Source organism: Drosophila biarmipes, chromosome 3R (genome assembly GCF_025231255.1).
Source record: "Drosophila biarmipes strain raj3 chromosome 3R, RU_DBia_V1.1, whole genome shotgun sequence".
NCBI classification, from domain to species: Eukaryota; Metazoa; Arthropoda; class Insecta; order Diptera; family Drosophilidae; genus Drosophila; species Drosophila biarmipes.
Window position 1 is genome coordinate 3,835,973 of NC_066616.1, and position 142,927 is coordinate 3,978,899.

The 142,927-nt window shown below is 43.2% G+C and overlaps 7 protein-coding genes and 2 non-coding genes across 13 annotated transcripts; 3 read left to right on the forward strand and 6 right to left on the reverse strand.

Moving 5' to 3' along the window:
- Positions 1 to 321: 321 nt before the first annotated feature.
- Positions 322 to 29,898, forward strand: LOC108032901 (FERM, ARHGEF and pleckstrin domain-containing protein 1). Of its 2 annotated transcripts, XM_017106944.3 has the most exons (12): positions 322 to 1,064; positions 8,132 to 8,364; positions 8,473 to 8,694; positions 8,772 to 9,015; positions 9,074 to 9,234; positions 9,298 to 9,372; positions 11,067 to 11,173; positions 11,395 to 11,510; positions 11,574 to 11,829; positions 25,868 to 27,136; positions 27,839 to 28,325; positions 29,347 to 29,898. In XM_017106944.3, the coding sequence occupies exons 1-12, from the start codon at positions 813 to 815 to the stop codon at positions 29,423 to 29,425; spliced, it is 3,501 nt and encodes a 1,166-aa protein (XP_016962433.1). In that variant the 5' UTR covers positions 322 to 812; the 3' UTR covers positions 29,426 to 29,898. The 2 variants fall into 2 exon arrangements, with proteins under 2 accessions (XP_016962433.1, XP_016962432.1); XM_017106943.3 differs by lacking the exons at positions 25,868 to 27,136; positions 27,839 to 28,325; positions 29,347 to 29,898 and adding exons at positions 12,273 to 18,064; positions 18,229 to 25,866.
- A 2,050-nt stretch (positions 29,899 to 31,948) lies between these two features.
- On the reverse strand, positions 31,949 to 32,113 carry LOC122817835 (U1 spliceosomal RNA). Its single transcript, XR_006367406.1, has one exon. It is a non-coding gene; the product is annotated as a U1 spliceosomal RNA (small nuclear RNA).
- A 2,061-nt stretch (positions 32,114 to 34,174) lies between these two features.
- On the reverse strand, positions 34,175 to 37,211 carry LOC108032913 (ubiquitin-conjugating enzyme E2-17 kDa). Of its 2 annotated transcripts, XM_044091064.1 has the most exons (4): positions 35,354 to 35,370; positions 35,240 to 35,296; positions 34,896 to 35,181; positions 34,175 to 34,833 (listed from the first exon to the last, which is right to left on the reverse strand). In XM_044091064.1, coding segments are annotated over exons 1-4 (471 nt in total). In that variant the 5' UTR covers positions 35,356 to 35,370; the 3' UTR covers positions 34,175 to 34,707. The 2 variants fall into 2 exon arrangements, with proteins under 2 accessions (XP_043946999.1, XP_016962466.1); XM_017106977.3 differs by lacking the exons at positions 35,240 to 35,296; positions 35,354 to 35,370 and adding an exon at positions 37,009 to 37,211.
- Positions 37,212 to 37,747: 536 nt separating this feature from the next.
- On the forward strand, positions 37,748 to 37,912 carry LOC122817823 (U1 spliceosomal RNA). Its single transcript, XR_006367394.1, has one exon. It is a non-coding gene; the product is annotated as a U1 spliceosomal RNA (small nuclear RNA).
- Positions 37,913 to 39,453: 1,541 nt separating this feature from the next.
- Positions 39,454 to 41,685, reverse strand: LOC108032912 (protein takeout). The gene is made up of 3 exons (XM_017106976.2): positions 41,532 to 41,685; positions 40,287 to 40,378; positions 39,454 to 40,228 (listed from the first exon to the last, which is right to left on the reverse strand). The coding sequence occupies exons 2-3, from the start codon at positions 40,351 to 40,353 to the stop codon at positions 39,558 to 39,560; spliced, it is 738 nt and encodes a 245-aa protein (XP_016962465.1). The 5' UTR covers positions 40,354 to 40,378; positions 41,532 to 41,685; the 3' UTR covers positions 39,454 to 39,557.
- A 1,754-nt stretch (positions 41,686 to 43,439) lies between these two features.
- Positions 43,440 to 53,194, reverse strand: LOC108032863 (protein takeout). Of its 2 annotated transcripts, XM_017106863.3 has the most exons (7): positions 47,933 to 48,005; positions 47,494 to 47,572; positions 46,315 to 46,433; positions 46,019 to 46,140; positions 43,945 to 44,078; positions 43,734 to 43,886; positions 43,440 to 43,665 (listed from the first exon to the last, which is right to left on the reverse strand). In XM_017106863.3, the coding sequence occupies exons 2-7, from the start codon at positions 47,558 to 47,560 to the stop codon at positions 43,511 to 43,513; spliced, it is 750 nt and encodes a 249-aa protein (XP_016962352.1). In that variant the 5' UTR covers positions 47,561 to 47,572; positions 47,933 to 48,005; the 3' UTR covers positions 43,440 to 43,510. The 2 variants fall into 2 exon arrangements, with proteins under 2 accessions (XP_016962352.1, XP_050745455.1); XM_050889498.1 differs by lacking the exons at positions 43,440 to 43,665; positions 43,734 to 43,886; positions 43,945 to 44,078; positions 47,933 to 48,005 and adding exons at positions 44,442 to 44,820; positions 52,920 to 53,194.
- On the forward strand, positions 50,728 to 55,522 carry LOC108032857 (uncharacterized). Of its 2 annotated transcripts, none has more exons than XM_044091063.2 (4): positions 50,728 to 50,798; positions 53,870 to 53,979; positions 54,566 to 54,980; positions 55,041 to 55,522. In XM_044091063.2, the coding sequence occupies exons 1-4, from the start codon at positions 50,780 to 50,782 to the stop codon at positions 55,190 to 55,192; spliced, it is 696 nt and encodes a 231-aa protein (XP_043946998.1). In that variant the 5' UTR covers positions 50,728 to 50,779; the 3' UTR covers positions 55,193 to 55,522. The 2 variants fall into 2 exon arrangements, with proteins under 2 accessions (XP_043946998.1, XP_016962347.1); XM_017106858.3 differs by lacking the exon at positions 50,728 to 50,798 and adding an exon at positions 52,213 to 52,426.
- A 15,252-nt stretch (positions 55,523 to 70,774) lies between these two features.
- LOC108032873 (uncharacterized) lies at positions 70,775 to 73,200 on the reverse strand. The gene is made up of 2 exons (XM_044092068.2): positions 71,371 to 73,200; positions 70,775 to 71,135 (listed from the first exon to the last, which is right to left on the reverse strand). The coding sequence occupies exons 1-2, from the start codon at positions 72,885 to 72,887 to the stop codon at positions 70,919 to 70,921; spliced, it is 1,734 nt and encodes a 577-aa protein (XP_043948003.1). The 5' UTR covers positions 72,888 to 73,200; the 3' UTR covers positions 70,775 to 70,918.
- A 1,870-nt stretch (positions 73,201 to 75,070) lies between these two features.
- Positions 75,071 to 93,191, reverse strand: LOC108032936 (mpv17-like protein). Its single transcript, XM_017107008.3, has 4 exons — positions 93,052 to 93,191; positions 77,428 to 77,653; positions 77,150 to 77,357; positions 75,071 to 75,467 (listed from the first exon to the last, which is right to left on the reverse strand). The coding sequence occupies exons 2-4, from the start codon at positions 77,577 to 77,579 to the stop codon at positions 75,246 to 75,248; spliced, it is 582 nt and encodes a 193-aa protein (XP_016962497.1). The 5' UTR covers positions 77,580 to 77,653; positions 93,052 to 93,191; the 3' UTR covers positions 75,071 to 75,245.
- Positions 93,192 to 142,927: the final 49,736 nt, after the last annotated feature.

Here is a 142,927-nt window from a genome sequence, read left to right on the forward strand (position 1 = left end):
GTCGAGGAGAAAGATTGTCGCCCACTCTCATTGTGTCATTTATTGTTTTGATATGCGGAATATAGGTTCAAAGAACTGACCGATGACTATCTATTTGAAATGGTTGTACAATGGGACGATTACCACTATTTCCATATGAATGTTATAAATGTGTCTCTCCTGGTTTTATATGGAATAAAATAAATATATTCTTCATCTGCGTCTATCCTTCCGATCAGCAATTATTTTATTCAAAGCCTCTTTAAGATCTCTTCGTTTCGTCCCGCACATATTTAATTAATACTATGTCTAACATGATGCTCTTCTTTCTTTCTTGTAGGGAAACGATGCCAAAACCAGAGAAGCTACGATGAAACCCAGTGCCACACATGCTTGTTGTAAATGTTAACGCGCCTAAAAAATAAATTAAGCCTAACCAAAAGAAAATTATGCCTGAGGCGGTTGAGTTCGGACTGAAGATTTCAAGAGGAACTATTGGAACCGCAAATGAAGCAAATGTGAAACATATGTGCTTAAGTGCGTGTGTGGAGTTGCAGCTTCAAATTTTTCGTTATTGTTCTTTTCTGGCAACGAATTGAAATTGAATTAAGCACTTGCACAGACAATAAGGGAAATAAACAGAGCCAGCTGAGCAATTCAATTAACGAGACAACCGAAACGAAAGCAGCAGCATTCCAAGGAAAGGCATTTAGTACAAAGCTCATCGAAGACAACAGACCCACAAAAGGGGATCTAGGAACACATCAGCTTCACTCTATGCCACGTCCTCGGCCAGTTCCAACCCAGTGGTAAGCAAGATTCTCGTCTACAAAATGTCCCTGGCCGACATGGGCACAGCCTCTCGATCCGCAGGCGGCGGAGGAGGCGGGAGACACTATGATCTCTCCACGGGCGGAGGTGGAGGTCATTCGGCGGGTGGTCTGCCCACTGGTCGCATGACGCACTCCCTCAGCACTCCTTCGGGAGTGGATGGTACTCCTTCAACTCCACGGCACCGAGGCGGGAAGAAGTTGACTGTTCGTATCCAGATGCTGGACGACTCGATTACCATGTTCCAAGTACAGGTGAGCTTTGGCTTAACAATATTTAATCTTTTATTTAGCCATTGAACCAACTCAAGAACACATATGCCCCATAGAAACGCTTCCTTCTACATGTTACATTCCTTCCAACGAACCTAGTATACCATTTTACTCTACGAATAATGGGTATAAAAATAAAATAAGATTAAATGGGAAACAAATTTCCCCTGACTTTGCTTCACTTTTGAAGAATCTTACGCAGGAAGCACATGTCGAAACGGTTGCAATCCCTTAATTGAAAATTGCATAAATGCATCTTCACTCTACCCAACTTTTCACGATTGTGGAGCACTGCCGCGTAACAAACAGTTTTACGGGAAATACGTAAAATATAAGAGAAGCTACTTTTAATTAAATGTGAACTGGAAAACCACCCGCGAAAAAAGGAAAAACGTCAGGAAATGGGGAAGGCTGGGATTTATGCGACAAAAGTCCTAAGGTGTCTGGTGGGCGTGGCACCCCGGTGTGTTTGGCACGAGGCCAGAAAGCGAAAAAATTCTTCCGCTGTTTTCTCGTGGCAAACATGTTGAAATCAACAGGAAGAGCGGGCAAGGTACTTCCAGTTCCACAGTACTTCCGTTCTGTAGTCCAGGCATCGACCTTCTCTTCCCGTTCCTGCGGATACTTCAACAGCTCCACAAAGAACTGATTTCGCTTTGTTCAAATTGAGAAAATTGTTGTGCAATTTAATAATTGTGAAGCTTGTGAAGCAGCAATGTTTTTATTTATTTATTTTCCGAAAACGACGTTTTTAACTTTTTTGCACTTCCTCTTATTTTTTGTTTCTTAACCAACTATATCGCTGATGAGTTGTGTACGGGTTACCTTGTGTTCCAGGCTATCAAATCCTTTTTGTTTTATTATTTGTTTTATTACTATTTTTATAGCAAAGTGATTCATTTGGGGTCTTTGAACTGTTGACAGATTGGGCTGCTCTTGCCTGGCTGTGGATCAAGAACAGCCCTAATGCAACTGGACTTCCCCGAAATAGTTTTGGCTTACTCCTTTTACACTCCTTGTTGGGCAGCCTCTTACTCGTATTCTCTGCCCTGTTGTCAGGCACTTTGTGTTGGTTAATGGATTCAGTCATAGTTTGCGCAGTTTGTCCATGTTGCTGTTGTTCTGTGCGCCACTTCCTGCCTTTCATTAGCCCAGCCTAGTGAAAGGCTTACCATTTTTGCTTCGCAGTTCAAGAGGCCACGCCCAAACGTGTACACTCAAAAAAAAGGCGTTTTAAAAATAAAAAGATAATTTCAGACTATGAAGTTGAAATAAAGTCAGGAGCTGATAAAGCCTTGATTATTTATAAGGTTATCCTGCAATCTGGCTGGTACCCTAAATTGATGAAGCATTTCTCCCTTCTTAAAGCATTCTAAAAAAGATTGGTGTGCGAGTGTAACCTCGATTTCACCCTGAAACGGTAGACACATTCCAAAGGCTTCAACAGGCGAACAAGAGCGCCAGCGAGATGTGGAAATGTTTCAAGCAACATCAAAATGGTTGCCATTGTTTGGGTGGTTTTCGGTTGGGCCAAGTGGAGTGGGTGGGCGTTGTGGTTTTGGACTGCTGGTCTCGGGAAGGGGGTGGCTACAGCTGCCGTCTATTCTGGTACTCTTCCTCGGGCTTCTGGGCTAACCTTTTCGTGAAACAGTTCTACTTCAGGCTATGCCCCAGCTCGGTAAATGATGTAAAGTTCTCCACACAAAGTATTTGTGTGCGAGTCCAGGCACTCGCTATCTGCATTCTTTTCTTGACATTCCCTTTGCATTTGCCCGCGGCAAGCTCAACATTTTATACGTAACAAGAAGTAGTGCCAAGTGCCGTTTTGTCTGCTTTTTCCACTGGATATCTTAAATGATAGATTAAAGGCCTGAAATATTTTGCAAAAATACATATGGCACACAATATATTAATATATTTAAATTCAAATACAAGTGTTTCGATCAATGGCGCTTCTGTAGTAAATCAAATGTCCACATCAGCTGAAATCCTCTTTTTTGTCGCATTAAAAATTCAATCATGTCGAAATATTTCTGTGGTCAAAAAGCACTAAGTACATGCAACATACATACACTATATACAAGTTGCATTTTTTAAAAATGTAAGCCTTGAGAGCCAACCCTTCTAGATTCATTTCACCAACTTGAGGACTGTTTTTGTCTGTGTGTTGGCTTCTATATATAAACGAATATTGTTGCATGGTCGGTCAACTGCATTATTAATCAGGGTTGCTAATGGGTTTTGTGGCTTGTAAACGATAATATGGTCTTGAATGTGAATGAGGTAGGTGAATAGCACGAGGACGATAAGGTTGTGGGTAAAGCTTGAGGGCAGAACTTCACCAGCTACATATTCAAATCAAAAGGAAACATTATTATGATAATAATTATTTTCGAAAGTTGTTTAACAACTAAACGGCAAGGATTAGTAGTGTTTAATTGTTGTGCCATCTTCTCCTGATTTTCAGTTAAACATATTTTCAAACATAGGAACAACAGAAACATGAAAAGTGAGAAGGTCAAAAGGACGCCTTTCCATTCAGCAAAACCTAAATTATTTGATTACCTATTTCTAAATTTTAAATTTAGAATAAATTTGTAATGGTTGTGCATGTAAGTTCAACTGAATAAGAGTCTGGCTTCTTCGACTCTAATAGCTTTTTATTTTTATGCAATTTCATATATTTATATATTCAATAAAGGGCTCTTTGTGTTGCCAAATTCTGTTTGTAAATCTCTTTCTTGTGGGTGCAAACAGTACTAAAGAACTTATCTTGCTGTGTTAAGAGAGTTTTGCTGATAATTCAGAATAATAAGAGCCAGTCTGGTTATTAATGGATTCTAAAGGTTGTAAAGTTACAAAAATACATGTTAAAAAAAAATATAAGGTTGAAAAGCTTTAGTCGATAGCATCGACTATTTATTAGATAAGCGCTACTCATCTTAACGGAGAGCGAGAGGGATGAAGATATGCATCCAGAAAATCAGCTTTTTTCACTACCACGCAGTAGCGCCACCATGCCTATAGCACCAACTTTCTGCGTAACTTGCGGCTTAATAGTATCAATTCCCATTGATAGCAAGAAGACGCTTTCATTGATAATTTTAGAAAATATTACAAAATGTGGGCGCTAGACGGTTTCGTTCGGTCTGTCGTTTCTGGGCATTATAGTGGGCGTGGCACCCTGCTCAAATAAACTTGCGTTGCGCAAGATGCCGAATGATGCGTTCATACGAATAATGATCGTGATCAAGAATATGTATACATTGTGGGATCGAAAAAGGCTTCCTTCCTCTAACGGGTATCAAAATATTCAATAAACTAAAAATTAACGAACTTACGTGCCAAATGTGTTTGTCGCCCTTATGTATTCTAAACAAAGTTCTGTACTGAATTCTTCTTCATTTAACTAACTTATTTTATTACTACTTGCGACTTTTGTTTTTGAACTCTCTCTTACATTCTGGGCAAAGTATAGAATTAGGTGTTCGAGGTCTCCGATGTGTATAACCCAATTTTAATATCAATGGTTGGTTGAGGTCATTCAATACGCAAGGACAGTACAAGTGGAACGAGATGAGGGGTAACGACCTCCTTTATATCGTCTCGACTCTCTTTTCATTTTACAGCAGTTTCGAATGCACTGCAAAAAAAAGTATTGTTCTTTTTGAAATTATTAAAAATGTATTTACAATTTGTTCTGAATTACATATTATAGGTTAGTTGCTTTATCAAGAAAGAAACTTAAATCAACAACTTGTACCAACATCTTATTTGTCAACCCCCAAAATCTGTTTTTTCCTGTGTAAAAGGGCACCTGCTCGCAGGGGCTTCCATGCTTTTGTATATGCTCCTTGTCCCGCTTCTGTCTCTCGATGGCGACAAATTGAACAACCGACAATTGTGGGCCAACTTTTCGCCTGTGCCTGACTATACGTAGGCGTATAAAGTTTGGTGGAAAGGGTGGCTTGCATTGAAAAGCTTCCCGTCGTTTTGCCATTTCCGTTCTCGCTGCCTGCAGAAGTCGCCAAAGTTAATTGGATTGTTTTGCAGTTGGAGAAGATCCTAAAATTGGCCTACAAAGATAAATGGCTCTGAGAATGAATGGCCAGCACATATATGCGTGTGAGCCTGTTTGTCTTGGCCAGGAAAATTCAGAGCTTGGGCGTGGCAGTAGCCTGATTCTGGGTCCTGGCTGCGGAAACGGAACAATGACTAAGGGCGCGGGCAAGGAGGGACAATGCAGGCGACTCCCAGAAGAACTTTGGCACACATTCAAAGCGACTCTCCCATCCCTCTGCTGGTTGCTAACTTAATTATATATCCTGAAATGAGACTGGTTTTAAGAAGTAGCAAATAACATTTTAGTTGACAATTAAAGGGAAATATTTTTCAGATCTAGTATTGTAGCATCGTTTTTGTGGGGCACCGAATGGCGTTTGTAACACAAAGCAAGTGATATTGATGGATTAAACGAGAAGAAATGAAGCTATCACTACACCCAAAAAAATCGTATCAATATGCCATTATTTAGGTGTCAGTGTGATACTATTGAGTGTCAAAAAGTCTCTGATACGAGGAACATCTAATTGATACTATTTTGCTGTCATTTTAATATTTTCGAATTTATCAATTTGACATTTTTTCGTGTCAAAAAGAAACTACGCATTGGCATTTTGTAGCAAGCACATGTGGTCACATTGACACTATTTTGGAGTAATTTGAATCTAATTCTGGCTATAAGAAGGTAAAATTTTATATCAATATGACAGTAAAGCATTTTTGAAGTTACACCCAAAAATAAAAACAAATATTCTTTTGCAATTTTTATTGGGTAAAACAAATTTTTTTAAATTAAGAAAGACATAAGAAAGAGTATATACTTACTCAAATCCGTATTTTTGTCCAAATATATAGCACTTGAGCAGTTGCTCAGTCGACACAAGTTAAGACAAGGATAATTATGTGAAAACTACTTACCTGATTTAAAGAACACTTATACTGAAATATTTGATATTTACATTCATCTTTTCAAAATGTCTATCTCACAATAGTATATCGATAACTACGCTTGCACAACGGGCGCAATTCGAATTCGCAAATATAAACGCATTAATTTGTATCGAAGAGACCCTAGATGTGGTCAAAATTACACTTATTAGGATCAAATACGATTTTTCATACGATTCAACCACACTTGTCAAATTGACACTCAACGATTTTGTTTGGGTGTAGGCGCCCGACGGCCTTCGGTCTGTATGACATAAATTTCGTGTTCTGTTCTGAAAAATACCAATATTTACTCGTAACAAGCTACAATCAAATTAACAAGAATTCATCTTCGTAAATGTTTTAAGTTATTCAGTGCTTATTATTTAACCCAATAAAAAAAACTACAAAAATGGTCTGCAATTTTGAACAATTACGAAAAGACAGAGTACATATACTCGTAAACTGATAAAGGAGGTGGCGCTATACAATATAGATTTGCTGCTTATTCTTCTCCGTTTTTCTTTTCTCCCTTAAGCTGAGTAAGAGGTATCTGATTGTCGAGATACTCGACTATAGCGTTCTTCCCTGTTTAATATTTGTTTTTCCGATTATTTTGCATACTTTTGACTAAATCGTAATACCCCCTGCAAGGTTCTAAAATTACCATTGAAAATGTGGGCCCAACTAATTTTTGTGGATCTGGGTAAATAAATGTAATAGGCTGAGCAATTATTTCCGTAAGGAAACAAGCAGTTGGGATTTGATGAATTCGTAGGTAAAATTTTAAATACATGAATAAAATAAAAACGTTGCTTACTCGTATCGTTCGCTAAGATAGCTTTGTGTTTGTTGATCCTATAGGTATTGGATTATCAACGGAAACTGAGAAATTGTCGCATACGCCCTATTTTTATCGGCTCTGAAGTTTATGTTTATTTAATATGCGAACCGGCCCCACCCAATTCCGTTTGGTTTATGCGCTAAAAAGCCGCAACAGCAATTTGGACGTCAGCCAACAAATTCGTTACGTTGTAGATCAGGGCTTATATACAATTTGAGGTATAAAATATTAAATAACACACACGAGGGGCCGAGAGGGCTTAATATAATGCTGGCACGCCTTGCCAAACATTTCACACTCTGATAGATTGTTGCCCGCTTTTATGGGCCAAGTCGAACTGACAAAGCACTTTGCCTGATTGGTTAGCGGCGCTAGTCGAGTCGTTTATCTTCCGAATGCAAAAACATTTGCAAGGGATTGTTCCTTTATTTCAAATTAATAGGATCTAGCAGGCACGTCCAAGATCTGCCGGGACTAGCAAATTAATATTGGAATCCTAATAAGTGCTTTGCTGTGGATATGTGTGCGAAAATTAATAGGTAATTCAGTTGCAGCCCACTTATATTTGGGCAGCTAATTTCTTAATTGCTAAGACCAATTAAGGCATTCTCATCGAAAGATTAAACGGCTATTTATAATGATTTCATCAAAAGCCAGTGCACATATACTTGTATGTGGTTGCTTGTATACAAATGTAGTTTAGATGAGATGATACCGAAAGGCCTTCCCAAATGCCTCGACCTATTTCTTAAAAATACTTAATTGCAGCCGTCAACCCAATTGAAATTTATTCAAATGCAATCCGGCGCAACGCCCACAAATCGTTTGGAGTGTGGCATCATATTAAATAAGCCACAAGCTGCAAGTTAAATTGGAATTTAACGAGCTGACCGAATTCGGGCATCTTAACCACATCCGCTTTCCTATGGAACTAAGTTGCTCCGCATAAGTGCGGCGTGCCACTTATTAGCCCTCTCGGAAAAGTAATTTACTTACTGAATCGGCTTAGCACTTCCCATTTTCACCAATAGGACAATGGTGCGCGCACCATTTACAATCATTAACAAATGGAACTTAATTTTCATCATATATTACGATTTGGGTGTGAAACATGAAATCGCAATATATATTTTTGGGGCAATCTAACCTTTTGTACATCCAATTGAATGAACAGACCTTAAAAACATGAAACTAATTTCTTAAAAACCTTTTTTAGGCCAAAGCTCTGGGACGTGTGCTGTTTGAACAAGTTTGCCGGCAGCTAAATTTACTGGAGGCTGACTACTTTGGTTTGGAATACCAGGAAGTATCCACACATACCAAATATTGGCTGGATCTGGAGAAGCCGATGAATCGCCAAGTGGGACTCTCACTCATCGATCCAGTGCTGCGCTTTTGCATCAAGTTCTATACACCCGACCCAGCGCAACTAGAAGAGGAGTATACCAGGTGAGATAGGACGAGCTATGAGCCTTTTATAAATATTTACACACATAGCACTTTGTAATTGGTAGGTCCAATCTTTAATAATATCTAATGGGGACTTGTTATTCCTAGGTATTTGTTCTGTCTGCAAGTCAAACGGGACTTGGCAACCGGTAGCTTGCAGTGCAATGACAATACGGCGGCCCTGATGGCAAGTTACATCGTACAGGCGTCATGCGGCGACTTTGTACCCGAAGACTATCCCGACCATACGTATCTGTCGTCATACCGCTTTGTGCCCCACCAGGATGCCACAATGCAGCGCAAGATTATGGAAAACCACAAAAAACATGTGTAAGTCTCAACCTATTGGTATACATTTATTTGGCAAGGAAAAGCACCCATAATTATTTTCTGTTTTTTGTCATCAGCGGTCAATCTCCGGCAGAGGCGGATCTTAACTTGTTGGAGACGGCTCGGAGGTGTGAGCTTTACGGCATGAAAATGCACCAGGCGAAGGATGTGGAGGGTGTTCCACTTAATCTAGCTGTTGCCCACATGGGCATCACAGTCTTCCAGAACATCACGCGCATCAACACCTTCTCTTGGGCTAAGATACGTAAGATTTCCTTCAAGCGCAAGCGCTTTCTTGTTAAGCTGCACCCCGAAGGTTATGTAAGTTGGCCTCTTCAAGGTTTCACAGGTCAAATTCTAAATTATTCTATTGTTTTAGGGATATTACAAGGACACCGTGGAGTTCTTTTTCGAAGGCCGAAACGAGTGCAAAAATTTTTGGAAGAAATGCGTGGAAAATCATGGATTCTTCCGGTGTACAGCCGTACAAAACACGCCTAGGCGCAAAACTCGCGTGTTGTCACGGGGCAGTTCATTCCGGTACGCACATTTAATCTATTGTTACAAAATATGAATAAAATATGTATTCTCTTTCCGTTGCAGCTATAGCGGTAAAACGCAGAAGCAGATAATCGAGTTTGTACGCGAGAATTATGTAAAGCGTCAAAACTTCCAAAGGTAGGCAGCGTTCTACGCTGAAATTACATTAAATTGTAATCCAAGATTTAAAAGTCTAAGCTTTTACCAATTCTCGTTTTATTTAATTAAAATCAATTTAAAATTATTGTGGCAAAAGTGGCTTGAGTTCTTCATTGACATGCTTCTTTTTGCTTACATTTATTGTTAAGAAAGGATTTTATCAAGCTTTGGCTTTGCAGCTTATATTTCCTTAAGCCACTCAACTTCATCTCAATTTGATTTTCGATTCGTTACGATCTTTATAAATAATCTATATCCAAATATAATTATATTTTTAAGCAAATACATAAATATTCATCAGCCTACATTCATGACTTCGTTCTCATCTAACTCGACTCGTTCGTTCGTTATTTCTTTACACTTTTTTTGACACTCGTTTATTGTGGGTTTTGTTTTTTAATTAAAACGAATTTCCTTATATTTACTACCCATCCAACTGATACAAAAATCCCAAAAACACAACATGCAAAAAAAGAAACAAAACAAGGTCAAAATGCGCCTTAGAAAAGAGAAGAGGATTTAAATAACCAATTGGTACAAAAACTGAAACTGCAACATTTAAAAGTAGCACAAAAACTTATAAATAGTTCAACAAAAAATAATGAAACCCCAAAACAAAAACCCCAATCTAGTCAAATGTACAGCAAAGAACGACAAGCATTTCAATTACCACCACCATTGATTTAAAATTTATTTTTTATACTTACACCTAAATTATCATTCCTCATTTAGTTCACTACCCAAAGTGGGGGTGTGTATCTATTCGCGAAAGTATGTGCGTGCTCTAGTTATTTTAAAATTTAAAGTACAAATTAAAAATAAATGTAGATAGTCTTTGACTTACTGAAACGAATCCATAATCGAATTGGCATCTCCCTATATGTACGCCTCCCCAAATCATTCTGATTTCTTTACCATCCATCCAAACCACTTCCCTCCACGCTATAAGACTCACAAATATTCCAATCATTGTCATCTATCGATTAGGGGAATAAATCATCCCTAGTTTGGCTTGCACTTAAAAGTTATATTTTAAAATAATCATCTAGTGGTAACTTCCCCAGAGCTCCTATTGTCGTACGTTTTTGTGTGTGTTGTTGTTTAGACTGTACCACAAGTATAACGTAGATGGTAAGCAAGCTTAACTCGTTAATAAACCCGTTCCCTTCGCTTCCTCTAACTGTGTAGTAAATTAGACAGTTGCTCCTAAAATAAACATCCCATAGTATTTAGCAATGTTATTAAAAATAGATTTTATTCGCGAAATCTGTTGGTTTACTCTAACTATCTAACGAATTTTTCCCGTTCAAACTGGTTCAACAGACCAGAGTCCCCGTAGTGTGAATATATATGGTTGTGTTCCGTTTTGTATTTTATAGTAGCTTACTGGCTAACTGTAAAAACCCTTCGTTGATATTCTTGTTTATTTTATTTTGAACTGAAATGACTTCGCTAAGTTAAGCAATGCGCTCAACTCTAAAACCAAACCACAAACTTTCAACCAAACTGTGCTAATCTAACGAAACTCTCAAATTAAAATATACCCTAAAAAACGAAAAACTAAATCCTAAAAAAACATCCTGAAACTAAAGAAAATAACTAAAAAGAAAACCAAAAACTGAGCATGTGAAAATATAAAACGTGGTATCCTCTTGTCTTTTCTTTTGCTGCAGGTCTCAGTCATTCCGGCAAGGGCCACTGAATGCTAGTAGCCGAAGTCAATCGCATACGTATGTGAATTCCAGCATTTCAGCCAATCCCCTACTCCCAATTGACACTGGTTTGTATTTATTTCGTTACCCGTTTTGAAGAATATAAGTATTCGATTCGATCTCATTTTGTTCGTCTTCATTTGAATTTTGAGTTCGGGCTTATTTTGCTAGCTGATGACGAATGAACAATGTCTTGTCGAGTCGAGTTATTGTGTTTCAATAGTGTATGCTCTTTGATTTGAAATGATTTCGTTTTAACTTGAAATCGCCTTCTGATTGCACGCTGCAGCGGCATGGGACTATCGCAATCAATGCAGCGACTCGACGACCCCTTCTCTGACGAAGAAGGCAGCGGATACCTTGGATCGCCGACGAGACAATCCTATCGACCACATGCGTTCTCAAGTGAGTTCTTCTAGCGTCGCATTCCCCAACCAGGCTAATAATCGCCCTAAAATACGTCTGAAGGTCACAGCAGCCCAGGTGGAGATCTATCAGACGAAGAACTATGCAGCGGACTCGCCAACCTCCCCGGAGGAAGCGGAATGCTCGGCGGCGGCGGCGGAACGGCAACACCACTCGGCAGTGGCTATGGACCAAATGAATTCGAACCGCTCGCTTTCGCCGCAGGGTCCGCAGTCGTGGACTTCGCCCAGCCACAGCAGCCACCTCCAACAGCGCGGTCCCGATCCGGCTCGTGTGCATCCAGGCGATCACAATTTAGGTAAGTCCCCGTCTGGGTCTGGCATCTAGAGATGCTAATGAATTCAACATCTTTTACTTATATTTCATTTATACAATTCAATTAATAACATACTGGAGCGTTGTGTTCCCGGACTCGCATTTAAGTTATGTAGTGAATTACCATTTTACTTTGAATAAGAATTTAGAGTTTATAAAGTTCCTATGATTTACTCCCTCTTAGTTAAGTAACTTATAATTTAAACGGTTAAGTTAAACTTACTTTCTAGCAATAGTGTATAATTTTCCACCCATTCGATGGGGGGTTTCGTTATCTAATGATTTCTTTTCCAGAGTAAAGGGTTTGTTTTGGGGTCTGCTCAGTTCAGTTCGGTATGATTTCGATATCGTTTTGCTCCCTTAACTGTGTAGCTGATTCCCGTTGATCGCTAAATTCGGAATTGTTGTTTCATCCGGCGCGTTAAGGTCTGAGCCACTTGTCCCACTTGTACAACAGCAGCACCCCTCGTCGAGTCTCAGTGGGATCCCAAGCGTTTGTCCCTGCGTCGCCGCAGCTCATCAGCATCAACACGCACAGCAGCAGCACCAACCACAACACTATCCACAACATCAGCACAGTGGGTCGTTCGGTGGATCTCAACAGCTCAATGGAGTTGGAGGAGGAGGCGGACCCGGGAACTGTGGACACGGAGGAGGAGGGGGAGCCTATGGGGGAGGAGGAGGAGGAATTAGTCGAGGAGGAAGCGGATTCGGACTTGACGGCATCTACCATCAATCGGGAGACTATGGGGGCAGCCTCAGCGGCGGCAGCATCGGCCTCGGCTTTGGGCTCGGGCTTGGCCAGTGCCCATCGTCCGCAGCTTCGGTCACAGGAGTCCCAGTCGCAAACTGCCACGCCAGTCCATTATAGCAGTACCAGTTATTCGATGTCTAAACAGTGCATGCTCAACAACGCTAATGCCAACTCGACCGAAACGGAGACGGACAACATAATCTACACCGACATCAACGACATGGGCCACTACAAGTATCCAGACTTTCACAGCTCCGCTCACCAGGAGCACAAGATCTCGAACAGCGAGCACCTGAATCTCAACGAACGGAATGACATATACGCAACTGTTAATCGCAAAGCCAAGTCCAAGATCCGTGAGAAGCATTTCAGCGATGAGTTCATAGATCAGTCAATTCTTCAGTACACAAGAGCCAAGCAAATGGGTATAAGTCAAGTTCCTGTTCTCCTGCAACAACCCAGCACCTCAGCTTATGCGGCTGCTGTCCAGGAAAGGAATTACAACAATGGCAACTACCAATATCACAATGATCTTAATCACCCCTCGGAGTCCTCTTCCTCCTCTTACTTCGGCACTGGTTTTAGCACCAAGCGGTATGGTCAAGGAGAGCGGACAAAGCTTGCACAATCCGAAAATTACCTGACACCCTCGATGGATTCGCAAAGCTCCCGACATACTCACTCACTTCCCCGAAACTCTGAGCTATCTGGAGTTGATTCAGTGGATTCTTACGACAGCCACTATATCACTCATCACTCGGTTGGTATTCTTCCGGCTTCTCGACTGTCATCGTCCTCGGAGAAACTTGAGTATCACATGCCTTCTGGGAACCTGTATTCTTCTACTCAGTTTGTAAAACCCGAGGAAGCAGCCGCCCACTACATGGACGACGAAGAGGAAGAGGATGAAGAAGAGGGCGAGAATATCTATGACCAAGTGGAGCGCGAATCCTGGCTAAAGAGTAGCTCCTGCAAAGATCTTTTCGAGCGCTACAGTACCACCTATTACGATCGGGAGCTTCCCAAACCGATGACCGCCTTCGACAAGGAGTTTCTTTCCTCTAACCGTATCGACTCGCCAGTGACGCGCTACGACGATTCCCGTCATTCTTTGTATGTGACCAAGAACCACTCCATTGATGCGCACCAAGACTTCTCTCCGTTGCCCCAGAGCAAGGTGTACTCCTCCAGTTATCCGGGTAGCACATACAACACCCAGGAGCACCGCCGTCAGCTTGGCCAGCACCTGGACTACTCGGGTTCTCAAGACGACATTTCGCAGGACAGCTACGAACTTCTGGAGAAGTACGATATTGACTTCTTTGGAGGTCGTGGCCGCGCCGAGGACCATATGCGCTCGTGCTCCCTTGATTCGGGAAACTACATACCAAGTGACGACGAGTCAGTATCTGAGGGGCATCAGCAGCACAAGTACCGATCTGCAATCGATGTCAAATCAAAGTCAGCAGCGGATATTATGAATGAGATTTGGGACGCCGAGGATCCCCGCTACCTGCCGCGCGAGAAGCTTTCGGTAAAGTCAGACGGCAACTTCTACAAGAAGATCCAGGAGGCGCTGACGCGCACATCTAGCCAAGAGAATCAGAGTGAGATGTTCGAAACAAAGATCTCGCGCAGCTCAGACTCTAGCAAAAAGTCCCGAGACAGCCTCTACCACACGGACAGCAAAAAGTCACGGGAGACGACGAAGAGCAAAACTTCAGTGGCTTCTAGCCAGGACTCCAAAGAATCACTAGTGGGCGATTGCTTCGGCCGCAACTATGAAATGCCCACAACCACCGGCAAAAAAGTTAAGCAGTTCTCTAAGAAGGAGCTCTACGAGAAATTTGCCGCCTCTAGCCAAGAATCGAAAAGTGATTACTACGATGCCGTCGAAGCCGGACTAGAAGCAACGCCCGAGGGTCTATACTCAAGGCCAAAGGTTAAGAGTCACGATTGCCTGCTTTCCGACACACATAGCTCCACTGCAAACAGTTCGTTCTATGACAGTCGTGACACTTACTCCACGTTCCCCAGCAACAAGACGCACAAGACGTCAAAGGTACACTCGATTAGTCTTCAAAATGTAGAGATTGAACGCAATGCCAAATCTTTTGGCAGTAAGTCTCCGGAATCCGTATCTACTCCGGCTTCGGGAAAACGCTGTCGAGAAAAGGACATTCAAACAGGAGATTCCCTTGATCAGATGGCTCCCATAAAAAGGGGCAACTCACAATCCTGCAAGATATCAGCATTCCGTCGACGATCGGACAGTGAGAATATCTTCAGTTTCGACCAAGATCGAATCGAGTGCATTCAAAAGTACACCAAGCAGTGGGAAGGCCAGCAGCCTAAAGACGACAAGAGCAAGCTGAGCCCGGAGTATCCATTGACCCCCGAGCTTGTATCAGAGTTTGAGAAGCAGCAGGCTCGGCTGATGGCACACCAAAAGATAACGCGAAAGGAGGAACTAATAGCTAAGACGCACTTTGAGGAATACAATCCGATTATGGTGCCCCTAAATTATTCATCTCACGCTACAGTGGAGCGCACCAAGAGCGACCCTAACTCGCTGGCTAACCGCGCCCGTTTAGGAAGTAATTCACGTCGCCACGTGCTGATGCACCAGAAGTCTATTGATCTAACTCCTGCGGACTCAAACTCCAGTGATGAGGACTACATCTACAAGCAGATCCCCAGTGCTCCACCTCTTTGCAAGGCACACGGTAATTTTGAAATTCCCAAATGCTACGATGGAGCTGCCGCTTCGCAAGGCGTACAGGAGCTTCCAAAGACAGGCTTCGAGCTTCCGAAGAGCTTCTTCAGGGATTACGAAAGGCGTTTTACAAAAGTTCTAAAGGAGGATATTCCATATGTGCTCCACAAGCGGCACATCATGAACGGAACTGCTCCTTCACCCAGTGAAAAGAAACACACAAAGCCCAAGTCTCCTAAGTCTCCGAAGTCACCGAAGTCTCCTAAATCTCCGAAATCGCCCAAGTCACCGAAGAGTTGCGTAGCTTCCGGGCCTGGCACTTCTGACTTCCTGCCTGATATCCTCGACAGTCTGTTGCCGCCAGACACCAAGGAATTTCTTTTCACCCAAAACATTGACCTATCAAAAGTGGACCCAGTCACGTTGGAGATTGACAAGACCATTCCAATAATTCATCTGTCGTCACCGAAGAGGGATATCACCAAGCAAATGGACGCCTCAACGTTGGAGAAACTGAACAAGAAACTCAGCCAGATTGAAAGCGATTCAGCTACCAGTTCGCGAACAGAGAGCATGCAGCAGCAGAAGCTTGAGCAAAAACAAATGGAACTCATTCAGAGCCTTCGCAAGGAGCTACAGGCGAACGCCCGGAAAGCCAATAAACCAAGGGTTATTCCCAAGACCAAGTCGGCTGGAAAGTCAAAGAAAGGCAAAACGCGTATAACCTCCTTCTCTTCCGACGACGAAAGCTTGGACTCAGATGATGTGTTTGGCTCAGCGGAGGCTATACCCGATCGCTTGGAGTTCTCGCCTCCGCAATCGCGTAAGGAGATCGAGTCTATTCTCCGCATTGAGCAGAGCAGGCTTATATCGGCGGCTTGGGGACGCGGGCAGACAATGAGCTCCACTGAGATTGAGGGGTCGCCTCCTCAGTGCAGGAGACTGGCTGATCTGGAGAGTCGGTACCAAACACAAAAACTGGACCCTCAGTATGCAAATGCCTCTGAACTAAGACGAATATCGGAGCGTTCCATTTCGATTCCTTCTTCAGAAGACGAACCACACATGCCGATGAGGGGTCGCATTGACGAGTGCACAAATGATTATCAGAGGAACGAGAACATCCCCTCACCTATTCTGGAACACGCCGAGTTTTTCCGTAGCAACGACGACATTTACGAAACATGCCACGAGGAACGAATCACCGGCTCAGACATTGATTATACTCTGAAGAAGCAAACAGCCAGCGGATCTAAGTCCAAAGCGAAGTTAATCGAGGAGATCATAGACTCTTCGATTGTGATGCGCTCTAAGGGTCATGCTCCCATTTTGTTCGCCCATGCACGTCTGAATCTCTCGGAAGGATCAGTGTCACTGCAGCGCCAAAAGGCCACTCAGCAACAATCACCGACAACAGAAAGACGAACCAAGAGCCTCGACACTCCTGTTATCTCGCTTCACCGGCTGCCGCCGATGAATGCATTTTCTTCAAAGGACGATACCGTAGGCTTTGAGGAAGAGGCAGAGATTCTCGAGGAGAAGTCGTTGGAGCGGGAGGGCCAAGCAGCGGCTCAGGACGAAGACACCGCTGACAGCGTTCACTCATGCGCAGGCTCCATACCCACGCAGAGCAGCTACCAAACAAATGGAAGAGATTTGCTGCTCAGTGCAGTCACCATCGACAGCGAGGAGGCGCAGCTGCTCAACCAACTGCGATATATAGAGAAAATTGCCTTGCAGGGCGTAAAAATTAAGGACAAAAAGAAGTCAAAAATGAAGCTTAGGAGCGGTGATCACCTCATCCTGAACATACCAAAATACCGATTCACTGACTGGTCGCCCTACAGCTCAGCCAACAGTTCCCGAAAAACTTCGCCGGGGGTCTCCAGAGCAAGCAGTGTTGAAAGCACTGGTAAAGGGAAACTTAAAACTTCGGAACCCTATAAAGGAAAACAAGTGTCTAGAAGTCGTCCGGAGTCAAGGCGGACCAGTGCGGACGATATAAAAGCAAGAGATGGAAGGGGAAGTAAGAAATCCAGCCCGAAGGAGCGGCCTCGATCCATTGAGATGCGCCGCCTGAGCAAGGACAAGAGCAAATCCCAAGAAGAGACAGAGGCAGATATAGCCAAGCGCAAGGAACGCCAGCAGAAACTATACGAATCAGCCATGAAGCAAACCATCACTATGCTAAGTCCAGTAAAAGACACATTGCCGGCTTTTCCCGCTCCCGAAGATAAAATCCTGGTAAAAACTGACGGCGATAAAATAATCATTGAAACAGAGTTTAAATCGAAGGCTGAAGATCACGTTCTAATCGCCAAGAGTCCCAGAAAACTGGATAATTCACTTGTGAAATTCAGCCGCAGCTTTGACGAAGGTCGCAGCCCTGACAAACTGGACAAAGCAAATCGCAGCTTTGAGGATCGCAATAAATCCTTTGAAGACTCTGAGAAGTCAGACGCTCCCGAAGATATGCTCATTAAATCGCCGAAGAAAATAGCCAAAGCTCAGGAAATTAAGCAGAAGATCGAGGGTAATGTTGTCCATAAGAAGATAGACGGAAAGTCGAGTAGTCTGGAGAGACCAGCCGAGCATCATTATCTCGGGCCCGACGTCAAAGCCCGTAGTCTGGATGACAAAAAACAAGCAACCGAGGCGTCAAAGAAGAATGAGGAGAAGCCAGCGCCAGTGGCTAGGAGTGCTATTGGGGATCGTCGAATGTTTGCCCATCAATATCAAGTCCAAGAGGTAAGCACTTACATGATTTTATTTGATTTCTTGATCAGCGATGGTTTTAATTAATAGAAAGTCACAAAAGTAAGAACTCAGACATCGCAGGCTACTTATGAACTCAAATAAAATTAATCGTTCAGCATTGAAAAGGGTTTACTAAGTATATATTATTTTTCCAGCCCCATCAGGAGGATATAGATATGCAAGCTGTGATCTCAGAGCGCAGGTCTCTGGAGATCCTCAAACGGTCGCTGCCTTCCGAAGATGCACGCGATAGCGATGGAACTTTCAGTCGAAAGCCATCCACAGCCGAAAGTCTGGACTCTTTTGTCTCCGCTGATGAAAGCCACTCACCAGCGAGCAAGTCGCCAATTCCGGGGGCAGTAGCTGGAACAGAGGGATATCCACACCGAGTGCCTACCATAGAATGTGAAGAGCCATCTATAGAGGAAGACGAAAATTCTTCCGAGCGGCGCCACCTAAAAGTTGGTAGGCAAGATACAAATAGGCTGAGTCTTGATCGCAGTCGCAGTGATGAAACAGGGTCCTGGATCACTGTGGAATGTGACGAATTCATAGGATCTGATACTTCTGACAATGAGCCACGTACCTTAGAACCGGATCGAAATGTTTTTGAAACGCAGGCTACTTTGGAAGATGCGAACCCGCTTGATTACTCAAACTGCGCAACTCCCACTTCAGATTTAAATATCCTTTTAACTCCACCCAATGCAAGTCCCCAAATCGAGAAGTCCGTGCTGGAGACCTTCGAGAAGTATACAGGCTCTTCGGACAGCAACAAGAAAAAACAGATCCTGGAGAAGCAAAGCGACCGTTCGAAGAGCTCAGATTCCTGGACGAGTGGAGAAAAGGACACAAGTCTGCAAAGACAACCAGATTGGAGCCTGTCGGTGGGAAAGGAGAAGAGTTCAGTAGAAGATGAGTCTAGCGTTAGCTGTTCCATTGCCCGACCTCTAGGAATATCGCATGATTTTGGCAAGGAGGAGGCGCTCAAGTGCGAGGAACTCAAGCAGCGCATGCTCCAGCTGGACAAGGATGAGATCACACCCACGGGATCTAACGAGCAAACGCCCACCAACGAGGCCAAAGTCTTGGTTGGCAAGAAACCGAGCACCCCGACGCTAGAAAAGCAGAGTCCGATCGATTTGGGAACCAGCACGGAGTGCTACCTCGATCCCATAGAGGAACGCATTGCCAAAATATTGGATAGGGGCGGGGCACGCACCGAAGACAGTGAATCTAGTTCTGGTGGATCGCGCAAACCACCGCGAATTGAGAAGCCGGCAAGGGCTAATGCGGGAAAGAAACTCTCGGTAACTCGGGCGGAGCCAGGAAAATCGGGAAGTGATCGCAGTTCGCAGGAATCGAAATCCAGTTTCGATTCTAAAGGTTCTTTGAGTGTGGAGTCGCGCGGTTCATTTGAGACGGAAAGCAGTTCTGGTTCTCTTGGGGCGGCGCAAAGGCGTGGCGATCTAGCACAAAAGGAGCAACAAAGCACCTGGCGCCCGTTTCCCATCGAGAGCTCAAACAGTTCTAGCACAGATGATCCTTGGCATCATGTGGAAACGGATGGAGGATATGAGCGGTACGATGCACTAAATCCCTTGCAAGACTCCTCTGACAGCGACGTAAAGGAGGTTTCTCCAGATGAGCAGAAGGACGCCAGCGATCTCAGCTACCAGGACGAACTAAATGACTTTCCGGCCACATTTGGTTACCCAGCTATGACAAGTAGTTTGGGAGGGATTGGAGTGAACCCCACGGACATTATTGGATACAGTACTGGCTTCACCTTGGGCAGGACTCTCTCAAGAATTTCGGAACGTAGCACTGCATCCGAAAAGTCTAGCATGGAGGATGACGTGAGCAAGGCCTCTACGCATTCCGTCAGCATGCGGGATGAGTCTGTGGGCTCCACAGATCACCAGCCCAGTCTAAGCTCTGATTCGAGGAGCAATACTAATCTTGCTTACATTTCAGATGCAGATCGACGCACTTCGGCAGAGATGCCGGAGATTCCCTGCGACTCTGCAACTGGTGATCGTCTTTCTAGTTTGGGAAGTCTTAATGAACCGAAATCACCAACCTTAGTCACAGGACGCTTTTCTGTGACTCACGTTGATGAACTGCAGGGCGACGATGTGGAACGACACACACTCATGTGCCTTTCTAATGCAGGTAGTCAAGATTCGGAGGACTGGCCTCTGCCGGAGATTCCCTTCGATCATGTGCCGGTGAAGCCGGCCGACTCAATGTATGCCATGCCGGATTTGGACAAACCGGTGCCCAAGTCGTTCTGCTGGAAAGCGAGCTTGTCGTTCCAGCAGTCACAGGATTCCCTAGACTGGCCTTCGCCTCCCTCAAGTGCTATTGGAGCTCCCATAATTGTAGAGAGTATTGAAACATACTACGCCAGCGAAGCCCAAAGTGCCGATAAGGTGGTTCTGGATGAGGAGATGGCAGTAGGTCCTCCTGATGTGGCCAAAGTTCTTCCCTACGAGGACACCGCCTATCTTATGTCGGCAGCATTTGATGACAATGATTTTGGCAATGAGCAATTGCAACCGGATACTGTTAGCTGTCTTAGCTCCACTCTAAGTGCGGCCTCCTGTCTTTCGTCATCGCTAAATGTGAGCTGTAGCACCTCCTCCACTCAGGCCACCGCAAGGGTACAGCGAAAGAATTCTAGTCCCGAAGTGATTGTAGCTCAGCCCACTAGATCACCAGCTCCAAGAAGCCCTCTCTCGGAAGAAGAGTTGTTTTCTAGTGATGATGTTTTCATGCCGGGGACTATTAAAGTGCAGTTATCACCAGATACTCAACTTAGAAAGCTTTCGAGGGGCTCAAACAATTCGGATACATCCATTGACGACATTCTGTCTGGAAGCACCACCTATCTGGAGGACCAGACTACTGTGCGGAGAAACTACGAAGCTCGTTTGAGCAGCGGTGGAGGTGGAGCGAGTTGCAAAAAGTGCAGCCACTCCAGTCACTCAGAGGAGGAAACGAGCTCCCTAGGCACAGACCTCGATGGCACTGTGAGGATGGGAGGAATGCAGCAGAAGAAGTGCACCCATAGCTCCCACTCGGAGGACACCTCAATTGGTCTCAGCATCTCTGAATGGTCCACGGGGACCAACACAGTGCGCCAGTATGCTAATCTTTCCGGATCAGATAGCCTCTCTGCCGTCTCAACACACTCATGTGCCAAGAGCGAGAAATCAAATCAAACCAAGTCGAGTATTAGTTCGATCAATAAATCTGCTGAAAGCCTAAACGAGCAGAGTGGGGGCAGTAGCTTCTCGCACAAGTTCAGCGGGGATAATGGTTCATCAGATGGTCTGCGATATGACATGCTGTCCAATTCCGAGACGGACAAGCTGAGTGAGCCTACCTCAGCAACTCGTAGTGATGACACTACATTGACTCTTACCGAAATGGCTCATACCATCAGCGAATGGTCTACTTCTAGTAGTCGCACCCTGGTCGGCGTGACCCCTGGAGAGTATCATCCACTCAAGCAGGCACTGTCGGGAAACAAAACCAGTCTAAGCTCTCCCAGCGAGGAAAAGCGTTGTGCATTGCCACCGGTACATAGAAGGAGCGGGAGCAATGGCAATCAGGCAAGAGCTGCTCAAGAGCTCGTCGACACTCAAACTGGTTCGGAGACAAGTGCTGCCGCCCGAAAACGCCGTTCTCTGGAGATGATGTCCAAGCTATACCAGAGTCAGGAAATATGCTCCGAGTCCGAATCGCCGTTTGTGGAGCGTTTGTATGCGCACACCGAGAAGCTAACGGAGCGCTATCAGAGCCAGGAGTTTGTGCCGCTCCATGGTGTAGTTTCAGGACCTCAACACCCTTCTCCGACCACTACTCAGATACAAACTCAGCAGGCCCAGCAGGTGCGCCAAAAGCCTAGGGCCCCCCAACCGCCCACGAAACCAAAACCAGCAGTTACTCGACCGATTATGCAGGCCTTGCTTAACAAAATGAAGCAACCTGGACTGGCGGAGCAGGCAGCCGAAGCCGCAGAGGCCGAAGAGAAAAAGGCTCAGAGTGCAGTTGTTCCTACTGCGGGAAAGCCGAAGCCTCCACCACCACCAGTTCCCACAGTGCCTCCGATTGTGACCCCCAGTGATTTGCCAGGTGAAGTTGTTGCTCCTCCACCAAAGCCGCTGGCCAAGCACCACAGCTATGATGATAGGACCCTTTCCAAAACCCAAATCCGCGAGTTCAAGACCACAAGCAAGCAGTTGCGGCAGTCGAGCTCCTTCCACGAGCACATGCTTAGCAAGTCGCAGCAGTCGTCACAGGAGCTGCCCATGAGAATCGACGAGGAGAGGGATCCACACTCCACGTCATCGGCCACCAACACAACCACCACCACCAACACGCTGAACAGCGAAAGTACGGAACCCAATTCTCCTCAAATGCCTCAGCGGGCGGATAAGTTGGTCCGCTGTTCACCTTATTACTCCAGCAGCTTAAGCTCGGAGTCGCCACCAAATCAGTTGCTACAAAAACCCCCAAGGAAAGGGGCAAGCCAGCTGAGTGCTGGAGCTATGGCTACTTCCCTAAAGAGTCCCCCCAGTGGAAATGATACAGACAGCTCGTTGGATGTGCGGGGTCAGGAGGCGAAAATGAGGAGCCGGGGCTACCGAAAGAAGCGTCAGCTACCCGCCAAAAGAATGAGGGCCAATATGACCGCTGCAGCTCTGTTGGAGCAAGCGGAGAGTTCGGAGTGCTCAGAGGGCTATTTGCCGGAGGTCGATTCGGGCAGCTCGGAATACTCGTCTTGCCAGCGGGATGACCAGTATCTTGAATTCGACGAGGAACTGGAACGGGATCAGGAGCACACAGACGAGTATGACGATTATCCGCAGTACAGTGGAAAATTTGAGAGTCTGGACATGAGCGACAATGTGGACGAGATGGGTTTTCCCCGTTACGATCGCCTGAGCCACATAACCAAGCCAATGTATCACCAGTCCTTGGTAATGGAGCGCCCTAATCCGGTGCAGGTTCCAGCAGCTACTAATCATCCAATGCCTCCGGTCTCGGGGCAGCCCGTAAAGCCAGCTCGGACTAAGAAAAGACAGCTGAAGCGGGAGGACTCCACGGCCGCAAGTACATCCGGGTTTTCGGGAGCAGTACCCCAAGTTCGACCTTATCATGGGCGAAGTTATTGCAATCCGGAGGAGAGTGAGTACGAGACCCGTGGAGGTGGATTGTCCGACGAGCTGGCCAATTCTAGTGAGGACAGCTGTAGTGGGTTCGGGGGTGAAGTGGGAGCATCAGGATCGGGCACCATAAAAAGGGGTGCACCCAAAGGAGTGGTACAGGACCAGCACCAAGGGATGGGTCCCCAAGCTCGACAAGGGCTTCCCTATCCCGATTTTCTGTCGGACTACGAGTCGGAACCCATTGAGTATGAGCGATACGCCTGCGGGCTGGATATACGTGTGGATCCGCCGCCCAAGTTCCATGACTCGGATGAGCTCAGTGACCAATAGGGAGGGAGCACCACGGAATTCCCAAGGAACCCCAATAAACCCAATTGCGTGTGCTTAACGAATGCAGCCTTTTAATTTGTTCCGTTGCCTTGGAAATTTTTAGAACGACTCTTCGACTTTTACACACGATCCAAGTACTTATAACCAACTTATTTGTAACTGAGACTGATTTACGACAAGCAAACAAAACAAAAATGAAAACCCAAGAATCTTACAAGCTGCATAGAAAACTTAAAACAATTATAGCTCCCCTTGAAGCGTTAGAAAATCAAATTCAAGTAAAAGACATTTTAATCAAACATTACAAAACAAAACAAATCAAATAAAATACCTTAAATAATCGAGATGATAACAGGAGCCCGTAGGTCGGTGTAGTTTGAGTTGCCTTTGGCGGTATTGATATATGATAATGTTATAGATCAATTCAACATTTAAATATATATGGGGTATAGAGCGGAAACGTTAAACGAGTTGAACAAATTTTAATGCACTGTTTAATCATCGAATAATGGAATACAAGAATACAACTATTTAATTGTTATTTAGCTAATACAACACAACTCGAGACACAACACATAAGATTAAAGTTATTAAATAAATATATATGAATTATTCAAGTTGCCACGAAATCTGCGACATTACGTTTAGTATTTCGTCAGTATTGGTAGCGCAGGTCGTTCGATCCTATCCAACTAAGTTCCAATCCAAGTGTCAAAAGCGGGCAATATCCAGAGTCAAACCTCTAAACCAGTTTTGTGCATCTATGATCTAAGTTTAGCCATCTCAGATGATGAAGCGACAAATCAGCCAAATGCTTTAAAACAATTATCCTAGAAAAAATAAAAAGGTTTTGAATAGTTCTCACAATGCATTAGTTTAAAGAGTCTTGAAGGGGTCACCCTAATCCCGATCTAAAGTATTCTCCTACCAGAAGACGGCATTGTCGCAGTGTAATGAAAGCATTTACTCTATGCTTTTACGCGATTTTCTAGCCATATATATTTTATATAGGTCTTGTGCTATATAAGTTTTTAATTTTACAGCAAACGTTTTTAGATGCAAATTACCAATTAAACTATTACTTACGATTCTCAAGTGAACAATTGTTGTCCTAGCCATTAGTTCAGCTAAGTACTTCAATGTGCCAAACCGGAGATCCCATGATGGAAATCCATATACCAATAGTATATTAAAAATGTAATTGTAATGGGAGCAGAGCACGGAGTTAATTGAGACCCTGTTAAGTTTTAAATCCGATTTAAAACCTATATACTTGTATTTAAAGGAATAGGTTTATGTATGTTTGGTCTTTAAGTTTACGAAAAGTATAAAAATATATTTACGTGTTATTAGAGAAAATGCGTGGAGTAAGATTGGTATTAGGTAATTACATTCGTACAATAATTTTAAAAGTTTAATCCAATCAAAAGTATTCGAATCAAAATATTTATTTGCGTTTATATTAAATGTAAAATTAATTAAGATCGATTGTTCTGATAAGATTGGTTGTTCTGATAAAGCTTGTATTAAGTTAATTAAATAATCATTAAATATCCTACAATATCTAATAAAATGATCTTTAGTTAGGAAAATGGTATACATTTAACACCTCAACGAGTTTTTAATACCAAATTTTACTTTTTTCAGTTGGGCTTGTGTTTTTTGATTGAAAAATTATTTTTCAAAACATATACTTGCCCAAAGAATCCCACAGCAGTATTAGCTGAATTTTAAGAAATTAGAAAAAACAAAAGTTTGCAACACTAAAGTTTAATTTAGATTATAAAAATTAATTGGAAAAAATCTTTTCCTCACACAAAGTCAAAACAAAAATCACTCAACCGAAGAGAAACAATGATGAAAGTCTTATAATATAGAAGCCAATAAAATGTACACGAGCAATCGATTAACAAGCATTAAATTATAAATATATAGAAACGAAACTAAATAAACAAAACTTCATTAATCAAATAAAAACATCGAATAGTTTAATTTCAGAAAAAGAACTACGTATTTATTTTAAAATTTGTTTGAATGTAATTATTTTAAGTAAGTTATTTATAATTTGGTTCAATTTAGAAATTTAGTCTTCAGAAGTAGTTTTAATTTTAAATATAATTTGTTATCTTGCTTTCAGGCAAGAACTGGTACTGTTTTAACCTTACGTTTTCTATGTGTAAATGTATATGTATTCTATATTTGATTGTTTTTCAAAAATATGTTCCCATTCTAGTCATTTTTTATCATTTCATTATTTTTTATTTTCGTTTTGTTTAATTTTTAGATGTCTACCATGGTATAAATGGCAATATGTCGTTAGACAGGCGAGGTGAGATTACCACTCCTCCCACTCGTTACGACCTCACCCTAGGATCGGACAAGTCCTCCTCGCTCTCCCGATCCGAGGCTGGCACCTATGATGTAATCCAGGCTGAGATCCAGCACGCCAAGCGCCAGGAGCTGGCCACAGGCGTTGCCACCGCCCCACACCAGAACGGACACAATGGGAACGGAAGTGTGCACCCACTTAGCACGCAGCACGACATTGAGGCGGAGGTTAAGAAGCGAAAGTGGCCGACCGAGCCCAGCTACTTTTTGGCCAAGGAGCTGCTGATGACGGAGCGCACATACAAGAAGGACCTGGACGTGCTCAACACGACCTTTCGGCAGGTCTTGAGTCTTGGCGATGTGGAGCAACTGCAGCCGCTATTCGAACTGCTCGACTCCTTGGCCCAGCACCACAATCTCTTTCTGCGCGACATCGAGCACCGATTGGTGCAGTGGGAGGGGCGTGGTGGACACGATGCTCATCGCATCGGAGACGTAATGATGAAGCACATGGCAGCTCTGCCCATCTACGACGAGTATGTGCAGACGCACCTGGATATCCTGCACTGCTTGAACAACATGTACGAGGCGGATGAGCGCTTCCGCCAGGTGTACAAGGAGTTTGAGCAGCAGAAGGTGTGCTACCTGCCCATCGGTGAGCTTCTGCTAAAGCCCCTTAACCGCCTGTTGCACTACCAGCTCATCTTGGAGCGGCTTTGCGATTACTATGCGGAGGAGCACACCGATTACGCCGACTGCCAGGCTGTGCACCACTTACTCGTTCGTAGCACTAAGGAGATCCGGGCCCATCTTCCCGATGCTGCCAACTTTGTGGAGCTGTGCGAGCTGCAACGCGACATCAGCTTTGAGCAGTTGGTCCAGCCGCACCGCCGTCTCATCCGCCAGGGTTGCCTGTTGAAGCACTCAAAACGCGGTCTGCAGCAGAGAATGTTCTTCCTGTTCTCTGACCTGCTGCTCTACGGTTCTAAGTCGCCAGTGGACCAGAGCTTCCGTATCCTAGGCCATGTTCCTGTGAGATCCCTGCTCACCGAGAACGCCGAGCACAACACCTTTTCCATCTTCGGTGGACAGTGTGCCATTACAGTGAGTGCAGGTACCACTGCCGAGAAGACTCTTTGGCTCGCCGAGCTCTCCAAGGCAGCAGCGGACATAAAAAACCGGCCGCCAAACATGCAACTGCAACTGACGACGCTGAAAAACTGCAGTGAGTATAAAATTAAGAGATTATTCGATGAAAAAAAGAAATAAATGATCTTACAGTAGAAAGGAAAAATAATTGTACCTCTTACTCAACTAAATGTGTTGAGAGTGTCATGCAGCGCAAGTTTGTCTCAGCAGGATGCCACACCCACAAGCCGCGAAAAGCTGTAATCCCGCTGTTTTTATGCTAGTTTGCCACGCCCACTCTAACTTTTATCAACTTTTTACTTAAATGCTGAGTTACGGCTTTCTAATAGTCGAGACAATCGAAGGTAGCATTCTCTCTTGTTGTAACAGGAAGAAGGAAGCATTTCCGACCCTAGTTAGTATACTTATTCTAGATCACGATCAGTAGCCGAGTCGATCTAGCCATGTTCGTATGCCTGTCAATCCGAATAAACGCTTAGGCCTCGGAAACTATAAAAGCTTTAAGTTTGGGGATGTAGATTATTGAGCTTCAGATGTTGCCGTCTTAAGGTTATGATTTTATTCGCATGACATGGTTTATCTGCCAAGGTGAATGAACTTCGGCTCGCCGCTGCTGGTATTCTTTATTATTTCTCTTGTTAAACTTTTCGATTTATTCTCTACATTCTTGGCTGGCAAGAAAAGCACACTGCAAGACCTCGTAAGCAAGAAATTCACCCAGTTCCCGATGTCCTCTCTTTAGAAAGCCCCCACTAAAGTTTTTGCACCCAATCTGCAGGTTCTTCGGAGGAGGGGCTGGACCTTTTCGGTCTTACCAACGGAAACAACAGCAGCTTGAACAGCAGCGTGAACGGGGGCGGACCGCTGACCCCGCAGCAGCAGCAGTTGCAGCTACAGCAACAACAGCAAAACCGCACGCAGCCATCCCGCAGCAATACCGCTCTGCACGTCTGCTGGCATCGTGGCGCCACCGTAGGATTGGGCGATCATCTAATAGCCGCCGAGCACCAGTTGTCAGGCTACCTACTGCGAAAGTTTAAGAATAGCTCGGGCTGGCAGAAACTGTGGGTGGTGTTCACTTCCTTCTGCCTGTACTTCTACAAGAGCTACCAGGATGAGTTCGCCCTGGCCAGCTTGCCGCTGCTGGGCTACACAGTGGGCCCCCCTGGGCACCAAGACGCCGTTCAGAAGGAGTTTGTCTTTAAGCTCTCCTTCAAGAACCATGTGTACTTCTTTCGGGCGGAGAGCTCCCACACCTACAACAGGTAAGGTTTATACTAAACTATTGTACGCACTCAAATAACATCATATTTCATGACATCATTATATTTCATAACATTATAGCCATGTCTGGTTTTTGTTTCTTAATGGAGGTCTTTATACCAGTTACTCATAGATTGAAAGGGTATACTTAATTCGCCGGAACGTATGTAACTGGTAGAAGGATTTCCAATCCCGTGTTCTAGCCATGTCCGTCTGTCCGTATGAACGCTGAGATCTCGGAAACTATAAAAGCTAGAACAGTCAGACTTTGCATGCAAATTCCTGGGCTTCCTGCGCGGATGCCACGCCCACTCTACAGTTTGCCTCATCAATACCTATCGATTGACCAAAAAATATGGCACGCCCAATCTAACTCCCACAATCCGCAAAAAAAAGGACGCGTCAAAAATGTGTATGCTAAAAAAATGTTTACATTTTTCTCCTACGCTTCGAAACAAGACTTTAGTTATAAATTTCTAATAGATCCCTAAGGAAGAATCGGAAACTTGGTGTTTTTTTACATATTATTTTATACTATTGGGAGTATTATTTTTTGAGTTTATAAATATTTCGATTTAAATTTAATAAAAATCGGACGACTCTAACGTCAAAAAGGGTCAGAGAAGTAATGAAATATTAATTTAAAAAAATGCATTTTTAATGTCAGTAAAGGTAGAAGCCGTCCTTAAAAATTAAAGACGGATTTTTTTTATAACTTCAAGGGTATACAAACTTTCTTTTCTACATTCGGTACGATGCAAATCAATTTGGCTGCGCTTAGCTGTTTGATTTTAATAAAGGGTTTTTTTAATTAAATGTGACATATTTTGTTGCAAATTATTTATATTTATTCGTAATTGGCGCAATACATATTGAGTCAAAGCGCTTTAGCGCACTTTTGGGTGTTACCGTTCTTTTAATAGTAAACAAAATTTGTTGAGTAAAATATAGCTTATTATACCTACCCAATTACAAAATGCAAGCAAATACAAATAATAATTAAATTTCTTCTTCTTTTTCCAGATGGTTGGAGGTGCTGCGCAGTACGACTCAAACCCAGGACTTTAAAAATATTCACAGCCACGCTGTGCTAGGCAACTAGGAATACATATTGTTGCAGGAGAGACAAACTGGTCCTTCACATTATAGTCGTGCAATTCCATTAAGGAGGCACTCAAATATTCAGATACGCATAGAGACGCCTTTAAGTATTCTATTTTTATACAACGTATACACCACACAAAATATTTCCATTTTATATATTCTACTTTGTTTTCAATATTACTCACTCAATGTATTCTATTGGTATCTTTGTAAATAATGTCTTTGTCGTTTGATTTGTACTACGCCTGCATTGGCAATTATTTTGTGTTTATAGCTGGTTTTATGTGTTTTAGTTTTCTGAGTTATGTGTCCACTCAAATCAATTATTTAATAGATATACTTTTCGGAAAAAAGTATAGAAGAGCAAACTGATTCTAGAATCAAAAAAAATTCTGCAATTTGTAATCATAAGTTTAAGTCATTAACTTTATTAAATTAAACAACTTTAAATAAAAGAGTAATACAAATTTATGATGCGTTTTTTAAAGAACTCCTAAATATTGAATACTAAACACAATTCAACAGTTTTGGGTACATTATATGTTTTAAAACATTTTCACAGTAAGATTCGAAAGATTCAAAACATCAACACTGTTGGTTCAGGCAAGGATCTAATATGTATAGCGAAATTCGATTTTAAATTCTTTAAATCATATGTTTAACGTTTTCCTTTAAGGATTGTAGGGATAAGGCAATCCTCTCCGCAAAACGGAAATAAAAAGTAGAGAAAACGTTACAGTCAATAGCTTCTGCCATCAGATATCAGTTACTCAGCAAAAGGGAGTTCGAGAGAGAATGAGATATGCAGCAAATCGGTTATATACTAGCCTATGTATATACCAGCAGCAAAGCAAGATTATAATACACTACCTTTTTAGGTCGATTGGTAAGATTTGACGAGACCAAAACAATTTACTTGAAGTTTAAGCATTTAAAGTGGGCATGCTATTGATGAAACCACTTATATCAGTTAAAATACGGGTACTTTGCATATTAATTTTGATCCCTTATATAACCATATCATATTCATATTTTCGAACATGACGAATTGATATTTTCAAACTTATTAACATGGTATTTTTCGTGACAGATTGATATGTGCCCATATCAAATTTGTGAACAATTTATGGGATTTTTACCAGTGTGGTACTTTTTAATATATACCTGATATGTTTCCTTATCAAACTGATATGCTTTCTTAACCAACGAATGAACTTTCATCTTAAAATGGTACTTATTTATTAAATACCCTGTAAGTTTCATTTTAAATAGTTGAAAGGACTTGCAGCTTTGCATCAGCGTAAGGAATTCGTTCTCTGCACAGTGGCCAGCCATTTGACTGCTTAGCGCAGTGTGTGTAGTCCAACCACCCAAAAAGCACGTTTAAGTGTGCAAAAAATAAATAAATGAGAATCTGGAAAAAATCAAGTGAATACAATTGAATATGAGACAGACGGACAGACGGCTAAATCGACTCGGCTACTGATCCTGAGCAAGAATATATATACTTTATGGGGTCGGAAACGCTTCCTTTAACCTGTTACATACTTTCTGACGAATCTAGTATACCCTTTTACTTTACGAATAACGAGTATACAAATTCTACAATGACAACTGTGGCCACTACAGTTTTGGGTAGTTTGTGGGTGTAAGAGTGGGCAAGGCAAATTTTTTTTGTTTGGTAGGTATTGAGACAAATACATTTCAGTTAACATTTTTGTTCTATCATAAAAGCTGTAGACGCTACAGATTTCCGCAGATTGTGGGCTTTAAAGTGGGCGTGGCACCGTGCTCAAAACAAAAGGAAAAGGAATCTGCATGCCACGTTTGACTGTTTTAGCTCTTATTGTTACCGATATCTCAGTGTTCATACGGACAGACGGACATACATATGTAGCTAGATCGACTTAAATGGTGAACCTGATCATGAATATATAAACTTTATGGGGTACCACGCCCACAATCTGCAGCGCCTACAGTATTAATGATAGAAACAAAATTTTTTTGTCTCACCAATACCCATCGACTGACCTAAAAAAATGTACCACGCCCACTCTTACGCCCACAATCGGCTTAAACTTAAATCTGTCTGCCGCCCACATAACATCTACTGAAAAAGCCTGTAGGTGGCGCCGTAAAATATTGCTTTGCTGCTTATATATCTCCATTTCCATGTTGCTTTATTAAGCTGATAGTCGAGGCACTCGACTCGACATTCAAAATAAAGGAATGTGACTGCTTTAAAAAATGAACCTGACTGTAAGACAAACTCGCCTCGATTTGTTCCCGAATTAGCTGATTTAAGTTATCGCGATGATTGCATTCTGCGACCGGAATTACAGGCGAGCGAATTTTAGTTTGTTAGTTCAAAACCTTTACTCATCTCACTCTTAAACACACCCAAAATTCGTGATTGATTTTTTAGTGGTGTTGTAACGATATTTATAGTAACAGCACACATCTAACTAATAACACACATCAACTGTTGTTTGAATTTCAATGATCACATTAATTTGCATATGTCGGGACGGCGCGAACGCCATTCCCGGCTACCAAAAATTTCACGCACGAGTTATTCACATTAGGAATAATCGCAGAGGTCAACTCAGCCGAGGTGCAATGGCCGAGCCTCACTCCGGAGGAACCGCCTTCGTGATCACGGTTAACCTCTACGCCAGGTAAGTATGCCTTGCCCAGCTCGGCACCGATGGGCCCATGAACGAGAAGCTAGAATTAGTTGGGAATTATTAGGTCCTGTTATGGGGAAAACTCACCCCTGACCAACATATACTTGCATGCGCAGAAGGGGGTCGAAAAAATGCTATGAAACCAAATTCCTTAGTCAATTGTGAATTGTTGTTGTCAGATAAGTTTGTTACGGTGTTCTTCAAAGGAGGACTTAACCAGAGACTGAGCTTCATTCAACATTTTCCTCTTTTGAGTCGAAACTGAAAGGCCATTTTAAAATACTTATGGGAACGGATCGGAATGTGACTACACGTAAAATATGAAATACTAATTAGCGAATTGTAGGCAAATCTTAAAAAAACATAAGTTGGCCCCTGCTGTTCCTATCGAAGCTGCTAGCTATGAGAAATGGATAATTCTTAGACTCGTTAATCATAGAGTTAAAGGATATTTTGCGTTTTTAACTTAGGTATAATATAAAATATAATGTATAAAGTATATACTCCTGATCAGGATCATAAGCCGATTCGATCTAGTTAACTCCGTCATTCTTTATGTCCGTATGAACGTTGCGATCTTGAGTATTATGACAGCTAAAAAATTGGCATATCAGAAATATGAAAAATTAATTTATTCAAAAATCCTGAATTTTTTTAATTGATTTTTTTTGAGTTAATCTTTTTTTATACTTTGAAAAAATACAATTTTTGTTCAAAATTCCTCTTTCTTAATTTCCAATTTGGATCCATTCTTTGCCAAAATTATCAAATAAACTAACTATATTTTTTTACATTTTTCTTTTACGAGAAACCGTTTACCAGAAAATCGTTTGATGCGGTACAGGTGCGACAGTTAGTTTGCCAATTTTATTCAAAAACAACAACAGACGGACTTTAGATTCGCAAAGAAATTCAATGAAATATTTACGTCTACCTCAGACGATGATTTGAAAATACGTATCTAATCGGTCAAAATAAGGTGGCTTCCCCTTCGAAAGATATTATAAAAGTGATGTGGATTTAAGGGTTTTACAAAATAAATAAATGCGATTTTATGTTATTTTCATTTATTGATATTTGAAATCTTAAACTTTATTAATAATAATAATGTTAATTACAGTAAGGTAATTTTAAATTCCACATCGTTCGAATGGGTCGCACTAATCCTCGTCCTTTGCTTTTTTCTGTAGATTGATCTGGGATTACTTGACTTCTCTACTTTAGTTAGTTCGTAGTTAATAAATCAATAGGCTGCTATATGGTAGGTTTTTCATATATAAGATTAACATGATGCTCAGAGCATCATCATCGCATCGTCGTTTCTGCGATTCATCCAACACAAAGTGCCAAAAGTGGAGGGTTCGTAGCAAAAGGAACAGCAATTCGCATTCAACAGAAAACAAGATTAAGACTCGATTGTAAACGCTTAAAAACTAACTAAATCGATTGCCGCAGCCAAGACACAGTGGAACCTAGAGAGTACATAGCGTGGCAAAATGGCAGTTTATGAGGTGTTTCCAACCAACTATACACTAAAGAAAGATCCCGTACTTCCTTGAGCGCCATTAAAACAGACCAAATCAGGATACCATCTTGAATTAGACCAGGGATCAGATCCTACATTTAGGGTAAAAATAGCGTGTGGTTCCGGTAATGAAAAAATCGAGCAAAATCCTTAGCGCACTGGTCACTGGATGCTACAGAGGTATACATACATATTTAAGTGCCTGTTCAATCCCAACTTGGAGATTTGTTTTCACGTACCATGTGGATTAGTTTATATTGCTAACAACTAACATTTAATTCTCAATTTCTAGTAATTTCACAATTTATAGCCAATAAACTTATGAATCGATCTAGGTAGCACGTGTATGTTTCAGTAGGACTTAAGTAGGTATTATTGATGACATTGGGCACTCCACCGCCAAACTGTGGGGTTTGCTACGACACGAACTACTACAAATATTATTTTGTTTAGATTTTTGAATTTTTTTTAGTTGCAGTTTTAGATCAGTTTTACAGGACTTGCCTTGCGCACATCTAAAATGAAACTAATTGGATTTCGCAATTGTTTGACATGGATTTTATAATTTTTTTTATTATTATAATTAATAATTTTTTTTTGCCGCTGCTATTTGAATGATAACATTTGAATTGTTAGCTTATGAGAGTCTTATTGCTGGCTGCCGGCTTAACTAGCGGCTGCAACTACAGGAAACTTCCGGGTGTTTTTGAGTGAACTGATTTCGGGATCGGATTAGGGACAAGGTGAAACTAGCGGCCAAACAAATATAACTGAGAACTGCTCAGTAGTTATGGGTTGCGGGTGGTGTGCGCAGGTGTGTGAGCGGTTGGGGTGAATATATGCTGCTGTGCCGTGCCGTTGGCGCTGTTACAATTTCATAGCATTACATTTATCATAAATATTTCTGTTATTATTTAATTTAAACTTGTTTATGGTATTGCATATTTTTGTTGCTGTAGTTTGCTGATCTATTAAGCTGCGATCGCACTCGAATCTGCTGCCGCTCCTGTTGTGGCTCCTGCTGCTGATGCTTCTGGTGCTGCTGCTGTTCCTAGAGTGGGCGCATGGCTAATCGATGAAACTCTGCTCCACGCAGGCTTTCACACGCTTCTCGTACTCGCGGCGATTTTCTTTGTACAGCTGGGCGGCGGTGGAGTTAGCCGGTGAATTGGGATTAGGATCGCTCAGCAGTGACTAGGGGCACAAATCAGCAGAGGTTAGAAAAGCTTGAAGAGCTCCTAACAGGTACTACTCACCTGTATAGATGTTAGTATGGCTGACACGTCGTATGTGGGACTCCAACGGTTCTGCAATATGTCCAAGCATATTCCACCGTCTGCGTACACATTGGGATGAAATACTTTCGATACGAATCGAACTGTTGGCGGTTTGTTTGGATACTCTTCCGTAAATTCTATGGTTAACTTAAAGGTTCCGTCCTCGAATGGTGTATCGTGTGGACCAAAAATCACAGCGTTCCATATCATAATATTATTATCTGTTGGCGCACCCGAAACACCCGTTGGTGGATCCTCCTGAAGTCTGCAATAAGTGAGAACGAAATATATTAAAACAATATTATAATACAGCTAATACTAACATAAAATATACATGTGATGTACAATATGCAGGCCAAAAAAGCACAGCAAGATAAACCCTGTGAAAGAAGATTTACAAAGAATGTCCATTTGGCAGCGGATGTTAATATACATACATATGTATCTATGTAAGCTGTTCAGTTATTGACCCAAGTAGGTCGACTTGCAACGATCATTGCGCTGAATCGTACCAAAAGAGTGCTTTAAAAGAGTTTCTTTTTGGGAAAAGATTAATGAAAGCTTTTATTTAAAAGCCAAATAAAATTTTAGGACATACAAAAATTAAATTTTTGGCAGCAAGGGCTCGATTTCCATCATATCTCAACGTCGTAAATAGGTTTGTTTACCTTTTTTGCACACAAAGTATGCGCAAAGAACTATTTTCAGGAAAGAAAAGCTGAAAACACTATCTGGAAGGGAATGGCTGGGAAATTGGGTCAACAAAGAGCAACAAGCAGGCGGCGCAACCCGTTTAACCGCGCCCTTCAATCGGCTTAAATCGATACTGGGGCCAAGTGAAATCATCGATTAAACAAGCAAAGAAACGCAGGTGTACAGAGAGAAAAACAAAATACGAAATTTAGGAAAAAGTTACAGATTGCTTTGAATGTTTTGCAAAGCCAAAATTACCAAAATTGTAATATTGTACATATTGATAAATATCTATTACCAACAATTTTTATAACTAATTTAAAATACACTTTTCATAATATTTTCTTGCTTTACAGAGTGTCCCAAATAAAATTCTTGTTTCTAAAGCTCACAGAATCGATAAGTTAACAGCTGGTTGTAATGAATTTTACCAAAGATTTCCTGATTCCCCTGCATTTTAAGTCAATGTGCCGAAAGATCAACGTGTTCTATTCTGAACTCTCTTGAGGAAGCCCCGGCTCCAATGTGGCTGTTCCAAGCATTTGAAACAGTATATTCATGTGGTGAAATATTATTGATATCCACACATTGTTCGTGTTATTGTTTTGATAATTGTGGAATGCAAGATAATCGCCCTTTTTGCCTGGCCTTCGGGCGGTACTTTGCCTTGGGGTGGCAGCCCGCCCACGCAAACAGCCTTGACATTTGCTTCGTATTCCCCAGTGCAGTTTGCGGTCCAGTGCCGCGCCAACATTCAAATGTTCGAAGACTCGAGGATGATGAAAGCACAGAATTGAAATCGAATGAAATTCCAATTGGAGTGCGCCCTCTTTTGAGTGAGTCAACAAGGTTAAGCGCGAGCGTGAGAGGGAGGGGCGAGGGGCAGGATGCAGCTGCTGAGTCAGGCGAATCCGAAAACACAATGCTGTTAATGTTTTCTGCGACGCAATTTCGGCAAAGACGGAAGGAGAACTTTGTTTGGTTTTCCCAATTTTCCCCTTTGTTTCCGCGCCTTTCCCCGCACCTCTCACACATCAAAGTCAAGTGTCAAAGACAAACGAATTGTTTTTGTTGTTGTTTTTCGCAAGAGCAAAAGCAGCGAAAATAATCAACCACTCACACACACTCGTAGGTATTTTGGCTGCGCAAACTTTTCCACTACATACAGACGTGGGGCACACACACGCGTATGTGCGGTCGTGTGTTCGCTTATATGTATGTATTGGGCAGCGCAGCCCCAGGTTTCTTTTCTCCAACATTTTTTCGCACCACGAAACACGAATCCGCGAATCCGACGATAGTGTGTACTTCGCGACTCGCCTCTCGCTTTCCTGCTTTCCTTTCGACTCGACTCGATTTGTTTCCCGTCCTTTGCTTGCCCTGGGTTTTCTTTTCTCACCTTTTGAAATCTCTCATAAGACGTCTGCGTGCGGGTGTTGACATGTTTCACAACGATACTACCACTTGTGTTGGATGGGAATTCGAACGCCTGGGCGATGCGCTGTGTTTTACAAACGGAAACGGTGAAATTTTGTAATTTTATTTTTAATTGAGGGCAAACTCGGGCAGCAGTGGTATAGAGCTGGAACAGAAATCGATGTTTCCTCGATACTATCGCCCAGAGACGGGGCTCAAGTCGATGCCACTGCGATACTATCGCTTTGAGCTGCAGACTTGCCACCTCGAAAGAATCAAGCGTTGCCGGACCGGCGCAAAAAACAAATCTTGCATTACTAGATGATTGTCCAATATTTAGTGGGTGTGTGTAATCCTTGCAGAGAAATCACTAAAATCAAAGTACTGAAATCGAATAAATTAATTAGGACTTCTTTTCATGAGAAGATTTCGATTTGCAACCAGAAAAATGAATAAAGTCATAGAAATAAGAGTACATGGAAAAGAACAGTATTTATGCAAATAATATTAATTACACTACCTTAATCTTAATGTAAATTATAACTTAAAGTGCGGGCCAACCCCTAATCAGGAAATTAAGGGATTTATTGTGAGCAAGGCAAATTGTTTTATGACAACCTCTGCGCATGGCATCCGTTGTTCCCCCTGTAACAACCACTAATAATTCCCAACTAATTCTAGCTTCTCGTTCATGGGCCCATCGGTGCCGAGCTGGGCAAAGCATACTTACCTGGCGTAGAGGTTAACCGTGATCACGAAGGCGGTTCCTCCGGAGTGAGGCTCGGCCATTGCACGTCGGCTGAGTTGACCTCTGCGATTATTCCTAATGTGAATAACTCGTGCGTGTAATTTTTGGTAGCCGGGAATGGCGTTCGCGCCGTCCCGACATAAGCAAATGAATGTTATTTAGTTAAGTAAACTTTTTTAATACCCTCATACCCCTGGGAATATTTGGGATTTCAGCATTTTCTTATACTTTTGTTGTTTTGAGCCTTCAGCAAAAGAATACATACTTGTTTGTTTACTGGAAATATTAATGGCGCCGCAGTTAAAATCGTAAGTAACTATTTAGTTTTTTTTCCATACCTTTTCCTATTTTTTTATTATTTGGATAATAACACCCTAATTTAAATCGTAGTGCGGTTGCCCACTACCCACTTTCGGCAACCTGTCAAATAGGAAAATCCGAGTTAGAGCCAAACATAGCACGTTGCAGATACAACCCTTACACGACGGCTTACCTCAAGGATCCCCACTCTTTGTTTTAATTTTCCTTATCCAGCTCAACAGCCTCTCCGATATCTAAGACAATCACAAAAACCTTACCCACACAGCATAGGCCGATGACTAAAAATATTTATTAAAATAAAACAAGACATAAGGGTCTCGATAAACTTGAATGGTCTATTTAACAAAATTAACGCTTGGTGCCAGCAAACAGGGGCAATGTTCCCGGCTTCAAAATGCAAGCATATCTATACGAGTATACTCAGAAAGAGAGTCTGCTCATGCCAGGTCTCTACGCAAGATGCGACCATTAAAAAGGTCAAGGAACTGTCGGTATTAGGACTACATTTTGACAGCAAATACAATTTTAAGCCCCACTCTAAGAAACTGCACAAATCAATAGACAAATCTCTAAGCATAATAAAATGCTTATCCAATCCAGCGGAAAATACACTCACATACCCCAATCGCAATCGTAAAAAGCCTATGCATCTCCAAAATCCCCACTGCGAACATCATTAGGAGCCTTCTGCTCTACGCCAACAAATAACCTCTACCTTCAATCAAATTAATAGAAAATAGAACCGAATACCTAATAAACAAAATCAATACACACTTTCCTTCAGGCCAATGAAACCCCGCTCAACCAAATCATATCATATAGCTCCCCTACGAACAATCGGAAATCTAGTGGCAAAATAATATGAAAAAATTATATCTTTGGTGGTTTTTACCATATAACCTCCTAAGTTTGGAAATAACCTTTTTTAATTATTGCTGAATTTCGAATTCAATTTTATCAAAATCGGACGACTATATCATCTAGGCTTGAAAATAACTTTTTTTAATTAGTTCTGAATTTTGATTTTAATTTTAAAAAAATCGGAAATTTCACATGGTGTTATTTCTTATAACTGCAAGGGTATACAAACTTCGGCTTGCCGAGGCTAACTTCCTTTCTTGTTATATATCCTTTTTGTTCTCTTAAGTTGAGTAACGGGTATCTGATAGTCGAGGCACTCGACTATAGCGTTCTTCCTTGTCTTTAATTGCATTTGCAAATTTACGAATTTACGAATTTTTGGAAAGTTGGTTTAAAACATAGAAAATAACACTCGCATTACACGCCTAGGTCATTTTTATGTAGTTTGCAGTAAATGTAGTTAAAATAGTTTTGTTTTTAAAGAATGTTTGGTAAAGCTTTTATGTCTGCTCAAATTTGTTTGGTTTATTGAATAATTTAGGACTAATTAAAACAATTCGAGTGTATCACAAACTTAATTCTAGCCTAGTTTCAGTTGCCTATTAGACGGGGAAGAGCTCGCTATAGGTAAAGTTCTCCAGGATTTTGGTCGTAATGACCTTGAATTTGGCCTCCAGAGCGCGGGCAATCGGTGCAATTAGATCGTTGGTAAAGACCTCGAAATTTTGGTTGATAGTGTCATTAATGACGTCACCCAAAACTTTGTCTCCATTGAAGAGGTTCTCGAGCTTCAGATATCCCTTGCCAGTGCGAATCTTCAAAGCGAATTCCTTAACGTGAAGATATTCCAGATCGTTAACAGGCTTGATATCATACTGGACGCGCACATAAGCCACAAAGTTGGTGAAATTTCCTGTGAATGGTCCATTACCCTTGATGGGCAATGCCAGGATGTTGCCATTGATCTCGTACATGCCATCGCCGTGGAGATGGGGTAAAATCAACTCGAAATCGAATCGGCGATTTTGGGTGGACGCCCTCAGCTTAGTGATTTCGAAGTTAGAGGCGCCCAGGATGTTCAGTTTTCTGGCCTTAACCGTGAGTCCGGCGGACCCGTCCAAAATGGCAAGATCTCCAATATACAGGGGCTCTAGTGGTGGCACATTCAATTCCGTAATACCTTTGGCCAAATAGGGTCGCAAATTGTGAACACTGCTCTTCAGGCACTTTGACAGTTCGGGATCATTGCGGTGGCACACCTGGATATAGTCAGCTAAGGGGTGCATTTGGTAAGTGTACTGAATATGTTTAGAGGGAGAGCTATGACTTACGCATGTTGCCAGCTGAGCAACCCAGGATGCAGATCAAGAGAGAGGCCACGAGAAGTAGGGAGTGCATTTTGCTTCTCAGAGTCAATTGTTTTCTGTGGAACGATAGGTAGACAACACATTGTTTTTTAATAGTTTTGGTTGACGTTGAAGTTGTTGATAGGGGTTTATTAACCCCCACTGATTCAAGCAACGGAAGCCGCCCTTAAATGATCCACCTCCCATTTCTATTAACATTTGAAGTGGATAATTATATACATTTTGTCGCTGCGACTCAGTCTAACAACTGGGAGGAACCTAGACTGCTAAATTACTGTCATTTGCTACCAGTTTTGTTGCCAGTTGCTATTAAATTTTGATCGAGACCTAATGGTTTTTATGCCCTTGCAGAGGGTATATTGATTTCAGGCAGATGTTTGCAACGCAGTACAAAGTAGTCTCCCAGTTCTAAAGCTATTTCAAAAAGCTTCCTTCTTTTGCAGGTAGTATTTAAGTCGGAACCAACCGGATCGGACAACTATATCTTTTAGCTCCCATAGGAATATTTAGAAAATCTTTGTTTAATTGTATCTTTTCTGTTGTTTAATATATCACCTCATACGTTTGGACATACAGTTTTTTGGTTATGAATTTTTTGTTTTGACGTACCTAAAACTATTGGGGATAACACTTTTTGTATTTTTAAGAATTTCGAATTAAAAGTAATAAAAATCGGACAACTGTAACGTATATTTGTCAAATTAACGGTCAGAGAAATAATTATAAATAGGAACAATCCTTAAAAATGTAACGTAGTGTTACTAACATTAATTATTTCTTATACATGCAAGGGTGTACAAACTTACTCTCTTGTTAGGAATGATTGCAAAGGTTAAATATAATTCCAAGGGAGTATTTTGAGTGTTAAGTATGTAAGTAATTTATATTTGTTATTTTTTTTGTAACTTGGGGATCATTTGTAAACTTTTTTATTAAAGGATATAGCTTTCCTCGTTTCCTAAACTAAATTGCAGATTAAAATTTCATATAAAATTTCATACCTAAGGACACTATATTTCTTAAAAAAATGATTTAAAAAAATGTTGCTATTAATTACGTTTGACCTATATTTCAAAGTTCTTTTTTTTTATTCATTAAAACTCTGTATTTTTAATACTTCATACTGTAAGGGACTATCTGTGTAGAGAATTGAAACTTTTGGGGTGAGTACGCGAAATCTTAAGGGTAAGCACCAGCGTCAAAACTTACACAATTTAGCAGATATTTTAATTTATTTTGCAACTATTTGTTTTGGCACTGAATTGTTATCTTTCTAAGCTGTCGAAGGCTGCTCAACGTTCTCGAGCTGTCTGAGCCGGGTGTTGTTTTAGTAACCGTCAACGTATCGTACTGAATGCTAAGTTGTTGAGACCGGCGTATTTTATAGCAAAAATTACGCTACGATTTACATGAGAGCTTGGGCAAGCTGTGGACTGAAAACACACGACGTAGAACTTGCCCGCCCCTGCCCCGCCCCTTGACGCCCCCTCCCCCAGAAATCGGCAGGTAAGCTTGAACAACTAGAAAGAGATGACCAACTACTGTGTCGGGAGAAGGAGGGAGAGGGAAAGAGAAGGCGAGCAAGACGCTAAGCAGCTACTGTTTAATAATTATAATAGAGATTGGCTCCATCCACACTAATGTTTCTCGGCGACAAACCCGCACACGCAGTCAGGCGAGCGGGAAAATTGGCAGTTGGCCGGGGAAATGCAGACTGCAGGTCAAGCCGGAAGCTGACACTATAGCGCCGACGTTGCTACCCAAAAAGTTTCTCCCAGAATTTGCACTCGGAAAAAAGAAGCGTAATGGGATGCTACTTACAGTATTGTAGAGAGTGTACAGTGGCCAGCATCCTTTTGCAGGCAAGCTTGGTCTGCGAACGAAACTCCGGAATTTCCATGGCCAGATCTCACTTTCTAGCTTTCTAGCTTCCGAATTCTCAGCGAGTCTCAGAGGCGCATGCCTGGTTCGACTCCCGATCGAGTATATAAGTACGTTGAGGGGTCCTCGATCTTGCTCAAGAATAATAAAACAATAAATCAAAATAATTCAAATCGGAAGTTCTTATAGTTCCTCAAAATCCGTGCCCAATCAGAAGAAAAGCTAATATGTATACACACTGAAGTGCACCCTTCAGGCTATATTCCGAAGTCAAAATGCTTCTTACAGTACAAGCAAAGAAATAAAAATTTCTTAAATTAAGGAGGGATTTGCGCTGAGTGTGGTGATCGCAGTGAGCAAGGGGTCAGTCGCTTGGTAGCTGATCTCCGGTCCGAAGTCAAGGGGCCGGGGCCAGGAAGATCGTTCTAGTCGCTATCGTGCCTGCCGTAATTACGCCACGCGAACATCTTTGATGGCGAGTCGTGTGTTGACATCTGTTAACTTTGGCAATTGTGCTGCGCGGATTGCACAATAAGTGGCGATCCCCTGGCGAAAAGCTTTCCCCGACTGGAGGTCTGGGAGAACAGCTAGGGCTGCCTGCCTTTGACATGGTCCGATGCGGAGGCTGATTGAGGAGGAAAACTGCCGAGATGCACGCAAGTCGGGGCCAGCCAAAGATAATGACCCAGGCCTCATCCCAGTGATAGCTGCATTAGATAAGTTGAGGTGAGCTGCGGTGTTTGTTGCTCATTCACAGCTTATTATTATATTTATCGGGTGTGATGCCCGTTGGCCATAGGGCCAGGTCTTTGCTAGGTCCAGAGAGGTCTTTGAGACCTAAGCGAGCAAGGGTCGCCTTTTTGCTTGATTTTTAGGGAGAGATCAAAACTTTCCTCGAAAAGCAACCAGTCTAAGATACATAATAAGACCAAGACAATGACTGACTAGGAAACGCAAAATAATTAGAAAGTAACTACTAATCGCAGCCCTCATTCATTCTTGGTTCACATTACGAAAATTACAATAGCCATTCCAGGTTTCTTTCACCTCCCACCAAATTTCCCATTCATTCAGATGAACAAGACCTTGAATTAGCGTGACAAACCTGAACAAGCCGGAGCAGCTAACGTGCATTTAATAATAACTTCGACCCCAGTTGCCTAATACTTAATGACTCTGATGATAGTAACCAGGATCGGGTTACGCAGCATCCGCTTGAGTAAGAACCATCCTCGATCGACTTTACTTTCTTTATTTAGCTTGAACTGGGTACAATAAATTAGGACTTAGACTAGGGACACTACATTCTAGTTCAGATTGATCCACTCGTCCAGCGGGATCTTGGAAAAGATGCGATCCATGAAGTTGCGTATGACCAGAGTGAGTTTGGTTCTGAGCGCGGGCTTCATTTCCTTGAGCAGCTCCTGGGAGTTCGAGTTGATAAACAGGTTGAGGGCAGCCTCTGTGGGGTTAACGTTTTCCATACATAAATATATACTAATGACCACGTTGCTAGACGCTACGACTTACGTATGACCGAATTTCCGTTGGCAATGTTGTCCACCCCCATTTGGATCTCCTTCACATTGAAGTCCATCTTGACGGAGTCCGTCGTCAGGTAGGTCCTCCCGTCGGGTCCCTCGTTTGCCAGCGCCTTGAAGTAGATCTTGGCCTTCACTCCCTCTGCGTGATCGAGAGTCATTAGAAGTGCGTCATCCCAGCCCAGAAGCCCGGTACCCACCATACTCCCCCCAGTAATCGCCGGCTCCGGAGGCCTTCACCAAGATCAGAACACCTGTGGATCTGTACTGAGCCTTGACGCGAATGCGGGGTATCTCGCACGTCAGCTGGAACTGCAGCGAGTCCAAGTCAGAGCTGCAAAACAGACACAGAGATGTGGATATTAATGGGCGCCCCTAATGGCAATGACAGTGACAATCTGCGGAGTAATGAGCTTAGCGAAAAACTGCATTTCATTCGGCTCATTCCAAGATGAGCCGACTACTTTTGTGGTATCTTTTCAGCCTTGAAGCTCTCTTAAGTATGATTTTCAACACCAAAGAGAACCGTCGGATACTGTTGGAACTAGTAGACCTTCATGGGACATTTGGACAAAGGAATTCCGTACAAGAAACAAAGGTAATACATTTTGAATACCCTTGCTATAAAATGGCCTTTTCGGCCAACCAAAAGATGACATCTTAAAAATTACCCATACATTCAGTCAGAACATTAAACTTAATTTTGAAAATAAATCCCTACATTTTATATAATTTATGTCCAATTGCAGACACCGTTTTTAGTCCCCTTTGCCAGCGTACGTAGCCTTAGAAATCGAAACCGATATTGGAACTGGCCAAAGATTGCTTTCCACTTAGAGAATCTAGCGTTGGCACACTTTTCTGGCTCGTTTCTTGGTCAACGATCTGTGGTCGTCGATCAGTCGTCTTTACCAGTGTTGTTTTGTCTCCGTCATCGGAATCGTTTATTTTTCGCCAACTGAGAGCCAAGTGCCCATAGCCAAATTGACGGTCGATGGCGTTGCTGTTGTTGGTACAACTATTGTTGGTGGAGCTGCCGTTCCAAATTCCGGAAAGTTAAGCTAGAGTGTTCTTGGCTTTGGGTGTTGCATAGTTTGAGTCCGTTTGGGAGAATGGGAGTGTAGTTTTTGAAATTAAAAAAGGTAGGACCGTTGACTCTTTATTATACAATGCATACGACATGTTAGAGTGCGAGCTATGCTCCTCTTTTCTGGACATTTCCCCTTTTTACAAAACTCCCCTTACACTGAATTAATAGTTTATTACCTATAAAACACATTTCCAGCGAACCATTTTAATCTATTCATATATGTAACTTTTTCCAGATAATCCATGGCTTTGAGTTCCCACTTTTCCCGTGCAGGCCAGAATAAGTATCACCAACCAGAATGGGCAAACACCTTGTCATCGATAATTACACATAACAAATATATTTTAATAAAAACCCGCCTGAATGCAAATTGATCTGGGCAAACATAAAGTGCTCAAGTAAGCGTTAAAGAATCATTGAAATGCAAATGGGTTATTGCTCAATCGATTTCCCATAGTGAGCCAAACGTTCCATCCATAAATCAAGACTATGAGCCGTAGGGTATTCAGGAGGCTCTGACAAACCGGTCAAATAAGTGGAAGCTGCGCTCATTCAAGTGAACTCCCATAATGCTGGCAAAATGTTAAGTGGAGATCGCGTGCTGGGCGACACTGATTGAGTGGCCAACCGACTGATTGACTCACTGACCGATGAACTGGGCGGTTAGGCAAATGAGCAGCAAATTAAATTATAATAACAAGGGGACGGTGTTTCTATTGCATCCCCTAAGGTGATGAGGACCCAAGGTGTGCGTTTGGGCTACCCCAAAGTGCTAGCTAGGCCTTTTTCACACATTTGAAAACGGTTTCTAATAATTCCTAAATATTGTCTAAAATGTACATTTACATATAATACTTGACAAGTATTTTGTATGTACTTAAACCTGGCCACTGGGTCGCTAAGACTTGGCTATTAAATTCATTGTAAAGACTGATTTTAAATTACTTTACCCAGGGAACCTTGCAATTAAAAGTGCCCCAGCAAACATCATTAAATGCAAATATTAATAGACATCTAGAACAATAATTTGAAAACAATTAAAGCCGATTAAGTCTCCGACACAAATAAATTAAACGTTAAAACGTGAGGTATAATTATCAACGGCATAGGTCCTATCTAAATAAGTACACTCCTAGACATATTTTAAATGTTTTAACTTAGTTTCAATGCAGGGTAGAACTTACCGAATATTGGTGACCGTAATGTTGCTCACACCGTAGGCTTGAATATTTCGGAAAAGAGCCCGATAGCCATCCGGACCACTTCCCAGCACAATGCCGATCTCATCAATCATCACGGGTTCGATCTTTTTAGGAAAATAATGTAGTTATTAGGGTGCGGTAATTTCATCAACAAAAGCTTATGCTCAAAGCAACCATAAACTTCAAAGATACTGGCACGCACAATGATCAGCACATCGTTAAATAAAACTTAAAACTATACCATGTAATGTGTAATTTCTCCCTGTAGCTTAGCTCACCTCATATATGTCCAGCTCCGGAACTCCCTTCTGCAGATAATGGACCAGCTTGTTGCCACTTTCCCGGAGACACTCGTTGATCTGAGCCTCATCCCGGGGACATTGTTGCAGGTAGTAGGCTGGAAAGTACAGGGTTCGCAGGGTGAGACAATGGGCCGAGATAATGCATGCGGTGGACTCTGAATGTCATGTTTTGCCTTTTCCCAATGGGCCCACAATGAAACTGAAGATTCGCTTTCCTGCCGTTAATTGCGATTCCCAGGTGAACGCGTCAGCTTACGTGAGTTCAAGTTCACAATTACCTCGCCGATCTCGCAGTGATCGCTGTGAACATGTTCGGTCTGAACGAGTCCCTGGGATGGGACAAACCTGGTGACAGGTTTATTGCCGGGTTAATCAACGTAGTTGCGGCGGAGGGGTATATGGTATATAGTATGTGGAATACAACACAATGGCGGGCTCAGGCAAGGTTTCCCTAGGGGTTGTTACGATCGCATTCTCGAAAAGCGTTTTTACGCTATTTGAACGGTGAGTTTTTATTTTTCGGCAAAGAAAATTAGTTTCTAGTTTAATTTTGTTTTATTATTTGACTTCTTTCTGTTTAATTGCTCAAAGCTTGGAGACCAGTTAAAGCGATGTTAAGCGTGTACTTTCAGGAACACGTTGTGCAACAAAAGAAGCAAAGCTTGGCTTAAAGATTTCCGAGATTGATGTTCCAATTTTTAATGAGACTTTTTAGAGCTTTTTAGAGTCAGAAAAGTGGAATCTTCTCATCCTCGACTTTATCGTTTCTCATATATCTAACTTTATGTAACCGGGTAAAGAACGGCCGAGCCTGAACTATTAAAGCAGGCTGTCGTGCCTCCCCCTCCCACTCCCCTCTCTTTCCCTTTGAACAGGTTGCGGAGATCAGACATAAGACTTGACGGCCGGTTAAGATATAAAAGAATTAGTGTCAATAATAAGCAAGTAAATTAAGCTGGCTAATCGCAAAATCAAACTGAAGTTGTGTTTAAAATGGAGAAAAGGGTTCTTAAAGTAAGTTAAAACTTTGAAGCAGTGGTTGCCAGAAGAAGCAGTGCAAGCAGTCCATAATTATATATGTTTTCTGCCGGGTGTCTGCCGCCGTTCTAACAACATACATTATTTCACTTAATATATAGTTTGGTCGGTACTTACGCTGCTCCTGTGCCAAGGTGGTGCCCAGCACAGAGAAGAGCAAAATAAATCCAATCTTGAGGCCCATGGTTCGGTTCGTCTGCATGAAAGTACAAGTATCGGAAATTATAGACGGGACGCTGTGTTTCACTTTTTGCAAGTTTCGTAACTGATTAGCACGTTTTGACCACTCTCTTCAGTTTATGGATAGACATATGTTAATTTCGGTTAGATGACGTAGGTGGCTGCTCTTTACGAGCGAAAGTGAAATGGACGGGAAAGAATGCAAGACGCCGAAGTCCGAATACCGAAATCCCAATGGGTTTCACTTGGCAGCGGAAATTCTTTCGAAGTGGGTCAGAGAGCCAGTCCCCAACCAGTTCACTGTTTGTTCTTGAATAAAGAATCGGATTGTCTTTGTGTGCCTTTGCTGTCTTCTGCTTTCTTCGGCGGCGCTTACTTTACGTCCAACTTTCTCGCGGCCCGGCTGAGGAATGAGCTCGAACAGCGTTGGTCCAAGGCATTTAAGCCAAGAAGAAGTCGGCCCGAAAGCGCCGACGAAAATGCAGCGAAAGAGCTGGCGAAAGGAAAACCGAAAAAATGCCTGTCCGCCACACCCCAGAAATCGGGCGTAGTAGACGGCTCATCGGCGGAATCGTCGCTGAATGGTGAAAAATATGCAAAATTACATTAATAATGATAGCTAGACAATAACAAAAAAAAGAGTGTGTGGAGCCCTTAACATTTAATTTACAATGTTTCGATTTTTCAGACTTGCAAAGGTTGGTGGCTTACCAGAGGAATTTTCCATTTTGAAAATAACGTAGATAATAAAACCGTATCTACCGGATTTTTACTTTTTCCTCTGTGTATGGTTGCGGGTAGCAATTTGTCCGGGGCTGGAGGCCTGAAGGTTAAGTTTAAAGGCTCTCTGACTCAAAGCCCAGCCTCCCACAGTCGCGATTGCAACTTGGTAATGAGGCTGCCATGAATCATCCGAGCGGCTTGGCATCATTAGCGATTCTCCCCAGCACCGCGCTCCCTCTTGTTTTCCACCACTTGTTCTTCTGCATTTCAGCCCTATTGTGGGCCGCAGCTTCAATTGTGGCCAAAAGGTCAAGCCGTGCGATTAGGACCAAGAGCTTTCCACTTGCCAAGTGCCGTAATGGGTACTCGTTATCCATCCATACACGGCCCATGAACCCAACCAGCCTGCGAGTGTGTTCACCCTAATAAATCAGAAATGCTTTCTGCCTGGCAAGCCGAATGTTGATATGGAGACAAGCCCTCGAATAAAATGCAATTGTCTGTCAACACTTTTCAGGGAACTTTATGGACTGCCGGGAATAATTTTGATTATTGACCATTGTCTGATTTGCATTTAAATGTTATAATTGAGGTGGAAACACTTAGTCAATCGTGAGGGGCTTTTAGAAAATTGCCAAACAAGAACTTATCTTCAGTTGGTAAGGTTTTCCTGAAAATGAATTTAGTTTCAATGATTACATGAAACGTAATACGATTTAAAAATGGTACGGGAAATATCAACTTTTATAACACTAAATTTTTTACAACAGTTCGATTTTGAGAAACGCATGCACAACAAAACATATACACTCAGAAAAAAACTTTTTTCACTGCCTAATTCCCTGTTCCAAAGTATGCCAAATATGTTTGCCCTTCACTGTAAGCCTTTCGCCCCAAAGTATGCCATGTAGAATGCTTAGATAACAATAAATGCGTTCTACCGTCTACATTTTCAATGTAACTGCACGAATAGAAACATATCACGATCCAAGTTTTGCCAATTCCCTTATTTGTTTTTTGTTCATTGAAGTTTAATTTATAAATGTTATTTAAATGTAGTATGGTGTTCCTCATATTTGTACACATGGTTGCCCTTTGCAATGCCCCAAGCGCCCGAAAGTATGTCATGTAGAATACTTGTACAAAAATAGGTGCGTCTTACATGACACTGCAACAAAAAGCGGGTATACAAAATCGAAAAAAACGTTTATGTTTCCAAAAAGATAAGGACGAGTAGGGATAATATAAAAATAGAAGAAGAGTGTATCAAGAAAAACAAGAGGCGTGTTTATCGGTGAGTTTTTGAAATTGATTCGATCTTACTTGGTAAGTTAATTCAATTTTAAACTTTACACCATTGGTTTTATTATTTATAATAATAAAAAGAAGCTTATTTTACTTTTGCTTAAACAGGAGAACATGTATAAAGTTTATTGAATTATGTTTAAAATAGTTCATTTTTTGATTTTCTGCATTCTTTTAGTGCATTTGATTTTTTACCCTCGGAGTTAAAAAAACCTATTTATTTCCTTAATTAAAAATTCAAAAAATTTAAAAAATATAAATACCCAATTTTTTACATATTTCAAAGATTCTGAACTTCCTTACTTTCGCGGAGTCAACTCTTAGTGCTCAATAAAAAAGAGTGCATTCAAAAAGAAACCCGCATTTCGCTCGCCAGCTCTGGGCTGCGTGTGGAGAACCGCTCTCAAGGTCAAGGTGGCTTGGTGAGTGGGTCAACGTCGACTTAAAACCACTCGACTGTGAATGCGGTTGCTAGTCCCATCCCTTTGATCAGATCGGTTGGATGACTCGTTTCTGGGTCACAAGGAAGCTGAAGCCCTAATACTTCTTAATTGAGTGCGAATTGAGGATATTCTAAGCTTTTAATTCTTTTAATAAGTTTGATTATTTAACTGTTTTCGTGGAATTTTCCACAATTTTGGTGACATTTATTCAGCTCACCTTTGCACTTTCCCACATATGCTTAGTCACTTGGGTAATTAACACGGCGGTTGCTGGGCTCAAAGCATCAAAGTCAGGTGGGAATAGCTAGGAACTTCAACATGAATAAAACAATGAGACTTAAATAGGGTTTTCTTCCTACATTTTGCATTTCACTACGCGTTTGTCATTATTGTCTGCCTTCTTTTGTGGAGACACACAACACACAGAGATGTATTTATAACCACATTTGCCCGTATTGTGAGCTAGACGTGACAACAGGCTTTAGAATCGGCGAAGAGGCCTTTGTATAACAAATAAGACTTCCCATCGAGTTCTCCGATACTTCCCCATAGCTCTATTTGTTTGTGTTCAGGGCCATTGTAAACAGTTTAAGAGTTCAGTATGTTCCGATCGCAGTGCAAAGTGTGGTCCAACTAAGTGCTTTAGTCCCCGCAAAATTATCTGAAGATAGCTGGCACACGGAGAAAAAATACGACCGACCTCGGAAATAATGCCATAGTTCTCCACACTGCCCTTTACGATTTGGTGTACCATGTTTGACCTTTCTATGGGTAAGAAGTGATTCGCTTATATAAGCTTTGCAGGGATAATGAAGCTGGTTGCTTACTGCGTGGCTTCATAAGTCATCCAAATTGCCAGACTGTCGCTTAGTGGCGAATCCTATTCAGACTGGAATATCAAGAACATGGTAGTTCTATGCTGGAACTCGTCCGCTCCATGAATAATTCATTTGAGCGTGAGGAGAGCATTCGACGATCAGCAAGTAAAAGTAAACTCTACTTCGACTAGACTAAGCAGTTTTAATCAACTGCTAATAAGCAAACATATTAAATTTTCAATATGTCTTTGCAATGTGAGTCAGTAGTTGGAAGATCAATTAGCAGTGAGCTGCGGGTTAGTCCTATCAAGCGAAGATGTAAATGATTCTCTTGATCAATGTGCAAACAACAACGCATTGTTTCTATCATGCAAAGGTAACAATGTATTATTTAATACAACAGAAATGGGATAAATTATGATTTGGCAAAAGCTTCCCCTTACAATGGGAAATTACATTGCAAAAGGGTAGGAAGCTCAGATAGACTGGGTCTGTTATTATCCTTTACTTACCTGTTTAAAATAATAGCCTTAAATAAAAAGTGAAATAACTCATCTTAGTAATAAGTTGCTGAGGTAGAGTATTCCAAAAGACAGGTCTCTCTGATTTCGCACCGCCTTATAAGCACACATCTATTATCTCACTCAAATGGACGATTAAAGCGCCGCACACATTGGAAATTAGAGGCGGAGACACTTTCAAGAGTACAGGTAATTTGGTTTACTTGGCCAGCTAGCCTCGTTACGGTTTTAAGACGACTTATGTTCTATTTGTCCCAGGGCTTTTAGAAAATAAGAAGCTGCACGAATGAACAATTTAATGGGAGGCTAAGTGCTGTCTTTTTGAAGATTTCTAAGTTGGTTCCGGTGATCTTTGCCACGTTAACCAAATATAAACGATTGTTTTTGTTAATAGGTAATTAGAAGTTAGTAATTTCTTTCGCAAACCGCAATCAGGGTTGCTTTGTGGTCGCTCAACAGAAGGCTAACCGTATGTGAAGGTCCCCGGGTGGCTCCCTAAGCACTCGTTTTGAAATTCTGCACCTCTGCATTCAGGAGATTGCGAAAATAGAATTGCCTAATTGCTTTTTATGGCACTCGACAAGTGGGCAAACAAACCAAAATCTTGCACAGAAGTCAAAGAAGTAAAGGAGGGGGCCGAAAACCGGCGATACATTCGGTCAGCCAGTCAAAAAGCCCGGGCTCTCGAGCCCATCAGATACTACGTACCCAGATCGGCAAAGTTGAAGTTCTCTGCCGGCGCAGACATCGACGGCGGGACTTGAGCTCGGCTTGGTTTGCATCTCGTTTTATTTCCCTGCGATCTGCAGCTTAGGGGCTTTAAAATCGGCGATCGACCGGCAACCAGCTCGCAGTTTAAGTTCTCAGCTCCGCGGTGACGGACGTTCCACTTCACTCCCAAATAGTTTACAACTTTATAGTTTCCGACTCCGTTGCGTGCTGCTGAAACTCATTTTCATATTTTATAATTGCTTCTGAGTGATTCCTCCGCCCAAAATGATTAAGTCTGTGTGCCTTATTATTGTGATCCAAGCGCTTTGGATAGTGCAGGCTGAGACCCGTAAGTTTGGGTAGAGTGCTGCTGAAGTACTCAGAAATATGGGCTGCATCTAACGAAGTATCTGTAACCTGCCACCAGCACTAGAGGCACAATTATTGATCATAAAGTTACTTCTTAAAAAGGAAATATTTAATGAAAGTGTTGGTACTACTGTAGTTGAAAAACGGGGAATGCTCGTATTGTATTGCCAGGGCAATCGGCATACTAAAATTACTGTTGAATGTAAAAACTGTTACGCGACGCGCTGAATCCCACACTTATAAAACTTTGCTCCCAACTTTTACTTAATTTTTTACATTTCTGTAAGTTTTATGATCAGTGGTGTACTGTCGATCCTAAACACTATCTAATGCAATGATGTCATTTCTAAGTAAACCGACTTGTTCTAGACCCTTGGGACGCTAAAAACAAAGATTTCACAATTAAAATTTTGAAAGATAATATAGATAATAACAGCTTTCATATTTATTCATATTTAAACACTTTTACTAACCACTTGATGAGCGTCTGCAGTTGTCTGACTCAGTACGGTATTAGCACTTTCGTTGGCTTTTCGCACCATGTGTGCACACAGAGCGCGATCGCATCTAGTTAAATATGTCAGATGTCAAGTTTGCAGCCAGTTCTTCAAATCTAGCCCCTAATTAAGACGTGATAATTGCATGAGGTGACACGGTTTTGTTCGACAAATGAGCGAAACAAAACAAAAAGAGCACAGGCCCCGGCTTTTCAGCCGATGCGTCTCGAAGAATCGCTTCCGCATCGCGCTCGACGAGTGTAAGCACTCAAAATGCAGACTATGAACCAAATCCATATTTAATTAACGCGAGCCGTGGCCGTTGGACGGCCTTCAACTTGAAATTTTAATCGCTCCCGCTGCAGCTCGCCTTGCCGTCGAATGGCGCTAATAATACTGCCAGGCATAATGGTCGAGCTAAAGATAAACCAGCTACAACTTATGGCCGGCCGAAGCCACGAATGTGTGTCATGTGCCACAGAATTGCGGCTCCAACAGGTTCTAGAGGTGCACTCCTTGGCAACCTTGCCGGCGAAACTAAACCGAAGCCGAATCGAGATCTTGATTTTGATCTCGTTCGCTTTGGAGGTCGCTGGGGCTGCGGGTTTGTGTTCAGCTTTACAGGAATTAAGCCAGTGTCTCTTGTTGATCTTCCATTTGTTGACATTCGCAGTGTTTTTCTTCCGAATGAGCTGAAAAACCGGCGAGGCAACTAGGTACTTTATCTCATGCTATAACAAGTTAGTTAAATATGAGTACTCCCTTTAATAACTCAACATCAAAAGACTTTTGAGAAACGTTTGGGACCCATGATGATTTAATTTGTTCATTATTATCAGAGGATAAATGTGTGTTCCAACAATTAAAAAGCCAAACTCAATTACTGCCCAAGTTGCAATTACTACAATGAAATACGATTTTTACAGCCGCCTATATTAAGCAATGTCACAGGGACGATCCGAAGTTGGTGGACTGTTTTATTGGAGCCATTGAACACCTGAAGCCCTACCTGGCCAATGGCATTCCCGATATCCAGGTGAGTGACTTTTCTCCTGTAGTTCATTAGGTGGCGAACTTTGCATTTGTTTTTCTCTAAGCCGTTTTCTTTGCAAACGAGTTTTCAGTTGCATAATAGGCAAATCGAATGAAAGGCACTGGGACTTTTGCACTTGCATAATGAGTTTCTTTGCGAGAAAACTTTCTGCACAGTTGTGCAACATGCAACTTTCCAGTTGAATAAGTATTTACCTTTCAATACAATATTGTGCAAAATATGTCTGTTTTCTTATATAAATTCCAAATTCAACTATAATAAGCGTTGAGGGTAAAAGTTACATTTTTATTTAAGCAACAGTAGTTTTATTATTTGATTTACACTGCTAGCATGTGTAAACAAGCACAACTAGGGATGAGTCATTGTAGAAGCAATTAATTTTACAACTTGCTAACAGTGTAATGAAAATACAAATGTATGGTCAGTGCAATAAACGATTGGCTTATTGACAAGTTAATAGTTATTTCTGGGCTTAGATCCGTTGTCTCACGTGGGGGAACTCTAATAGTTTTTTCTAATAATTTTTTCACATCCCGACTGATCTGATCTCAACTCTTTCCCCTTTCAGCTGCCGTCTGTGGAGCCCTTCAAGATGGATACCCTGGCCTTGCAGTTGACAGAGGGTCCGCAGGGATACAAGATCACTTTGAAGAACATGGAGGCCTTCGGGGCGAGCAACTTCCAGGTGAAGTCCCTGAAACTGAGCGAAGGCAGCGAGCCCTTCAAGGCCAAAATCTTGATGCCCAAGCTGAAGATCGAGGCGAAATATACGAGCTCCGGGGTTCTTTTGATCCTGCCTGCTTCCGGGGGTGGAGACTTCCATGCCAACTTCGAGGGAGTGAGTGCAGACCTCACGGGAAAGACATCGACACACGCGTCCAAGGGTGGGAACTATCTGCACATCGATGCTCTCAGCTTAGTCCTGGACGTGAAGGATGTTAAAATGAGCATATCTGGTGCCTTCAACAACAACCGTATTCTTCGTAAGTGCCCACTATTTTCCCACTACGAATTGAAATAGTGAAGTTCCTTTTATCCCCCAGTTGAGGCCACCAACCTGTTCCTGCGCGAAAACTCCCAAGTTGTTTTGGAAGCCATGCAGGCTCAATTGCAGAAGAAGCTGGCCAGTGAATTTGGAAAACTTGCCAACCAGCTGCTAAAGAACGTTCCTATCGAGCAGTTCTACGTCGATTAGAATCAAGTGTTCTAGGTTATAGTTCGTTAGTCTAAACTAAGGTTTATATAAGTGAATGTTGCTGTCTAGTGCTAGAAACGGTATGCCGAGCGTCATAGTGATGATGGCGGTAGCCGTGGAATGCCCCAATACATGATCATTTCAAATAACAAATAACACGAAGTATTACTAAGTTTAACCGAAACTCCCGTGATATGCTTTCTGCCCGCGAGAGAAAGCCAATGTCGAGTTACTCAGCTAACCAATTACCTTCCCAACAATTTTAACCACTTTTGACACGTCTGTAGATATCGACAAATTAAATAAACTGAAATGTACCCTGGAATAAACCACCCTTGTAGAATGCGTAATGAATTCACTTCAGCGTGATGGGAATTTGCTGTGGGCTTGGCACTCGGCTGAAGAAAACATGGGGTTCAAGGCACTAGGCGAATCTGAAAGTCGAACAAAAGCATTTTCTTGGACTAATTGACCAATGTAGATGGTTTGCTAGCTCCGAAAATAGTACTTTGTAACTTGTATATGAATTATCGCTTTGTTAACCTTTTAACTGTTGAACCACTTCTGACATAGTTATGTTTACGCGATGTGTGAATTTTTATGTTGCATTACCTTATATTCACGTGTTTTTAATATAAGACAATAGGCGGCAGACAGATTTAAGCGTAGGCGTGACAATATTTTTCAGGTGAATATTCAATACCGTTTTCTTAGCTTGAAAACTGTAGGAGCCGCATTTTTGGGGGCTTTTGGGGCGTCAGAATGAGCGTGGCACGTACTCTTCAAAAAGTCTCGCTGCAAACGACTATAAGGAATCTAATTCTGAAATCTCAGCGTTCATACAGACAAAATAGACGACTCCGTGGTGATACTGCAACAGTTATATTTTGATCCAAAGTGATTTCTTTTGACTGATTTCGTCTGACACAAACTCAAATCTGGCGCCCAATGAGGAAAAAACAGACTTTTGCGTTTTGCTCACTAAATAATTGTTAATAAATGAGCAAAACCCATAACTGTCTCAAAAAGAGTGCATTTTTTGATTGTCTACTTTGGTTTTTATTCTTGTCTGTATAGTTATGTAAATCGACTTTTCGCACACATGGCATTTTATATAGTGATACGGTTTTATGTAAATTAACTTCGGGTTGCCGAAAAATAATACATATTTTAACCCACACTTATCAAATTGACACTCAACGATTTTTTTGGGTGTAGCTTTGCTTTGTTAGGCCGTTAACAGAAAAGGGCCTGAAATTTGAATTTCAGTATTGACCACCGTAAGGTTAGGCGTTAGTGCGACAGTGTTTTCAAACGCAGCATGTAAGTGTGGTGAATGACAATGGTACGAAACATCAGAGAGGTGCTGTTGCAACAGTGTTGTCGTTCAGTAAAACCAAACTCAGATGGCGCTGCTGTAAGACAATGTTTTCTGAAATTTTGTAAAACAATGTAAACAAAAATATGGAAGCACATTTCCCAGTGCTGCCATTTGATATTACGTGTTATTAAACATGCAGTTCAGACCAACCATTCATTAAAACTTGCCACAGATGGAGTTGCCCCAGGAAATAATAAACGGCCGGATAATGTAATGTGGAATTTGGGTTTCGATAAGGGATTACAAATGGTGAAAAAAGCTGAGATTACAATTTTGGCGGAGAACTACCGATCAAAAGACTTAATATTCCACTGCGTTTTATTTTGATTCGCGCAAAAAGGGGTTCATGTGTGCTTTTCAATTTTACAAAAGAAATCGTTGAGTCTGCCAACTTTTAGCGGTATGATAAAGATTTTGTGGATCGGAAAACAGATAGATGTGATAGGGGTATGAAACTCGGATTTAAAAGGGGTGGGAAACTACTCTTTAGAGAGCAACAAACAAGGCCCAGCAACTAGAAGAAAACCAGGGCTACAGTTACATCAACCACCAAGAGATGGCGTTGCATTTAAATAATTGTTGTAAAAAGTGATAAGTAGGGAGGCAATCGGTGAGCCCGAGAAGTAGGTGGCGCTGTGTCAAGTTCATTTTTTTCGGTGGGTACAGGGCTAATGAAGAACGGATAATAATATAAACTACGTGTTCGGATAGCATAGGTCCAAATGTGGGAACAGTCAATCAAAGTGGGAGTGGGATCAGAAACTCGGGTCGAAAACAGGATAAGACTCGGATTGAAAATGAGGATCAAAATCATTCTTCAGAAGGGCTCAAAAAATAGATTTGCCCATTTTGTAGACTCTGAGCGCGAAATTATTTCCCAGAACTATTTTCCTTGTAAAATAACATTGGGTGGCAGTCAAATTTTAAAATTCTCCCTCAAGCCTGTCATAAATGGCGTTGCTCTACAACCAATTCTTCGGACTAGATCAAGATAATTTTAATTCGTTTTAACCAAGCAGTAGATGGAGTTGCATCTGATATTTAGTTGGTACAAATATAATATGGAATGGATAACAGATGCAAGAGTACAAATAAGGGAATAGGTATAGATGTACAAAGATAATGTGGAACGGATAACAGACGTAGAGTGGAATCTGATGTCGGATTGGAAACTGTGTAGAGCTGGAGTGATAAAGAGGTTCAAAACTTGGACCAAAAATAGTTAGGAAATTGTCTTTTGCGTGGCTTGCCCGAAATTTTATCTTTTTTCAGTTAAACGGGCGAAGGGTGGCAGCGCTAAAACTCAAACGTGCAAAGTGTGGCATCGCTGAATAAAAAATACGAAATAGAAAGAAGAAAAATAAGAAGATGCCCTATTTTTCCAAAAAAAGGAACAGTTACAGTTGGACGAGACGCTGGCCTATGTGGCCCGTGAGAAGGGCGAACTGTTGAAGGACACTGCGCTGTTGACCACCGCGTTTGAGGGAGCCCTTCTTCATGCTCTTCGACGTGCTCCCCTTGGCGAACGTTGAAACCGGGTCACCGCACAAGGACTGTAAGGCATGGCCGTGGTCAATATGAACATCCCCGGAACTGCATTCGGGGTGGAGTACGTCAGTCCGGTAAGTGAACAGCGATCATTGTTGTCAGCACGGTCTTTGCCGTGGGGAAGGGCGCCTACACGCTCTCAAAAAAGTATTCATCCAGAATTTTGAAAATATTTATTATTACACCCTTTACTCGTAGAGTAAAAGGTATACTAGATTCGCCGGAAAGTATGTTATAGGTAGAAGGAAGCGTTTCCAACCCCTGACGTATATATATTCTTGATCATGATCACTAGCCGAGTCGATCTAGTCATGTCCGTCTGTCCATCTGTCCGTCCGTCCGTATGAACGCAGAGATCGCGGAAACTATAAGTGCTAGAATATTCATACTTGGCATGCAGATACCTGGGCTTCCTGCGCAGAACAAGTTTGTTTCAGCGGGGTGCTACGCCCACTCGAACGCCCAGACTCCGTGAAAATCTGTAGAGCGTATCCATTTCCCTTTCGCTCTCTTAAGCTGACGGGTATTTGATAGTCGAGGCACTCGACTATAGCGTTCTTCCTTGTTATTTCTTAGATGTGCTCTTCCGTAGGCATCCTGGGCAAAGGGGCCTTAAGAAAAGGAGTGCGCGAGGTGGTCCACTATTTGGCGGACACCGAATGCCTGGACCGGCTCCTCTTCGGCGCAGCGGCGGACAAAATCGGAACACATTTTCAGCAGTTGAAGATACCCCACCCTGTACCACCACGAGGACCTCTTCAGGGTCTGCGCGAAATTGGGGTTTACCGATGTGCTTCGGTGGTGGGCGTTCAAGAAGGCGTCGTTCCGGAGGGAGTCCTAAAAGACAAGAACGAGCCGTCAGAGGACGGCCGCAGCAGTGAATGCGCCGTCCAGTACGGCCAGATAGAGACCTTCTTGGGGAGGTTCCTCGCATTCTCTGAGACCGACGAAATCCGTTGACGGAGGTGAACTTCCACTTATTTGAGAATGTCGGGTGGAAGTGGCAGTATCAATTGGAGCCCATTCTCCGGGAGGCGTTAGCCAAATTTCGCCCGGAGGCTTCTGACGGGGACAAAGTTAACTCAGAGTTGACTCAGAGCCGATGAAGGAGATGTCACGGTAATATAATTGTGTGTTTTTTGTAACATCTTAAATTTTTTTATGTAGTGCATTTTTTAATTCAAGGTATACGAGTAATTATGATTATTTTCTTCCACTAGTTACCATTATCAGTCGTTATTGAAATTTTACATCGGTCGCAGTCTCGGCTACAGAGGTTCATGTCACAGCTGCTCAAATGGTTATTGTACTGGAGTTGGCTGGTTTCACATTCCATTAAAATTCCACAACTGCTAGGCTATGACTTTTAACACATTGCTCCAAAATATTTGTTTAATTAGCCGGGAATTGGCTACAAGCCCTGTGAGCAACGTTGTTGATCAGTCAGTTTTTAACAAGAATTTTGTAATGGAACGTTGGCGATCTGTTAAGCTGCCCACAAGTTTACAAGAATCGTAAATTTTAACGCTGATATCTCGAAAGAGATTGGTGATTTCCAATTTGAACACAGTTTTTATGCTGGAACAAGTGTTATCTGAATAATCAATTGAACTAAAATTTAATGAAATCGCGGGTAGGTTGCGCTTTACAATCTTTCTTTGCTGAGTACCGGGATCTGATAGTCGAGCCTTTCGACCACAAAGTTTTTCGCTGTTTTCTCCTGACGCAGTTATAGATATATTCAGATACTGTTCTCTGTAAGCTAGTTTTGTTTCTGTCTGAAGGATAAAAGTAAGTTTTGCCCACACCCGTGCGCACACCAGCTACACTGTAAGTTAATGTACCAACTTTTAGTCATTTTCCACAGTTTCTGCGTGGCTGATTTTCCCGCGGCCACAAAATCTGTGGGAGAAACGAAGCAAGTCCTAATAACATGGATGCATCTGTCGCTGAAGGGAAAACTGGCGGCTGGAGCGAGTACGGATCTAAGTGAATTGTCGTGTTGACAATTTCGAACACTGAGCCTTGAGTAAAAGTTAATATGCTCGTGCTCGGCACTCAAGTATTTAAACATTTGCCCGCTTGTAATTCGAGCCGCATGCAAGTGGAGATACGCGCATCTGGGAAAGTGCCATCGTATATGGACGATGCACAACGTCCTGGGAAATGGCATGTTCGGCATGCGTGCCCGTTTGTATCTTTAAGATACTTCTGCTGTTTGGGCGCAGACGCTGTGCTCCACACACTCTTTATTTATTGTATAAACAATTTCGTGACTTTGATGTTTATTTTCCTTTGCATTTTGTTGCACTGCTCGTTCGACACACATAATGGATGTCTGTGGCAGCCAGCAGTTAGTTACACAGACAAAAACCGGACCGATTAATTTAAAATCGTTTAACGTCAGCAGTAATTCGAATCGAGTGTTTTACACGGTCAATATCGCTATGCAATTGATTTTAAGGGTCCTCGAAATTTCATAATCAAGGGACATTTAGTGAATTTCTTTAAAATTTTGGGGAGTTTGGTTGAGCCAGTCTGGAATACACGAAAACCTTTTTAACTTAATAACCAATCTTTTGATTTGAACAATTTTTCGGTACGACTCTCAGCGTTTGGATTTTTTCATTTACACAAAAAATATTGACGCTGGGCACGCTTTAGCGTTATGGGCGTTTGTGGAGCTCAAGAATCCATATGCTTGGTGACAATTTTCTAACTTGTAATGTTTCTGAGAGTTCAGCATTCATACAGACACACAGAAAGAATAGATCGACTCGGATGAAACTTGATTTCTTTTGCAAGGCCACCTCGGGCAAGATTTCCCATTACGACGTCACAGATATGCCCAACAAAATGAATAATGCGTAGCACTCTTAAGGAAGCTATTTACTCCGAATTTGGTAGTAAATTGTAATAATTTCGACCCCTTGTTGGATCATATATCTTTCCATGATAAAATATCCAACCTTTTTGAAGAGAAACTAAAACAAGAAACCAAGTTAACTTCGGCAAGCCGAAGTTTGTATAATTATTTTATTTATTATTATTATTTTGTTTATATAATAAATTAATGTTAGTAGTTTGTATACCCTTGCAGTTATAAAAATTAATAAACGTTAGTAACACCATGTGAAATTTTTAAAAATTTTTGACAGCTTCACTGATATTAAAAAAAAATTGCATTATTGTATTGTTTCTGTGACAGCTACAAGTTAGAGTGGTCCGATTTTTATTAATTTTAATTTAAAATTCTTAAAAATACAAAAAATGATATTTCCAACATTATAAAATAATATGTAAAAAATCAACGAAGCTATAATTTTTTCATATTATTTTCTCACCAATTTTTCGATTGTTCGTATGGAAGCTATATGATATAGTCGTTTGATTTTGATAAAATTGAATTCAAAATTCAGAACTAATTAAAAAATTGTATTTACAATATGTCAAAAAACACCAAAGATATAATTTTTTCATATTATTTTCCGACCAATTTTCGATCTTTTGTTTGACAGCTATATAATATAGTTATCCGATTTTGATAAAATTTAATTCGAAATTTAGAACTATCTAGAAAATGTTAATTCCAAGCGTAGAAGGTTATATGTTGAGAAACACTGCAAACTTTTGACTGAAATCATTATACATTCTGCAACGGTATAAAAATGTGTATCATATAAAACCAAGTAATAGCGCATAAAATCAGTAATAACATTTTAGTTGTAGCTCAAATGCACGGAACCTTCCGATAATCGGGTGCAGCGATTGATTCCAGCGTTTAGTCTCTACCTGCTGAAAAGCAGTGCGACCGCTTTGGTAAAATGGGATGGCAAATATGCAGGAATATGGCACTTTCAGCTCGGCCCGCCGCCAACTACTAATTTGTGTTTGGCACTTGGCTGTATCGCTTTTTGAAGTCTGGCCGTGATGGAACCAGCCTAAAAAAACACGGCACGCATCTTCGGTTTGTGTAAATACTCCGGCGCAGCAAAAAGCTGGAGTCCGAGGACCGAGCCCCCGGAAAGGCTAAAAAAAGAGCTCGCAACGATGCTCGAGTGTTTTCTTTATAAACAGAAAACTTAATGATGTTGATTTAGTAGAACAGACAACCCCAGATCGCCTCTCACTCGCCTGGTATTTTCATAATATGTATGCCACAACATGATTGGGTGTTTGTGCGCCGCGCTCAACACTTTACACATTTTGCCCGACCAAAGTAAACGTCGGCTCCACGGTCCCCACTCCCCATCACGATGTTCTCCGTCAGTCAACATGATTTGCAAGATATACAAATTCATTCAGCGCCGACGAAGACCTGGCCCAAAGCCAAGACGGAGACCACGACTTCGTTCTGGCCCGCATGTCTGCTTCATTAACACGTCTTTAGAGCCCGGCTAGGCTTCTCGGGCCCCTTGCACCCGAATACCCTGTTCATCCGCTCCAGCCTGGAATGCTCGCGACTCCCTGAGAGGTTGTGACAAGCCATTTGGCCATTAGCGTGGGTGGGAAATTTAATTTGCAATTTGACATGAGATACATAATACTTTAAATTATTATACTTTTCCTCTTTTTGTTTTTATTTTAAAACCACCTTTATCCAGAATTTTGTTGAGACTGGTATTCAGAGTATATTTAACTTGTTATTTTTACGTTAAACACAATATATTTATGCGTATTAGGGTGGGATCAAACCCAATGTCTTTATAAGTGTTCCTGCGGTAACTGGAGTTCGACTCCCCCTCAGTTCGGCAGCCCCTTGTGAATTTTACAGATCTCAGGTGTATATGGTTGCCCCTCTCTTACCTGCGTCCTTACCCGCATCATTGTCCTCCAGAGAGCCTGTTTGCGTCCATGTGAGTATCTGTGTTCCTCTATGTTAGTGCCCGTGGTTTCCCTGTGTGGGTCGTGTGTGTCAACACACGAGAAACGAAAATTTAAGGCCGCGGCCGCAATTAGTCGAACCGCACTAAAATATGATTAGTGCACATTTCCCACCTCCTCCCATTAAATTCTTCCTCGGATGTGGAGTTTGGTTGCGGAGCTTGGGCTTCCTTCAAACATGTTAGGCATACCACCACCAGGTCAAGAACAACGGCAACAGAAAGCCCCGAACGCACAGCTTATACAAACTCCATCATCAAGGATGTGATCGGTGTGTTAGGGGCAACATTACTTCAAAAAAGTTAATTAGCAAAAAACATAAAATGAGAGGTGTCGATAAGGAATGGTTAGATGCACAGACGTTATTCCAAACTTGGGAACAGTTTAATACCGCCCTTTTACAGAATTTTCCAAGCGTGGTAAACACAGCTGATGTTCACAGGGAACTGATGCGACGTGAAAGACAACCCAACGAATCGTTTAGTGAATATTTCTACATTACGATGGCAATTTGAAGACGAGCTTATATAGATGAGCCATCCATCAATTCTTATATTATTAACGGATTGAACCAAAACGACTGCACGAAGGCTTTTTTAGCTATTAATCTTCAGACGTGTTCAGAACTATTCAGGTCTCTGGACAATATGAAAACAGTGCAAACATGTAGCAACATAGTGCCTCTTCTCAGTCTGTTTACACGGAAGGCTCAGATGTAGCCGACGGCGATGCTAAGCCCAAAGGATCAAAATGTTTAAATTGTAACCAAGTGGGTCACATAGCTGCTAGGTGTCCAGATCCGCAGAAGATTCGTCGATACTGGCAGGGATCACACACTTATTAGAGAGTCTGCTGTTCCAAGTGGATCAATTTTACAGAAATTGGTAAAACATTTACAAGAATTTGGTGGATCAATAGTGGAGACTAAGGAATGTATACTTACCTCGGTGAAAACAGAACGCAGCGAAATCTATAAACGCATTCACAATGTACCCGATGACATTCATTCAAACGACGTTGGGCAGAGGCTTACTCTGCAGTAAGGATTACGAACTGGTTGAAAAGGCTTGATTATGCAGGCAGAGGAATCGGAACTCAACTTCAATACAAGCGCTGACGTCAGTAGCTCCCAGCGCATTGAGGTGAGCTATATGTTGCATACAGATTGCCTTGCCGAAGACCTCCCCCATATTGGCAGTAATGGATATCCATTTGGCAACACCCATACTGGGTCGTCGATACCAGGCTGCGTTTTTTAAAAGGGATGCACTCCGATCTCAGTTAGCTTCTCAGGTGGCTTCGACTACAAGAGTTCGATTTTAAATGCAAACAACATCCTGGACAGCAAATGCCACATGTCGACGGAATGAGTAGAAATCCAGTACATCCACTGGAGGACGAAACAATAGCCGTAGCAGACAACGTCTTGAAGGTAGTTCCCAACGACGAAGACTGGATTTACACAATTCAGATGCAGGACCCAAAAATAAAAGATATCTTTGAGGTTTTTGCCAACAAGGACGCCAGTAAGTGTAGTCAAATTAAAACAGACTAGTCATCTGCAAGCAATCAGATGACGCTTAGCCAAGTGTAACCATGACGAAGCAGGAACCGAAAAGACTTTGGAAACATTTACGAAGTATTTTTGGTTTCCAAGGATGCGTGGATATATAAAGTCCTACAGTGCTTCTTGCCTGAGTGCCGGGTGAATAAAGTAAAAGGCGGAAATTCTGAGGGTGAACTTTACTTGCAGGAAGTAGTACCCATACCGTTCCCAACAATTAATATTGATCACACTGGGCCGTTCATAAAAAGTAAAGCCGGAAACTCTCACGTACTACAAAAATAACACCAGTTATCAAAGCCCTGAAACAATTTAATTTTAGATAGAGGCACATGGTTAACATCAAAGGAGCTCGACAATTTTATTAATGAAAGTGGAATGCAGCACATCAAAACGGCCGTTCTCACGCCTTTCGCCAGTACGGATGAACAAAACTTAACTCAATGCATTGAAAACTAGCACATCCAGCTATAAGGATTGGGATCAAAACCTTGGTTAGATTTAGTGGAGCATTAATACAAACATAAATTCCACCACAAAGCTTACTCCAAACGATTTGGTATCGGCTAGTGAAATCGGTTAGTTCAAGCTTTAGGTCAGGAAACTGAACCAGAAGTCAATGTTAAAGTAAATCGCCAGCAACCACAAAGCAGAGCAGCAAAAAAGAATTTCGGTGTAGGCGATCTGGTTATGATCGATTTTGTTCCAGTTGCGACAGAAGATACACATAGATTGGATCCAGCTTTTAAAGACCGAACAATAATTGGGGACGTTCCAGATCGTTCAGTTTCTCAGCGACGATACAACAAATTAGGATACATCGAACACATGAAGCCTTGGTGTGCTTTAATCCCATATCTGGATACCAATGATGAAAACTTTGACTACGCAACTCGTCAGGAAAGGCCGAGATGTCAAAAACAGGGCAGTACGTCAAAGGAGTAAGACTTGTGCCGCACGCTCACAAGCCATCAAGATTTCTATATACTTTGTGTTCTTTATATTATTCAAAAAATTCCTTGTCTATAAATACTTTATTACTATCCTGAACAAGCGCAGAGGTATTTTTGAAAAGTGTTCATCCGTATATTCTTTACGAAGTAATGCATAGTGTACCCATATGGTGAATTATGTAAAGGAATTGGAAGCCCCGACTTGAAACTTTGTCACAAAAGGTCGTCCGCAGCTATTCAATTTAGATTGAATTGTTTTCAGTGGAAGCAGGCGGCTAGGTCTGAAAACTTCTTGGAAAGCAAAGGCTCGTCCGCTATCCTTCGTCCTTTGCCGCGCGCCCTTCACCCAGGCACGTCAGTGGCATGGAAATAATTTCGCATCCCCCGGACGGGCCAAGGAATTCCAGCACTTGCATTTGCCGTCTAAAAGCCACTCTTTGTGCCAGGAAGTTTGCCTTGGCCACCTTTTGTTGACTGCCTCCGCCTGCGAGTGACATTAGTCGTGCAATAAGCAGACAGGCCCCAGTGACACATGTTTCCCAGCCGAGGTCCGTGACTGCTCCTGCTCCTGCTCCTTTGCAGCGCCTGCTCCTTTTCCCGCTGCCCCGCCTTGTTTGAGTTTCCCTCGCCTTCTGGCAGCTGGGAAACTGGCAAAGTTTTTCAGCTTGGCATGCCAGACACGTTGATAAAAGACGACAACGTTGCCAGCGACGACATAGACGAATTTATGCTAATCAGCTTGGATGCCGTGCCCTGGAGCCCCGAAGCCCTGAGCCCTGGATGTCTGTCCTTCTGGATTTGGCCCCGAGGGTTGTTCGGCCATTTGGTGGAAAACTGGGGCATGGCAAATTAATTTGATAGTGGGGCATGATGGGATTACACAGATAGCCCCGCTCACCTTCGGCCGAAGGGGTTGGCTTCGTTTGGCAATAAGTTCCGGATCCGGTGCAGCGGCTTATAATAAAGGGTACTAACATGTGGGTAACAATTACACGATTTGCAACGCTCACGAGAACTTTCCTTCAGAAAGTTGTCACCTGGCTTACATCGCAAAGTTGTATACGAATTCCTTTCACATTTTCTGAGCAGTTGGACAATGCAAACACAGAGTAGCATATACTCTGTTTGGAAATACTTTGTAGCAATCTTCACGTTCCGCCCTCGTGTTTCGGCTGTCCCATTTGATCGCTACCTTTGCCTGTTGACTGGCAAATTATAATGAGGTCTGTGGAGGGATTTGAGGTGGGGGAGCGGAAAGGAACGCTGCAGACAAATTTGCAGCCCTACTAGAATAGTTGCCTGGCAGCCATCAAATCCACTCAGTGCACACTTCACGCACCAATTAAGTTCAATTTTCAATAGAATAACAAAACGCGCTCAGAATTTTCAGACGTATCCCCGGATTCCATCTGGGGAATTTTCCTGCCCTTGGCGGGCATGGAAATTGACATCATTTGCTGTTAAAAATGTGTCGAGGGTGCTGCTCTCGCAATTACGTGAGTGGAGTGTGGCTGCGTGTGTGCCGTATCCGATTCGAGTTGGAACTGGAGGCGGAATCGGAATCGGAATCGGGATTATCCGGGAGTGAGGACTGCGTCTGTTTATGGCGAAGAGCCAGCGGGCGGCATTATAAGCACATTAAATTCTGAAGGCGCAGCCGGGGCATGTCTGAAATGCTGACGACTTTCGGGCGGAGGGTCGCAAGTGGTTTTTATGCGCATGTATTATTATTGAATATCATTAGGGGTACTCGTACGCACACACACCCTCCCCCCTCCACCCACGCTTATAGTATCTTTCACGAACGGGGTCGATTCCCAAACTGTCAGCCAGAAAGCAAGCTCAGAGTCGAATCAATCCGGGAGGGCGGAACTTAAAAGTCAGTGTCTGGACGCAAGGCGGTCGCGCTTGGACTGCGTTTAGTGGTTTAATTTTTATTTTTATGGTGCAATTTTATGGCAGCCCTTTTCACAAAGCACAAAGCGAATGCCCCATATGACAAGGCTGCACCGGGGAAAATTTAGCAGGCGTTAAGTGTCAACGTTAAGACAAAGACAAAAAACATGAAATACAATTGAAATAATCAACAAAAACATAAGTTTAAATGTACATTTTATTAATATTCTTAAGTTAAATATGAGAGCCTTGATGTGGATTTTGAATAGCTTCTGAACTATGATCAATCCCATCCGGAATAAAAAGAGCTTTTTGAACCTAAGCGTAACTCATAGAAGAATCACCTTATCTGTATGAATTACACCGACGCTCCGATTAGTTGGTTTTGGTCTTTTCCGAACTACCTCATGGAAGCCTTTAATGCCTTTCCTAAGCGTCGTACTCATGCTTGGTACCAAGCATACAATATGTTAACAAGTCACCGTGCTTTTTTCTCGGTGGACGTACAAGCGGGTATGGTAAGAAGTTGCCTTTAAGTGCGGCCCGGCACAATGTGTTTTTTATGGGCTTCTGGGGCTCCGTTTTATGTTTCATCTTTTAAGTGCCCCTCGTTTGTTGCGGGTCTTAAGCAGCCTCTCCTCATGCGCCGAGTACTGCTCTGGCTTTTGTCATTAATGTGAGTTTTCTCCGTCCCGCCCCATAATTGCTACATTTAGTGTGCTGTTTCTGTTTCTGTTTCTGCTGGCTTTGCTCGGGCTCATTAGTCGCAACTCAACTCAGCCGAACCGACCTGAAGTCTCAAGGATACGAGTGCGTCTGATCGGGGCTGAATGGATTTGTGGGGACTGTGCGGATTTCATATTCATAGGGCACATTCATCCGCCGGACTAATTAAACTTTTGCCGCCGTTTTCTGGGAACCAGCCAACTGTTTAAATATTCCCCAGGCAGGCGCACTACACTCCATGAATGGCTAATTAGCAGCCGGGAGACAAGACCAGCCTCCAGCCTCCAGCATGCAGCATCGGCGAATTGCCTAATCATGATTTTTGCATAATTTTTTAAAAGCTTCTCCGCCCGCCAACCGCAGTTGAAAGGCTTTCCATTTCAACCCTCGAAGGCCTCGCAATGAAAGTGGTCTGGCATCCGGCAATCCTTTGTCTGTCTCTCAAAGCCGTGTGGCATTATTATTATTAATAAGAATCCCTGTCTCGGGGCGGCTAAAGCCGATACTGATCCGTAACCGAATCAGACGGGCTGCAGAATTTACAAAATTAATTTATGACACGCCGCGGCACATTTTCCATTTTCCATGCGCACACAAAACGTGCTTCGATTTTTATCTGCGCCCAGCCCGTCCTTCCCCGTACCTATTATTTTTAATCCATTAAACAAATGCCACGTTACGGGGCCGTTGGTTCGTGTCCGTTATCAGCGGGAAAAGCGAGGCGGGCCAAAGGGTCTTTGATTTCCTCGCCCCAACAATGGGGCTTCCCTGGCAGGGTAGATACGCTCGGATCTGTCTATGCAACGCCTCCGCCTCGGCCATGCAATCGGAGAGTTCCCCGTTTTCCCAGTTTTCCGGGTCTGCGCTCTCTTCACGCTGGGTTATCATGTTCGGCGTGCTGGAAAGGTACAAACAGCCTAATGGCATTTGCGGCCAATCATTAATATCAATCGCGACAGATACTCGTATCGATCCGTTGCCCCCATGTGGGATTGTCCAGATGCACTCGGCTGTGACTTCGTCTAGGGTTTCTGCCTCATACTTGAGACGATAGGAATCCAGTTCTTTTCTTTCTGTCGATAGAGATGTGTACTTAGGCGGTTGTTGGTAGGGCTTCGCCTTCTGGGAGCGTAGTTTCTGCACTCGAAAGTGATTAGGGACGAGGATCTAATCGCTCAACGGAATAGTTTTGGGACTTCTACCGCCAGCTGACACTTGTCAAATTGTTAAGGAGTTTCGTTAAATTATTGGCAGATACTTCTGCATACTTCTTGCTACGGGTATTTTCGAATTTCCTTCACACTTTGAAAGTACTCCATGGAAGCTAAGCAACTAAGCTAAGCAAATAGTATACGATTTCTATACAAACAATTATTTCGGTCGGCACACCAAATTGACAAATTGTCAAATTCGAGAGGGTCAAGAAAGTCTTGAGAAAGCTTCTTTTGTGCTGGACTGCAAGAAATATAAGAGCCTTAAGAAGTGTAGCAGAGTGCAGGTCATTCTGCCTTCTTTGTTTTGAAAACACATTATCTTGAGGTCGCTGATTCGTATTACAAGACGCTCTAAGTATCTTCGAGCTTTCAAACACTGGAGAGCAGGGGCTTCGGAAAATTTAGCTGGCTCTTACTTCCCTGACTTCACCCCTAACTAGTTTCGGTTCCCACACACAAGAGCCTGGTTATCAAAGCGTTTTCCTCGGATTTAAAGCTCATAACGATTCACAGCTCAGTGCCCAAAGAGTTCTGAAAAAGCTGAAGCACAAAGCCACTCTGCGGCACTTCCTTCCCCTGCTCACCCCTTCGCCCTGGTCCCCCTGTATATGTGGCATATAGAGAGTACCTTCCCCGAAGCCGCCCGCTTTCCCCGGAGCAAAAAATCCAGGCGAACAAAGCAATTTTGTGGAATTACAAGAGCGTCTCTAATTGTTAAGTAAGCATAATGTGTGCAACATATGGCCGAGAGACTTGGCCGGACTTTGACAGCGACTCCCCGTCCCCTTCTTCGGTCCGGAGCGGAGATGGGATGTGCCTGGGAAATTATGGCAGCGACAGCCTGCAGGGCACCAAAACGAAAAAATAAATATCCAAACTGGAACAGGGGCGAAAATAAATTGGCAAAACGCTTGCAAAAAAGATCTCGGTGCTTGTGTGTATATTAAAAGATATGTCAGCCATAAAAGTGCTTACAAAAATATTTTATTGTGCATATGGCGAGTCAACAAACTGAGCACTACGAGTACGTCCCTGGGTCCCGCGGAAGGGCAAGTGCCGGGATGGAAGCTGTTCCACAATGGGGCGCATTGAGATGGAGTTTTTGCCTTCATCGTCAACTGGAGCTCATTAAAGCTAAATAAAACCATTGAACTGTGCAAACTGGCACAGAGTCCAGACAAGGGGATGGGTTCTATCACAAGATGCAAAGCAGAACAAACAAGTGGGGTTGGTATGTCATCATACCCATGTGAGACACTCAAAACTCATGCTGTTCGAATTTAGTTAAACTTGTTTCTTGTTATTGGAGCATAATTTTACAGATCACCAAAGAGTTATAAAACATAAAACAATAACTCAATTATGGTTCCGTCAAGGAATATACTTTATTTAGACTTTGAAATTTGTTAAAGATGCGGGTGTTAGCCTGTTTGTATTGTGTATTTATTTTTATGAAATTGGCTTGCCATTACGAAAACGACACATTTAAATTTGTCATTCGCTTACACACCGAGAAGGGCGAATGTAATGCACAGATATTCATATATTATAAATTATAGTCTATGGGAGTTCCTCGTACAGCTCACAGCTCTCGTATATGTAGTTATTTCTTGCCGGGAGCGGTAAGGGGTAATCGCAGGAGGGTGGAACCGAGGGCGCCCTATCCCTGGGTGGATGTATGTATTTGCTGGTCTCCGTGAGACGGTGATTCGCTTGTTCCAAGTATCGGTGATAGGCGATGACATATTCGCTGTCGTCGAGAGTCGAAATTGGACCCCTATTGGAAGATAAATGGTAACTTCTTTTACTTCAATCAAGCATCCTAAAATATGACCATTTTAGTGATTTGTTTATTATTTAAAAAATAATTAAAAATCCCAGTAATTTAATTATTTTGTTTGTCAAAATACACAAACTGTAAGGATTAGAATTTATTGTATTTCTGTCTCATTTAAATAGGGTTTCCACGAAATTCACGAATTTAAACATCTATATGGCAGCAGTAAACTTACCCCGCATAGTCATTCAGGTCCTTTTCGAATCTCCGGGGAATTAGCCCCATCGTGTTTGATTCCCGCCGCTTACTCTTCCTGAACAAGGCCGGGTTCATTCGTATCGCTCCGTAAGCAATGAGCATCCCGAGAAGGCTGCCCAACAAAAGGAGTCCTATACCCAATCCAATGACCAGGCCGCTGTGGTCATCGAACCAGGACGCCTTTGCGGAAACCACACATCTCATGGAATTGTGCGAACAGCAGTTAGATGGGGAGGTAAAGTTGTCGCCCAACAGTCCACAGAAGTAGGTGGGGGCTGTGCAGTCCGATTCGCAGACCTCCACCAGTATGCCATTCTTACAACCAGCCGCACTTTCCAGATCTACAAATCCAGCCGTTGAGTCCGCCAAGATACGAGAGCACACGAGTTCCTGGCACAGTGCCTCCTCGCAATTCGACCATGATGTCGTCATGGGAGATAACGTTGATGGATCAGTCGGAATATCTTGTGTGGGTGATGTTGTTATTATTGATTGTTGTGTGGATGGAACTATTGCTACAGTTGACTCCACTGTGGTTGGCGCTGGTGTTGAGTTTGTTGTTGCTGGCGCAAAGGGTGGACCCACGGCCCTTTCTGACTGGACAGGGTAACTCTCCTCGCCGTCAATAGTTGTGTCGGGGGTAGTCTCAAATATTTCCAACTCATAAGTATAGGCACTTTCTCTCTGACTCTCACTCAGGTCCAATGGTTGCACTAATTTAAGTCTTGGCGGTAAAAAGTCCCACTCGATTTGGCTTAAACCGCAGTCTTTCAAAATCAGGTGTTGCAAAGCAGGGAGATTCTCAAGGAAATCGGCTCTAATACTCTCTCCAAGATTCGTTCCGCTCATATCTAAACATTTCAAGTGGGTGAAAATGCTGTATCCCAAGAAATCACCGGGGGCATATCTTGTTTTCGTGTAGAATGCCTGGTGTATTCTAGCATTGATTACCGTCTCAGCCACAGATGAAAGGAATCCAAAAGGCTTAAAACTGTTATTCCCATTGATAAGGGTGAAGTTCTGGAGCCTTTGAAGACCTTGTAGGGCTGATTCTGTTAGGTTTTCCAGTTGCAAATTAATGAGTTGCAGGCTCATGAGGTAACGGGTGCTGTTTTGATCAAAAGTTCCATTACTGATATGAACTATCGTGCAATTTACTATTGTAAGGTTTTGAAATTCCCAGCTGCTGGAAAAAAAGCTCCTTTGCAGAGTGTTGTTGTGAAATCCGTGACTGGATATAAGGAGGGATTTGTCACGTACGTCGAGGTACTTGTTGTTCATTGAAAGTGACTCAAGTTCACTGCCCAAATCGGAGGTTACTTCCTCACTGTTGTCGGAGAAGTCCACGTTGGCCAGGATCAGAAGAAGCGCAAAGGAGAACACGGCTGGCAGGATGATATACTTGAGCCATCGCATCCGGCGAGGCTGGTACAGCCGTTCCGGTTTCTTCGTCCTTTCCTCGTTGACCAAATCAAAGGACTTGGACTTGAACATACTGTGCAAGTATGTTACCAGATGTGTGGAGTCCTCGCACCTGTCGGACCCAAATCGAACTGACTGCTATCGCCATTTGCATAATTTCATTAGGCGAATTAGTTTCGCCTATTATCTGATAGGGGCAGAGATAAGATTGCCGCCTATGGGACCATCGATGCGATCCGGATTCGGATAAGCACCATGTTGACCATTTTCCCATATGATAGTTTCAGAGAGTGATTCTGAGTGCTAGGGCTTAGCAAATTAAACAAAATCAATATGATGAAAATCATTAGATTCACAGTAAATCATTGTTATTTAAAGTAAGGAGAGTCTGTTATATCCATTAGCTCCAAATCATAAGACTCACGATAACAAAATATAAATCGTAAAGTAAGGATAGTCTGTTTGCTTTCGGATAACCTTACTATTTGAAAAACGTTTTTTGAGTCATTCGGCTCGCTCTCTATTTTCTGAATAATTTTTTATAGATTCCCGGGCTGTTAAACTTTCTATCCCAACTTTCCTTGCTTTCATAAATCTTGCCCCAATCCAAATGTATTTCCAATTTTCAAAGTTAAGCCCATTAAGGCTTCATCTTGGCGGCAAATTCGCCGGCATGTGTACGAATGTCTCAGAGGGCTTCGGAGTGGAAGGAACCCTTGCCCCTGCAACATTTTGTATTCAGCATTTAACTTGTCGTTAGGGCAAATTTATAAGCACCAGAAACGCTAACGTCAAACGGCTGCCGACTGGCGGTTGTCGACTTTCCCCCTCCGACCGCCCGAAAACTGCCGTTTTCCACCTTTTTCCCGGCGCCGTCGCAGGGCCCATTCCTCTGGCAGGCCATTTCTGGGTTCCCCTGTTCCGGCATCGACATCAACTCGAAATCGACGGAGGACCGCCTGGCCACGCTTTATTATCTCCCCTCGGACGGCTTTTGTTTGGCGGCGACGCCGACTGCATTTCATTGAGCGTAATTCCGTTGCTAATGATTTTTGGCACACGTAGCGCTACTTTCGAAATTAATGCGCTATAAAACAGCAACATAAAGACCCGGCAAGACACTGAGAAATGGGCGCAGGGCGGATAGGAAATTGGCCTGCCAGCCGACGCAGAATTAAATGAAACTCTTGTTTCAATTGCTTTTTCGCAGCTACGGTACACGGGAAAAAAAGAGATACGTTTATTTGGCCTCACAACTTAAGATATATTTTAGAATTGAAGCCAAGGACAAAATAATTTTGAGTCTCCATCGTAAAAACAGACTGGCTTTGTGGCATGTTAATCAATTCATTCTTATATTTATGTGTACGTATACGTTGCGCCAAAAGTGAATTAGCATTCTTGAAAAACATTACTTAAAATTTAATTTTACTTTGTGGTAAATTCCAGATTACAAAAACGGAAGCGGGCATTGATTTATTATAATTTAGATTAGAGGGTTATGGTTTGGTTTTCTCTGTGCAGCCTGAACACCCTCTTTGGGCAGGAAGTCCGCCACGTTTTCCCTTCCTGATAACAGAACCCACATGCGTTTGGATTTCGCGGGTTCAGTTTGGTGTTCTGCGTTTACTTCTGCGGTTTCGGATTGCCCTGCATACATTTCCATATTAATTCCCCTGATTATGGCCTCGTCATCGTCTGCGCTCTGTTCGCTGGCATTTTGTCCGAATCCGAATGCGGACCACACTTTGGCGATGATGTTTCTGTTTCAGAATAATCTAAATCGGCATTATTTATGTATTCCGTTCTCGCATTCAGCACAACCACTTAGCGGTTTCACTTCAACGAACCCGCAGATACACAAACGTACAGATAGCATACACCATCCAGTATATAATATGCATAGATGTTGCGTATGCATTTTAATGGACCCCAATTCCCCCGGCCAAAAGAAGCGCACAAATGATAAATATTAATTTTGATAAATGCTGATGCAGGTCAATTGAAGTCAAATATAGGCACAGCAAACTGGCCAAGAGTTCGTCTGATATGGCCCTTGCCTAGGAGCGTAAATTTGCAAAAAACAAAAGTAAAAAACAAAAGCTTGCATGTTTTCCAGGTCACCTTTGATGGTTCAGAGTCTGAGATTCTCAAGAGCCATCCACCCATTATTATTTCTACTCCCAGGAGATTCCTAAACGAAACTGACGATAACGCCCGATTTCAATTGAATTTTGAGAAAAACACCAGCTACGAACTTATCACAACTTATTTATCAGGAAGGAATAAATGGGCGTACATACACACAAATGTATTTATACAATGCCAGCGGCCCACAAAAATATATACAAGGGAGATGACATGTCATTAACTCATTCCAAGAGGCGTGCCTTTGGCGTGGTACCATCACATTTTGGGTAACTGGGTAACTCACATCTCCAGGAAGTGGATGTCCAGGGCGTGGTGGTCCACATCGACGGGAGGATGTAGCTGCAGGAACTTGACGTAGGCCAGAAAGGTGGTCCAACACATGCTGAAGAAGGAGGTGAATATGACCTGGTTCCGCGCCGGCACGAAGGCGAAGTTCACCGTCTGCACGCAGGGCCAATAAATAACGCCCACCTTGTAGGCGTCCAGGAATTTATCGCTGACCTGGGAACGAGAGGAGACACCGGGGAGTGAGTGCAGTGACACAATGCTCCCAGTAGCGGGTGGAAAATGGAAAATGCCAGCGCGGAAAATTGTAATTAAGTGCCGGCTGGCCAGCGGCGGTGGGAGATGTTTAAAATTTTATTTATTGCCCGACAGGTCCTCTCTCTCTTTCTCTTTTATGGGGCGCTAGACTGGGCGTGGCGTTTTGGTTAATGCTGTTAATTAAAAGATAACGCCCGGCTCCAAAAATTATCGGCTTGGCCCGAACTGCGTTCCAATGTGCAAACGAAATCCAATTTAAAAAGTAAGCGGCGGGGCAGTCGAGGTTTGGCAATTAACTATTGATTGGCTACCTTTGTGTGCACAATTAACCACTGGCATGAGCATCCAAATGGAAAATTGTCAAAAATGCTGGCTAATAAGAGGTAAAGCATAAAATTGCATACCATAAGTATTCTATTTTCAATTCGATTTATAGTTGCATTTGGTGCAAATTTTAATTAAATGAATGAAATGCTTGGGAAAACTACTTAAGTGCCGAGAACTAAAAATAACATCTCAACATATTTGTTTGTAAAAAATAAATAATAATATTCCCTTCAGAATTATCCGAATGTTTTTTTCTGTTTACAAATATTTTATAAAAATGTAGAAACTGAAGCTTACAATGCGTGAAGTCGAAGGAGTTGGAAAAAAAATACTTAGTCCCAAGGCTAGGAACATAGGATAATTTAACCCACTCTGTAATACTCAAACATTGTTTTGCATTGGGAAAGCGGCTTGCAAAAATAGGTGACCTAAGCCGTAATTCAGGAAAAAATAAAATAATAACCAATTTTGGCCATAGCCAGTGGTTGTCGATATTAGGGATTGAGACCCTATTAAGTTGATCGTGTTACTTCTCTGCCTTTAACTCGCTGCCATTCGAAAATATTTTTAGCCAAGGATCAGGGGCTAACGTCTTTATCAACCATGCACACAACTCTTTTACGCCCAAGACCTGAGCCGATCACATCGCTCAGAACATTCGGGCCATATATCTTTGGAGAACGCATGCAAAGCAAATGAGACGACGCACGTTTGACACAAATATATGGTAAAACATTTACATTTATCAAGATAAATGGTTTCTAATGATATGGAAGTCCGGAGCCGAACTCGGCCCTGCAGCAAAGTGCCTGAAAGTATCTCAAAGTATGGCTGCAGAGCCAACAAATCAATGTTGACAGTTCGAAGCGGAGGACCAGACGCAGCATTGGGAATGGATGGAGGTAAGCGACAGGTGATATTTATGCATGCTTACATTACAGCCTCAGACACAGATGTAGATTCATAGATACAGATTCAAAGATGGAGATACTGCCTCGGCGACTGCCTGAGTGTGTCGTGAGAAAATGTATTTCCGAAATCAAAACCAACAGACCGAATTGGGTGCAAGATGCCGATAGAGTTGGAGACCCGATTTCCAAACAAATACCATGGGAATCTAGTCGCAACTAGGCTATAGGCACATCTGGGAGATAGGATATATTAAGTTGTCTGCAAGCATATCTTACTTAAAGAGTTATGCCAGATATACTTTTTAGATACATGCAAAACATAAGGGAATAAATGTAAATTGGTATATTCAGCGAAATGAAAACCTGCTGTTAAATCTACGAATGGAAGAAGAGTGACCTTACCTCCCGTCTGGCCTCCGCGTACGAGTTGCCCTCCATCAAGGTCATGAAGAAGAGGAACGAGCTGATGGCCATCGGATCGTAGGCGGTCTGCTCGGTGATCGCCTTGCAGAACGACGACTTAATATCAGTGCGGGGCCACATAACGCCCGCCAGTCTGATCCACACATATATGGTCGGCCCCATGAAAAAGAAGCCGAATAAACTGAACCTGCAATGGAATTAGCCGAGCCATCGGGGCCAATTAGCAATCGAACCGGGCCAAGATCCCTGGGACGCACCTGAGACACTTCGTCCAGTCGTACGTTCGGAATGTCTTCTTCTCGATCATGGTCTGCTCGATAAGCGATCCGCAGGGCCAGAGGGTGCCATATGATATCATGCCCCGGATAATTTTGTATTTGTTTGTAAAATTCACAAAATTACGAAACATTTTCGACGCCCTCGTGTGATAATCTTCCCGATCGTCAGTGCCAGTCCTACTTCCACGAAAGTGCTATAAACACGCTGAAAGAGAAATTGTTTTTTGATCAGTGCGGTTCGCTTGGATGAGCTTTATTCCCCCGTGACTTATGCCAGCTCAGTGCCATATTTGTCTTGGTGGATTTCACTTTTGCCAAGATAGTGGTCTTACCTCATATGACCTAGAAAGGTTGACAAGACCTACGCCCTAAAAACTTGGTAATTCTTTAGCAGGTCGTTACAAACCAGTTTAATGTTGCATTTAGGTTTAATTATAGTGTTATTAATAGCTCATAATACAAAATTAAAGGGAATAAGGCCAAGAATGGTTCCCAAAAATGGAAAATAAACCAAATATGCATCAAGAAAAACAAATGTCTTTAATTTAAGTCCGCATGACTTTGGACAATATGTCGTTAAAATGTATTTTCATTTATATTTGTAGGAAAAATGAACTGGCTCTAAGCTGTCTTTATATCAAGTCCATTTACAGCCATGTTGAAAGATTTTTATTAAACAAAAGTAAGAGGACTAAAAACCAGGAATTACCCTGAATCTAGAGTTCCAAAGCTATTTTTGAAAACTAGATTTTATGTCGCAGACCTTTTTAATATAATTTACGCTCAGCAGTGATTAACCCATTGAAACCGCCACTCTTGAGGCTCTTGAGTTGAATTTCCTCATTCAGATCCAGCCTTAAGCCAATTGCAAATAAAAGTCGACCATGGAAACACTTCACAGCTGACACTTTCAGGTCTTTTCCTGGACTGATGGATGGTTGGACAGCTAAGAGGTGAGTCGAATGTGAGTGGAGAGGGGGTGGTACTCGCCATCCCGTAACACATGTCATGTAATATTATCGGGGAGCAAACTACAAACGAAACACAAACATAAATGTAATTGCCAAGAATGTTTCTAGCTAAACAAATGTCGAAATAATGTCGGGCCACGGCCAAAGATTTATCATATTCACTCGACTGTCATAAAAAGCAATTAGGCCCGGGCGAAAGATACAAGCCCGGCAGTCCCGAAATGTAATAAAAAATAACAAAATATACCAAAGGGGCGCAAGAGAAAGAAGAAAGAAACGATGTGTGATTTGAAGTTGTTTCTGGTTTTCTGTTTCGCTTAATGAGTTTGCGGCACAAAAAGTCGCTCCGGGGGAAGCGATTAAAGATCCACATCCAATGCGGCACGTCGGGGTTGCTGTTGTAGTGGCTGGTTCTGCACCCAAAAAAATTTTGTAAAAGTCGACCCTTACAAAATGTGTTGAATATTAATAAAACCTTGTACTCAGATGATTGACGTCTATTTGAAAACCTCCTTGTAGAAATGATAGAATGATAAATTATTAGTTTATGTAGTGAAGTAAGTTTACCGATTCAGCGATCACCAAAAACACCTCTGTTCCACGGGATTTCCTCAAAATATTACCAAATAATACTGTTTATCAAGTTGGTGCAATATTTTTTTGTGTGTGGCGTTGCCTTTGCAATTAGTATGCCCGCACACACGCCAAGCCCCGAAATAGAAACGGAAGCGGAGAGTCCCGGCGAACAGTTGGCCTTTGGGACGGGCAGGTTCGCTTTGAAGGGCACTCGTCAGCAGAACCATAAAGAAGGAACGATACGACCCGTTCCGTCCCGAAATCAAGCGACCTGGCGATTTGGGCTGGTGTGAAAAGTCCGCCTCATGGCAACTGGTCCTTGTTGCTGCCGTCTGTTGCATATTTTCACAAGTAATTAACATGTACACGACGGTGTCCTTGTTCGGAGCCAGGGATCCGAGAATCCCTCCTGGGGTAGATGCAATGTGTTCCAGCAGCAACTGTCCAAACAGGCCGGGCGGTTGTTGTTTACCAGCGGGCCGTAGCCAAACGTTGCCTCCACATTAATTTGCATTATTTTCACTTTTAAATTTTAAATGAGTGCAGCCCGCTGAAGTTGCACTTTGCCGGCAAGCGGCCATGTGGTACGACTAATTGTGCAGGTAGTTGATACACGCCTTTCAAAACGCCCAATCCAAAGGCTTCCGATGGAGAGCACAGGCGATAGTCTTACTTGAAGCCAGTACGAGTTGAGCATTAACTTGATTGGCATTTTGTTTGACACAGATATTAGATCACGATATTAATGTTACAAAACTAATACATAAAGGCTTTAAACATAATATCTACAACAGAAAATAGTAAGTGACCGGCAAATCTCTTTTGGAGACTAATCCATATTGCATTTATAATTGGGGTGTATAAGTATTATAAAATGTTGTTTTTTCTGTTTAAAATTATTTATTAAATTTTGCTCGCTTATTTATTTATTTATTTGCAAGCTGTTTTATAATAGTTTTGCGGCCCTTGAAAATGTGGTCAGCCCGAAATACCGGAGATGTTCTGCCCTTTTCAAATTGATGTGCTCGCTTTCATAAATTTACATAGTTCACGGGCGGAAAACTTATTTGTTGGCGGTGCCGCTGCCCCCATTTATCCCATTTAGTTCGCCGTTGATGATAAATTTTGCAATGTGGCCCCAGGCGAATGTGCAATAAAATTCTCCCCATGTTGCACACAGCCACAAACCTTGCAACATAAATTAAAGCGCAAAATGTTTATTTACGCTGCAGCCAGCCGAGGGGGAATCAGGAGAACCGGGGGAAATGGGGAAAACTTGCCGGCTGTTTCCTGCGCAACATTTGCATTTTGACGCCGTTTTACGCATGATGTGAAGAGCTACGGCCAACTCGGCTTATCAGCCCAGAGAAATCAAACAGCCACGAGTAGGAGGTTCGCCGAGATGGGATGAGGAGATGGAGCTCCACTGCCCGCAGCATCTTGCAACATTTTGTTTTAATTTCGCACTCTCGCAAAGTGGCAGCCGCCACTCGAACGGGCTTTTGATGTTGGCCAAGTGAATTGCCACGGTGCCACAGAGACAGGGAATGGAGCTGGGACAGAGGCAGGGATGGAGACCGGAGCCAGCTGCTGGCCGATCTCACCTAGGGAATGGCCGCCATCTCAATCCCCTGCGTTTCCCTTTGAAAGATGTGGTAGGTGGTGAAGAGGCAGTCGTATTTCAATGCAGTTTGACTTTAAATAGGGACATTTAGAGGTTTACGTGTTTAATTTTTTTACTTTCGTGTTCCAGAAGGGACTACGACCTTGCAAGGCCCAATTCAAATACCCAAGGCTTATACTTTTCTTTGTCTTTTGAATGATCACCCATTGTCGGTCCAATCAAACGTTCACTATATTAAATATGGTTATTGGCTTGTCGCACAGCTTTGCCCTCCACTTTTTCGGTTTATTTCAATTTCGATGCCGATGCCCCCTGCAATGAAAACTTCACACTTGTTGCTTTTTTCATGCTGTTAATATCACGGCCCTACATCAAAGGGCATTGCCTAAGAAACGAAGCTAATTGCATCTGTATCTGTATCCGAGTCCCCAGCACGGCAGTATCTGTATCTGAAGGTGCGAGTTTTGATTGCACTCGTTCTGTCAAGCACACGGACGCTTTATTTGATTTCCAGTTATGTATTGTTTAGTGGCCCCTCCCCCTCCTTCTGCTCCTTCTCCTGGCTTTTGTTTATTGAACTCTGGCTGACTGATAGCTGGTGGGAGGGGGTGGTCGGAGAGGTTTGATGGTGCTATATGGGTTTTTTGAACACATCGAAACACGTGTATTTGTTACCGCCTGATGCGGGCTGTTTGTTCCCAGCGCCCTGCACTATGATTTGATTTATTTATACACAGCTTTATGATATTTACATGTCTGCAACTGAAGGGGGCGTGGCAGTGCAGCACATGCAATCTGCCGAAGCAGTAAACAAAAACACGGTTCAGCGGGTGCGTTGGGCTATACCCCAATATGGTTTGATGTCGGGGGTTAGTTACTCGATATCCGTCGAAGAACAGGAAAAATAATAAAAAAGGTTTCTCCTTTATTTTAAAATAAATAATAATTTCAGGATTGACACCTAAGTCAGTTGCCATGAGCATTTTAATACTTTGTCATAAACATTTAAGCAATTAGAATTGATGTTGCAAGGAACAAGTCAAATATGTTGTCGTTTTTAACATATATTTACTGAACTAATAATTTTGTTCAAGTACTTTTGATCACAAAACAAATTAAGGGCAGTGATCGGCCGTCGTCCTGTCCTTTCATGATTCGGATCAAGCTTCTGGGCCTGGCCACTTCCTCCCTTTTGTTATTTTACAAGCGTTTCGTAAGCCCCGTAATTACCCTTCATTTGGGCTGGGCGCCATTAGCTCCCAATCCCGATCCCGAACCCAATCAAGTGCAATCAAGGAGGAAGCCTCCTCCCGGACGGTACTTATCTATCGCTGCTCATCGGCAGTTCTTCGGGCTGAACTCCAGCCATTATCAATTCATGTCCCGTCATAATTAATAAGGCTCGGGTGGAAATTGGAGGGGGAAACAAACACGCAAGACGGCAATCAGTTGGCATTGTGTCGGGTCTTCGAATATGGAACAGGGATACGGGACCTGGCTCTGAGGTCTGAAGTCTGGGTGCGACCTTATCAGGCAACAGCTGCCGTTCCAATAAAGCAGCTCCCCTCCGTCGGCAGTAACTTTGGCGATGTTTGCTGTTTGCTCAAGCGCTCCTGTGCCAATTTCAGCTTCCTGTTGTGCGAATTTCCTTCGTTCCCCCTTTGATACACTGCGGAAAACGTTGACTTGCTCACAACTAAAGTGGTTTTCCAGCATAAACTCCAGAGCTAAACAATATTATACCTGTTTGTGCTGTAGGATGTGCTCCTTAGTTGGCACATTAGGTGCCTCGTACATTGTTATATACTTTCCCTCTTTTAGCAATACTTCTTTTGAGTTTCGTATGTATTTTTTCCGTGTTTGGGCTCTTCAATTCTGAGTCTGTCCTGTCTTTAGCCCACCTACGACCCATTCCCCTTTGCAAGAATGAAAACATCACACACGCTCAATTTCAAGTGTCGAAATGTCTGACAGCTGAAATAATAGAATATATGTGCGTTCTCTTTACTTCGGTTTTTTAGCTATCCCTCGGGGCCCAGCGGCAACTAAAGTTTCAAAATAAACACGCCGGCGAACAATTTATGAAATCATTTTCGCATTAAAATGCGAGGCCGGGCACATAAAAAATGAGAAACGTAAAATACAATAACGGACAGCGGCACACATGCTGGCCAAGGAGCGAAAACCATTGCAATTTGCTTGATTTTCTCATTTCCAATTTTTATTGTTTTTCTTGAGGCAGCAGGAGGGTGGGTTTGGCAACCCGGCATTGCGTGTCGGGGAACAAGGGAATTCAATTTCGTAGAATTTGATTGTCAACTGAAATAACGAGGAGGCCCATGAAAGAAAGACAGAACCACAGGGATGTGTATTTGGCTGTTTTTAATAGATTCAGGACTGGACACTTTAATAATGTTATGATAAAATGTTAAATAAATCTTTTTGTGAATTTAAAAGGCTTTTCAAAACTGTATAAACAGCCTTCTATTCGGTATGCCATTTGACCTAGTCTTTGTAATCCGAAATACGGCCGGACAGAGCTGGGAGTTAAGCAAAGGGACAAACAGTGAGAAAGGCGACAGATTGCCAGCAGCCCATTAAATTTAGAGGCAGCGAAAACGCTCGAGTTCGTCGGGTTCATAAATACTCGTATTGCCCATCCGACGCACAAGTGTCAATTGCAGCTGACACGACAGCGGGGCTCTCGGTTATTAGTTGGCCATCAAACGTGTTTGACACTTTAGGCGGTTTCTGTTTCCCACCCTCGATGTGTCCCTGTCCCCCTCTTTCTTAGCTCCCCGTCTCTTTCTAGACAGTTTGGTCTGACAGTTGTGCCGAATTGACGTTTGGTGTTCGCGGCCACCAGGGAGAAAAGTGGCCCGGGCGGAATGGGTTAAGAAATTGAATGCAATGAGACCAAGAAAAAGCATAGAAATCCGGCGATAATTATTATTTCTATAAATCTAAAACGAAATGTCGAGTAAAAGGGGGCTTAAAAGTACACTGAAGGCTACTTATTTACCTTTTTTTCTTATCATGATTTCCGAAAATTAAATCAATAAGTTAGATTTTAATTGAAAAAGTGAAAAAGTGAGAAACTTGAACAAGCTGATGTCGTCTAGCCCCACTTCGGTCTTGCAAATTGACACCAAACTAATTCCTTTGAGATTCCCTTTCTGTCAACTGCACTTATGAATTTTTCGACACCGCTTCATCCAGTATCTCTGCCCCACCTATTCGAGTTCAGGGCGCACACCTATCCTTCCTTACCCATCGCAAAATGTAAATCACCCCGCAGATGCGAGGAACCGCCATCAGTGCACGGCCGTCGCTTTATCGGGACCCTCGGATCGAGTGGCAGCGCCTACGTAAGGTGGAAACCCCGCGGGGTTACATTGAACCCAGTAAAACAGTAAAAAGCTTTGCCCAAATTTAGCGCCCGGTTCAGTGCACTTGGCTTGTGTGCTTGCGTGAGTTTCGCCTAGAAAAAATAAAATAAATAAATGCCGACACAACTGTCAATTATGGTCGTAGTGCTCGTGCTCGACTCTGACTGAGGCCATACATCCACGTCCCAACAGCAACAATAGATAGATGCGAGTATGTAGATATTTTATATAAACAGCAGCAGTTCAGTTTGTTGATTCGGAGCCCGCTCGACGGGCTGTTTGGATTTCGATTGATGGCAACGTAGGACGCGGACAGGGACAGGGACACCCATTGACAGAGCCATATGCTGTACACAACTAAGTCCGTGCACCAGGAGAAAAGCCAGTATAATATGAAGCTAACCATGATTGATTACGTCGTTCTTAGCTCCACTGTCCCCAGAGAAACCATTTTAGTTTTGAGTGGAATGAACGAAAAATGGGTGATTGTAGGGAACAAAGAACAAGATTATTTATAACCGCACAAATAAGCTTCTTATTTAATTAATTATGTGTGAATTACAATCAAGTTTTTTTACTTCCTTTAAAATTCAAATTTTCAATATAGCCCTATAGTTGTTTCCCCTCAAAGGCAGTAACCAATACCATTTTTTAAAACTAGAAACATTTAGAATATCGAATGCGTCGACTAAAACCAGCCGTTACGCTCCTAACCATCGATAAAAGGTATCTTCGACTAGAAACGAAAAATCGTCAAAGCTTACATATTTCTGTGCTCAACACGTATATCTACTGGCTATGGTCATAAGGTCGTGACTTTTAAAGTTACTGTCTGATGGGGCATTAAAGAACGAATAACGTGGGCAGGGCTACATTAGCATAATAATCTTTAATTTTAGCTATTGTACTTCCTATTTCAAGTAAACACGAAGGTTAGGATCAAGCCAGATCTGTGCCTCGAGATCAACATTGGGCAGAATATACGTATTTCTCAACATATTTAAATGTGAAGGAAAAGGTGTTGTTTGCCCACTCGTATCTTTTTCGCAGTGTACGTACATACGAAAATGTGGAATGCATCGGCAAAGTCATTTGTCACGCGCCGGGAACGACAACAACCACGGGCGATGTCAATGAGCGAACAATGAACCGGGCGGGCAAACAATCCGCCCCACCGAAGCCCACCAAATCCCCCCTCCGCAGCCCCTGCGCCCTTCCACTGCACTAGCGGGCTGCCGTCGAACCTGAACCGCACGAAAATAAAAATTGAGCACACACTAAATCAACAATTACAAGATAAGCGAGCGGCCAACGGCGAGCCCAACACACTACGAGTATCAAACAGTTCGAACACATCTGCGATTCAAATGCCAGGCGAGCGGGGCTCTATCACTTCCGCAATTATTTACAATGTCCCATTAAGTGCAGCGTTCTATGCCTCATTTCAGATCGTCACCAACTATCGCGGCGCTCGAAATTAGTTGGACAAAGGAAAAGGAAGGGTGCAGCCAGTTTTGAGCTCACAGCCCCGAACCCTTTGGACCCGCACAGCAGGCAGAGTTCCGAGCAGGGGCGGACCCAGCTCTTTGCTAGGAGGGGTTTGCTCAGGGGTTAGGTGTGGAACCCACCTTTCCCACTTGGGGTCGCTTCGAAACTTAGAAATCGTGTGTATCTTGCAGAAAATGCGCACTATCCGCACTAATATAAAAAGATAAAGCAGTGAGAAGGGTGCAGAACCATTTCGGCCTTCTATCCCTCCTCCTACGCCACTGAGCCCATGAGCCAGCCAGCCATCCATGGGCCCAACTCCAGGCAGTTTGTAATTTCATGCACTTAAACTCGCATTATGTTCCCCCTCCCTGGTTTTTTCTGCGTTCTGTTAATTCGGTTGTTTGTCTGATTTTCTTTTTTCCCATTTGGGGTTATTGTTTTTTCCAGCTCCGAGTCTTTTTGTACGTCATCGTTTCCTTGTTTCGGGTGGATCTCCCGCTGGAAACCTTAGGCGCCCGACGGGCTTGAATTTGTATCTTGTACCCCCTGTGCAATTTGAGGTGTAGTCATTACCGGGACACTGGGCAAGGGGAGTGGCTGACCGACTGCGTGCCGTGTTCGTAATTACATTGGTGGCGCGCGGGGTTCGGACTTTGTCTGCTCGGCCTCAAATTATAAGCATGGACGGTCGGTGCATTTACGGGCTCACCCGCTTCCCGAACCCTTTCCCGTTTCCGTTTCTGGACTAGGTTCAGAATTTAGTCGAGGGTCGCTCACTATTATTAACTGCTGATCAATCAGGCAGCTTAAGACTCCTCGGGATGCGCTCCTAATGAGCCGAGCGAAATCGAGGGGAACCTGACGGTCTAATGATAATGATAACTAAATATAATCATTTAAAGTCGCTGGGATGCCGTTGGGCAAAGCTCACAGTAAAACAAGCATTGGTAGTAGATAGCTCTGCAAATTTTTCAAAATTTTTGTACATTTTTTATGTGTTTTACCAAAAAAAAAACGCAGCTGTAAAATTAAAAATGTAAGTTAAAATTGAGTTAGGTTTCAATTACACAATGTATTGTATTACTTGAGTTGCATGTACAAATTGAAGTATTTAAACTTCAAGTACTATTTCTCTTTTCTTTAGTAAAATGAATGATCTTCATCTGAGTCATAAAATTGAAAGAAATTTAATTGTTTTTACACTTTGTTTACGTAAACAACATAATCATTAAATTCTTTTACCCCACGGCGTTTTTATCTTAGGAATAAAATAAATTAATTACAAAGGAGAACAATTTAAAATAGCTCATATTGCCCACCTCAGTGAAACGACCCCCAGTTATGAAACCAAGTCTTCGAACTCAGAAACGCCCTCACCTAAAAAATAATCTGCAGTTCTTTAATAATATAATATTTTTAGCTAAGAAAAATTATTTATTCAACAAAACATTTGTTGAATGTAACACTTTTCTTCTCAACAGTTTACTTTTTAACAAACTTTAGAAGTTCGATTATGTGTAAAAAAGTGTTAGGAATATTAATTAAACTCTCTCGTCCACCCCAAAACTCGCTTTCCACAGATTCACTTTGATGTATTCCCGAGCGCACACATTTTTCCATGCCACATTTTCCGCTACCCTGAAGTATCTGCTCGAGGTGACCCATTTCGGGCGCACAGTGCCTGCCATTTAGCATTCACCATTTGCCATTCAGCAATGTGCCAGCTTAACCTCATTTCGAAGGCAAATGCTAAAGAATTACATTAAACCCCGAGTGGCAAGCCGAAATGCAAACGCAAAATCAAAGAAAAGAAAATTAACATGAAGTGAATTTCGAAAGGGGCGGACACGGACAGTCCGGGGAAACTGCCGGGGGCGATGGGAAATTTTGGCAAAGACTCGGGCACGTGCTTATAGCGCATAAACTTGGAAACTTTTGTATTTCCTCCGAGACCAAAGAGACAGCTAGACGACATGGACGTGACGGACCCAGACCGACAAGCGACTGGCAGTCGGAGGGACGGACGCTTGGATGGTCGGGCGGTCGACGTAATCATGAGGCAATTTCTTCTGGGCCCGGCTGGCAACTTCATTTCGGAGTCAGCATTTTCCTGGCCCGCTTCCCGAGCCAACTCACCTCCCGAATTAACCCCGGGCTATTTTGGGACAGCTGATTTTAAGTGTTTTCCGGTGACCCACTAGAGAAGCTTCTACCCACTTAAGCTGCAGAAATACCAATATTTTCTTTGGCCTTTTCTTGGCCAATAAATCATGTGGCACATTGTGTCTGCTCTTTTCTTTACGTTCCGTTTACTTGCCCTCAGTTCCGAATGGTTGGCTTGGCATACGCAATTTAAATAAAAAATTAGCGCATATTTTGCGTTTTCCTTTCCAAGTGCCCAAATACCATACTAAATCGTAAATATGCACTGAAAAATACCCAAGATAACTACCAATTCATTAAAATCCTTCAACAAGGTACACGGACGTTGACTTCATCTCTTGATCGTGATAGTAGCGTTAATACAATATAAGCATTAATTTAGATGAAAATAAGCAACTGGGCAGACCTGTTTCTTGCCGTGTATTTCGCGAACCCCATGTGATGTGTAGATTCATTCAATTTATTACTTGGCATATTTTTTGCCGCTGCTTTGTTTTTGCTGCTGCCTCAAATAAATAATGCCTGGAGCTGTGCAAGCGGGTCGATTAATATAAATCAACGCCTGACGGTGTCGTCCAAGGGAAGTTTGGAGGGAGGACCGGTCGGTTCGGGGAAATGGGGCCTCGCCTGCTGACTTTTCCTTTGTGGCTTTAATGAGAGTAATTTATTAAGTAATTTCTAAGCTTTTAGTCGTGACGCTTGCCGTTGAGAGTTTAATTAATTGGTTTTCATATTAAACGCCCGAACAGGCCCCGATGAATTATGTATGAGAAGGTGAGTAGTAATCGATAGTGAGATTGCGATTGAATATTGCACAACCTCGGTCGGAAAATCCCAATCGCCCTGCCCTTGATACACAATACACCGGTACAAAACGGAAACTGTAACCTGCCATGAAATGGATCTAATGGATTAATAACATTCCCCAATAATTAATTCCGAGTACAATTTGAGCCCCCATTTAAAATGCAGATGATGGAACGCCGTGGGGAACTTCTGAATGGGCCCACTAATTGCCAGGAAATTCATACAGCGGATTAAAGCGATCTCTGACTTGGAGAGTATTCATCTCACTGTACTAAAGTTGGATAGTTTTGCAGCAATGCAGTGCGTTTCATAGGGAACAAGCAAAATCGGAATAACAGAAAAAAATATCTTAATAGATCAATTCGTAAACCAAAAGAATTAGAATACCGAATATAAAGTTGAACATTAATTTAACTTAATGGGCTATGGGTCTTATCACATATATTACTATAAAAGGTACGATTGGGAACCTAGTTTTTAAGTAAACACCACTGATGTCAACCATCTCAACACTGTCACCAAACGCTCGTTTAAAAGTGTTCGCTAATTGTCCAAGAATAACGCCTTCAAAATTAGCAAGTACCATTTTAACTGACTCAACTCAAGCCTTTATAAAATGTTGTATTTTCAACATATTTCTGATGACGCCTTGAGGTTGTGAAACGAACCTTATCTTGGAAACTGAACTCCCCCGAGCGAAGCTGTTCGTTTAAGTGTCAGGACAAAGTCGAAGCGAGTTTCGTAGCCGTGGAAATTGCGACAATCTTGCCAGGGTCCATTGCCGATGGAGGGTGGGGAGGGGGAATCAGCATACAACCCTCTCCTCCGCTCAAATACTTTTGTATCTTTCGGCGCGGCGACTGCAACTGCATCCAAAACCTCCAACAAATAGCCACCCAAACGGCGGCGGATGTGCGAGCACAAAACGTGCTTTTTGAATGGTCAAATGGCCAAAGCCAACGCAAACCCAGACGGGCAGACAATGAAAACTAAAGCCAAGGAAATAGACGAGGAGAAAAGTACAGGCAGAAAAACTGCAGCCGAAAATAAATAAAAATGTTTCAGAGAAAACTGTCAAGATTTGCATTTATCGTCGTTGGCGTCGCGGGCCAAGAAAATGCACATGCGATAAAAGTTGTTGCCATGGCTTTGCTATTGCAATGTCTGGTTGCTGGCTTCTGGTATCTGGTATTCTGGTGTATGGTATCTGCTTTTCGGTATCTGGTGTCTTGCGGATACAGATATCTGTATCTGTACTTGGCCATAGATAGCTTAGTTGGCATGTGCTTAATTTGCATATCGCTTGGAGCTGCTCTCAGCAGAAAAATATTTGAGAATTTGCACTTTAATTGCACCTAAATCACCACAAGCTCGGACAACATTAATTGACTCTGCAGATACGGACTGATTGGTCTGGGTCGCCTGCACTCATTATGCATTTGTTTCCTATTAATTTAATTAGTCGGCATTTTGCGGTTGTGCAATCCGCTTGGTATGTGCAATTTCCAGTTCCCTAAAAAGGCCCATTCCAACCCAGCCACAGCTCAATAACAACCAGATTAAATAGAAATGTTTTATTTCCCTCGATTTTCACCGAGCCCCCTCAAATTACCCAAGTTGCATCACAAATACGGGTTTAATTTTGTTTTTGGTTTTGCGTCGGCTTGTGTGGAATATGCCATATGCTAAATAAATTAAAATTTAAATTTTATTATCCCGAGATACATTGTGGACTGGACTTGATGCGGTCACAACAAATACATAATCTGCACTACTGAAACTTAGATCAGCATCCGAATGTTTTCGTCACAGAAATTGTCCTTATGTCTTTGAGGCTCAGCTAAAACACGGTTTAGTATCACACTATATATCATTTATGTTTATTAGTAAAACAATATTTCACTGGAAAACTTTGAAATAACATCCTTTTGCAAGGAAGGTAAACGGAAATGAGTGCTTCCATTGCAAGAGCCCGAGCTAATTGACTTGAAGTTTGTCAGCCATTTCCATTTTTGGGAAAACGCCCAAAGCTTAGAATTCAGAAAGGCTTGCGTAACGCCTGATAACTTTCCAAATATATGGTAAATTATACAGGCAGCAGCCCGCAGAAAGAGGAATTCCATTTGCGTTCAATCGTAATCGTAAATTTCTGGCAAATTCAACTGCGCAGCCACTCCTCCCCACTCCTCCCCACTCCAGCCCCAAACCCCTCAATTTATTCGGTTTACAATTCAATTTAAATGTAATTTCCCTTTTTGCTAAATTGCGAGTGCCAACAAATGCAGGCGGAGCGAAAGAGACGGGGGCGAGTGGGAGAGCGAGACAGCCTCAGTCAACTGTCGCATTCCTAAACGCAGTGCCACGCCCCCTCCGCACACACACCCGCCCACTGGGGGCTGTGAAACATATGTAAATGATAGTGCACGTCACAATATTTCATTTGGCACACGGTAGAAACCCGTTTTACACTTTTGGCATAAATTGACGAAATAAATCATGTTTGCGACACATGATTGGCGACCCAACCAGAAAGGCAGTTTGGGTGCGTTTGGGGCTACGGTCACGTTGGAAAATGCGGGACCCAGGGGCGCCGGGAAAGCGGGCACGGGAAATTACACGCAGTGAAGGCAGCCTGAAAACACAGGAAAACCGTTCGAAAAAATACTCCATAGCATAAAACAATAAGGTGTAGCAAGTTATCAACTCCAGAGTTTTTTCATTCTTGAAAATATATTATTTGCTCGACTTGGTCTTTAACCAATTTGATTTTATGTTGCGTTCGCCCTTTAACAAGCCAAAATATATCTTAATCCTTTTCATCACAATACATCCGAATGATCTATGTTCCTCTTGTTCGTATAAATATTTACATGTGAATAAGGTGGAAATCAAATGCTTTACAAAATGTTTTCCTACATAATTCCACTTTCGAATTTGAATTATGTGTTGCGTTAAAGCGGATTTACGCTGCCTTTTGATTTCATTTTATTTGCCATGCAACGCGGCGTATGCGCGATGTTTCATGGCACTCACACTCGTATCTCAGCGATTTGCGCTCAAAATCCGAAATGCAATTTTGTTGTTGCGCAAAGAAAGCAACAGCTCGGTGCAATTTTTGATTTATAATTTAATTATGGCGGAATGCTTTTGACATTTTCGCCTCTCGTCGGTAACCGGCTGTTGGCGAGATTTCGCTTGGCCAATAAGACAATGAGGCAAACAGTCGAAAAGGCCACGCCGGCGGTGAATGACTGAGGGGCGGAATGCGTCAATTCCTCTTCACGTGCGAGTGTGCTTTTTCGATTTGCCGTCACAAACATCAGCAAATTGCATTTCGATTGTGATTCGGGTGATGAATAGCCAGAAACGACAGTCGCGAATCGGAACCGAAGGGGGTCAATTATTTTGAGCGACTCGATTGAATTTCTAATGACTCAAAGGGGTATTAAATGCGCATTAAGCGGAGTCACATCGCCACTGCTTGCCCATGGGGCACACTCACTTATCGATGTTCAACTAACCACATTAGCCTAATGATTTCGCCGAGTTCCCAGTGCCAGTCCCAGTCCCATTTCCATTCCCAGTTCGCGCTCCAGCCCAAGTCCCCATCATCATCATCATTGTCAGCACTTAAATGCAGGCTTCATTTGCTTAATTGCATGGCAAATGTAGCCGTGATTAATGTGACAGGGATTGGGAATGGAACTTGGCCGGGGACCGTGCCTACGCACAGCACTGCGAAGCCTCTCAGAAACCGGCAAAAGGTGAAAAAGGAAGACAAGCCATCAACATAAACCTGTTCATTATCACTGCTGTTGGACTTTTGCATGAGCTCGCCTGGAAAACTGAAAAGACGGCTCGAAGCGTGGAAATAATTTTAGACGAAGATTTACTCTCGCTTTTACACTGAAAAAACATTGTGAGCACTTGCAGGTTACTTTTCAGCGTACCATTAAAACCCTATTCGTTTTCAAGACGCCGGAAGTGAAGTTAACAGCACAATTTAAGAACATTTACGTAATACATTCGGAAGAATAGTGGACAACCTATAATGCAATCCATTTTTTCTAGATGTAACTTCTGTTTTTGTGCGAGTGCAGCGTTCCGGCTTGGACTTCAACCGCAAGCAGATAGCCAGCTGCTTATGCCCCATTCAAGCCCGATATCCCCAGCATATAGATGCACATTCGCTTTGCCGCAGGTTGCCCCGAGATTAGCGGAAGCGAGAGCGTTCAGTGGGCAATGTGGAGCAAGGCTTCTCCCCGGCGATGACGATTTGACCCACTTGCGGGGCGAGTCACAGTCGTAATCGCGTGAAGGGGACTGGGGATCCGCGTATTCCCAGCACCTTGCCACTCGTGGGTACCCCAAGGCTTTCGAGTAGCGGGCCGCTATTTATAGACGCGCTGAATGGGCAAATTACTTCCGACAAATCGCATATTTGAACTTTAAAAATGCGCTGCTATAAATAGTCGGCTGGCAATTAGCTACTTGCGATTGCGGATCGCTCTCTCGAGATCCGAAAAAGGAGCAGTTGGAAGTGCGCGGCACTCTTATGCAAGCTGCCATCGTTTGTCATTACCAGATGATTTCCGCGAAAACTTGTCGCACTCGAAATCCTCAGCAGTAGTTTGTACGAATAACCCGCGACGATTCGCGAGGCGTTTGGCTCGGCCAAGAAATAAAAACTAATTGCAATGATTGCAAATTGCCAGATTTCAATGTCAATGGCGGCCAAAAGAGAGTGAGAAGCGGTGGCCAGTGGCCAGTGGCCGGTAGCCAGCGTCATCATCATTAGCGAGTGCCCGGTCGACTCTGCATCTTTGTATCTCTGTGTCTCTCGGCGGAATGCATCTCTGCGGTTGCCAATCAATAATTTGCCTGGTGAATGCCTCGCTGGCTGTAATTGTGTTCTGGCCTCTGCCTCTCTTTTTGTGCAATTTTCATTCATTGCATTTGGCAAGCAACTGCCAATAAGTTGGCTTCCACCGTTCTACAGAGAGAGAATTGGTATAGGAAATCCGCTTCAACAAATCTTAAGAGGTTGCGTAAAGTATGTCGATGTGCAATATGTTTTTATCGGATCCGTATTTATGCGAAATTTTAGATCAAAGTTAAATCTCTGCTGAGAGACTTAACAAGCAGTTTCTAATAAGGTCAGCTGTTTGTTTTAGACCCAATTCAATGCCTTTAAACGACCAACGTTGTGCTTGAACAAGAGTTAACTGGTGTATCATCATGACTTTATCGTTTCACTCAAAGCGAATCATTCATCCGATGAAGGTGATTGCATAACATCCATTTTGCATCAAGTGATGCTTCCGGCTTCCAGTTTATTCCTGTGAAGGATAAAAAGCGATGTCTATGTTATCGTTGTGGCAGGAGGAGGATCAGTTTTCTAATGTGAGGTGAAACAAATAGTTTAAACCCAAAAGCCCTTACGAGAATCAGTATGTTCCAAAAACTTCGGCTTCGTCTTATGTCCATTTCTTCGAATTTTTCCCAATTAATCACCAGCCTTTTTAATACTTATTCTCTGTGTACGGACGAGGTTTATGGCAGCGGCGGCTTCTATACAGCATTTAATTGCACGTTTTGGCCAGCAGAACAGCCATGACAGCAGCAACATCAGCAACAGCAAAAGCAACGGCAACGACAACGGCGGCAGCAGCAACAGCAACATCAGCCGCAATGACAATGCCAGATACAAAATAACCAAAGGCGAGTTTTTGCGGTTTTGCCAGGTCGCTTTTCAGCTGGCTCGGTCTTGCCTCCTCTTCGGTTCTTCAACTTGGCCAAGTCGGGGCCGTAGAAAATGTCTATATTATACAAAATATTCGTCTGTCATTAAGGCGGAAGACGTGCGGGCAGCGAGGGGCGTGTCGGCGAGAAGGGGACGTAATGAGTTTGAGGTTAGACTGAATCTGCCGAGCATGATGTTTAAGTACCCATATTTATATTTGTTCTCGTGCAATTTGCAGCCATACAATGTTGGCTGCTTTCCACTCGGTGGGCACTTCACGTTACCGGACGTTCATAATCACCATTTATATTTTCCACTGACACAAATAGCAGCTGGGTGGTAGGTTGTGCATTCAATTTTGTATTCTATTTCTGGTTAAAGATCGTGTGGGCTTTGAAAGAAACATATCCCCCTGTTAGATTACATATTCTAGTTCTCTAGCCATTCGTTTCCGTCCGCAAAAGACCATAATCTCCAGCTTTTCTTGACATAAATAGTTTTTCCCACCTCCGTGACCTTCTGCCTTAATGCTTCTTGCCCTTGCCGCTGCAACTAATGTGTTTTCTTGCCCACTCCCACCAAGCCTTATTTTTCCACGCCAGAAGTGGCTTGGACCTCGCTTCGACCTCCGAGTGGTGTTTGCAGCCAAACACATTTCAGCATGCTAATTAGTTGGGGCAGAGGAGGGGAAGGTGACTTCCCGCAGAGCTTTTTGCGCCCATTTCCCCGTGCGTGTTCATTATAATAATTTCTCATGCGTTTGTCTGGTTTCTGTATTTGGCCGGGCTTAATTAATGATTTGCTAGGCTGCTAGACCCCACTCCCAAACGCGCTGTGTTTCGCCTTTGTGCTTGCCAGGGGTTAATTGGGTGTCGGATCGTGGGTTAATCCAGACGACAGGAAAGAGAAATAGGTGGTGTGGCATGGTCAAAACCTTTTCTGTGAGTAGCAAAGAAAGGGAAACAGAGCTATAATTTCTCCCTGTGCACCTGCACATCCCCTGGCCAGCTTGTCCGACTGCGGCCAGAGCGCAGGGCGTATGCAATTGAAGCGCGTGTGTTTTCGAGTGTGTGGTGTTTGTGCTGGCAACACGTGGCAGCGTCAAATGCGAATGCCAAATCCTAAAACGGGGCGCCCCAATCAGCTCTCACATTGTGGCAGCTCCCTGGGCGCTTTTGTTGTGGCGACTGCTCTTTTCCGCTGCCACGTTTCGTTACACAAAAGGCCAAGTTACACTAGCGCCCAAGAAAGCATAGATACACATTCGTATCTACGGGTGTGCGGGCTCATAAGTGTATTTTTATGGTGGTGAGCATGCACATGTTTTTTTGCCAGGCCACGCATTTGCCGTATTTATTGCATACACGTTGCGGAGTGTAATCGAACACACTGTCCGAGGGGTAGCTCAGGTCGATCGTGTTTTTGGGGTTTCAATTATCAGCAAAGATTACTGCTCCGTAAACAGCTGGTGATTTTTAAGTTAGGTCCATACTGGCATTTTTAATTAAAGCTATACATAAAGCTGAGTTTTTTTAAATTTAGAATGATTTAAATGTTCTAAGCATTGAACTTTCAGCCACTTGTTTAACCCCTCCGTAGAGTATCTGCCCCATCGTATCACTGCGAAACGACTCCCCCACTTGATATTTTCGTGGTGCGCTCTCCGCTTTCCACCAAAGTCGCATGTGCATTTGCATGTGACCGATTGAGGTTTATGAATATAAATTGTTTGTTAATTAAATCCAACAACAATAACGGCCAGCAGGACCAACAGTGGGGCAGACAACTGTGGGGTGGAGGGGCGAGTGTTCGGATGGTTGCCTGGTTGTTTGGTCGGTCGCTTGGTTTGGCTAGACTTTAATACCGGAAATTGATTAAAAGCTCATTTCATTTGCCTGTACGCTTACGCCGGAGCTGCAATTGTTGTTGCAGTTGCAGTTGCAATTGCAGATGCGATTGTACTGCGGACCCCTCCTCGCTGTCATAATTTGCCGTTTGAAATGATTATGGTGCTACACACACTCGGTAATTGCAACTGCCGACGTTGCAGATGTAGTTGTTCAGAGGAAATATCCATGCACAACATGCTGAATTACAAGGCTGCTGCTGCTGCTGTGCTTGTTAATTCGCAGTCTGGCGCTATTCCTTTCATTGCTAATGATTTAAAATTTAAATGGCTAAGGATTTCGAAATTGTGGGGCAAATGAGCTCTACAATGTAATGCAAATGTAAATGTTTCTTGTGTTCCAGTGGTTAAAGTGGAAAACAGCAAATAATTGGTTATATATCCATTAAGGTCTGCCTTAACTCAATTAATATTCAAGTTCTGAATGGAAAAGTTGCTGCCCGCAGTGCTATTGCTTTGGGCGTTATTGCATGTACCCATTTAGGGATTTATGAGGTTGCGAATTTGTTTGATGCAAAGAACCATGGTTACTGGAGCGCTTTGTATCGAGTTCTAGTGAATGAGCGCGGATTATTGTAATTGAGTTGAATCGCTCAAAGACAGGTCGCCTAATTGCAGGATTACGCTCGCAGAAATATTAGACACGCTTTCATATCTGCCGTTTTGCCGGCTCGCTGAACTTGCGTATTCTGCTCGAGTTGCCCGCAGAAGTTATCTCATTTGTTTTTATCGGCCGAGGCCGGTCCGTCGAGCCAACAACCCCCGAAACCCATTTATGGCAACTGGGAATTATTTATTTTCCAAAACATTTGCCCGGAATATGGCCATGTAATGTCCAACTTGAACTTTAATGGGTTTTCCACTTCCCCAAAGAGGCCGTTACATTTTCCTCTCGCTCGCCCGGCCTCTGGCCCATCCTTCTCTTGGCCTGCGATAATTTTTCTGCCAGTTCCAGCCACTGGGAAAGTTGGCCGACTCTCGCACTTACACGTATTTACGTTGCGATTTTTATTTCCTGTAATTTTACGATATTACTTATTTTTATGCAGCTCACAGCAGATCGGCGGCAACGAGGGCCATATGTGCGGCAGGGAAGTCGGGCAACGTTTAGCTTTCATTTTGAATTTTATGCCATTTTTATTGCTTGTTGTGCGCCATGTTGCTGTCGTCGTCCCCGCTGCTGATGTCGCCGATGTTGCTGATGGCAGCCGCATTATTGGTTTTTGAAACTCGAGCTGGGCCACGACAGAAATTAAAATAAGAGGCGAGGGGAGTGGCCCGGAGCTATCTGCGTGGAAGTGGGAGCAGGGGATGGCCAGAACAAAGGAACTCTTTCACAGCGCTTGCCACAGCCACAGCCACTCAAAAACCCAGACACGGCAGCAACTCGTTTCCAAATTCCCCACAGCAACATTAGTCAACTGGAATTCGACGCCGGTTAATATTAATATTTGCCGGAGCGCCCCTTTGTTGCCATTACGTATTGTTTTTACAGTTGCCCGGCTTATTAGTTTCTAGCATTCGTATTATTTAATTTAAATATTTATGCAGCGTGTCTGGCGTGACTATGGCGCATTATAATTACCGCAACGGCAGGCCGATAAGCGGCGAGCTCCCGTATACTTGATATTTGCTGGTCTCGTTTTCGAGGTCTCGCTGTAATGTTCGCCTGGCTGCCCGCCGCATTATATGGGTAATGGCTACGTGCTGCTATGGGCCGACCTCCTTAGTGGGCTGAGCCCGATCCAGCGATTCACCAATCACCCAGGCACCGGTGCATAGCTACGGCGGACCCATGTGGGCAGGCGTTGTAAGCATTAGCATTGCGCTGCATTGCAACCCACCGCCGGTGTCCCAATGCAATTGGCCAATTATGGGGTATTTCTTGTCGCAATTGATCCCAGACTTCAAGCCATCCCAGGCTCATTTTAGCTTGAATTAAAATGTGTGCTTATGTAAGTTATATAAGATATAAGGCAGCACAGATTTACTTTTTTTCTTGTAATGAAAAGTGTATTATTGCCACATATTGATCTTTGTCGAACATTATAATATTTTTATTAATTTGTTGTATTGGATATTTATTTATTTTAATTACGAAAAATGATAGAAGGAGAGTGGGATACTTAAAAAATAAATATACTTAGTTATATCATTTTATTAAAGACTAATCCTCCCAAAAGTAAAATTGGTTCCAGCTCTTACACCACATTAAGCACAAGAAGTATTCGTACCCCTGTTTCTTCAATAGCCGTTGCCCTCTAGTTAAAAAGTTCTGGGGAAAACCAACCAAGTGGATTCCCTATTTATATAAAATTGTAGGCACCTGCCTTCCGGCTCGATCCCCCGCCCGGGCATTCGTGTGTCTGCAATTAAGTACACATCGAAGCCTTTGTGAGCCCGATAATCATCTGGATGTCTGCCCAGCCGCATGCGTTGTTTGTTAATGTCTGCGCCATTATTTGATTTATATTTTCCATATAAACACTCCGTGCCAGGCTTCTGCTACCGCGCTGCCATGCCATGCCGCTTATTGATGTTTGTCCAACTCGCAATCATTCAAAGACCAAACCAGTTGGTCACTCGACCATTTCCAGTAAACTCAGTTAAGTGGGGCGGTGGGAGGTGGGAGGCGGCGGCGGAGGCCGGAGCGGAGACAGCCACTCGTCAGTGCCATCGATCAGGCGATGGTAAATGTTTTTCCAATTTATTTTCATGCTTTACTTGGCCGGCGAGCAGCTAACTTGGCCGGCACTTGGCTGCTAGTTTCAGTTTCAGCTTAGTTTTTCGTGCAATTAAATTGAGTTATTTGCGTTTTGTCTGGTCAAAGTTCTGGCCGGTCTCTGTCTCTTGGCCGACCACCTACACGTCGAGAAAAAGAAATGGCTTTCTGTAATGGGCCTTATACATGGGGTGCAATATTGTACAGACGTTTTAGGAGAAAGGCAAGAATTAGTTCCGGAACAGGAGAGTGAATGGCACCTGCCAACTATTCGAAGTAGAATTGGAACCTGAAGACATCACTGTGCCGATTAGTCTGAGTGTACCTAGCCGTCCACGGGCTCCGTGTGCAGGTCTGGTTCTGTTTCTGCTTCAAATTGAATTGGCCTTTGTGCGGACCCTCGTGCACTCATGTATGGCATACATGTGCCCATTCCCATTCCCAGTCCCATTCGTCCACACAATAAAATCCAAACAGAGCGACGCTCATTGAATAAATAATCGAATAAAATATGCTGCTGCTGCTGTGCGACTTCTCCGCACTTTTGCTCTCTTTTTTGTTGCAAAATATCCAATTTCCAATTTCAAATTCCAATTATATTGCTCTACGCTTTTTATTATTATTATGCTGTGTTGTTGGTGCTTTTGCCGTTGCCACTGCTGCTGTCGCCGGCAAGAGCAATGAAAAATCAATATTGACATGAATGTTGACTGGAGCCGGAGGAATCTGAATTTCTGCCACTCGCACACTCGCCCACTTAGGCGAACAGCTCAATAAGGACAACTCCTGGCGGCGTTGGGCGGAAGGGAAGTGGCACCACGACAAAGTTACAGCCATGTCTTGGCTCTTGGCAAACAACCCATGCCCGGCATCATGGGAATGTCCACAAGAAGTTGCCACAAACGCACACATCTGCCGTTTCCCTGTGCAGTCGTGAGTGAGCCATGGAAGTGCAACTGCCACGAACATCCCCTGGACGAAAAGTTTAGCAGTTCAAATATGTGGAGTCTTGGCTGGACGAAGAATACATCCAAAACTCCATATGGGGGATTCCAGAAGTACGCAACCAGATATTTACCATTACTTTCGAAAATTTTAATTTTCCATCAGTACTTCCCAGAAATAGCCTACCATAATTATTATTCTGGTGAAAAACTCCTTTGTTTTGTTCCCAAGAATGAAATTGGTTTTATTAATTTTAATTTAAAAGTGGAAAACGACTGAAGTAACTCAAAGTTTCAATATTAAGCCACCCATGGGATAGTAAATTCTGATAGGTTTTTAGATTGTTAAGTATTCTAAAGATATGCTTTAATAAAAGTGCATCTTACTCTGTATGAGTTTGAGGGAACAGCTAGTTTAAAAATGAATATTTTTCCCATTTGTACATTGGTTTATTGAATAAGTTCAAAGGGAGTGAACCAAAGCCAATAAGTTCAAAGGGAGTGAACCAAAGCCAATAAGTTCTTCATTACTTTATTACTTTTAGGAAGTGAGCAGGCTGACTCATTTTCTCCGAAGAATTTATCAGCTTGACTAATCAGAGTGCCAATCTCCCACTTTGGGTCCAACAGACGGGTACCGAAGGCATTGCGCATACGCCCTGTTCGCCTCGCTTCCCTGTGAAGAGTTCCCCACTAATTGCTGCCATGTTGCAAAGCCAAATGGTCGCATCCGTCGCCCAGTTCCCTTCCGATTCGCCTGCCCTCCAATCAATCGAAAATAGTTCTCAGTCGCTTCCCCTTTATTTCAGCTTAGTCAAACCGGAAATGTTACTCGGCGGCGGCAGCGGCAGCGGAATCAGCATCCACAGCAGGCGGCGGCAGATAAATTGCTTAATTACAAATATTGTAGGCAGCAGCCAAAGCCGCGAGTTGCAAGGAAGTTGTCCCGAGAACTTCCCAGGCGCTGTGAGAGAAAAATATGCGCCAGTGACTGTCATGCAAATTAGCAAGAAAAATTGCATGCCAAATGTTGTTTGTGTAGTCGCAGCCAAGTCAAATGTCTATAATTTAAGCAGAAAACAAGCGACAGATACATGCAGCAGCCGCAACTGCGACTGCAGGCAAATCTCTTGCAGTTTCTTTCCTTTTTGCTGCTGTTGCAAAATTTATACACGCGGCTGCCGCAGCAAAAAGAAAAAAGCCGATTCAAAAAAGGAGAGGAAAACATTACTGGCTCTTGCTGGCTAATTTGCCACAGCAGGCAATGGAAATTGTTGATGTGCAAAAATGTGCTGCTGCCGTTGTAGTTGTCGTGTAAATGCCATAAATTAGTTTGTGTCAACAGACACAGAAAAGCGGAATTAAAAATTGCATTTTATTTATTACGTTATTTTTACTTTTATTTCAGTGCTTGCAGCCTTTTCTCCCATTTGTGTGACGGCCATTCGATGCTTCTTTTCTCCCCGGTTCAATCGAATTTATTTGTTGGCTTGGTCTTTGCCCACGGGCTTGGATTAGATTCGACTTTTTGGCGGAGAGTGTGACTGGTCCTTCGCAGCTTGCATATTTGGCATTGGCATGCACACAAAGCTATTGGCCATATATTTCGGGGCTTATGGCCGCACAAGCTGTGAAGGTCGTGTGGGTGTTTCTGGGCGGGGCGGGGAAGTTGGGGAAATCGGATATGCAGCAGGGCCAAAATCAATGGGACCTGCCGCACACATCCACTCGCTCACTTGTGCAGGCCAGAGATTGGACGTATTGATAAATGCCATTTGAAAATGTTTTGTAATGCCCGTCGGACAATAAAAGCAAATTGAATTACATAAACGGAAAATGCTTATGGAAATTGCTGCTGGCTCTGGCTGGAATTTCCATTCGCAGATGAAGTTGCCTGTTTTTGGCAGAACGGTTCTCTTTGGCATGTGATGTAACATCGGCAGTGTTGCAATCGCAGCGTAAAAGTTCCAGATATAATAAAAGTTATGTCTATCTTAATAATCTAACAAATTTATTCTGGCAGCATAATGTATTTTCGGCAAATGAATAGTTCAAAAATGCAACCCCTTTTAAATTTATCTTTTGTAGGCAAAAAATCATTTAGTTCAACAAAATTAACATGGTTGGTGGATCTTAGTTTTAAGAATATTTATCCAGATATACAGATATTCAAACAAAATTGGATATTTTGTGTACATTTCGGTACATATAGTTATGTCTATTACAGGTATGGGTTAGCTTTACTTGGAATGAATATGGTTCTATAGTGAGCGGTTCGGACCTCCTCTAAGTCCCTAAGAGCATTTTCTCCCACGTCCTCGATGGCTTTCTTTTCAGGCTGACAATTTGTCAAGACTTCCGATGCGTCATAAAGTCAGCAGCTTTTCTGCTCAGCTCATCCAAGCGCACCGCTTTTTCTCGAGGGTCCACTTCTACACATATATTTATATATCTTAGTCCCCATTTTGTGGGTGCCGGCAATTGAACAAATTGCGAAGCGCACAAACAACCCACGAACTGCGAGCTCGAGCTCATAAATAAAACGCCAGAAATCCTAATTGTAAAAGTTTTCATTTTTATGACAAAATTATACCAATATATTATGGGCGAAGACTCGACGTCGACGTCGACCCACCACCCACACAGCTCTTTGGTAGCTCGTTAGGCCAATAAAAAAGACGGAAGAAAAATGAAATCAATGGCAGGGCAATTCCGAACCAGCAGCGCCCAGTGTGCTGTGAGGAATTTCGAGCAACAATGAAAACCTAGAGAGGCAAAGGAAATGCCACAGTTCACAAACAACAATGGCAAATAAATTAAATTAGTCGCAAGCATATTTCAAAATTATATATGTATACCATATACCAGAACAGGCTCATCCACGATCTATATAAGTCGCTTTGTCTCTTTAGGGGGCCAAGGATGCAGGCCAGCAAATAAAACATAGGAAACTGGGGGCGAGAGACATTTTTATATTTCGTTTTATGTATGCCGAGGGCGAATGTTACATAAAACCCGTTTATGGCCAAAAAGGGTTGGGTCCGAGCATTTTACGACAGCCTGCTCGCCAGAGTTGCATCAGTTTGTCTATCCGGCACCATGAAACCCAGTCAAATTGCCCCCCAAAACAGGGGATATAAAAGAAGCTTTACTTCTTCCCGGCCTTTTTATTTTTGGGTCGCACCTTTAAAGGAGTCTTCTACAAGGACCAACTCCCCAGATACAGATACAGAGCCAAGCGCACGGATACCTATACGGCACCCACACATGCAGACACTCAACTGAACCTAACGACATAATAAAACCGGCATTTTTATGCATGTCTGAGTAACTTCATGAGCCAGACCAGACCGTCTCCCCCACCACCCACAGCACTCCGCCCACCGCCCACCGCCACGCCTTGCAGGAGTTTTCCTGCTTTTCCTTCCAGTGCAGACAGTCGGCGTTTTCTGTTTCAGGTTCACTGGAAGCCACTGGCGGTTCCCGTGGGTTTCGCCGCTCCAAGGAGCGATTCTGCGCACTCCTGCCTCGCCGTTCTCCGGAGAATTCGCAGCGCGACTCTCCGCTCCTCCGATTCCCCGGTTCTCCGCTGAATGACGAGAGCCTGCGCAGTAGAAAGGCGTGTCACAGGAGCAGCCGGAAAACAAAGGAAAAGCGGTGCAACAACAGCAACAATCGCCGCATTTCGGGAAGGTCGTTTGCCAACAGTTGTAAAATGGCCCAAGCCGCACAGCTGGACAGGCGAGGCGAAGGAGACGGGGCTACTCGAGCGAGAGAGAGGGCACGACGCCCGCAGAAGAGGGTCACACATTTATGCAACGAGGCGTCGACCGGCATGTAATTAACTTAAGCCGAGCCATCCCGACGACGTCGGTGGGTGGCAAGGCTATGGATGTGGGTGTGGGCTTGGGTTTGGGACGGGTGTATCATAGTACGGGAACGGACGGTCGGTTGCGAGGTGGAGGACTCGTTCTCCAAATGCCGAGACACTGGCTGGTACATCCAGACGAAGACTCAGCGAGTCTGGGCGGTACATATGTACCCGGGCTGTACGCGGCACAAGTGTGCTATGTACAACTCGAGGTCGTTTGCCGGCACTTGCTCATACAAATGAGGCAGCGCTCCCACAAAGGGCCTACACCGGGAGTTGGAAGCCGACAGCAGGGGTGAGCACAGTAGCAGAAGATGGTGCTACCGAAATCATAAAGGTATATTAATCAGGGGCAAACAGCAATACGTCCGACTAATACAACACATTTATTTGAAGTGAAACACTTCTCCTAGGTTGAGAACAATCAGGACCATACAAACGAAGTCGCAAACCACATAAGGTTTAGTAAAAAATGTTGTATTTTCAAAGACTAAAATATTAGGACTGTATTTTGTAAATACAATTATTATTTAAGAAATTCAAGAACAACTATCTTAAAGCAAGCAAATTGTAGTCTCCTTAAATCTGGCAAGCTTTCCACTTTGTTTCCTAATTTGTATCATCTCGTCCGTTTACATTAAAGTTTCGGGTATTTTAAAAATCAGCAAAGCTCCCTGTTAACTGTGGAATATATTATTTTAGCCACATCTGTGTCTGCTTTGCACAGAATACATGTGCTTGTGTTAGTTCAAGTTAACAAAAGTGCCAGGCACATTTGCGCCCTGTTGTTACTGCTGTTGCTGCTATTATTGCTATAAAATATGCTGCATATGCCGCACGGATGATTGTGCTTGCACAACTTCAAAAATAAAAGTATTAAAACGAGAAAAACGAAACACTTGCGACAACAATGCTGTGCAAGAACCAAAGGCCCGGGAAGTTCACTTGGCTCTGGGCACTTTTTTCCATCGCCACATGTGTGTACACAACCCGGGAAACTTTGCAAAGCCTTTCTTGACACGACCAAAGCGACGGAGTCTCGGGGCGTATGAATATTTCACGGAAATGATGATGAAACTAAGGAGGAATTCCATTAGCCTGGAACACGAAGAAATTTAGACGTTGAAGCATATTAATGGGTTTCTTGAGTATGAAATGACTGGCGAGAACTCAAACTTTTAAAAGGGACTTGCTCATGGTCACCTCTTCGGAACTTAGATCGCTTAACGTTAACGAATCATCAAAGTCTAGCCAAACAAGGCAATCATTTTACTTTTCATCTAAGCTCTTAGTTCTAAAAATTTTAAGAGTGCTTTCAGGTACAGCTATTTCGTGTAGTTTTAATGTGTTTTTGCTATTTTTATATTGCCAAAGACGAATAAAGAATGATACAAATACTTAAAAGTAACAAAGAAGACCATTTTTGTCGCGCTACACTTGAACCAGATTTGTTCATCTTCAGTCGAACAACAATATGTGCGGGGCAGCTTGCTGTCGAGAACTCCTCCTTAGCTACATTTCTGGCTTTGTATAAATAGGACTGCAACTTCTTGCAAACTACTAGCCTCCCCAAATATCTGTTACTGTTACCACTCCGAATCATCTATCAAAACTCGCATCAATCAAACGCCCCTCCACTCAGCAAAGTTCCCAACTCAATCAACCGAATGGCAGCCACACCTCTCGATCGCTCGACCTACCTCTGGCATATCTCCCTCCCCTCCGACATGCGCTGGGCCTTAATTGAAAATTGCTGTCATGAAAAATACTCATAAACCACGTTTCTAAGAAGCAGCTCAGACAATCGAATGTATTGTGTGTACCATATAAATTTCACATAACAATTGTACAATATGCATAACAATGACGAGTTCCAGTTTCAATACTCCGAGCCTCATCAAAGTCTGGGGCCCAACAAAGAACACAAGTGTTCCGGTGGACCCCAACTTGATCCGAACTCACCGAATGATCCGAGCTCGAACTCACAAAAACCGTCTTGGGATTATGGATGGAAAACTATTGTCTGGCCCTGGGCTCAAAAGTAGTAAGGCGTGCATAAATCAAAACCTAGAACTATTTCTGAGCCAGAGATGAGTGGGATATCAGCTGTCTTTATTACTACTCGAGCCGAGGGAAGAATGAAATGTTTGACGGAAGGTAAATCGTATATGTTCATATGTTAAAGTAAGTCAGTAAGAAAATATATATTAAAATATACATTTTATGTTCTTTATGTGTTAAAAAAATGGTTGAGGATTCAAAGAATGATATAAAACCTATTGTTTTCCGTGTAGTGAAATGGAAGATCTTCGAGTACCGCCTGGCACTTCAACCCATTCTCCGGGTCGAGGCCTCACAGTCCAGCTCAGACGCACACTCGGGCGTATTCGAGTAAGACAAACAATATAAACTTCAAAAACGCTTCGTTGCATATCAAATTAATTACAGACTGAGGCCCCAAGAAGAGGGAGAGCAGAGCAGACCCGACCAGGCGACCAGTCTGTCTGCCGGTCTGGTCTGTCAGACAACCCTTGAAAAGAAGAAAACAATCTTCCTCTGCAGGGCCCGAAAACTTTTTGCACAAAGGCGAGTTAAGCTTTTGTGACTGCACGGGGAGGGGTGGCTATCTGGGGTGGCAGGGAGGACGAGGCGACAGCTGACAGCCAACAACTCATGCACAGTGAAAACTGAAGGCATAATTTATGCCTTCAAAGTGGATTGTTCAAAGAAAACTTGGAACATTTTTCCCCTGAACAACAACATCAACAGCAGCCGGAGCACGTCCTGTCCTCATCCCCATCCTCGTTCCCATTCTCGGCCTCGTCCTCGGTACGTTCTTGTCAACATTGAGAACAATAAAGTCGAAAACAAGATGAATAGCCGGGCCCGAGGACGTCGTCGAATTGGATATGCTCTTTACCTTCTGTGTTTCAGGGAATCTTCTGGGACTTACCCAATGCATTGCCGATCCTCGGAGGATGACAGGAAATGATTGTCTGTGATTGAAAATGAAATGTGCGAGCAGACATCATGGGTAATTCTTCCAAGTTTATTCTCTTTTTCAGAACTGGTTTTTATTATTCCACAAATCCCTAGTGTGACTAGAATTTAATTAAGATTTTCGTTTTGAGTTTTGTTGAATTTTAATATTTTAATAATAATTTAGTATCGACGGAACATATCTCAGCGTCTAGAAGTAAGAGTTAACTACTGTACATTGAACTGATCTTAGGTTTATATTTGAAACAATCTTTAAAGAAAACATCGAGGGAGTTGTTATTAATTTTAACCAAAAGATATCAGCTTCTTAGGCGTCATCATTTTACTTTAAAAGGGCATTTGAAGCCGTGGATACTGTGGGCAGAACTGTGCGGTTTTGTGTGTTTTTCGGGCTTGACAAAACAAAATAGGAACTAAAGAAAAACGCAACTAATACTGAAAATTTAAAACAAAGAGATATGCGGCAGCAGAAGCAAGCCCAGGACTGCAAGCCGCACAAAAACAAGTAGAAGCAAAACCAAGAGGAGAACTGAAACTCATTCATTCCCCAGCTTGGTGCTCAAACACCAGGGACCCCAGAAGATTCCCTGGAAATGGGCCGAGAGGAGTACTCCACTGGGCTGGGACTGGGGATTGAATGGGCTAAGCTCACGCACAGCCACGCCCCAGCCCCGAAAATGTTATTTTAAATACATTTCGGCTTTTTATGGCGCTGCCCCCCTCGAGCCTTAGCCCTTTGTCTGGACGCTCCTTATGGCGAAATATTGTACGTTTATTAATACATAATAATCTTTGTTGTCGAGCAGCGGCAACACGAGAACCGGCCACATGGAGATGGAGGCCTTCAAAGGTCCCCACGGACGACTTTTGTGTTTCGTGTTCCCCTGTGTGTTCTCGCCCATTCAAAAATAAAGCAGTAAAATCGTAATAGATATGAGAGCTCCTAACTCTGTGGTCGAGCCTGCGGTCTTTGTCGTCGTACGTACGTGTTGTTCGTTCGGATCGGGTTCTGGGAAATCCAACCTAGTTAGTAAATTCGAGCTGACTGCCCCGAAAATTGTTTTTTCTTACTTTAGCTTTGTTTTTACTTTCAGTTTCCTCTTTTCTCCCAGCGCTTTTTGTTCGAGCTGGTTGCTTAGTTGTGCAGAAAGGCCGATTACTCGAATGAGTATAATTTGTTCACGTTGCATGGTTCGCCTCTGACTTACTAGAAGAGGTTGAGCCCGGCTTCTCCGAAACATGTATAAACTGCCGAGTACGATAAATATTTTCGTTTGAATGCATTAATCTGGGAATTAGTTGCGGAACAAGCTGACACCACAGACGGACCCCTGGATTTCGGAGCCGGTGGATCATCCGAAGGCGTCGATGCCTGGAATATGTAGTAAATTTAACATCTAGGGAATCTCAGATTTTTCACAGAAGTCCCATGCAGCTGCCACTTACACACTCAGCATGCATTAGAAATTTGGTTAGGTGTTTGCGATTTAATACAAACCACAGAAGACTTTATTTTATTTTTTATAAATACCGTTAAAATTTTGTTGAGTAGTTGACTGAATAAAGCAACATTTTTGTTGATCGATGTTTTTGTATATGAAACGTAGTTTTCTGTGTTTCATGTCTTATGTATTAATGGTTTAATTACTTTGACCTCATTTAATTATTATTTTATTATCATATGCTAATTGCTTGCACGTATTATTAAATAAAACATTCCAATCTATGTCAACATGTTGAAATTTAGCAATTAAGACACAAACATCCCCATGCTCCCAAAGCAATCAGATTTAACCACTGTGAGTATTTTCAATTTATGTTAATGAGCCATTGTAAAACCCCTTTCAGGCGAGTGTGCAAATTATTTCCGGCCATCTGCGAGTAGCTCACAATTAGCTGGCCACCAAATTATATCCAGATTCAAAGCAGATGAGGCTTCACACGATTACGTCCACAGATCCGATCCGATTCCATTTGCTGATGCTCGGGACAAGACAAGCGCCCAGTTCCCGTCGCCTGAATTTGGCAAGAAAATCAGCTCAGCGGTCCAAAAAAGAAATGCTAATGAGCGCCGAACAAACGAGTCGAAACGAAAACTGTTTGCCAGTCCATTGTTGAGTGACAAGTAACTAAAGGGGCTGCACCGAAAGAATTTGCAGGCACAATTATAATGAATTCAAATTTTGAACTAAGTTGGTAAATCAACAGCCATTTAAAAAGCCAAGAAAATAATATTTATAATGTATTATTTTTCTAATTCCCTGTTGTTTGAATACTCAGTCGTCAACTTAAATAGTTCCTCGCATTAAAATGAAAACGTTGCCTGGTTTATACTAAAACCGTTGAAGCTACCAACTTTTTTTCAGTGCCTCCGACCGGCGACTCAATGAACGAAGGAGAGCATTCCCCTCAATGGAGCGACGCACAATTCAATTGAAACTGTTGCCAGATCGGGAGTGGGCTCCGAAGTGGGTTTTGGAAGTGGATGTGGAACTGGAGGAACTGCCGGCTTACCTTGCCTTTCAAATTGATGAACAGCAACAAAGGCTGCCCGGGGACAAAGGAAAACCGGGCATAGAAAAGCGACTTTCAAAGTTTCCAACGCGACAATGTGAGTGTATTTTATACACATTTTTCTTTCTCTTGCGAAATTAATGAACTATTCAAATGTCAAAGGATCTGAGGGCAAGAAACGCCGAGCAGTTGGTGACAACAACGGGCCAACAATAAAAATGAGTCCAGCCAAGAGAAAACCATAAAAGATTTTTCCCGTTTTATGAGGCTGGTCCCGCAGCCTTCTCCTCCAGTGTGAGTATGCGCTTTTACGAATTCAAAGAGCAATTTACCAAAGGCATCGTGAAAGGCAATTGCTGCTCCGTCTCCAAACAACACGAATCTAGGGTCTTGGGCTGTAAGTGCCATCAAAGGACGAGAGCAGGTCGAACTCGAAGGCGTCGGAACTCAGACGGGGCTCAGGGACCCGGGCGCAGGCGAGGTCTTCGCCACACACATATAGTACGTAAATGAGTCGTCCGTGCTGGGTTTTTATTGTCATTGCGTTTTATGGACAGTTTTACGAGCTATCGAAAGTGGTTCTGCCGCGGGCGCAGGAGAGGGCTCTAGATAATGCCCCCGATCCGATTCGACGCCGACATATTTGGGGTTTTACGATCCCGCCGCCTTCGCAGCCATTGTGCATTGGGAAAACTGTAAATCAGCCTTGCCTACGGACCGGCGGACAGATATCCATGGACGGCACTGCCCCACATTGGAACAGACCCGCGATAAAGCATCGCACATAAGATGTATATTAGCGTGTCTCTTAAATTGTTTTTAGTTGCCGACGCGTCTGCAAATGAGCCATTGTTAACGGGGCGATCTGCAAACACGGGGACTGGGGTGCTTTACTACTGAAGCTCTTTAAATGTTGCTACTTGTACGGGGTGCATGTCTGCGAACTTATTCTCGCCTGATGTTGCATTACGAAATGGTTTCACGCTTGTGCATTCCCCACACACACCGCCTACGGGGGGCGGCAGGTGGGGGTGGGTGCCAAGTGGCTTGTGGGGTGTGGTGTGTGGGGTGTGGGCGGCGGGTGTTACGCGCTATTAGTGGTGTGAACTCATTGCGAATGGCCATTCATCGCCACAGTTGTGTTGGAGCTCGTAACTCCGGTAATTTACATTGTGCAAAGCTCCCCTCCGATAGGTGAAAAGTAATCTTGCAGAAAGCAAATAAAACTGTTAGAACATACATAAATGGGTGAAACATAAAGAAGTACAACTCTAAATACAACTTTTCAGTAATCATATTATAGAAAAAGAAATAACACAAAAGCGTCAGAAGAACGATATATGTTTTAGAACACGTTATAAAGTAGACTATAAGACTAAGTATATACACATCATTCATAGACCCGTTTTACATTTAACTCTTCTCTTTCTAGATATTATATTCATTTATTATAACTTTCCGTACGTAAACTGCTATCAATATGCCTTTGCAGGACTCACACATCCACAAAGAACGTACCACAAGTATCTCCCACAAGCATCGTGTATCTTTGCACACAGCCAATTACACTTTATGTGTCAATTGGGCTCCAACTCATTCAGACATTCTTCCAGCGGAGATATCTCGCGTACTTTGTAGTTGGCGGCTCGCGAAACCCAAGTGTGAGTTTGAAATGTTTTGCAAGTATCTGTTAATTGTGCCGCATGCATTTTTAAAGTCATTTACCTGGCGACGGGCACTGGCCATCGGCTGATTTCTAATTAAAATGCACATCGCGGGAGGCGGGGGCCAGCATCTCTTCTGCGCTATCAACAACTTTCAACCTCATCAAAGCGACGGCACTTTGGAAATTAATTGCTGACTCTGACTCACGCCACTTGCACCCTCCGGATCTCTTTTCATCTGGCTCCTGAAGACACTCGACACGTTGGCGCAATAAAAATAAAACTCATTACGATAAATTGCATGGGGAGGACGGAAAGCAGAGAGCTAAGCGAAAAGGTCGCTGGCATAATTCAGAGGAAATGCTCAAAAGCCGTCTCATCCACAATCCGATTCGCCGTTCGGTCACTCGAAGCATTCAGAAAGGCGAATGAAATTTTCATTCGAATTTTGAATTTCTAATTCGTGAGTAGCTGCTCTGGTGCTGTAATGAAGCAAAAGGAATCAGAAACGAGAAATGGGAATCAGGTTGTGAGCAATCGCTCTACGGCTTCAAGTGAATCAGGTTTGCAAATCTCTTTCGCATGAACGACAGCACAGATACGAATTCTCCCCTACGACCTTCCCCGCAGATTACTCGAAAACTTTTCATTTCGCTTTGCATAATTTACAATTTATTATTTTGCGTAATTTATTGTACGTGCCGCAATTTATGCACAAAATGTTGAACACAACGCTTCATTAATCAGAGTCCGAGTTTTCCCACAGTCCCAAGACTCTCAAGCTGCACCGAAAAAAATCGGGTAATCAGTAAGTTGCAATTGAATGAACGTTGGCTACCAAGATACCTTAAATCCTTTAGTACCGAATGGTTTTGCATTGTTAATGCACTCATCATGTTAGGTAATACCTTATAAGGCTTTTAGGTATTTTTAAATAGAGACTTACATTTTAATGGGGATTTATAAAATTGATTATTTTACAAATGAGCATTACCATCTTTAAGTTTAATATATACTTTAGATAGACAACTTTAGACATAGATAGACAATTTGTAGTGCTCTTTCCTCCGCCAGGCCGCTCTCCGAAGTACTAATTAAGCTTAATGTAATGCACATATGCGATAGGTCGGCGGGGCTAGCCTATCCGAGATTATAAAGACTGGCCTCCCTGGCAGCACAATGTACTTATTTTGTATTTAGGTGGCTTGTCAGCCGGTGATTGATGTGGCAGCGGCTGCTGGCTTTGGCTTTTCTGCCATATTCGGCCCACAAAGCCGGGCTTCAATCCAATCCGAGACTCTGGCGTGATAAATTGTTGCTCAAACAATGCGTATGACTTTTCAAAATAAATTTATACACTAGTAGTTTGAGAACGGAGCCTGTTTCTGGGTTGGGTATCGTGTCGGATGGAGAAGATTACTACTAGACAAAATCAACTGCGTGAATCATTGTGGGCATTGCGTCAGTGAGAGACTAAATTTATGCGTGTGCTTGGCTTTCTTGTTACTTTTTGCCCGATCCGCACTCATGATCAAACGATTTTTCCAAAGCTATGTTCTGTAGATAATCGTAGTATACCTGATTTCTAAACACCCGTGTTAAAACGAAAAACAGAATGAAATTCTAGTCTGGGCAAATACACTTTTATTATGATAAACTTGTTATTTATAAATATATTTTCTTATTTATGTTATTTTATTTAATTATAAATTTTCAAATAGTAACAAATTGCTTTATATATGCTTCATTACATATTTTTAATTTTGTAACTACACATGAAAAATTCCTTCTGCACACTTCGTCACTACGTACATTCGTTTCCTGTGAAAATCCTGCTTAAAAGATTTTAAGAACTGGAACGTTCGAACGTTCTCATCCAACCTAGCCCATCCAACATTTGGTATAAATATTCATTAGACTAATTTATGAAGATTTCGTTCGCAAATCCCCATACTTCCTACAGATTTGAATGTGACCCGGAGGGATTATGGATTTTAAATGAACGCACAATGGGTCATCTTTCAGTTCCACTCGAAAGTATCTCATAATGGGCAATGCTATCTGGCTGCCGCCTGTATCTTGGCTTGTTCCATTCCATTTGCCGCGTACCCAGGCATTTCCTTCGCGACCCTCATCATAACTTTCAGGCCCTGGTTTATTGTGCCAGTTCGTTTGTTTGTTTTCACAAAATTAAATGCAAACAGCGGGCTCGCAGACAACTTTGTGTGGCAGGCGCCCCATATGCGCGATGCGATGCGATCGAGTGTCAAGAAGTTGTAGCCCAACGTTCGCCTGGGCTTGGTTCCCGAACTAAAAGCCGAATAAACAAATAGCCCGCATTGAACAGTGTATAAGCTCGGAGGGATTTCAGTGCCGAATGGAAGGCGAATCGGTCAGAAGAACAAGGCCAGGAGACCAGAGAGCACCAAGCGCGTAATTCAATTAAACAGCATTTTAAGAGCTTTCGGAAAGAACCGAGAACCTCAACGATTTCCGTTGGTCGCCTGCCAGAAGACCCAGAAGAATCGCTTCTTTCGGCGGTGTACCGCCCCAAAGGCGGGCTGACTTTCATCTATTGAAATATACAAATTGCTTTGGCTGGCTGTGGGTGGGATGGGCTGTTGGGGGCTGAAGGGCGTTGCCTCTTGTCGCCCTTGTCACTTCACACGCTCTGATGCACAGGTGGAGGGGTGGCGGGGTTATGGGACTGTAGCACTGTGGCACTGTGGGGTGGCTGTCCCATGCGCGTTCGTCTTTGACATTTTTAAATTGATTTTTTCGCCGCCGGCTCCATCGACAAAAGCCACATCAGCTCAGGTGGATACGTTCACACGCCACCTAATTAGTTTTGCCGGCAGGTAGATAGTGGGCGGTGGGGGAGGGTCTTAGGAGGGGCAATGCCACTCGGGGGTGGTTAAATTGGCTTAATCATCGGACATTTTTCATTTGCAAAATAATTGCATCTAATTCGAGGCGCGTGTAATTAAAAGTTTTTCAACAGCAAATTACTTTTTCATCGATCGATTCGACCCACTGCACAGGAAACAATTCGAATTATACATGGACATTAACAGACTCTAGCCACTCAACAATATAAAAGCAAATGAAGTTAAGTCGAGTTCAAACATCAAATATACTTAGATATCTAACAAAACGTTACATAACAAAATTCCAGCCCCTACTCATAATACCAAAAATACATCGCTGTAAAGCAATTTGCTTTATGTGCCGGAATATCCCAAAGTAGTCGGATCATAAATTATTTTACCGTGTGCAATTCGATTTAATTTGAGCTCGAGTCGCTGGGTGTGACCATCGCCAGGGCGCTGTCTACAAATTGTAAATTGATTTTTATCGATTTCCCATAATCAGAATTATTATGGAGAACGCAAAATATCACTCGGCTTGTTATTGCTCACGTCTCGAGTTGCGGCAAGTCTCTTGTCTCGAATTGAAAGTTGATTTTACAATTTGATAAGCGTGCGCAAATTACACGAGAGACCTGCCCCGGTCCTCGAACTCCCATCCCCTGTCCCCCGGGCATTGATGTGTTGGCATACGCCTATAAATTTGTTGATTATCAGTCTTTTTTAATGAATTTGGAGAGGCCGCGCCCCATGCGAGTTGTTGAATGCCGAGTGCCCCTCGCCTCTTGCCCCTTGCCTCTGGCCACATGTACCATACACATGTATCCCATGCCCATATCCATATGCAACAATGTCGGCGCAGTGTGCCGGTGATATATCTTTCCTGATGGGCCCAGACACGCACGCGACGAGTTAAGCCCCACTCGTAGGAGATAGACCAGTCGGGCTGGGCGGAGCTTTATGTGCAGTTTGCATGTGAGGACCCGATGGGGAGCGGGAAGGTGTTGCCTAGCCCAGGGAAAGATATAGCCATGAAGCAGCCAGCCCGGAATCGCTGGTGATAGCTCCAGCGGTCTTGGCATTTAGCTAACGGTAATTACTTCGCGGCCTGTAATTGGAAAAATGGGTCTGAAGTTTCCGAAATCGAGGGTTTTCTTAAAGTATGTCGCTCTCAACAAACTTTTTTGGCCCCTCAAACATTCAAACAGTCAAATCCGCTCTAGAAACCCATCGGAAGGTTATCGGCAAGGTACTAGGAACATATAACTCGAGTACACATGTCATGTGGCAGCTGGTAGTTCGCCTACCAAATGCTCACTTTGCTTAGGTTGCTCAAAAGGACCCAGCCTCCCGGGTGCGAAACGAGCCGAAGTCCCCGGATCCCTTTCACTTGGCATAGTAAGCATTAGCAAACTCAAGTTGTCGAGCCTGTGAGCTTAATTTCCTACATCTTTTCAGACGGGTCACGTTTCCCCACAGGTCGTTAGCCCGATTTGAGGCTTTTGCCCCTCCGACCGCGGCAGCCTATCAATGCCGCAGGCCTTGCCCTTTGTTCAGTCGATTGCATTGATAGCATCGAGGGTCCGGGGATCGGGGTTCCAGGTCCCCTCCACAGTAGTCCGGCTTACTTCCCCTTCGCTGCACAGACTCGGCTCGGAGGACTACTGCGGTTGGCCTTTTTTCGCTTCCACTGCCATGAGTGACAACCCCTTGCCGTGAGACGAGTCCTTTCTAATTGCTTGCGTAACCCGACCTGGGGCGAAGCGAGGGCCTCGGCTGGAAAACGTTCATATTTCAAAATCGTGCTCAATAAATATTTTCGTTGGTCCCGAGCAAATATTCGCAAAGGTACATTGAAATAAAACACAAACGTGCCGGGGCCTCAGACATTTGGCAAAGAGATTTCCCCAGAAACGAGCGATTCCTGTGCGAGTCGAATGGAACTCGGTCGTGTTTCGTGCCCAGAAATGAATGCATGCCACTTACGAGCGGAGTTTGTCGCCATTCATTTCATTTCATTTGAGCTCAGTCGCGTTGAGTGGCAGAGGCGGCGGCGGTGCCAGTGGCGTAGTGGGCCCATGAGGAGGGGCGCCGGTTCGGCTTGGTTGAGCTCAGTTCTGCGCGACAGGAAGCGCAACTTCAACTTGGCCCGAAAGAGGCGCCACGATGCATGATTGAGCATGATTGAGGGGCCTCGCTTTAGTCTGCGAATTGCACAACTGTTGGTGCATATCTAAGTACATGCCTGGGCCACATCTGCAAATGCAGGCGACCCCCTGTCACTCCAGCCATCAGAGCCCCAAAAACAGGGCCTTAAATCATGTCCAATGCACTAGCTAAAAAAAAATGTCATTTTTATTTACATTAATGGGGCGTCATTCGAATAGCTCAGAAATTGGGCTTCCTCCATTTCAATTAAAATAGAATCCAATGTTAAGTATTAGTTTCGTCTGGCCGTTCACCCATCAAAGGACGACCGCTTTAAATATTTCCCTTAGAGTGCCGTTGGCCTGGGCTTAAGTTCTTAAAGTTCTATTCAGGATGGTTGTCGCTAGCGAGGTCGGACTGTGCAGTGTGTGCGCTTCTGTTTGCAATTCTCAGTGGTGCCCATGAATGGCTTCGTTTATTTTCAACACGTTACTCAAACAATGTTTTTGGTTTATTTAAATTTCTTTCTTATGGCGGGCAACAAGGAAAGCCATGCAAATGCCGCCCGCTTGTATAAGTTTGGCCGCTCGCCCGCCCTTCCCCCGCGATCGCGCGCCCCATTGAGTAAGCCGCGTTGGGTAAACATTTGAATTTTACATTAAAGGCGGCGCAAAACATTCGCATTTTTCCCATTTCCCCCTCCCATTACTTAAACAAAACGGCGGCACTGTGCAGGGCAAACAGCTCGCCAGTTGCCCCACACAAACCAGTGTTTGCTTTTAAAGCGCCAATGCCGCCGAGGGGTCAGGATAACTCGGCGGTGGGTGGCCAAAAGCGGATGCACATCCAGCAGATAAAGATACAAAAACGCAATGAAGTTGGCGGTTTTCGGTTTTCGGATGCGGATTCGGATTGGGGTCCGCAGCGCGTTCAAACTGTGTGCCAAATGCAAACAGAAATTCGAATTTTAAAACTTTCTGCGTGTGTGCGGTTTGGCAAACAGGAACGTTAACTTCGCCGCCACGCCAGACGGGCAGAATGGACTCTTATTTGCTCACGGTATCGGGGCAAACAGAGTGGAAGCGAAAGGTTTCAGCCCTTTTCTTGTCTTTTGTCAGAGGGACATTTGACAAACAGTCGGCGATTGGCGCTGGGATTGGGACTGAGTTTCTATCCTAAGCCAAGTTCGATTGGGTCGACTTCAGGGCGGTGACACAGCGCGGCAGCTGATTCTGATTTGTATCTAATTGTATGCAAACAAAATCACATATGCGGGCGTTTTGTTCGATTTCGCCATTCAATTCATGCATGAGGTTGATGGATTACTTATGACTGCCTCTCGGGATCCAAGCGGGGTTGATTGCGAACTGAGGCGGAAGAATAACAGATTGTACGGGATAAGCATAATGACCACAGGGAATTTTTAACGATGCTGAGCTGGAGCGGGGCTTTGTTAGGAAACACAAGCCCACAGTTGACTGAACTTCTTAAGCCCGAGTGTTTCGAAATCGACTAATTTTATAATGGGCATCTCTTCCGGATGAACAAGCCATGGATGAATAGAAAACCTTTTCCAAAGGATCCAAATATGTCTTGGAAATCGGCACATGTGGCTGAGAACATATAAATTGATCGATGCGTTTAGGAATGGATTTTCGTACTCCTAAGAAGAAGTGTCCTGGGTAAAACTCAATTTAAAACCATTATTTGGAACACTATATCATCTATGGGAAGTGTTCAACTTTTTCTTAATGCGGTTTTAGTTAGGGAGTAGAAAACAAATTAATAAAATAATTAAAAATTGCATTTTGAAACTAGCTACCTTCACAATATATTTCCTATCAATGGACTATAAATTGTTACACTTAATTATTTATGGACTTAGCAGACAACCCTGTTCATATTATTCAATCGTGGCCCCACTTAGTAGGCACTAAATATACAACAACCACATTCATAAGCGACCTAACGTCGCTGTAATACAGAATCCTGACCTCAGTAGCCTCTTGTAATTGACCATTTTAAAACCGTTAATACGTTAATACTATGAAGTTAGAAGGTTCTGTGGCTTCGTCACAGGTAATCAGGCCATTTATTATCCAAGCCCCTTCATGTATGTAATTACAGCCGCGATGCCTCTCAACTATAAGCCCACTATGCCGGCGCCACCACCCCACTCGGCTATTTTTGCATTATTTATCAGATCGACCGGCTGACTTTTATATTCGCCATAATTTGCACCATCATTCGGAGTGACTTTCGTCGATACCCCTCCTCCGTGTGTATACAACTTAAATGAGTTTCTATTTTAGCGGGCGCATGAAAATTACAGGGGCCGCCGGGAGCTTGTAATTAAGCGTCGTTCTGTCCAGGACACGTCAATCAGCCATCCAACAGCCGAGGGTGAGCCCAAAGGAAAAGCAGCAGCCGTCCCGATTCCCAGGCTCTGGGGGTTGCCGTTGGGGTTGGCTCGCTCGGATTAGCGCTTACGTGGCCATTTGGCCGGACACAAATTCCCAAACGAGGTCATTAAGCAATTTAATATTTTAAGAAACTGATAATAATCGAACCGCACCACGGCGAAGTGGACCCGGCTCAGGTAGGCCGATGTCAGCTTTGGCCTTACTTTTTGTATCCCCCGAGCACCTCGCCATTTGCTTTTTAGACTTTGCGGTCAGCCCTACACTCAAACAAAATGTTTCCTGTGATGATGTATAGTGAGTGCTTGGGGCCTTGATTGCCCAACATTTTGGAAAAACAGTTGTGTTTATCGGGGAGGCTACAGAACTTTTAAGCCAAATACATATCTGTATATATATACGACTAGAAACTTATTTTGTCGGATGTCGCTATTGTATTTCGGACTTCAAAGTATTTAGAAAAATATTTATTCGTCTTAAATTAGTTCCCTAATATCCTAGTCCTAAGCAAAATGTTCAATTTTTCATGTACTTTAATTTTAAAATGAGTACTCTACATTGCTGCAAAATAGTCACTCATAGTTGGCACTGTCATTAGAAAACAAATCAATAAATTTATAATATTTATTTCTACAGCTAACAAAGTCGCAAAAGAGTTGCCACTTTTAAAGGAAAACATCAGTATTGGAATTTTGGCGAGTGTAGTCACAATCTTTGGGATTGGGTTATGCGCTCGGTAGCACGAAGCGCTCAGAGTTAAAGTGAATTTTTTATGACATTTGCACGAAATATTAAGGTGTAATGGGTATTAAGCAGCAAACACGGAGTGGAAAGCTGACAACGCTCGCAACCGCAACTAGACGGCAGAAACACAAGCGCACAAACGTACAAGTGCGGCTTAGTGACACGTCTCTGTCTTTGCCAGAGGCGTGGAAGGGGATTCGAGGGGAAGTGTTGTCAGGGGAGGAGCGTAATCTTACACGCACCAAATAGCAAAGTCATATCCATTTGCCAGTGCTGCGCAGCCCCAGATATATATCCATTTCCAGCCCGGACCTCGACGAAACAGATGAGTTTTGGTTTGCGTTTCTGGCCAAGCGCTCGTTGAAGTTGTATGTCGTTTCAGGCGAAACTAACTAATACTGTAAAAAATATTTAAGGAGTTTTTTAGTTTGAAAGGTGCTTTGGATTGCTCAAGACTAAGCGTTGCGACAAATCGATCGATTATGAAGCACTTGATATCAGTATCAACTTATCAAATCAAATTGAAATCAATCAGAGTGGGGCTTTGAAAAATTGCGACTATTATAAAAAGTAAAGAGCCCTTGATTTTTTTAAAACATTTTATAATTCGTTTAAATTTCGTAATCTTTTGGCAAAAGACCATTTTCGAACGACCTTTTTCCACTTCCTAATGAATCTCTGCCATGTTACACAATATTACGTAAGCGTCTGCTACACATAAATCGTTATCTTGGGTACCATAAGACACCCAGAACTCGCAGTTCGCAGAATAATGACGAGCAGATCTATCTGCTCTCAACATTCCAGTGCATTGTCTCCAGTTGGGTGTCCTGCAGTGGGATTTCAGAGATGTTCTCGGGTTATCTCGGGATATCTCATCTTTCGCAGCCCGCACTTTGAGCACAATAAGATCAAACCCTAATCAGCTCATTAGGCACAGAGCTCGGCTCGCACTTTCCGCAACCCAATCTACGCATTTCGATCTCTGCGAAGGGGCCTCTTCAAAGGGCCGCTGGTACCTGGATTTCCACGGGCTTATTTCTTTTTATTTGTGTCTCTGCTCGGACGTCTCCCATTTCCATTTCTTATTTCCATGACAATGCCACTCTGTGACCTCAAAGTGTTTGTCACTCGCAAGACCCAGAAAACCCGGATGCACATCCCAAATGGACGCGCCCGGACGGACATGGGACAGCAAATAGTAATGGCAACTCGGCATGTGTGTGCCTGTGGCATATGCAAGTGGCAGTACCTGTGGCCAAGGGTGTTCGTGGCAATTAAAGACAACAATAGCATTAACAGCCGGCACAGTCAACCTGTAATTTCATTTTTATGCGCCAAGACTAAGCCGGGGCGGGACTCACACAGCCGAACACATGCCCAATGGCCCTGTTCTCCCTTGATACTTTTTCTCCTTGGACTTAATTACACGGATTAAATATTATACGGCTTTAATTCCCCCTGGCTGTAGGTAACCACCACAGTCCAGCCCAAGGCAGTAAACCCACAACTGTCTCTATCACCCTCTGCTGTACACTTAGGATAACGAATCAATACAGAATACAGAATACAGTGTACCATTTCTGAAACGAAGTTTGGCCCTACAGGTTGTTATCAAGTTCGTGTTCAAGTACAACGATTTTTTCTAGGTAGTTATTTATAGGGAATAACATTCATCTTCGGGAATTAGGGAATATTTTCCCGTTAGCACATTCGAATTATAAGTTAAGATATTAGAAAAAACAGTAAAGAAAACTGTTGTTTTCCAAAATGCTTTACTCAATGAACGTCGAGTTTTGGATCTTACATTTGTTATTCGAAACAGTAGATACATTTTGACCGTGTATCTTAGAGTCTGCCTGGAAGCCTGCTCCATCGTTATCTCCCGCCAATGGCCATAGGCGCCAATTGCAGTTTTATAATGATCCGCCCCCGTCCAAAACCCGGCCGAGCAAACCTCATATTTGGCTCTGGTACAAGCTCTCTTAATTGGTCGTTGGCAACAATTTTATTTCGTTTTATTTAGCTTTTATTGTGCGGGCTTAGACTCGGCTATATGTATGTTGGCCATTACAAGTCGTACCGTAAGGAATCCGACGCTTCAAATTGTGTGTTGGCCATGCCAAAAGCGTCTTACGGATAATTGTCTCTCGATTTGGTCGTGGAGTTGAGGTGAAAATTGTCTGGTTGGCGGAGAGCATTTGCGGCCCGTTTATATGGCATGTTGTTCATGGTACAATCGCGTCACATTGCCGCCCATTTGTCGTGTTTGCCTTCAGATAAGGCGCCAAATTCGTATAATTAGAGGCGTCATATGTTGTCGCAAATTGCATTAGCAATGGTTCAAGAAATGTTTTGTGGTCAAGTGTGAACGACTAGGACGTACTGTGCAAAAAAAGTAAGAACTCAGCCAAACTCGAATCGTTACTTAATTTAAATTACATTAATTGTTTAAGACTTAGAAGGTGGTTTAATTATTTGAATTGGTTTTTCAAATGTTATTTATTTTCAATAATAGCTAGCCACTCCCCAAAAAGTCAGCGACTGCCATTTCCTGCCTGGTATAATACTTTTCTAATGAATCTGACGATTTCCCACCAATTTCAGTGACTTGCACTCCACAAAAACGAAAAAAGTCGGATTATTATGAGTGAACATTGCGCTCAGGGGTAAAAAAACATCGGCCGACAGGGACAGACTCGGTCCCAATTAATGCCCGTGCACATACTCAAGCGTGATTATTTATGGGCATAATTAAACAAACATTTGCAGAGCGGGCCAGTCATATCTAGACGAGGAACCCACTCGACCGGCCGCCCACTCCGGAGCCCCGGTGTCATGAATAAGGAGAATGAAGGGCCTCCATCAGCGTATTTTTGGCATTTAATTGAGGTTCATCAATCAAAACTGCCGGGCGAGCTATTGGGCGCAGAATCGCCGGCAATTTCTAATGACCCGAGGGGGAGGCATGACATTTCGCTACCCGACGCCCACCCACGGGCAGTCAAAGTTTTTCATGCTGTTTTTGCGGCCCCTGGTTTTCGTTTTTTTCTTCCGCCTCGCTGCTTGGCTTTTCCACGTTTCGGCCTTATCGCTTTATAACAATCATTAGCTCTGAGCCTTATTTATGCCATTATTATGGCAACTTCTCTGGGCGCCTCACAGTTCTTCGGTTTATGCTGATTTTTTGTTCCTTAAATATCAAGACATTCGCCGAAAGTCGAGCCTCATTTAGTTCTGGCTTGCCATTTGTATCTTTTTTGTTTGTTTATGGCAGGCCTTTTCGCCGAATTTATTTTTCTGTTTTTGAAATTTAGGAAACACATATATGTTGTGTTTGTTAATTGCTCAGCTTGTAATTTCAAGATTTCTCGCATCTGAAATGCCACAACGAACACTGAGAAATAAACACAATAAAATTTAATACTAACGTGGTTATATGGTAGTTCTGGTTTTCTTTGTTTGAACTATTGCGCATTCTATTTTTAGTTAATTTTTGAAGATGGTTCGTCAGGTTTCATGTTCAAGAAGATATTGGTGCGTCATTAGAATGGATTTTTAGGCATAGACAAGCTTGTTTAGTCGCCAATTTCAATGTGGTAAATTTTAAGACTTGTGACGCAGCAATCCGATTCCATCTCTCGTCTATTCAATACTTAAATTATTCTTTACCTACCCATTTTTGATACACAACTCAAAGCAAATTCATCTGAATCTCTGAACTGATTTACTTTAATGTCAATTCTGATCACAGGCTACAGGCTTTGACCCCACACTCCAATGGGTTCCCCGCCCGAGTTTTATCAATTCAAAGACCCACTCTGCCGACTCCGCCCTTCTCTACTATGTGCCTGTCAGTCCCCAGACTTCCGTCTTCAGTCCCCGTTGGGCGTTTACCCGCCTGCTGTCCATTAATGCTCGAGAGGGAAAAGTTGGACGGGGGAGGTGATTTGGGGTAGAACGACCTCCAACTGCGAGACCATTCAGTGCACTCGCCTGATTATCAGACTGGTATAATCAGAGCCACAGAACGACATCATCGCCACCACTGAAGTTCTCTCCCCTCGACTCCGCTCCGCTTGAAGTTCTTGGAAACATGTTTTTGCACTTACATACAAGAATGTCTCCCCGCGACGAAGCTGAGCGATTGTCAAATGAAATTAGCTGCATCCACGTTGCATAGACAAGGCCATCGGCCCATTGCCCCACGACTTTTTGTTTGCGGTTGCCAAGGGCTGTCGGATCTCGTTGGTTTTACGGCCCCGCCTGAATCGCCGAACTATCCGAAGCATTTTCCCATCATCGTCGGCCGGCGTATTGGCATCCGCAGCACGTGTCAATGTGGAGGCGTCCTGGCCTGGGTATGCTTTTTGTCGAGGTTCAGATAAAATTAATTGCAAATAAATGCGAAAACTCCCCCCGGCCAGCTGCTGACCGAATCCCACTTGGCCGCTCAGATACTCTTTCGCATCCGCAAGATGCCAGGGGCTAGATAACATTGCCGCTCAACATGGGAAGCAGAGCCATCAAGCGTCGCGCCATAAATAGAGATGGACCCGAACATAAGCACACATAAAAAGGTTACTGTGCTGCGGTAAGGAGGGGGTCAGGAGAGGAAGGGGTACCGAGGAGCTGGCAAACATTTATTTGAAGCGTCAAACTCGTTTGTCTTATCAGATTATATACCCACATTCAGATGCAACTTCTTTCAGATACTCTTTCGGGCAGGGGTGTACATATTAAATAGGTAATAAAATTAAAAGTAAAAGAAACATTCTGGGAAATTTCCTAATCACTTATTCTACTTTAGATCTATTCTTAGATTGTTTAAATTAATAATTTTTGGATCTATTAATAGATTTATAAATTACCAGATATCTTTACTACATGTGTTAAGCCATAAAATGGAATTGTTAATATTATGGCATTTTAAAACAAAATGTAGTATAAAGTTAAGGAGTTCGTCTATATTCAGTTAAATTTTATTTTACTTAAATTAAAATGTTTGTTTTTTCCTTAGGTTAATACGGCTTGTTGCATAAGAGTATTCCAAGTGCGCCCTCGTGATTTGTCAGTTTTTTGCCTTGTATGTTTTTTGCTTACGGTTGCACGACAACAACGTCGACGATGACACGACAAGCTGCGCTGACGATGTCGTAGTTTTGGTTGTTTTTATAGATGTTGCCGAGCTGGTTGTTGTAGAGCCAGCGGTGTTAGTCATGCGCCTAACTTGGCCCAATCGCCGGCCAAGAGCGGGGGGACCAGACCGGCCATTCATTGCAGCCAGTCCGCACTATAAATACATGAGAACCCTGGCCGTTCCCCCCGGGATGCCCCACGAATCGAGCGCTCATTCATACAGGTAGCCGTAGCCGCAGCCACAGCCAGAGTCTCCGTCATCGGGGCTTTTGTTGGAGTCATTATCATTTTGTCGTCATCAGCGAGTCGGCGCAAATGAAACATAAAATGAAACGCCCCTTAAGAGCTGGCCGGCCGGCCTTATGCGTATCTCTCGGATACAGATACACAGACAGATACCACAGATACTTTTACACGGGCAACGCGGCGCACCGCAACCGTAACCGTATCTGTGTTTGTTTTTTAGCACAAGATATTTATTTTTTATTTGCCTTTCCTTCTCGTGTCGGATTTTATTTCTGTTTGCTCTGCGCCAAAAGCGAGAGCCAAATCGCAACTGGCAACTGCGCTAACGTAATCTTCTCTAGCTACAGATATGGCCCAGAAGTCGGCCCATAAGTTGCGTTATTTGTATTTGCCCCAGTATCCGTGTCTGTATCCGTAACTGTGTATCTGTATCCGTATCTGGCTGCGTGACATTTGTGCCAGTTTTTTGGTGCTTGCACAACAGCGAGTGCGAGTATCTGCATCCGTCAGATGCAGCTGTCTGCGACTAATCCAAGACACAATTCGTCGGCGTTTCTGCCTTCCATTCCCATTCAAGTTTGCCCACTTCCCACTTCCCCCACGTTTTAATTAAAACGAATTGCATATTATTTACGCCTGGCGTTATAATTTAATTAATAAGCCTTAATTAAACCTAATTAGGCTTTAATTGTATTGTGTTGCATGTGCCAAAGACATTCCGCCCAGCCCTCCTCCGCTCCGTACGAAAATATGTTGTGTAACAGCGGTCCTGGCCGGGCTTTTTGCGGCGTTATTTATGATGCCTCCGCCCTCCGCCGGTTTCCTTGGCATTCGAGGGTGGCTCCGAGGTCTGGCATTGATAATAAATTGTATTATTGGATTTGCTTGTTGCCTTTGTGCCGCAACGATGAGTCGGATAGATGGAGGGCGACATTTGGCCAGGACCCTTTGGGCCCGACCCTTGGACCTCGGTGGGCGTTGAAGCCCGTCATTGGGGGTGGTTTTCCCGTCCCAACTCGATGCCAATCAGACGACCATAAGTGCTGTTTGCTGTCCACACACTAATTGATTAATATTGGCGGCATAAATTAAATATAGATGCTGTCTGGCGGGGAATAGGACGCACTTGCGCGGAAGACCCATTATTCCATTGTCACGCATTTTGCTTTAAATCGTTATTGTATATTTCATAAATGAATGGCAATCACATGTCGTTATGATGCGCGTACTTTAATAAGTTGCCAACCGGAAAGCCTGAGTACAGTAACACTAATCAGCATATTTTGTTATTGGAATTTTAAATGGTACTCAAATTTTTTATCCGAAGAAAATCCATTTGAACAATGAAGCCCTAATTAGTTATTGGACATTGCCCAGAAGCCTTCGCTGATGGAGTCGTCATCAATTGATCTTTTGTTGTCCGAAGTCTAAACAATTCGTTCCTCCAATTTAGAGGCAGATCAACTGCAAGACTCGTTTTTAGAATTGCCTGCCCCTAAATCAACCCATTGTTCGTCCATTAATTTCCGCTGCTCCTGAGGGCCTTATATATTTTTGAATGGGATTACTCTGGCCTAACGGACGGAGCTCTACCTAGCGGCAGCTTGGGATTGTCTCCGATTTTCCATCGTATTGGTTTAGTTTCTATCGCTCTTTTTCACCGCACGGAAGTTGGCCAAATAACTGAGGAGAATCGGTGGAAAAGCGGGCAGATTGAGCTGCTTACGGAGCAGTTATGAGCTGACCGGCTAGCGATTCAACTGGGTTACATTAATTAGCCGGAGCGCGGGCACTGAAAGCAGTTTTTGGCGAGAAGTCCACTGCATGTGGCTCTTACTGCTTTCGGTCCGACGTGGCGACCCCAAACAATGTAATTCCATCATTTATACCAATTTCGCCCATTTATCCGCAAACAGTTTGCAAAAAAGAAGCGACGGCAACAATGAACACAGTCTGATCTGGGCTTGGTTCGGAATCGCCTCTGTCTGCCGCTGGTTGTGGATGCGGCTGGTGTTGCCACCCACCTGGCTTTTTTGTAGACAACCTTCGGATGTTCAGTTGTTTGTAAGGACGGAGTTTAAAGTGCTTCGTGGAATCAGAAACAGTTTGCTACTAACAAAACTGTTAAAGGATATAAAGTATATATAAATAGCATAAAAAAGAAAGTATAAACAGTAGAAATTTTGAACTAGTCCCTTTCTCAAAAACGAAGTCCATGAAATGAAACCTCTCGTTATAGAATAAAGTTAAAACATATTTCGGGAAAATGTGTAAAACCCATCAGAAAGGATCATGTTATATTATTTTTAGTGGAGCACAAGAATATTTATAAAATTTTAATCTTAAACTACTTTCCTTTCCGCCATTAGCCTGATGCATGAGAATGGATATGTTTGGTATGGGTATGGCTACGGGTATGGATGCATTGTGTGCAGCTTGTTTCCGCTGCCTGTCCCGCAATTGCTGTTGCTTTTTTGTTGCTGCCGCATTTTATGCGAACGTGCGTTACGTTCTGCTTACAAAACGGATTAAAAGGTTACACAAGAGCGTGCAGCAGCCGTCAATTCAACCAGCCGAGGAGTCTGGGTCTGCATTCAGTCTGAGTTGGAGTTGGAGCCTGCCTCTGAGTTCGAATCGGGCACGAATGCCATATCCATATCATAGATGCAGCCACAGTCATATGGCCGCGGCCGAACACTTCGGATAATTCTAAGTTGCGCAAGGACTAACTGAGGTTTCATCTAATATTTATATTTGGCAAAGAAAAAATACGTGTTATTATAGAAGTATATAGTATGCTTGGAAGATAGTCGATCGTTTTTAAATCACACTCTAAATATCATATATTTGAATGCATGGATTAATGAACCAGAAAGACCCGTAATAGATAGATAATATTATTTATAGTTTATTAAACCCCATTCCCCAAGAACATGATGCTTTAAGCCGCCTGAAATAAGCCTTCGTGCAAGTCGAGTCCGAGCAGCCCATTCGAAAGTGAAACCCTATCAGACCTGTGCCACAGCTGCACATATCATCTTCCTTCGTTTCCCCAATTTGCCCCAGTGCATCCGTAGCCGTGGCCTGCCACATACACGGATAGACACAAATGCAGTCACTTTACTTGCCGGCAGTCTGCGAGTGGAGCTATCCGCTTCTTTGGCACGCACATGTTGGTCACATTATCCACTTGGACGGCGACAAGGGGTTAAGGGGGCCAAGGGCTGGGGAGCCGGACGGCCAGAGACGACACTTCAGTTGCGGCTTGCGGTTTCTTATCTGTCACGACATTGCTCCAGTTGCCGCAGCCGACGTTAGCAATTTTTTTATGACACTCTGGTATCCGCTCCTCAGTGCTCCCCCGTGCCAGCAGCCCTAAAAACAATCATAATAAAAAGAGGGCATTAAAAACACGCAACGACCAAGTGAAATCCATTAGGAGCGACTGCAGTCCGTGCATCTCGGGCTGCATAATTAATTTGATCTGCTGTACAGGCAGTCCTGCTGCTCCTCCGTCCCAGTCGCCATCTCCCGAGCCAAAGGTCAATTAAGTGCTTTGTACGGCAATTAGTCCGCACCCAGCTCTCAGAGTTCCCCAGTGCTTTCCTCATCCTCGATGGCTCTTCCTTCCCCGTCGCGTTTATTTACTTTTATTTCCGTGCGATTACGCGTATTGACATTGCTCTCGGCGCTCGGCTTTGGTTGCCACATTTAATTGATAATTCCTGTTCGTTTCTGTGCCGTTGCAGATAAAGAAAATGGGCTCGCCGCCCAGAACCAACCCCTTCCACTGGCTCCTCCTCCTCCTCCTCCTCCGTTGTTTATTTATAGTTTATGGTCGCTGCCCTAGGCGCTCTCTGATAGATTTAGCAACAAAACACTCGAAATTGTTCGTTCTTATCGCTCACGTCATATATTTCCTCGTGAAGAGGATTATGGGTTCGGAACATGCAATCTGTGGCCTCTGCTATTAAGCCACGATTCGGGAGAAGGTGGTCTTTCCAGGGCCCAATGAGCAGGTCACCTTTAGATGGTGATCTCCTGGGCACTTTAGACCGAAACTACTGACGTATTTTCTTTGAAGCTGAGGAGTTCGAAAGTGTAGAGAGAAATGAAATTGATCAAAGTATTTTACTTTTTGGTTTAGAGCCATGAAATGAACATAAATTTTTTTTTTCCATGAATTAAATATGATATTTTCAATTAAACCGTAATATATAGTAAAATGAGTTGTAATTTGGTTGCTGAAAGTGTTTAAGAATCTGTAATACTTAGGGTTTCTCGCTGAGGGTATCTGGGTTTCCGCTTAATCCGACGTTTCCATCGCAATCTTATTAATTTCTGATATTCTGGGACACTCAGGTGGTTCCTCTTTGGCACGGCTTATACGCGGAGGTATTTTTCCATCTGCATGTCGTCTTCATATCACACAAGCACCCAGCGATTGGAATCTGTTCGTGTTCTGTCCGCAGACTCAAGGTGTAAATTTCCCTGCCGTTTCGGGCCATTTCTCAGTGGACTGGCACTAAGCTCGGAGCATCTCGAGGCCATCAATTATGTTGGTCGGGAGCAGCACGAACACGTGACTCGGATTCCGCCGGCTTGGCTTTAGGACGCGCTGCTGAGGTGACCTCCGCCCCAAATATCCGCCGGCCAATTGTTGCCACACTTTGGCCTTGCCAGCCCACACACACTGCGATGCTCGGTAAACAGCGCCATGCACAAATAATTTATGCGCTCCTTAATTTTGATGAAATAATTCCTATAGATATAACAACACTTAATTTCGCACATTAAATATGCCATAACATCGGGCCAGGGGTCGAGGGGCCCCTCAATGGCTTGTCATTCATCAGCAGAGCGCGAGCAATGAAAATGAGCAAAAGATACTACGAAATGAGGAAAACAAAAACAAAACCAAAGGGAACTGAAAACACCCAGAATTTAATGGTTCATACGAAAAGCTCATAGCGCACTGGGGAGATGGTGAAAATTTCCATGCTTATGTGGGCACAGCAACGGTCACCAAAATATGGTTCTCTTTCAATCTGAACTTAGGAAACTGGATTTATAAACCTTTAAAAATTAAGATTGCGAAGTTACAGAACACAAGTGAATACCATTCTTAATACATAAAGGCAAATAATATTTAAAGAGCACGTGAAACACGCAAATTACCAAAGTGTTTTATTGGACCTCTGGCAAAAATGAAAATATCCTGCCTTTATTGCGTAATAAATGTCTAGATAAATATGTGTTTTAAAAAAAGCCGCATTTAAATTTTATTTTCGTACAATAACAATAATTCGAATGGCAATAGGATTTTAGTACGTGTAATGCTATTTCCTTTCTACCACAGCTCTCTTGCCGTACTTTTATAGTACCTAAGAACCCAGTGGAGTGCACCTGACTGCTTCTCAGGCATTACAAGACAACTCGTCGGATATGCGGCTATTATAATAAATGTGAATTTAAGAAAATTATGCGTGTAACTAAAATGTGGCATGCAGACGACCAGAGATGCAGATACGGAGATCGCGTATATCAGCTGCTTTATGTTTAAAATATCTTCATTGTGTGCGCTTAACGAATGTGCTGGGCCTGAATTCGAGCCCGGAGCTTATGGACCAGGCCAGAGAGAGACGGGACTGGGAATGCCTGAGGTCGAGGCTGCGTCTGAGTGGACTGCAGTGGAGTGGAGTAGAGTGAAGGGTTCGGTTCGGGTATGCCAAGTGGAAATAAAGTAATTTAAATATGATGGCAGCACAAAGGGGCCGCAGCTTTGAATAACTGCAATTGCTGACAAGGACTCTTGCACAATGCCGCAATTGTTGAGGAATCGCCGAGGAAGTCTGCGGATGGGTCACGGCTGATTGAATGCGAGTGCCCCGGCACTCCGGGTGCTCCAGTGAGCCGGAAAATCAGGTAGTTTTCACACGAAGCGTACTTTTTGCAGCGGCCCAGGTAGCGGGAAACGAGAGTGTGTCGCGCGTATCTGTCGGATGCAGAGATATATAGATACGCAGATGCGATTGCGGCTTTGTCTCGGGCTTAGGCTGCATTATCAATCACCTGTGTCTGCGCCAGGTAGCTGGCAAAGCAGCTGGAAGTAAAAACGAAACCGAAACGATGCCTGGCATTTTATACATCTTTTTCTGGCCGGAGACCTTTGTGGTAAATCTGCCGCAACTGCTGTTTTCTGGCCGTGTCTTTTTCGGATGACTTTGTCTGCGGCATTTTTATGGCTTTTGAAAATTACTCATGAAAAACTTTTGACTAAAACACACACGGCCACGGCGGGCAGAAGGAACAAAACAACTGTCGAAAATGTTTGAAATTGTTTTTCATGGCGAGCCAGTGGCGGCGAGCGATTAAAGTATCTTGCAGATACTCGTTCGTACGGGCATGCAGACGTGTGATAAATACATCCGCATTACTTATTATCTGCCAGATACACACCGAGAATTAAGCAACGTCGGCAGGCGGGGGGTTGCAATATGTGCCAGGAGCTGCGGCCCCGAAATGGATAACTTCGCCGGCCAATCATTTACTTGGCGTGACTAATTGCCTTGCTAAGATCGAACAATGCCGGGATACTGAAGTACTGAAAGGAATAGCTGCAAAAACATTGCCGGACAAGGTGCCTGCCAGATACAATAGAACAGCCCGCAGACCAGCGGAAACATAAATGACAAAAGATGAATGACTCCAGCTCTCTGGCGCTGCTTTCCCCCACCTTCTGCCCTGTGAAGTCCGGGGCCAAGTCAAAGGCTAATGACAAATTAAGCGCAGTGCAATTAAAACAGTCGGAGCCAAAGAAAGCAGCCACTAACCCTGCCGCGGACTGTCTTCTGGAGATGTATCTCTATCTGCATTGGTACAGAGAGCAAAATATAAAAAAGAATAAGGTAAGGTCAGCGAAGCTGTTTCGCACTTTACTGGAACGAAATAGGAACTATTTGACAACGTTAAAATAAAAGGGAAACCCTAAAGTTTGAGGTGATGCAAACGATTACTGTTTTCCTCCAGTGTGTTTCTGGATCTGCCACTACGACTGGGTGTGTCGTCTGCAAGGCGATTCTTCAGGGGAATTTATTTTCGCACGCATTTGTCGCAGATGGGGCTCCCGCCGACAGACAGAGACAGGCGGGCAGCGCGGCCCACGTTCCTGTCCCGTCGGATACGCGGCTGCTTGGTTATCAGCAGCGAAGATGAAATGAAATTGTGCTAACTACAAACGAGATCTGCCCGTGTGGGCCGTCGCTTTCAGGCTGGCCAGATACTACAGATAGCCGCACCACAGTCCACACCGCCCACACACTGCTCGCTTTCTTTGTCCGGCTCTTGGCTCTTAGCTCCTTGGCCCCCGGCAGTCGCAACATTTCGGACAGGCAGGCACAGCCCCATTCGCCATTCGCCGCCGCCACAAATCATTTCCAAGTGCCAAAAGACAGAACCAGAGACAAAAACAAAGCACGACCGGCGAAAACAGAAAGCCAGGCCAAAAACCCCCCAGAGAGCGTTAGAACGGCAACGGCCAAGACTGCCCTTCCGTATTGAGCTTTGGTCAGCTGGCTTTACAAAATACTTTCAAAATATTTGCATTTATGCATACATATCGTAAAACAAAATTGTATAATTTTACATTTAAATGCGCTTAAGCCAGCTTTTAATGAAACGTAAGCTTTTGATTTGGGCTGAGCTGGGGCTTAGGATCGGGTTCGGAATTGGGTTTCACCTTCGGCATGCGTGCGAGGCCTTCCAAAACTGCGGCAAGGCAAAAATCGAACGCAAATGATTTATAATTAAATATTTTATGATTATCAAGAAAGAAGCCGAAGAAAAAGCGAAAAAGCGCCAAGCAATTAGCAGAAAATATACGAAACGAAAATCATATTAAGCGACGTTGCAGAAAATTTATGCTCAGCATAAAATTAATAATTTGCCTTTTCAGCGGTTCGGCGCCTTGCTTTTCGGTTTCGCGTTGTTTTATTTCTGCAGCTCAATTATAAAACATTTTCAGCGTATAATTAAGAAGGTCTTTGTGCCGCGTAGCTAATAAAAATTATCAACAAAGTGCAGCACAGTTGTTAATTTCACTTAGCGCGCATTAAAGTAAATACGAATGAAAACACTGAAAGCCCCGGTGCGAATGCATGCGCAACGAATTATGGCCGGGAGAGATTCCACTTGTTTCCGCCCCCTCCAAAATGTCACACAAGACCGAAAATTAATGAAACCCAGCAGGCAAAAAATAATGATTTGGAGTCAGGCGGGTTCGTTCCATTAGTTTTCCACCGCAATCGCCTTCGTCATGCTCTAACAATTTGGAAAAAATGAAACAGAAGGAAATGTTTTAACATTATCAAGGGATAAGTTTGCGATTGGGCAGCGAAATTTGCAATACCCTTGCAAAAGTTATAAAAAATCGATGCCCACAACGCTTGTTTTTTAACTGGTCTATAAAGATTATCCGCAGGCGTATTGTTAGGTAGAAAAGTTATTTATGCGATGAAAAGCAAAATATTGTACGCTCTAAAAAATGGACAATTTTTTAAGGTTTATTTTTGTTGGTACCTGCTCAGAGTTTTTAATATCTCGAATATAATCCGAATACCCCTCAAGAGACACCCATGTTTGCGGTCAGCTACGAATGAAGAAAACTCGGACTCTGACTTGGAAATGGTTGGGGCCGTTGGAAGTGGACCTCTCCGATATGTGTCCGGCAAAAGGTTTTTTCGCCTCCGTGTTTGTGTTTGAGTGTTGATTTTGAAATTTGTATTCAAGCGTTAATTGGCTTTGCTCATTAGCGGGTTTTCTTTAATGCTATTAACTTTATTTGCTGTTTATTTTATTACTAATGCGGCATTGTATTTCCTGCGGCCTAGGGTCGGCCGGCGACTAATGCGATTGTTATGCCCGCAGTGTAAATGGCATGATTGATAAGTACGGCTGTCCAGATCGCGTCCGCTGCCCAAAGACTGCGGCCCAAGTGTCCAGAATTTCAAGTGGAGAGCCAACCAAGGTGTCCGCATTAGTCACAGGCCTGAAAACCGAACTGTGTCAACACCACTGAAGTCATCACTCGAAAAAGGCGAAATCAGAGTGAGGTGCTTTCCATTTCGTGGATTTTGTGCGCCATAAAAAGGCCTCTCGATAGCACAAACTGACAAGAGCTGCCGAGCAGTCGGCAACCTTCGGCCGCCTTCAATTGCCGCTTTCAATTAGAATCAATCAACTGTCAAATGCATATTGAGCAACTTTTTGGGTGAATGCGAATGCTACTAGACCTTTCTATTTCAGTCATCTGCGGGGTGATTTCGGTCAGGGAATCGCAATCGACTCAGCCTTGGCCACTCAACTGAAAATGAAAAGCAGCAGAGGCACAAGTGAATTCGCATTGATTGATTTATGCGCGGACTTTTGAGATTACAATTTAATAATTCGCTTTGATTTCTCAAGACACTAAGGCTTGTATAAAGTCGTATCAATTTAAAAATGGTTCTATAGATTGAAGTTCCCAGAAAATGTGTAGTAATATAACAGCGCCCTTTATTTCAAGCAAACAATTATATTAAAAGTTAAGAAAAAATACTTCGATATCTCTAAATACTATTTTTCAACCATTTTTCAGGGTAAATTGATACCTTTAGCTCTTGATAAGCCTCATTTCTTGGAACTCTGCCTTGTCGGTTCATTACCACAGTTTTCAAAGAAAATGTTAACGCTAAAATTGTAAACACATTTCTAGAAACAGAAGTCGTTTTCAATAGAAATTTGCGCATTTCTTTGGCAACACTGCTTTCCATAATTTAAAAATAGCAAAATATTAGATAGTCTTAAGCTTTAATATTTTGTTTTATAGCCTTAGTTTCTTAGTAATACCATTTGCAACTTTGTTGTTCGAAATAAAGAAATGTTTCCGCCTGCAAACTATTCAATGGCTTCTAATCTGAGCGGCCCTGAAAACGATCTGGGGATTTGTCATCCAACCAGGCGGCATTCGTCGGATGCAAAGCCGCTCTTCCTGCCCAGAAACTCGAGATGTGCGACGTGAGTTGGAAAATCGAGGCCCAAGACGTTGTTTTTGTTGCAGTTGCATGTCGAAAGTAATAATTTTATATATGGCACGACAAACACACTTATCGGCGACATGCGTGTTTCCCTCCCCTCGACTCACTTCCCCCACCCCGCTGTGCGGATGTTGAAGTGTGTGTGTTCCTTTTGAAGTGCACAGCATGTTAAATTCGTAAAATTCATTAAGATTCCGTTGCCGATGCCAACCAGCGACTGGCAACAACAACAACGACAACGACAACGGCAACGGCAACGTCGCTGATGTCGAAAAGTGCCAAGAGCAGAGCCAACACGCGGCAACCAAACGACCCACAAGACCAGAGATGCCAGCAGCACCAGCAACACCAAAAACAGCGGCAGCGACATCAGCAGCGACAATAAGTGCACTGGCAAAAACCTTACCAACATGCAATATCAGTACCTAAAGCGAAGGATACTTTACTTCAGATGAAAAAGACTTGGCAAGCAGTATTTGAATATTTTGATTTTCTTTCTATGAAAAACCATGCCAAATCAGGTAATTTTTTTAAACACATTGGTGATACTACCTTTTTAGCCTAAGAATGACAAGGTCTTTTTAATAGTTTTATGAACAACATATTTAGGCCTATTGCTGTTAGCTATAATAAAAAAGCCCTCCCAAGCTAGATCTGGGTTGAATTACAGATCACTGTTCGGCAATGAGAACCCAAAACCGAGGGGCTTAACTTTCTTAAGTTGTTTTTCAGTGTGTATTTGCTTTTGTTGCTGCTTGATGGTCGTGCTTCGTAAAAAGCATTTGAAACAAACTCAATTATGCCCGGTGCAGTGCACACTACCAGCATCCAACAACCGACATCCAGCATCCAGCAACGGAGGAGTCTTCCGCCTCCCACCTCCGCCTCATCTTGCACTTCACGTGGAAGCACGCGGGTCGGAAATCTCTGAATTAAATGTAACGTCTGTCTGCCGGAGTGTGACTGTGACTAAAATGCGGTCACATTGTTTGCCATCTGCTTACCCCGCCCCCTGGGACCGGGAACTAGAAACTGAAAACTGAAAACTGAAAACTTCGCCTGCCCGCATATGTCACACTATTTTGCATTTAACGAAACCTTAAACCGACTCGGTCCGAGACCGAGGCTTCCACAACCCTTGTGCAACGAAAAGTTGCCCCATCTCATCTCCTAATGAGCGCGGTCCATTCGGGTGAGAGCTCATCATATACTGGAAAACATATTAAAGTGCCAAACTACGAAACCTAGTCATCATCAAGTGAAAATAGTAACACAGATAAATTTTTGTGTATAAGATCTTATTAAAGGTGGAGGATGTTTGGTATGATATATAAAGTTAGATGAAATCTAATGAACACCCAGTGCTAGTGTCTTTGATTATTGTGTTCTGAATATTATATAAACATACAAATTTATATGCATTCGAAACATTAAAGCTTTACTTTCCTAATACGGGTGTTTGTATTTTTGTATGTTGAAAAAGTTGTACTTTAGTTGCAGCTGAGGGGTACATTTGATTAAAAATAGATTATATTAATTAAAAGGATTGAAAAGTTATAGTGACTTGGTCCTCAAAATTAAAATAAAAATTTTGAAATTTCATTTAAACAAATAACAACTGATATCAGAGACTGAGCATGAACATTTTTCTTGTTTTGATCTGAGACTTAGCGGCTAGATAGTGAAACAACAAAACTCATCTGGGGCATAATCCTCTAACAGCTGCAACCTAAACCAATTCCAGCATTACGAGTATCTCAACTCATTCGACGGCAATTCAAGTCGTATCAGCCAGATGCCACAGGAACGGATTTTTAATCGCGCTTCCCCAGCGATCCCTTACTCAGACTCAACTGCCTGCGCTGTAATTCCATTTGACATTCAATTTTACCTGCTAACAACCATTTCCTGGCCTCGACTGAGGCGAATCGATGCGGATTGGAACGGAGAGGGAAGGCCGAGGAGGATGGCGAGTCCCCAGTGATGTTTAGAGCATCTCATAAAATCCAATTTCTCTGATTTATAAAAATGAACAACGCCCCGAAAAGAAGCGAGGAACCCTAATAAATATTCATGCTCGCTGCGACCGACAAACTATTGATTAAAAATAAAATTAAAAAGAGCCGGCAGCGAGCGATGTCGGACTTCCAGGAGATTCGATGCCAATTTCCAGCCGGGTGCCTTAATGGCTTTCGGGCCAGGAAACAAAGGAAAAGTATGGGGTAGAGCCTAGGAAACCCGGGCCAAGGTGAGAGGTGTGCCCATTGAGTCACTCGAGCGACGAGGGAAATAGAAAGGGGAACGGGCACGGGAACGGTACGTTCTGCCATAAATTAAAAGTAATTAAAATATTTATAGGCTTGCAGTGGGCTCTCGCTCTATGACTTTAAACAAACATTGCGAAATATGTGCCTCCCCCGGCGGGCAACTATAAACCCCTTATCAGCCCCTTGGGAAAATGTGTCATAAAAACGAAACAGAAAGCCGGCGACTCAGCTCCTAACGCTGCCTGATAAGCGCCGGCCCGGGTCGCAGTTCGAATGAAATGTTAATGCAAATAGCTCAAGTGGTCAGTGGAGGGGCGGGTGGTCAGCTGGGAGCTGTGCTCCTGCATAAATCATCAGGCCTCCATTTCGTGACCCGCGCGATGCTGCCGCCGGCCAGAAACCTTTATTTATGGAGCAACGACCTTCGGCGGAGGAGGCCGGGACAGGGGCCCAAAACTAAGCCGCATTAATTTTCATTAAAAGGGCTTAAATGTCGCGCCAAACTTACTTGCTTGTTTTATTTTTTAATTAGCAGCCAGCGACGGGGGCCATGATTTATGGGAGGCAGAGGCACCAAAACGCAGAACAACAACTGCAGCCCGGAGCCATAGCCATAGTGAGTTAAGCACTTTAATTAATAAAACACTCAACGCAAAACAAATTGACTATTTGACTGGCAGCAACACAGAAATGAGCCAAAAGCGGGCCTTAAATTAAAAAAAGGCCAAAACTTCAGGGCACAATGGCTCTCCACAGTCTGAAGTGGACTTTTGCAATCTTTACGATGCCCACTAAATGATATTGACAAAAGTGTTCGAGTGGCAACAAAAAACACGAACAATTATAAACGCTCGAGTGTCTGCTACAATCGTCAGTCATGGGGCGAAATATGACAGACGAAAAAGCGTTTATAGATTCCCCAAGTGCGATGCGTAATCGTCGGGATAGGGTTTCCATTTCAGCCGGTCGTTCGGCTCGAAGTGCCTGTTTTTCCATAAACCATGGCAACTGGCAAATAATCAGGTCCAGCTGGCATCTGTTGGGCAGTAAGCAATTACGATTGCCAGCATGAGACTGCGGAGTGTCAAAACTTCTCCCGAATCATTTTATTGGGCCTCCCATTCGTTTCCCCGCCTATATATGGGCATTTGGATTTCTGAATTAGGCGGTTGTTGGGCTGTTCCCCGAAAAAAAGTTCGTAGAGCTCTCCAAGTCGGGTAGCACTCCAGATTAAGTGTTCTCGCCAAGAAGAAACCCGACGCAATTTCGCTTGGCGTTTTAAAACTGTGAGATTTGTTTAATTTAGCTTGCAGGTTCATTGTCCAACCCTTTATTCAAGTATAAGGTTTTTTCACATTTTGAATACCCCTTTGGCGGTACTTCCTATCTAGAGTATTATGTCATTCAAAATTCAACTACTCCAGGGGACCAGAAAATTAATTTGATTACATTCTACATAAACGTAATAAGGATAATAAGATAGATTATACTAAATTAAAAATAATTACATTTTTCGAGCTATTTGTGGGGACATGCAGAAGCGATACGTAGTAAAAATACAACGTTTACAACCACCTACTTTTTGTTAAAAGAAACTGTGAATAATAAAAGAATATCTTGCAGATTAATTTCAAACGTAATAAAGAATACACCTTTGTGTCATCTCATAAGATGACGCCGATCCTAAGACACATTTAAGCCCCTTCGGATTGCTCTTTTAAACGTTTATGGTAGAACAATTTGAAACCTTTTATTGTGTTATTTCTGAAAACGTGTGGGAACTCAGCTGCTATAGCAAAGACCCAGGCGGTGCTACATTGTGGCATGGATCGTCCAACCTTCACTGGCCAACGTTTTCCTCGGCCCACGTCTCCCAATCAATCCAAACTGTTACGTGCCCCAGTCGAGTGAAAATTAAGTTTAAAGAGGGGTTCCAGCTGGCAGACATGCAAGGGAATCAGAGGGAGCGGAAGGGCAACACTTGACCAGTTATCAGCGCCATAAATCCCTAAACAATCCACTTGAAATTGAAACACCGCAAACGAAGGCGGCCAAATCGAAGCCGAAACGCTGTCGCTCGTAAGTAAAATAAATGAGTTAAAAAGCCCACGGAACGAAAATAGCGATAAGCGGTTGGAAATACTTGACTCTTACCGGGCAGCACAGCAAATGAGATGGGGGGCGGAACGAGTTCCTCTGCTTAATCACACTTAAGCGCAATTGCGGCTTTTGACTGATATTACGAACCACTCAACTAAGTCGCCATTCACCTAGACTGCTGCGACAGCAGGTCGAGATACGAGGAGTAGCAGTTTCCATACCCTCGGTGAGGTCCAGTGCCAGACACTGCCCCCGACCTTATGAAAGTACGGACTCTCCTTTAATCTTTCTTCACCCCTGTTCTTGATTAGTAGGAAAGGAAATTTGTCTATTTGTACACAAAAAACTTACGAGTTTCGATTGAATTGCGTCTGAAAGGTGATCTTTTGCAGTTAAACAAAGTAACTAACTATGTCGTTTGAAACCCAATGTAGTTATAAAATACGCCAAAAGGTAAGTTTGGTTTCCAATTCAGTAAAGTGCTGTGGAAATAATCCCTGTATTAAAACACAAATCTTACCCTACCATTGATTTTTGAAAGAGCAACATAAATATCCATAGTAGAAACTTTCCATGAGGGTGTTAGGCTTGTCAAAAGAGAAAAAATACCTTGCAATCACCCTGCTAGACTTCCCCCTGTAATCAGTAATTAATTAAGATACTTTTCATTTGATAATTTCGACAGGCGGGCGACGCGATTTTGAAACTGACGTTAGACGGGCGGAACGTGGGAGGCTGGGAGGGTGGCGAATGCAGGGGCGTGGTCGGTCGGGGGTGTATGGGATTTACGAGCTGACGGGGCCGCCCTAATTGTATTTGCTTGTCCCGCGTCAGATGGATTTCGGTTTTTTACTGCTTCACTTTGCTGCTGGGCTGGCCTGGTAATGCCTAGATTTATGGGACAGCTCATGATCAGATTGTGAAGCAGCCCCGTGTGGGCAGGGCTACGGCCAGCTAGTTGAGTCTTATCGGAAAGAGTCTGGTGCGCGGGCACCCGGAATGCCCCGCCTAATTTATAGACTCCATATTTCTCCATTGCTTTTAATTAGTCAGGAATAAATATAATCGCCGGCCAAGCGAGATCTCAATCTGTCCGGCTGCAACAAAGTCGCCTGCAGCCGAGTTGCGATCACGTCGATGATATCGCTATTGACTCCAGCGCGCGGGGCCCCCAATCGGACGGCGACGGGAACGAGAGCGGGCTAGGGGACGGCCAGCCTTTGTGCTTAATCACCCAGCGGACGGTGGACCTTTGAAGTGGCCTTTGGGGCCGCCGTGGGTTAATTGCGAGCCGCTCATTGGGTGGCAAATCAATTAAGGAGCAGCGCAGCGATCGCAATAACAACGCTCCGTGGGCATGACCATGCTGGTCGACAAGTGGAGCCCCATTCCGGGAACAGCTCAGTCCCGGCCCTGGCGGCAAGGTGGTCAGGTGGTCGGGCTACCCTCAATGTCAGCTCTTTAAACCCCCGAATGGGAGCGAAAACCCATTTAACACCATGGGAACTCGTTTTAATGCAAAATACCTGAGAAGCAGCTGATAGTGAAACGGCGGATCATAAAGCATTAAGCAGCTTTTTCTTTGGGGTTGGGTTTTTACGATCTAAGCCTTAATGCTTTGATCTGCGTAAGCCAGCCAAGAATGCCTTGAGGTTGCGTCAGACGCACTAAAAGATATTTACTAAAAGTATCTATCGAATTAATCACATTACGAGCTTACAATTTAATGGTGAGCTCCTAATGTTGTAACTCAAGCAGAAGCTACCTTTAAGGACTCCTACAAAGGGCACCGAATTTCTACCATTAATAATTGAAACATGAAAAAGGTTTCCAGCTCAAATTTATACAAGGACGGTGGGCCAAGGTGATTATGAATTCCGCCCTTAAAGCACACTCAGGTAGCCCCATCCTCCCAAACTCCATTGCGCAGTCACCATTGCCAGCCCAAAGTGGGCAATCCAAAAAGGCCCGACTTCACAGAAGACCACATTAACTGGTTTTATTAATGATTATGATTTTGCATACATTAAGCCCTCTGGCCGCAAGTTGCTTGGACCCGGGCCCAGAGACGGCCCATTGGCCCACAATGTGAAACTGGCGCGCGCATAATGATTAGTCGAAAAAAGGTAGTGAGCCAGAGACGAAAACAATACCGGAATAAATGACGAAAACTCATTTTTGAAATTCAAATCGAAGCGCAGTCGAGGGACTTCGAGTTCGCCTCTGAGTCTGGGCCTGAGTGGCTTTCTTTGTATGCCTGGTCACGCCGGCGACACTGGAAAACTTAATTAAAACAAACGTTTGCGGGTCGGATTAGCATATCAAAAGACCAGGCCAGCCAAGTCAGTCAAGTCATCCACTCAGTCGGCTCGGTGGGAAAGGTGGCTCGCAGTCCTGATGTTTTTACGCCGACTTGGCTCTCGGGATTTGCATTACATATAGATTTATTTTCGCTCGGCATGCGTAATTTGATTGCAGCGGCTCTTGCAAGGGCTCCCTTTGAGGCTGGGCGGAAACTGCAATTAGGTGTTAGAAAATGCCATAAATTAAATTAGCAGGCGAGGTGCGACGCAACCTTTGCGCCGATTATCGCCCGCTCATTCGAAATATAAGCTGCGGCACATATAAATGCAATCAGGGGTTTGTATAACTGGAGGCGAACAATGAGGCCATAATTTAAGGCATAATGGCCGAATCCGACTGGGCCTGGACCGCAGCGAGCAATTCAGAAAACGTTTTTGTAATTTAATAAATTATTTATGTACTCGATTCACTTGCCGGCCCGGCCTCAGTTCAACGTATCACTTTTATGGTTATATTATATCGTTTTTTCTCTCCGCCGGGACAATGCAATGCCTAAAAATATTTTTATTTTCTGTTCATTGGCATTCATTAGAGCTTGATTGTTGTGTGTGCGTACGAATATAGATTGGATTCATTCATTTCGGTATCAAGTCTAAATTTGTGTGTTTTCGCAGTGGCCCAAACCAGTTTGAGGGAGCCGAGGGTGGCAGGGGGTCGGATCCGCTCAGGAACACAAACAAAACAAAGCCCCTTTTTGTGCCGGTCGTGCTATAAAGGCAAACAATGAACTTGCCACATAAAGCATTCATAATTTAATTATACAGACCCCACAGAGCCGGGCGCACACACAAAGGGGCTAATTCTTTAGAAAATAGCTGTTTTAATTTGATGTAATAAGTTCCAAATGGAATATATATCCGAGGCAAAGAAACTTGAAACAATGACTCGGTGGAGCCAGCATTCTTTTTGGGACTGAGCGGCTTTGAAGGTGGGGTTAGAGCGAACAATAGGCTCGTTGTCGAGCTGAAATCGCTTTATTGAGTAGCAAAAGCTCGACTGCATTTCTCGTCGACTTAATACCACCATTAAATGCAATTAGCCGCTATAAAAATCTGCTATCGGTTAAAAACACCTACGTGTGGCTAGGTAGAATGCCCCTCTTAAACAAGGTTCACCAACATTTAATTAATCGTTTTTGACTGTGGATACAGCACAGCAGGGGACGCTTTTAAGTGGCTCTCCATAACTCTAGGCTTCTTTTCAATCTGTTCCGGGGTTTGGCCCTTTACAACACTAAGTTTTTACTTGTTATTGCTAAAGATGAAAGCCGCTGGCCTTATCGAAGCCCCGCAGTTCGACTTTTTGTAATTAATGATAATAACTCGAGATAGGCGACCCAGATTACAGCAAAGACCATGTCGGGTGATCACCTCCCACTCAGCACGCGAATTTGAATGGCAATACGTGACTGGCCAGATATTGTATCTGTATCTGGCGTTTCGGAGAACAAATCGCCCTGCAATCGTGTCACAAGGTTCCCTATCGCGGAATTCTTTCGCCCCATCTTTGCATGTGGTCAGCAGCTCCGACCCACCCGTCAAGTCACGTCAATGACCACAGAAATGTCGATAATATTTCACGTGCCCCTGGCTATCGGCCAGATAAGCCAAATCCAGCTGCGCAGAGCTTTCTTGCAGCGCAGGCAAATATTTGTTTGCACATTCATTCACTCCGCACATTGTTCGAGCGCGGAGCTGTGTGACTTGTGTGCTAATGCCGAGTTATT

Excerpts from the sequence above, each read along its gene's own strand:
- LOC108032901 (XM_017106943.3), top strand. The coding sequence starts at position 813 with ATGTCCCTGGCCGACATGGGCACAGCCTCTCGATCCGCAGGCGGCGGA. Across the intron at positions 9,373-11,066 it reads AAGCGTCAAAACTTCCAAAG|GTCTCAGTCATTCCGGCAAG; the intron begins GTAGGCAGCGTT and ends CTTTTGCTGCAG. Across the intron at positions 11,511-11,573 it reads TCGACCACATGCGTTCTCAA|GTCACAGCAGCCCAGGTGGA; the intron begins GTGAGTTCTTCT and ends ATACGTCTGAAG.
- LOC108032913 (XM_044091064.1), bottom strand. Across the intron at positions 35,182-35,239 it reads ACATCACATGTATATTTTAT|ACTTCAGGAGGATCCACCAA; the intron begins GTTAGTATTAGC and ends CACTTATTGCAG. Across the intron at positions 34,834-34,895 it reads CCATACTAACATCTATACAG|TCACTGCTGAGCGATCCTAA; the intron begins GTGAGTAGTACC and ends TTGTGCCCCTAG.
- LOC108032912 (XM_017106976.2), bottom strand. The coding sequence starts at position 40,353 with ATGCACTCCCTACTTCTCGTGGCCTCTCTCTTGATCTGCATCCTGGGT. Across the intron at positions 40,229-40,286 it reads TTGCTCAGCTGGCAACATGC|CTGACTATATCCAGGTGTGC; the intron begins GTAAGTCATAGC and ends TGCACCCCTTAG.
- LOC108032863 (XM_017106863.3), bottom strand. The coding sequence starts at position 47,560 with ATGGGCCTCAAGATTGGATTTATTTTGCTCTTCTCTGTGCTGGGCACC. Across the intron at positions 46,141-46,314 it reads CGGAGCTGGACATATATGAG|ATCGAACCCGTGATGATTGA; the intron begins GTGAGCTAAGCT and ends TTTCCTAAAAAG. Across the intron at positions 44,079-46,018 it reads ATTACGGTCACCAATATTCG|CTCTGACTTGGACTCGCTGC; the intron begins GTAAGTTCTACC and ends TCTGTTTTGCAG.
- LOC108032857 (XM_017106858.3), top strand. The coding sequence starts at position 52,363 with ATGATTAAGTCTGTGTGCCTTATTATTGTGATCCAAGCGCTTTGGATA. Across the intron at positions 52,427-53,869 it reads GATAGTGCAGGCTGAGACCC|CCGCCTATATTAAGCAATGT; the intron begins GTAAGTTTGGGT and ends CGATTTTTACAG. Across the intron at positions 53,980-54,565 it reads ATGGCATTCCCGATATCCAG|CTGCCGTCTGTGGAGCCCTT; the intron begins GTGAGTGACTTT and ends TTCCCCTTTCAG.
- LOC108032873 (XM_044092068.2), bottom strand. The coding sequence starts at position 72,887 with ATGTTCAAGTCCAAGTCCTTTGATTTGGTCAACGAGGAAAGGACGAAG. Across the intron at positions 71,136-71,370 it reads GACCTGAATGACTATGCGGG|GGGTCCAATTTCGACTCTCG; the intron begins GTAAGTTTACTG and ends ATCTTCCAATAG.
- LOC108032936 (XM_017107008.3), bottom strand. The coding sequence starts at position 77,579 with ATGTTTCGTAATTTTGTGAATTTTACAAACAAATACAAAATTATCCGG. Across the intron at positions 77,358-77,427 it reads GACTGGACGAAGTGTCTCAG|GTTCAGTTTATTCGGCTTCT; the intron begins GTGCGTCCCAGG and ends ATTCCATTGCAG. Across the intron at positions 75,468-77,149 it reads ACGCGGAGGCCAGACGGGAG|GTCAGCGATAAATTCCTGGA; the intron begins GTAAGGTCACTC and ends TCTCGTTCCCAG.